Genomic DNA, 144179 nt, shown 5'->3' with positions numbered 1-144179 from the left:
ACCCACTCCCCAATCTGTCTGAATACCCCCCTCAACCCACTCCCCAGTCTGTCTGAATACCCCCCTCCACCCACTCCCCAGTCTGTATGAATACCCCCCTCCACCCACTCCCCAATCTGTCTGAATACCCACCACCTCCACCCACTCCCCAGTCTGTGTGAATACCCTCCTCCACCCACTCCCAACTCTGTATGACTACTCACCTCCACCCACTCCACCCACTCCCCAGTCTGTCTGAATACCCACCCCCTCCAACCACTCCCCAGTCTGTCTGAATACCCACCCCCTCCACCCACTCCCCAATCTGTCTGAATACCCACCACCTCCACCCACTCCCCAGTCTGTGTGAATACCCTCCTCCGCCCACTCCCAACTCTGTATGACTACTCACCTCCACCCACTCCACCCACTCCCCAGTCTGTCTGAATACCCACCCCCTCCACCCACTCCCCAGTCTGTCTGAATACCCCTCTCCACCCACTCCACAGTCTGTATGAATACCCTGTCACCACCCCCTCCACCCACTCCCCAGTCTGTCTGAATACCCCCCTCCACCCACTCCACCAACTCCCCAGTCTGTCTTAATACCCCCCTCCACACACTCACCAGTCTGTCTGAATACCCCACTCCACCCACTCCCCAGTCTGTCTGAATACCCCCCTCCACCACTCCCCAGTCTGTCTGAATACCCCCCTCCACCCACTCACCAGTCTGTCTGAATACCCCCTCCACCCACTTCCCAGTCTGTCTGAATACCCCACTCCACACACTCCCAGGTCTGTCTGAATACCACCCTCCACCCACTCCCCAGTCTGTCTGAATACCCCACTCCACCACTTCCCAGTCTGTCTGAATACCCACCCCCTCCACCCACTCCACTGACTCCCCAGTCTGTCTGACTACCCCCCGCCACCCACTCCACCACTTCCCAGTCTGTCTGAATACCCCACTCCACCCACTCCCCAGTCTGTATGAATACCCTGTCACGAACCCCTCCATACATTCCCCAGTCTGTCTGAACGCCCACCCCCTCCACCCACTCCCCAGTCTGTCTGAATACTCCCCTCCACCCACTCCCCAGTCTGTCTGAATACCCTGTCACGACCCCCTCCATACATTCCCCAGTCTGTCTGAATACCCACCCCCTCCACCCACTTCCCAGTCTGTCTGAATACCCCCCTCCACCCACTCCCCAGTCTGTATGAATACCCTGTCACCACCCCCTCCATACACTCCCCAGTCTGTCTGAATACCCCGCTCCAACCACTCCCCAGTCTGAATACCCCTCTCCACCCACTCCCCAGTCTGTCTGAATACCCCTCTCCACCCACTCCCCAGTCTGTCTGAATACACCCCTCCACCCACTCCCCAGTCTGTATGATTACTCCCCCCTCCACCCACTCCCCAGTCTGTATGATTACTCCCCCCTCCAGCCACTCCCCAGTCTGTATGATTACTCCCCCCTCCACCCACTCCCCGACTCACATTCACACTCTCATCCTGCGCTGGGCACTTTTCACCTTTTGTTGTTGCTGTTTCACAGATTTGTACAACCGCTTGTTTTATTAGAACAATGTAACAACATTCCACTATCTGACACAATCACCTCCCTCACACTTTCTGTCAACCCGTCAGTCTTCGGGCCGTGTCACTCAGGGGCGTGTGTTAGTATCATTTTGTGACTCTCTGCTGGATACGGTGTGTGTCTAAATCTACGGTGCTTTGCACCCTGGCCACAGAGGAACAACGTTCCATTTCGCTGTGTACATGTGTCTGGTTGAATGATGATAAACCTGAACTTGAAATATTTATTACTTCTTCTCCTCTCGTCTGGCCAAATCGGAACCGACCAACAGCTACACATTGACAAACAGGAGAAGACCTGCAGACGCTGGAAATCCAAGCAAAATGCTGGAGGAACTCATCAGGCCGGGCAAATTTTGTCCCGAAATATTGACTGTACTTGTTTGCATTGATACTACCTGGCCTACTGAGTTCCTCCAGCTCTTTGTGTGTGCGGCTACAGATAAATTCCAGTTTTACTTTCTCAGTGGCTGACTTTCCCACGTCTTCAGGACATGGGAGGAAATCAGAGCACCCAGAGCGAATCCATGTGATCACAAGGAGGACTCCATACAGACAGCGCCCAGAACTGAAGCAGGGCTCCTGGCCCTGCAAGGCAGTGGTTTACTAATTGTGCCCCTGTACTGTTCGGTAGGACATTTACCTCTGGTTACCGAGGAAACCTGTGCAGAAGACTTGGTGTGACCATCTGAGCCATCAATTGTCATTCAACCATACATAAATACCCATGAATACAGCCGAATAAAACAGCGTTCCTCCAGGCCCAAGGAGTAAAACGCAGTATAAACGCAGAGTCATACACAGCACAAAGCACACAAGACAGCAGTAAACATACACTCACACTGAAGTATATAATATACGGTAGCTGAGGGCCCGAGCCTGTCATCAGCAGAGCACAGAGCTCAGCTTGTCTTCTGTCAAGTGAACACTAGAGGGCAACACCCACTGACACCACGCCATAGCTATAATGTTTAGACAAAATTGTCTAATTTTGCTGACAAGTTGAATGCTGTAGTTCACTCACTTTTATTTTTATTTCAAAGTCACAAGAAACTGCAGATGTTGGAATCTGGAGCAACATACGATCTGCTGGAGGAACTCACAGGGTTGAGCAGCATCTGTGGAGGGAAAGAAATAGTCAGCGTTGGCAAGCAGGCACAATTCATTGTCCTAACAGATACTGACTGGTCTGCCTACCTGTTCCTTCATCAGTTTGTCTGGCTAGTCTGGTTGGACTTGCTGAGGATTTAGTAGTTAACAGAATGTTGCTAAACATCTTACATAGAATCAGATTTATTATCACTGACTGGCACTTTGTGGTTTGTGGCGGCAGTACTGTGCAAAAACATAACGTTGCTATAAATTATAATGGAAACGAATAGTGCAAGAAGACAAGGAACAATGACCATGGACCTTTCAGAAATCTGATGATGGAGGGGTAGAAATTGTTATTGACTTGTTGAATGTCAGTCTTCAGCTCCCTGTATCTCCACCCAGCTGTGGTGATGAGAAGAGGCCATGTCCTAAATGGTGAGGGTCCTTAATGATGGATACCACGTTCTCGAAGCACTGCTGCTTGAAGATGTCTTTGATGGTGTGGATGGGACTGGCTGAGTCTACAACCCTCTGCAGTGTCTTGTGATTAAGGGCCCCCACCATGCAGGCCACTCCCTTCTGTTGATGTTTCCATCAGTCAAGAGGCACAGGGGCCTGATGCCCCACTCCTCAAGATTCAACAACACCTTCTTCCCCACTGCCACTAGGTTGTCGAACCAAATCTAATTCTACCTTGGACTATACTTCTCTCAACGTACGTGAAATTCATTACATTTATTTTTGTTGATTTTGTCATGTAAGTCAGGAAAAATTTGTAATTTATTTTGTCATGCCATCAGGCTCCTGAAGCAAAGGGGATAACTTCATCAAGTTCATTTTCCCCATCAGTAAACTGCTCCCACAACCTATGGACTCACTTTCAAGGACTCTTTGCCTCAGGTTCTCGATATGTATTTATTTATCTATATGTCTATCTATTTATTGATTGATTTATGTATTTATTTATTATTCTTTCTTTTTGTATTTACTCAGTTTATTTTCTTTTGTGCACAGGTTGTACGGCCCTATTGGCTCAGCCTTTCATTGATTATGATTATTAGATTTATTGAGGATAACATCTAGGAACTGAATCGCAGGGTCGTATATGGTGACATATATGTACTTTGATAATACATTGAACTTTAATGTACTGTGCTGCTGCTGCAGCTGCAAGAAGCTCTTTTCATGGCATTGAACGACAGTAACAGGTCCTTCAGGCCACACTGTTGCAAAGTTGGGCTTGAATTTGGATTGCTAAGGGAAGTGTGGGTGGCTGGGTTTTTTGTAGGGTTTTGGTTGGAGGTAGAAAAGAGAGACGAGGACTATTTCTTTTGGCAATGTGTGCTCAGGGCTGATTGAAGGCACACTCTTTCTGATATAGATAGAACATAGAATAGTACAGCACATTACAGGCCCTTTGTCCCACAATGTTGTGCCGACCCTCAAACCCTGCCTCCCATATAACCCCCCACCTTAAATTCCTCCATACATCTGTTTAGTAGTCTCTTAAACTTCACTAGTGTATCTGCCTCCACCACTGACTCAGGCAGTGCATTCCACACAACAACCACTCTCTGAGTGAAAAACCTTCCTCTAATATCCCCCTTGAACTTCCCTCCCCTTACCTTAAAGCCATGTCCTCTTGTACTGAGCAGTGGTGCCCTGGGGAAGAGGCGCTGGCTGTCCACTCTATCTATTCCTCTTAATATCTTGTATACCTATATCATGTCTCCTCTCATCCTCTTTCTCTCCAGAGAGTAAAGCCCTAGCTCCCTTAATCTCTGATCATAATCCATACTCTCCCATGCCTTCCCACTTTCTGGAGCAGCCTGGGGAATATTCCGTCAGGCCCCGGGGACTTATCCGTCCTAATGTACTTTAACAACTCCAACACCACCTCTCCCTTAATATCAACATGCTCCAGAACATCAACCTCACTCATATTGTCCTCACCGTCATCAAGTTCCCTCTCAGTGGTGAATACCGTAGAGAAGTATTCATTGAGGACCTCGCTCACTTCCACAGCCTCCAGGCACATCTTCCCACTTTTATCTCTAATCGGTCCTACCTTCACTCCTGTCATCCTTTTGTTCTTCACATAATTGAAGAATGCCTTGGAGTTTTCCTTTACCCTACTCGCCAAGGCCTTCTCATGCCCCCTTCTTGCTCTTCTCAGCCCCTTCTTAAGCTCCTTTCTTGCTACCCTATATTCCTCAATAGACCCATATGATCCTTGCTTCCTAAACCTCATGTATGCTGCCTTCTTCCATCTGACTAGATTTTCCACCTCACTTGTCACCCATGGTTCCTTCACCCTACCATTCTTTATCTTCCTCTGTGGGACAAATTTATCCCTAACATCCTGCAAAAGATCCCTAAACATTGACCACATGTCCATAGTACATTTCCCTGCAAAAACATCATCCCAATTCACACCCGCAAGTTCTAGCCTTATAGCCTCATAATTTGTCCTTCCCCAATTAAAAATTTTCCTACCCTCTCTGATTCTATCCTTTTCCATGATAATGCTAAAGGTCAGGGAGCGGTGATCACTGTCCCCCAGATGCTCACCCACTGACAGATCTGTGACCTGACCTGGTTCGTTACCTAATACTAGGTCTAGTATGGCATTCCCCCTAGTCGGACTGTCAACATACTGTGACAGGAATCCATCCTGGACACACTTAACAAACTCTGCCCCATCTAAACCATTGGAACTAATCAAGTGCCAATCAATATTAGGGAAGTTAAAGTCACCCATAATAACAACCCTGTTATTTTTGCACCTTTCCAAAATCTGTCTCCCAATCTGCTCCTCGGTATCTCTGCTGCTACCAGGGGGCTTATAGAATACCCCCAGCAGAGTAACTGCTCCCTTCCTGTTCCTGACTTCCACCCATACTGACTCAAAAGAGGATCCTGCTACATTACCCACCCTTTCTGTAGCTGTAATAGTATCCCTGACCGGTAATGCCACCCCTCCTCCCCTTCCCCCCTCCCTAACCCTTTTAAAACACTGAAATCCAGGAATATATTCCTGCCCTGTTGCCAGCCAAGTCTCCGTAATGGCCACTACATCATAATTCCATGTATGTATCCAAGCTCTCAGTTCATCACCTTTGTTCCTGATGCTTCTTGCATTGAAGTACACACACTTTAGCCCTTCTACCTTACTACCTTTATACCCTTTACTCTGCTTCTCTTTCCTCAAAGCCTCTCTATATGTTAGATCTGGCTTTACTCCATGCACTTCTTTCACTGCTCTATCGCTCCGGGTCCCATCCCCCTTGCAAATTAGTTTAAACCCTCCCGAACCATGCTATCAAACCTACCAGCAAGGATATTGCTCCCCCTCGAGTTCAGGTGCAACCCATCCAATCTGTACAGGTCCCACCTTCCCCAGAAGAGATTCCAATGGTCCAAAAATCTAAAACCCTGCCCCCTGCACCAACTCCTCAGCCACGTATTCAACTGCCATCTTCGCCAATTCTTACCATCACTATTACGTAGTACTGGCAGCAATCCTGAGAACGCCACCCTTGAGGTCCTGTTCTTCAGCCTTCTGCCTAGTTCCCGAAACTCACACTTCAGGACCTCATCCCTCTTCCTGCCTACATCGTTGGTCCCAACATGTATCACGACTTCTGGTTGCTTTCCCTCTCGTACCAGGATGTCATGCACCCGGTCAGAGACATCCCGGACCCTGGCATCCGGGAGGCAACAAACCATGCGGGTTTCCTTCTCACGTCCACAGAATCTCCTGTCTGCTCCCCTGACTATAGAGTCTCCAATGACGACAACTCTCCTCTTCTCCGTCCCATCCTTCTGCACCACAGGGTCAGACTCAGTGCCAGAGGCCCTGCCACCGTGGCTCACACCTGGTCGGTCGTCCTCACCAACAGCATCCAGGACAGTAAACTTATTATTCAGGGGAATGGCTACAGGGGTGCTCTGCACTACCTGTCTACTCTCTTTCGCTTTCCCCCCTCGGACTGTCACCCAACGACCTGCTTCCAGCAGCCTAGGTGTGACTACCTCCCTGTAGCTCTCATCTATGACTGCCTCATTCTCCCTTATGAGTCGAAGGTCATCCAGCTGCTGCTCCAGATTCCTCACAAGGTCTTCCAGAATGTTGTCTTCTCCAGCAGCCTTGCCGTTCTTCAGGCTTTTCAATAGACAATAGACAATAGACAATAGGCGCAGAAGTAGACCATTCGGCCCTTCGAGCCTGCACCACCATTCTGAGATCATGGCTGATCATCTACTATCAATACCCGGTTCTTGCCGTCCCCATATCCCTTGATTCCCCTATCCATAAGATACCTATCTAGCTCCTTCTTGAAAGCATCCAGAGAATTGGCCTCCACTGCCTTCCGAGGCATTGCATTCCAGACCCTGACAACTCTCTGGGAGAAGAAGTTTTTCCTTAACTCTGTCCTAAATGACCTACCCCTTACTCTCAAACCATGCCCTCTGGTACTGGACTCTCCCAGCACCTGGAACATATGTCCTGCCTCTATCTTGTCCAATCCCTTAATAATCTTATATGTTGCAATCAGATCCCCTCTCAATCTCCTTAATTCCAGCGTGTAAAAGCCCAGTCTCTCTAACCTCTCTGCGTAAGACAGTCCAAACATCCCAGGAATTAACCTTGTGAATCTACGCTGCACTTCCTCTACAGCCAGGATGTCCCTCCTTAAGCCTGGAGACCAAAACTGTACACAATATTCCAGGTGTGGTCTCACCAGGGCCTTGTACAAATGCAAGAGGATTTCCTTGCTCTTGTACTCAATTCCCTTTGTAATAAAGGCCAACATTCCATTAGCCTTCTTCACTGCCTGCTGCACTTGCTCATTCACCTTCAGTGACTGATGAACAAGGACTCCTAGATCTCTTTGTATTTCTCCCTTACCTAACTCTACACTGTTCAGATAATAATCTGCCTTCCTGTACTTACTCCCAAAGTGGATAACCTCACACTTATTCACATTAAACGTCATCTGCCAAGTATCTGTCCACTCACTCAGCCTATCCAAGTCACCCCGAATTCTCCTAACATCCTCATCACATGTCACACTGCCACCCAGCTTAGTATCATCAGCAAACTTGCTGATGTTATTCTCAATGCCTTCATCTAAATCGTTGATGTAAATCGTAAACAGCTGTGGTCCCAATACCGAGCCCTGTGGCACCCCACTAGTCACCACCTGCCATTCCGAGAAACACCCATTCACCGTTACCCTTTGCTTTCTATCTGCCAACCAGTTTTCTATCCATGTCAATGTCTTCCCCCCAATGCCATGAGCTTTGATTTTACCCACCAATCTCCTATGTGGGACCTTATCAAATGCCTTCTGAAAATCGAGATACACTACATCCACTGGATCTCCCTTGTCTAACTTCCTGGTTACATCCTCGAAAAACTCCAACAGATTAGTCAAGCATGATTTACCCTTGGTAAATCCATGCTGGCTCGGCCCAAACCTATCACTGCTATCTAGATATGCCACTATTTCATCTTTAATAATGGACTCTAGCATCTTCCCCACCACCGATGTCAGGCTGACAGGTCGATAGTTCTCTGTTTTCTCCCTCCCTCCTTTCTTAAAAAGTGGGATAACATTAGCCATTCTCCAATCCTCAGGAACTGATCCTGAATCTAAGGAACATTGGAAAATGATTACCAATGCATCCGCAATTTCCAGGGCCACCTCCTTTAGTACCCTAGGGTGCAGACCATCTGGACCTGGGGATTTGTCAGCCTTCAGTCCCATCAGTCTACTCATCACCGTTTCCTTCCTAATGTCAATCTGTTTCATTTCCTCTGTTACCCTATGTCCTTGGCCCATCCATACATCTGGGAGATTGCTTGTGTCTTCCTTAGTGAAGACAGATCTAAAGTACTTATTAAATTCTTCTGCCATTTCTCTGTTTCCCATAACAATTTCACCCAATTCATTCTTCAAGGGCCCAACATTGTTCTTAACTATCTTCTTTCTCTTCACATACCTAAAAAAGCTTTTGCTATCCTCCTTTATATTCCTGGCTAGCTTGCGTTCGTACCTCATTTTTTCTCCCCGTATTGCCTTTTTAGTTAAGTTCTGTTGTTCCTTAAACACTTCCCAATCATCTGTCCTCCCACTCACCTTAGCTCTGTCATACTTCCTTTTTTTAATGCTATGCAATCTCTGACTTCCTTTGTCAACCATTGTAGCCCCTTTCCCCCCTTTGAATCCTTCCTTCTCCGGGGGATTAACTGATTTTGCACCTTGTGCATTATTCCCAAGAATACCTGCCATTGCTGTTCCACTGTCTTTTCTGCTAGGATATCCATTCAGTTAACTTTGGCCAGCTCCTTCCTCATGGCTCCATAGTTTCCCCATTCAACTGCAACTCCGAGCTGCCCTTATCCTTCTCAAATTGCAGATAAAAACTTACCATATTATGATCACTACCTCCTAATGGCTCCTTTACTTCAAGATCGCTTATCAAATCCTGTTCATTACACAAGACTAAATCCAGAATAGCCTTGTCCCTGGTCGGCTCTCGTACAAGCTGTTCCAAGAATGCATCCCTTAGGCACTCTACAAACTCCCTATCCTGTGGTCCAGCACCAACCTGATTCTCCCAGTTCACCTGCATGTTGAAATCCTCCATAACTACTGCGACATTACCTTTGTCACATGCCAATGTTAACTCCCTATTCAACTTGCACCCAATATCCATGCTACTGTTTGGTGGCCTGTAGACAACACCCATTAAGGTCCTTTTGCCCTTACTGTTCCTCAGTTCTATCCACACAGACTCCACTTCTCCTGATCCTATGTCCCCCCTTGCAAAGGACTGAATCTCATTCCTCACCAACAGGGCCACCCCACCCCCTCTGCCCACATTTCTGTCCCTACGATAGCATGTATACACTTGTACATTCATTTCCCAGGTCTGATCTCCCTGCAGCCATGTCTCCGTTATCCCAACGTCATAGTTACCCATTCGCACCTGAGCTTCAAGCTCATCCACCTTATTTCTGACACTTCGTGCATTCAGATATAGAATTTTTAGCCCATTTCTCCTCTCTCTGTTTGAATCGCTGCCTATTGTGCTTAACCCAGCTCCCCGAACTCCCATCGGGCTATATGCCCCTAGAATTTTGTTGTCCTTCCTAAATTTACCTACTCTTTCTGCACATTTAACTCCATGTTCTGTCAGACCATCTCTCTGTACATGAGTCCTCCTTATCACTTGTTCCGCCTCTCCTCTCTCTACTACACACTTAATATTCCAGAACCGTGTAGTCCCCACCTGTCCTTTATTCTTCCTCTCGCTATCCTCTCTCTCATTCTGGATCCCCGCCCCCTGCAAATTTAGTTTAAACCCCCCCCCCCCCAAGAAGCACTAGCAAACTTCCCTGCAAGAATGTTAGTACCGCTCCAGTTCAGGTGTAAACCGTCCCTTCGGAACAGATCCCACCTTCCCTGGAACAAAGCCCAATTATCTACAAACCTGAAGCCCTCCCTCCTGCACCACCCTCTCAGCCACGTATTAATCTTTATAATCTTTCTGTTCCTTGCCTCACTCGCACGTGGCACAGGTAGCAATCCTGAGATTGTTACCCTGGAGGTCCTGCTCTTCAGCTTCGCACCTAACTCCCTGAACTCACTACGCAGGACCCCCTCACTCATCCTACCCACGTCGGAAAGGGTAAGACAAGTCTTCATAGAGGGATCAGAAGTGGAAAGAGAGAGCAATTTCAAGTCCCTCAGTTTTCAGGTCAAGACCCTTTATCAGAACTTAGCCCAAAACATCGACTGTTTACTCTTTTTCACAGATGCTGCCTGACCTGCTGAGTTTCTCCAGCATTTTGTGTGTGTTGCTCAGATTTCCAGTTTCTGTAGATTTTCTCGTGTTTGTGATTCTATTCCATTGACTCTGTCTATGCTTCCCGCTGTCTCGAAAGCAGCCAACGTGTTCAAGACCATAAGACATAGCAACATAATGAGGCCATTCAGTCCATCTAGTCTACTCCACCATTCAATCATGGCCGATCTGTTTTCCATCTCAATCCCATTCTCCTGCCTTCTACTCATAATCTTTATTACTCTGACTAATCAAGAGCCTATTAACGTCCACTTTAAATATACCCAACGACTTGGCCTCCACAGCCGCTTGTGGCAATGAATCCCACAGAGTCAGCACCCTCTCACTAACCCAGTTTCTCTTCCCGCGCAAGAGGGTAGAGGGGCACCAGAGGGAGGTGATGTGCAAGTGAGGAGAAAAGAAGAGGTAAGTGAGAAGACAGAATGACAGTGGAAACAGGGAAGGGGAAGCGGGGAGACATTACTGGAAATCAATGTTCTTGCCAGCTGGACTGTATGACTTGATTACTCCCCCGAATGAACACTATCTGGATGGCTTGCAAACTGAAGCTTTTCACCATATCTTGGTACCTGTGACAAGAGTAAATTCGTACCCATCCCAATATTTAACACATTTCACGACACATGCCGGTGATAATAAACCTGATTCTGATATCAAAGGTACAACTTTGGACACAGACTGCAGAGCGCTAGTTTGGTAAATGAAAGGTTAAAGACAGTATGGTGGAGAGGGTTAGGCAAAGGGAAACAAGGGTGTGGCCAGATAACTGGACTCAGAGTGCATTTAGAGAATCCAAGGAGTTTCTGAATCACAATACTGATTCAGACAGGTGGGACTGCCTGCAGAGGAGATCATGTTTCCTACATTTGCCCACAAGGCACAATTCACGGCTCATTAACAGAGATCAGACCTGCGTGACCACATTTCCTGTTGGCATCAATTTCAGTCTTGAATTATTCTAGAGGCATTTTTGTGTTTTATTCCCCTGTGTCCATCTCAATTGTCGTAATTATTGAGAAGTAGAACATTTCCTGCACGAAATGGCAAACTTTGATATGAATGTGAAGGTTTGTTTGTTGCTTGGAGACACCAGGGAATGCAGACGCTGGAATCGTAGTTCTACTAAATTTGTTATCAAAATACATTACGTCCCCAGATACAACCCCGAGATTCATTTTCTTGCAGGCATTCATAGTAGATATAAAGAAACACAATAAAGAAACAACCAATGTGCAAGAGACAAGCTGTGCAAAGCCAAAATAATAATAAATTAGCAATAAATATCAGCAACATGCTTTGTAGAGTCCTTGAAAGTGAATCCAGAGGAATCTGAAGCGGCAAACAATCTGCTGGAGGAACTCAGTGGATTGAGTCGCATCTTTGGTGAAGAAGAATAGTTGACTTTCCGGGTCTGTTCTGATTCAGAGTTTAAACCTGAAGCGTTGACAATTCCTTCCCCCCACCCCCCAACCTCACCAAGACGCTGTTCAACCCACTGTTCACCTCCAGCAGATTGTTTGTGGATTCATTGCCCTTCCAGATATTTTTATCAATGTCAAAAGGGGTGGGTGCAATGCAGTCCGGTCCTTCACAGATAAAGCCCTCCCAACCATTGAGTATATCTACAGAGAGCGTTGTTGCATTCAGGACAGAAATCCTGATTCGGGTTTAATTTGGAGAAGGAAGCCTGAGAATCAGAATGGGAGTGCTGTGGGAGCCATTTTGATTTTTTCTTCTCATCCAGGTTAAGAGAGGCGGGATTGCGCAGGCGTGTGACGTCGGGCAGTGAAGTGCGGAAGATTTAAAAGGAACACAGCCTTATATACAGCGGGCAGCGGAGTGAGCAGGGAGCAGAGTGAAGGCTTAAGGGCTTTGGCTCAATGGGCTTAGACAGAAACGGGCGAGGCAAAGTAGGTTTAAATTTCAATTTTTCCTGTTTTTTGAGGAAAGGGGGAATTTTGAGTGTGAGGGCAGCTTGTTGTTCTCGGTGTCGGATGTGGGAGGTCCTGGAGTCTCCTAGCCTCCCAGACGTCCACATCTGTGCCAGGTGCGCCGAGCTGCAGCTCCTAAGGGACTGAGTTAGGGAACTGGAGCTGCAGCTCGATGACCTTCGTCTGGTCAGGGAGAGTGAGGAGTTACAGGCAGGTGGTCACACCGGGGCCACGGGAGATGGACAAGTGGGTCATGGTTAGGAGGGGTAAGGGGAAGAGTCAGGTACTGGAGAGTACCCCAGTCGCTGTACCCTTTGACAATAAGTACTCCTGTTTGAGTACTTTTGGTGGGGACAGTCTACCTGGGGCAAGCAACAGTGGCTGTGCCTATCACCTCTCATGACTCTGCCTTCTTCTACTACCCATAGTGCTTTCCCCTTTGATTCCTTCTTCACCTCACCTGCCTATCCCCTTCCCTGCTTCCCCTCCCCCACCCCTTGATCTTTCCTCTGATTGGTTTTCCACCCTCCCCCCACCTTCTTTATAGGGCCCCTGCCCCCTCCTTTAGTCCTGACGAAGGGTCTCGACCCGAAATGTTGACTGCTCCTTTCAACGGATGCTGCCCGACCTGCTGAGTTCATCCAGCTTTTTTGTACGTCTTGATTTGACCACAGCATCTGCAGTGTACTTTGTGTTTACTAGTGGTGGCTAACTGTTTGTCAGGTTGGAGGCCAGTGACTAGTGGTGTACCTCAGGGATCTGTACTGGGTCCAATGTTGTTTGTTATATACATTAATGATCTAGATGATGGGGTGGTAAATTGGATTAGTAAGTATTCAGATGATACTAAGATAGGTGGCATTGTGGATAATGAAGTAGATTTTCAAAGCTTGCAGAGATTTAGGCCAGTTTGAAGAGTGGGCTGAACGATGGCAGATGGAGTTTAATGCTGATAAGTGTGAAGTGCTACATTTTGGTAGGACTAATCAAAATAGGTCATCCATGGTAAATGGTAGGGCATTGAGGAATACAGTAGAACAGAGTGATCTAGGAATAATGGTGCATAGTTCCCTGAAGGTGGAATCTCATGTGATAGGGTGGTGAAGAAAGCTTTTGGTATGCTGGCCTTTATAAATCAGAACATTGAGTATAGGAGTTGAGATGTAATGTTAAAATTGTACAAGGCATTGGTGAGGCCAAATTTGGAGTATTGTGTACAGTTCAGGTCACCGAATTATAGGAAAGATGTCAACAAAATAGAGGGAGTACAGAGGAGATTTACTAGAATGTTACCTGGGTTTCAGCACCTAAGTTACAGAGAAAGGTTGAACAAGTTAGGTCTTTATTCTTTGGAGCGTAGAAGGTTGAGGGGGGACTTGACAGAGGTATTTAAAATTATGAGGGGGATAGATAGAGTTGACGTGGATAGGCTTTTTCCATTGAGAGTAGGGGAGATTCAAACAAGAGGACATGAGTTGAGAGTTAGGGGGCAAAAGTTTAGGGGTAACACGAGGGGGAATTTCTTTACTCAGAGAGTGGTAGCTGTGTGGAACAAGCTTCCAGTAGAAGTGGTAGAGGAAGGTTCGATATTGTCATTTAAAGTAAAATTGGATAGGCAAGGAATGGAGGGTTATGGGCTGAGTGCGGGTCAGTGGGATTAGGTGAGAGTAAGCGTTCGGCACGGACTAGAAGGGCCGAGATGGCCTGTTTCCGTGCTGTAATTGTTATATGGTTATAGATAGATAGATAGATAGATAGATAGATACTTTATTCATCCCCATGGGGAAATTCAACTTTTTTTTTCCCAATGTCCCATACACTTGCTGTAGCAAAACTAATTACATACAATACTTAACTCAGTAAAAAAAAATATGATATGCATCTAAATCACCGTCTCAAAAAGCATGAATAGCTTTTAAAAAGTTCTTAAGTCCTGGAGGTAGAATTGTAAAGCCTAATGGCATATGGTTACATCATCAAGGACCCACCCAGGAGATGCTGTCATCAGGTACAGGAGCCCCAGGACCTACACCACCAGCTTCAGGAACAGTTATTACCCCTCAACCAGAGGGGATAACTTCACTCCCCCCCCATCACTGGGCTGATCCCACAGCCAATGGGCTCACTTTCAAGGGCTTGACAGCTAGTGTTCTCAGTTTCTATCTGTTTATTTATTTGCACAGTTTGTCTTCTTTTACATACTGGTTGTTTGTCAGTCTTTATTTGCATGTACCGGTAGTTTTTCATTGATTCTATTGTATTCTTTTGTTCTATTGTGAATGCTTCCAGCTAAATGAATCTCAGGATAGTATAACAGAACATATATGCATTTTTACATTGATTCACTTCGAATTTTGATAAACTTACTTCGAATATTTTTGCATTTTCCCCACAACTTCCCCATATCCTGGGCCGCTGATCCCAATCCAAACCCACAGATCAAATCCCAGATAACGTGAGCACGTTAACCTCAGAACACAGCCTCGTTCTCCAGTGGCAGTACAGGAAACAGTTAGGACTCAAGCTGGACCAGACCAGGACAACTTATCACCGATTTTTCACTTTTGCCACTCAGGGACGTGCTGTGGTGAGGTCTCCGTCGGTCAGAGCTGACCACGGATATTGTGTCCTAGCGGTCTAGGTACACCAGCCTGGGCAGAACGATACGGACAGCAAGCTCCCCCTCTCCACGTATCTGATCAACCCAAAGGAACGGCAGAGACCGACCGATACGGTTTGGCACAGGAGTTGCCAGTCAACATTGAACTCAAAGTAGGACTGCCTTAGGGACCCCAGCTCTGGATTTTTCCCTCGGAGTTTATTCCCGAAGCCTTCCCCATGGTGAGTTTAGCCACAAGGTTTGAGAGAGTTTTTTGTCTCCAGGATGAGCTGCCAACTCAAGGCTGACGAAGTCCATTTGCCCAAAGCAACTGGTTTTAAGGCGCCAGTAACCCGCCTTTGTCCCTTCTGCCAGCAGAAACGGTTCCACTGAGTGAAGGCCAGGAGCTGGACTTAGTTGTCAGAGGCTATTTGATTTGCAGGCCATTGGGAGCATTTAGTAGGTAGTGGGAGCATGTCCCCATTACCACCCCCGCCTATGACAACATTAAGGAACCTTGTGCAATATTATTTTATTTTATAAGTGACTGTATGTTTTTCCGAAATCATAACGATATGTGTTATTTGTGCTATGTGCCGTTGACAATGCTGTTTGTACCTTGGATCCAGAGGAATGCTGTTTCCTTTGGCTATATTCACATGTGGTTGAATGATAATTAAACTTGAACTTGAAGAGGTCATTTGTCCTGTCATATCCGTACTAGCTCTGTGTTAGGGCAATCCATTCCCCCTCCTGTCCCCATCCTTTCCTTTCAGTCATCGACCCAGCTCACCTACCAATGTTGCAAATGAGCAGCGCACACAAAATGCTGGAGAAACTCAGCAGGCCAGGCAGCATTTACTGAAAAAGGTACAGTCAACGTTGCGGGCTGAAACGCTGAGGCAGGACTGGAGAAAAAAAGCTGGGGAGTAGGTTTAAGAGGTGGGGGAAGGGGAGAGAGAACCACCAGGTGATGGGTGAAACCCAAAAAGGTGGGGGGAATGAAGTAAAGATCCAGCACCTGCAGATTTTCTCTTGTTAATGTTACAAGTTAGTCTGTTTCCATCATTTCCCATGCCAGAACTACTTGATGTTTCAAATGCTTTTCTCCTCAAGTCACTCTGGGTTCATTGACTGATCACCTTCATCCAATGCCCCTTCCTCTTTACACCTGTAAGTGTAAGAAATAGGAACAGGCCATTCAGCCCATTGTACATGCTCCAGCAGCTCATCGGTTATTGTAATGCTTTTGCAGAAACCCAGGTTCGCTTCCCACCGCTGTCTGTAAGGAGTTTGTACAATCCCCCCGTGGTGTATGGGTTTTCTCCAAGTACTCCAGTTTCCTTCCATGTTCCAGACATAGGGGTTACTCGGTTTATCAGTCACATCGAGTGGTGTGGGCTCATTGAGCCAGAAGGTCTTGTTACCGTGTTGTATCTCAAAATAAAAATAATAAATCATTCTGTACGATTGATTCCTCAGTGTCACTTTCCTGCATCAACTGCACATGCCTCGACACATCCCTAACCACTGTACGGTTCCCTGCATCTGGTTCAGAAAGAGAGTGAAACAGCACGGTACTTACTATTTGTGAGTCCACGGACCATTCAGAAATCTGACTGCAGAGAAGAAGCTGTTCCTGAAACACTGAGTGTGGGTCTTTAGCTGCCTGTACTCCCTCCTGATGGTAGTAATGAGAAATGAATGTTATAAGAGATGACAGAGGATACTGGAATAAAGGGAAGGAGGAAGGGAACCAGAGGTAGGCGAGGAGCAGAGAAGGGTTGAAAGAGTGTGGAATGGACAAGAGAAGGAGGCAGGGGAGAAATTATTGGAACTTAGAGAAATTGAAGATCATGCCATCAGGTTGGAGGCCATACAGAGTATGAGATGTCGCCCCTGCTACCCGAGTTTGGCCTCACCCTGGCAGTCGAGAAGACCATGGGACACACATGTCAGAATGGGAATGGGAAGTCGAACTGAAATGCGTGGAAACGGGCACACCCTGCCTTTCACAGCAGACAAAGAGAATGTGCTCGACAAAGTGCTCCCTGATCTGTGTCGGCTCTCACCAACGTAGAGGAATACAGAAAACTGTGATTGTTAACAGTAAAAATGTTAATTGTAAAGGGGAGAGGGACTTGCCTGGCAATTTACACCGATATTTATAGGAAGAGGAATGGAAAATGCAGGAAAAACTCAGTAGTTTAGGCAGCATATAGGGAAAGAGAAACATCCTTAGAACTGAGAAAGAGAAAAATAAATTTCAGACACAAGAGACTGTAGTTGTTGGAATTTGGAGTAATCTGCCTGAGGAACTGAGAGACTGAGTAACATTTGGAGTAATCTGCCTGAGGAACTGAGAGGGTCGAGTAGTATTTGGAGTAAACTGCCCGAGGAACTGAGAGATCGAGTAACATTTGGAGTAATCTGCCGAAGGAACTGAGACTGAGTAACATTTGGAGTAATCTGCCTGAGGAACTGAGAGGGTTGAGTAGTATTTGGAGTAATCTGCCTGAGGAACTGAGAGACCGAGTAGTATTTGGAGTAATCTGCCTGAGGAACTGAGACGGTTGAGTAGTATTTGGAGTAATCTGCCTGAGGAACTGAGAGGGTTGAGTAGTATTTGGAGTAATCTGCCTGAGGAACTGAGAGGGTCGAGTAGTATTTGGAGTAATCTGCCTGAGGAACTGAGAGATTGAGTAACATTTGGAGTAATCTGCCTGAGGAACTGAGAGGGTTGAGTAGTATTTGGAGTAATCTGCCTGAGGAACTGAGAGATCGAGTAGTATTTGGAGTAATCTGCCTGAGGAACTGAGAGGGTTGAGTAGTATTTGGAGTAATCTGCCTGAGGAACTGAGAGATCGAATAACATTTGGAGTAATCTGCCTGAGGAACTGAGAGATCGAGTAACATTTGGAGTAATCTGCCTGAGGAACTGAGAGATTGAGTAACATTTGGAGTAATCTGCCTGAGGAACTGAGAGGGTTGAGTAGTATTTGGAGTAATCTGCCTGAGGAACTGAGAGATCGAGTAGTATTTGGAGTAATCTGCCTGAGGAGCTGAGAGGGTTGAGTAGTATTTGAAGTAATCTGCCTGAGGATCTGAGAGATCGAGTAGTATTTGGAGTAATCTGCCTGAGGAACTGAGAGATCGAGTAACATTTGGAGTAATCTGCCTGAGGAACTGAGAGATTGAGTAGTATTTGGAGTAATCTGCCTGAGGAACTGAGAGACTGAGTAACATTTGGAGTAATCTGCCTGAGGAACTAAGAGATCGAGTAGTATTTGGAGTAATCTGCCTGAGGAACTGAGAGATCGAGTAGTATTTGGAGTAATCTGCCTGAGGAACTGAGAGGGTTGAGTAGTATTTGGAGTAATCTGCCTGAGGAACTGAGAGATCGAGTAGTATTTGGAGTAATCTGCCTGAGGAACTGAGAGACCGAGTAGTATTTGGAGTAATCTGCCTGAGGAACTGAGACGGTTGAGTAGTATTTGGAGTAATCTGCCTGAGGAACTGAGAGGGTTGAGTAGTATTTGGAGTAATCTGCCTGAGGAACTGAGAGGGTTGAGTAGTATTTGGAGTAATCTGCCTGAGGAACTGAGAGGGTTGAGTAGTATTTGGAGTAATCTGCCTGAGGAACTGAGACGGTTGAGTAGTATTTGGAGTAATCTGCCTGAGGAACTGAGAGGGTTGAGTAGTATTTGGAGTAATCTGCCTGAGGAACTGAGAGGGTTGAGTAGTATTTGGAGTAATCTGCCTGAGGAACTGAGACGGTTGAGTAGTATTTGGAGTAATCTGCCTGAGGAACTGAGACGGTTGAGTAGTATTTGGAGTAATCTGCCTGAGGAACTGAGAGATTGAGTAGTATTTGGAGTAATCTGCCTGAGGAACTGAGAGACTGAGTAACATTTGGAGTAATCTGCCTGAGGAACTGAGAGACCGAGTAGTATTTGGAGTAATCTGCCTGAGGAACTGAGACGGTTGAGTAGTATTTGGAGTAATCTGCCTGAGGAACTGAGAGGGTCGAGTAGTATTTGGAGTAATCTGCCTGAGGAACTGAGAGATTGAGTAACATTTGGAGTAATCTGCCTGAGGAACTGAGAGATCGAGTAGTATTTGGAGTAATCTGCCTGAGGAACTGAGAGGGTTGAGTAGTATTTGGAGTAATCTGCCTGAGGAACTGAGAGATCGAGTAACATTTGGAGTAATCTGCCGGAGGAACTGAGAGGGTTGAGTAGTATTTGGAGTAATCTGCCTGAGGAACTGAGAGATCAAGTAACATTTGGAGTAATCTGCCGGAGGAACTGAGAGGGTTGAGTAGTATTTGGAGTAATCTGCCTGAGGAACTGAGAGATCGAATAACATTTGGAGTAATCTGCCTGAGGAACTGAGAGATCGAGTAACATTTGGAGTAATCTGCCTGAGGAACTGAGAGATCGAGTAGTATTTGGAGTAATCTGCCTGAGGAACTGAGAGGGTTGAGTAGTATTTGGAGTAATCTGCCTGAGGAACTGAGAGATCGAGTAGTATTTTGAGTAATCTGCCTGAGGAACTGAGAGACCGAGTAGTATTTGGAGTAATCTGCCTGAGGAACTGAGACGGTTGATTAGTATTTGGAGTAATCTGCCTGAGGAACTGAGAGGGTTGAGTAGTATTTGGAGTAATCTGCCTGAGGAACTGAGAGGGTTGAGTAGTATTTGGAGTAATCTGCCTGAGGAACTGAGAGGGTTGAGTAGTATTTGGAGTAATCTGCCTGAGGAACTGAGACGGTTGAGTAGTATTTGGAGTAATCTGCCTGAGGAACTGAGAGGGTTGAGTAGTATTTGGAGTAATCTGCCTGAGGAACTGAGACGGTTGAGTAGTATTTGGAGTAATCTGCCTGAGGAACTGAGACGGTTGAGTAGTATTTGGAGTAATCTGCCTGAGGAACTGAGAGATTGAGTAGTATTTGGAGTAATCTGCCTGAGGAACTGAGAGACTGAGTAACATTTGGAGTAATCTGCCTGAGGAACTGAGAGACCGAGTAGTATTTGGAGTAATCTGCCTGAGGAACTGAGACGGTTGAGTAGTATTTGGAGTAATCTGCCTGAGGAACTGAGAGGGTTGAGTAGTATTTGGAGTAATCTGCCTGAGGAACTGAGAGACCAAGTGGTATTTGGAATAATCTGCCTGAGGAATTGAGAGATCGAGTAGTATTTGGAGTAATCTGCCTGAGGAACTGAGAGGGAATCTCATTGAAATCTACTGAATGTTGAAAGGACTAGATAGGCTGGATGTGGAGAGGATAGAAGCATAGAGACATAGAAAATAGGTGCAGGAGTAGGCCATTCGGCCCTTCGAGCCTGCACCGCCATTCAGTATGATCATGGCTGATCATCCAACTCAGAACCCTGTACCTGCTTTCTCGCCATACCCCCGATCCCTTTAGCCACAAGGGCCATATCTAACTGTTTCCTACGGTAGGGGTATTCAGAACTAGAGGGCACAGCCTCAAAATTGAGGGGAGATCTTTTAGGACAGAGGCAAGGAGGAATTTTTTTATCCAAAGAGTGGCGAAACTGTGGAATGCTCTGCCACAGACTGCAGTGGAGGCCAAGTCCATGTATACTTAAAATGGAAATTGATAGTTTACTGATTAGACAGGGCATCTAAGGATTTGAAGAGAAGGCAGGTAATATGGGGATCAGATGTCAACCATGATGGAGTAGCAGAGCAGACTCGATGGGCTGAAGGGCCTAATTCTGCTCCTGTGTCATATGGTCTTATATTAACCCTGATTCTGAACCACAACCAGATCGTGGGTGTGCGTGGGATAGAGGCAGCGGGTGAACTAAATCAATGAAATGTGGGTGAAAACAAGGGGTTTTCCCTGACAGGCTGGATTCATGTGGCAGGTGGGATATCCCTTGGCTAGACTGTACACTGAGAGGGAAAGGAAGAAATGAGAAATAGAACTGTTTCTAATGTAGACAGAGAGAAAGAGAATGTGATGTAAAGTTAGAGAATTCAATGATAATTGCTACAAAGTGCCACAGGAAAATACGCACCAATTATCTGAATTATATCTTACCCACAGATGTTGCCCAACCTGCTTAGTTCTTACAACATTTTGCTTGCTTCTGAAGTAAACTTATTATCAAATTACAAATATGTCACTGTTGGGGAGTTTTCCGGAGTTAATGTGAATACGGCAGTTGTTAATTCAGGTGAGAACCACTGAGATTGCAAGCAGCAAGTTGATGTTACAAGCACACATTGGCAGAACCTGTGGAGCACAGTCAGAGTGTCGGTTTGTAAAATGGTGACCAAGAGGCATTTGCTTATGTAACAGACAAATGTGAAGACAATAGGGTTGTGTTAATTGGTTTTCAAACCAGGCAACATCACAAAGTCATTGTAAAGTCTTTACTTCAATCTCCACAACTGCAGTTTCTCTGTTGATCACAGTCATCATTAGCTACCCTGAGGTTCGTTTTCTTGCAGATATTCACAGTAGAAAAAAGAAATTATACTCTTGATGTAGGATTACAATCCACGACAGTAACAATTCCTCCCCCGCCCCCCCACCCCCCCCCCCCCGCCACACACAGATGCTGAGTTCCTCCTGCGGTCCTGATGACGGGTCTCAGCCCCAAACGTCGATTGCATGTTTTCCAAAGAAGCTGCCTGGCCTGCTGAGTTCCTGGATTCCTGCATTCACCCGTCAGATTACGATGTCTGACTCAACACGTACAAAAGCTGGAGGAACTCAGCAGGTCAGGCAGCATCTGTGGAAATGAGCAGTCAATGTTTCGGGCCGAGACCCTTCGTCAGGACTGAAGAGGGAGGGGGCAGGGGCCCTATAAAGAAGGTAGGGGCAGGGTGGGAAGGAGAAGGCTGATAGGTGCCAGGTGAAAAACCAATCAGAGGAAAGAGCAAGGGGTGGGGGAGGGGAAGCAGGGAGGGGATGGGCAGGAGAGGTGAAGAAGGAATGGAAGGGGAAAGCACTATAGGTAGTAGAAAAAGGCAGAATCATGAGAGAGGTGATAGGCAGCTAGAAGAGGAGACAGAGTGAAGGTGGAATGGGGGAAGGGAGGGGGAGGGAATTACCGGCAGTTGGAGAATTCGATGTGCATACCAAGGGGCTGGAGACTATCCAGACGGTAGATGAGGTGTTGCTCCTCCAACCTGAGTTTGGCCTCATCATGGCAGTAGAGGAGGCCATGTATGGACATATCCGAATGGGAATGAGAGGGAGAGTTGAAGTGGGTGGCAACCGGGAGGTCCTGTCTATTGTGACGGACAGAGCGGAGGTGCTCGACGAAGTGGTCCCCCAATCTGCGTCAGGTCTCGCCGATGAAGGGAGGCTGCATTGGGAGCACTGGATGCAATAGATGATCCCAGCAGACTCACAGGTTAAGTGTTGCCTCACCAGGAAGGACTGTTTGGGGCCCTGAATGGTGGTAAGAGAGGAGGTGCAGGGACAGCTGTAGCATATGTTTAACTCACTCCTGGATTTCCTTTGTCTCAATAACATTGTCTACCTCACTCCTGGAAAAGCCCTCTCATTGCCACAAGGCCTGTTTCATTCCTGCTTTCCCTCTGTCACAGTTACATTGTCTGTCTCTATCCTGGATTCACCCTGTCACAGTTACATTGTCTGTCTCTCTCCTGGATTCCCACAGTCACAGTTACATTGTCTGTCTCTCTGCTGGATTACCACTGTCACAGTTACATTGTCTGTCTCTCTCCTGGATTCCCACAGTCACAGTTACATTGTCTGTCTCTCTCCTGGATTCCCACAGTCACAGTTACATTGTCTGTCTCTCTCCTGGATTCCCACAGTCACAGTTACATTGTCTGTCTCTCTCCTGGATTCCCACAGTCACAGTTACATTGTCTGTCTCTCTCCTGGATTCCCACAGTCACAGTTACATTGTCTGTCTCTCTCCTGGATTCCCACAGTCACAGTTACATTGTCTGTCTCTCTCCTGGATTCCCACAGTCACAGTTACATGGTCTGTCTCTCTGCTGGATTCCCACTGTCACAGTTACATTGTCTGTCCCTCTCCTGGATTCCCACAGTCACAGTTACATTGTCTGTCTCTCTCCTGGATTCCCACAGTCACAGTTACATTGTCTGTCTCTCTCCTGGATTTCCACAGTCACAGTTACATTGTCTCTCTCTATCCTGGATTCCCACAGTCACAGTTACATTGTCTCTCTCTATCCTGGATTCCCACAGTCACAGTTACATTGTCTCTCTCTCTCCTGGATTCCCACAGTCACAGTTACATTGTCTGTCTCTCTCCTGGATTCCCACAGTCACAGTTACATTGTCTGTCTCTCTCCTGGATTCCCACAGTCACAGTTACATTGTCTGTCTCTCTCCTGGATTCCCACAGTCACAGTTACATTGTCTGTCTCTCTCCTGGATATCCACAGTCACAGTTACATTGTCTCTCTCTATCCTGGATTCCCACAGTCACAGTTACATTGTCTCTCTCTCTCTCCTGGATTCCCACAGTCACAGTTACATTGTCTGTCTCTATCCTGGATTCCCACAGTCACAGTTACATTGTCACTCTCTCTCCTGGATTACCACAGTCACAGTTACATTGTCTTCCTCTCTCCTGGATTCCCACAGTCACAGTTACATTGTCTGTCTCTATCCAGGATTCCCACTATCACAGTTACATTGTCTGTCTCTCTCCAGGATTCCCACAGTCACAGTTACATTGTCTGTCTCTCTCCTGGATATCCACAGTCACAGTTACATTGTCTGACTCTCTCCAGGATTCCCACAGTCACAGTTACATTGTCTGTCTCTCTCCAGGATTCCCACAGTCACAGTTACATTGTCTCTCTCTATCCTGGATTCCCACAGTCACAGTTACATTGTCTGTCTCTCTCCTGGATTTTCACAGTCACAGTTGCATTGTATCTCTCTATCCTGGATTCCCACAGTCACAGTTACATTGTCTGTCTCTATCCTGGATTCCCACAGTCATAGTTACATTGTCTGTCTCTATCCTGGATTCCCACAGTCACAGTTACATTGTCTGTCTCTATCCTGGATTCCCACAGTCACAGTTACATTGTCTGTCTCTCTCCTGGATTCCCACAGTCACAGTTACATTGTCTGTCTCTCTCCTGGATTCCCACAGTCACAGTTACATTGTCTGTCTCTCTCCTGGATTCCCACAGTCACAGTTACATGGTCTGTCTCTCTGCTGGATTCCCACTGTCACAGTTACATTGTCTGTCCCTCTCCTGGATTCCCACAGTCACAGTTACATTGTCTGTCTCTCTCCTGGATTCCCACAGTCACAGTTACATTGTCTGTCTCTCTCCTGGATTTCCACAGTCACAGTTACATTGTCTCTCTCTATCCTGGATTCCCACAGTCACAGTTACATTGTCTCTCTCTATCCTGGATTCCCACAGTCACAGTTACATTGTCTCTCTCTCTCCTGGATTCCCACAGTCACAGTTACATTGTCTGTCTCTCTCCTGGATTCCCACAGTCACAGTTACATTGTCTGTCTCTCTCCTGGATTCCCACAGTCACAGTTACATTGTCTGTCTCTCTCCTGGATTCCCACAGTCACAGTTACATTGTCTGTCTCTCTCCTGGATATCCACAGTCACAGTTACATTGTCTCTCTCTATCCTGGATTCCCACAGTCACAGTTACATTGTCTCTCTCTCTCTCCTGGATTCCCACAGTCACAGTTACATTGTCTGTCTCTATCCTGGATTCCCACAGTCACAGTTACATTGTCACTCTCTCTCCTGGATTACCACAGTCACAGTTACATTGTCTTCCTCTCTCCTGGATTCCCACAGTCACAGTTACATTGTCTGTCTCTATCCAGGATTCCCACTATCACAGTTACATTGTCTGTCTCTCTCCAGGATTCCCACAGTCACAGTTACATTGTCTGTCTCTCTCCTGGATATCCACAGTCACAGTTACATTGTCTGACTCTCTCCAGGATTCCCACAGTCACAGTTACATTGTCTGTCTCTCTCCAGGATTCCCACAGTCACAGTTACATTGTCTCTCTCTATCCTGGATTCCCACAGTCACAGTTACATTGTCTGTCTCTCTCCTGGATTTTCACAGTCACAGTTGCATTGTATCTCTCTATCCTGGATTCCCACAGTCACAGTTACATTGTCTGTCTCTATCCTGGATTCCCACAGTCATAGTTACATTGTCTGTCTCTATCCTGGATTCCCACAGTCACAGTTACATTGTCTGTCTCTATCCTGGATTCCCACAGTCACAGTTACATTGTCTGTCTCTATCCTGGATCCCACAGTCACAGTTACATTGTGTCACTCTCCTGGATTCACACTGTCACAGTTACATTGTCTGTTTCTCTCCTGGATTCCCACAGTCACAGTTACATTGTCTCTCTCTCTCCTGGATTCCCACAGTCACAGTTACATTGTCTCTCTCTCTCCTGGATTTACCCTGTCACAGTTACATTGTCTGTCTCTATCCTGGATTCCCACAGTCACAGTTACATTGTCTGTCTCTCTCCTGGATTCCCGCTGTCACAGTTACATTGTCTCTCTCTCTCTCCTGGATTCACCCTGTCACAGTTACATTGTCTGTCTCTATCCTGGATTCACACTGTCACAGTTACATTGTCTGTCTCTATCCTGGATTCCCACTGTCACAGTTACATTATCTGTCTCTCACCTGGATTCCCCCTGTCACAGTTACATTGTCTGTCTCTATCCTGGATTCCCACAGTCACAGTTACATTGTCTCTCTCTCCTGGATTCCCACTGTCACAGTTACATTGTCTCTCTCTCTCCTGGATTCACCCTGTCACAGTTACATTGTCTGTCTCTATCCTGGATTCCCACAGTCACAGTTACATTGTCTGTCTCTCTCCTGGATTCCCACTGTCACAGTTACATTGTCTGTCTCTATCCTGGATTCCCACAGTCACAGTTACCTTGTCTGTCTCTCTCCTGGATGCACCCTGTCACAGTTACATTGTCTGTCTCTCTCTTAGATTCTCCCTGACACAGTTACATTGTCTATCTCTCTCCTGGATTCCCACTGTCACAGTTCCATTGTCTGTCTCTCTCCTGCATTCCCAACGTCACAGTTACCTTGTCTGTCTCTCTCCTGGATTCACCCTGTCACAGTTACATTGTCTGTCTCTCTCCTGGATTCTCCCTGTCACAGTTGCATTGTCTGTCTCTCTCCTGGATTCTCCCTGTCACAGTTACATTGTCTCTCTCTCTCTCCTGGATTCACCCTGTCACAGTTACATTGTCTGTCTCTATCCTGGATTCCCACAGTCACAGTTACATTGTCTCTCTCTCTCCTGGATTCCCACAGTCACAGTTACATTGTCTGTCTCTCTCCTGGATTCACCCTGTCACAGTTACATTGTCTGTCTCTATCCTGGATTCCCACAGTCACAGTTACATTGTCTCTCTCTCTCTCCTGGATTCCCAACGTCACAGTTACATTGTCTGTCTCTCTCCTGGATATCCACAGTCACAGTTACATTGTCTCTCTCTATCCTGGATTCCCACAGTCACAGTTACATTGTCTCTCTCTCTCTCCTGGATTCCCACAGTCACAGTTACATTGTCTGTCTCTATCCTGGATTCCCACAGTCACAGTTACATTGTCACTCTCTCTCCTGGATTACCACAGTCACAGTTACATTGTCTTCCTCTCTCCTGGATTCCCACAGTCACAGTTACATTGTCTGTCTCTATCCAGGATTCCCACTATCACAGTTACATTGTCTGTCTCTCTCCAGGATTCCCACAGTCACAGTTACATTGTCTGTCTCTCTCCTGGATATCCACAGTCACAGTTACATTGTCTGACTCTCTCCAGGATTCCCACAGTCACAGTTACATTGTCTGTCTCTCTCCAGGATTCCCACAGTCACAGTTACATTGTCTCTCTCTATCCTGGATTCCCACAGTCACAGTTACATTGTCTGTCTCTCTCCTGGATTTTCACAGTCACAGTTGCATTGTATCTCTCTATCCTGGATTCCCACAGTCACAGTTACATTGTCTCTCTCACTCCTGGATTCCCACAGTCACAGTTACATTGTCTGTCTCTCTCCTAGATTTCCACTATCACAGTTACATTCTCTGTCTCTATCCTGGATTCCCACAGTCATAGTTACATTGTCTGTCTCTATCCTGGATTCCCACAGTCACAGTTACATTGTCTGTCTCTCTCCTGGATTTACCCTGTCACAGTTACATTGTCTGTCTCTATCCTGGATTCCCACAGTCACAGTTACATTGTCTGTCTCTCTCCTGGATTCCCACTGTCACAGTTACATTATCTGTCTCTCACCTGGATTTACCCTGTCACAGTTACATTGTCTGTCTCTATCCTGGATTCCCACAGTCACAGTTACATTGTCTGTCTCTCTCCTGGATTCCCACAGTCACAGTTACATTGTCTGTCTCTATCCTGGATTCCCACAGTCACAGTTACATTGTCTGTCTCTCTCCTGGATTTACCCTGTCACAGTTACATTGTCTGTCTCTATCCTGGATTCCCACAGTCACAGTTACATTGTCTGTCTCTCTCCTGGATTCCCACTGTCACAGTTACATTATCTGTCTCTATCCTGGATTCCCACAGTCACAGTTACATTGTCTGTCTCTATCCTGGATTCCCACAGTCACAGTTACATTGTCTGTCTCTCTCCTGGATTCCCACTGTCACAGTTACATTGTCTGTCTCTATCCTGGATTCCCACAGTCACAGTTACATTGTCTCTCTCTCTCCTGGATTCACCCTGTCACAGTTACATTGTCTGTCTCTATCCTGGATTCCCACAGTCACAGTTACATTGTCTGTCTCTATCCTGGATTCCCACAGTCACAGTTACATTGTCTGTCTCTCACCTGGATTTACCCTGTCACAGTTACATTGTCTGTCTCTATCCTGGATCCCACAGTCACAGTTACATTGTGTCACTCTCCTGGATTCACCCTGTCACAGTTACATTGTCTCTCTCTCTCCTGGATTCCCACAGTCACAGTTACATTGTCTCTCTCTCTCCTGGATTTACCCTGTCACAGTTACATTGTCTGTCTCTATCCTGGATTCCCACAGTCACAGTTACATTGTCTGTCTCTCTCCTGGATTCCCACTGTCACAGTTACATTATCTGTCTCTCACCTGGATTCCCCCTGTCACAGTTACATTGTCTGTCTCTATCCTGGATTCCCACAGTCACAGTTACATTGTCTCTCTCTCTCCTGGATTCACCCTGTCACAGTTACATTGTCTGTCTCTATCCTGGATTCCCACAGTCACAGTTACATTGTCTGTCTCTCTCCTGGATTCCCACTGTCACAGTTACATTGTCTGTCTCTATCCTGGATTCCCACAGTCACAGTTACCTTGTCTGTCTCTCTCCTGGATGCACCCTGTCACAGTTACATTGTCTGTCTCTCTCCTAGATTCTCCCTGACACAGTTACATTGTCTATCTCTCTCCTGGATTCCCACTGTCACAGTTCCATTGTCTGTCTCTCTCCTGCATTCTCAACGTCACAGTTACATTGTCTGTCTCTCTCCTGGATTCTCCCTGTCACAGTTGCATTGTCTGTCTCTCTCCTGGATTCTCCCTGTCACAGTTACATTGTCTGTCTCTCTCCTGGATTCCCACAGTCACAGTTACATTGTCTGTCTCTCTCCTGGATTCCCACTGTCACAGTTACATTGTCTGTCTCTATCCTGGATTCCCACAGTCACAGTTACATTGTCTGTCTCTCTCCTGGATTCCCACTGTCACAGTTACATTGTCTGTCTCTATCCTGGATTCCCACAGTCACAGTTACATTGTCTGTCTCTCTCCTGGATTCCCACTGTCACAGTTACATTGTCTGTCTCTATCCTGGATTCCCACAGTCACAGTTACATTGTCTGTCTCTCTCCTGGATTCTCCCTGTCACAGTTGCATTGTCTGTCTCTCTCCTGGATTCACCCTGTCACAGTTACATTGTCTGTCTCTCTCCTGGATTCACACTGTCACAGTTACATTGTCTGTCTCTATCCTGGATTCCCACAGTCACAGTTACATTGTCTGTCTCTCTCCTGGATTCTCCCTGTCACAGTTGCATTGTCTGTCTCTCTCCTGGATTCACCCTGTCACAGTTACATTGTCTGTCTCTATCCTGGATTCCCACAGTCACAGTTACATTGTCTCTCTCACTCCTGGATTCCCACAGTCACAGTTACATTGTCTGTCTCTCTCCTGGATTCCCACAGTCACAGTTACATTCTCTGTCTCTCTCCTGGATTCCCACAGTCACAGTTACATTGTCTGTCTCTCTCCTGGATTTTCACAGTCACAGTTACTTTGTATCTCTCTATCCTGGATTCCCACAGTCACAGTTACATTGTCTCTCTCACTCCTGGATTCCCACAGTCACAGTTACATTGTCTGTCTCTCTCCTGGATTCTCCCTGTCACAGTTACATTGTCTGTCTCTCTCCTGGATTTCCACCATCACAGTTACATTCTCTGTCTCTATCCTGGATTCCCACAGTCATAGTTACATTGTCTGTCTCTATCCTGGATTCCCACAGTCACAGTTACATTGTCTGTCTCTATCCTGGATTCCCACAGTCACAGTTACATTGTCTGTCTCTATCCTGGATCCCACAGTCACAGTTACATTGTCTGTCTCTATCCTGGATTCCCACAGTCACAGTTACATTGTCTCTCTCTCTCCTGGATTCCCACAGTCACAGTTACATTGTCTGTCTCTATCCTGGATCCCACAGTCACAGTTACATTTTCTGTCTCCATCCTGGATTCCCACAGTCACAGTTACATTGTCTCTCTCTCTCCTGGATTCACCCTGTCACAGTTACATTGTCTCTCTCTCTCCTGGATTCCCACAGTCACAGTTACATTGTCTGTCTCTATCCTGGATTCCCACAGTCACAGTTACATTGTCTGTCTCTCTCCTGGATTCCCACAGTCACAGTTACATTGTCTGTCTCTCTCCTGGATTCTCCCTGTCACAGTTACATTGTCTGTCTCTCTCCTGGATTTCCACCATCACAGTTACATTCTCTGTCTCTATCCTGGATTCCCACAGTCATAGTTACATTGTCTGTCTCTATCCTGGATTCCCACAGTCACAGTTACATTGTCTGTCTCTATCCTGGATTCCCACAGTCACAGTTACATTGTCTGTCTCTATCCTGGATCCCACAGTCACAGTTACATTGTCTGTCTCTATCCTGGATTCCCACAGTCACAGTTACATTGTCTCTCTCTCTCCTGGATTCCCACAGTCACAGTTACATTGTCTGTCTCTATCCTGGATCCCACAGTCACAGTTACATTTTCTGTCTCCATCCTGGATTCCCACAGTCACAGTTACATTGTCTCTCTCTCTCCTGGATTCACCCTGTCACAGTTACATTGTCTCTCTCTCTCCTGGATTCCCACAGTCACAGTTACATTGTCTGTCTCTCTCCTGGATATCCACAGTCACAGTTACATTGTCTCTCTCTATCCTGGATTCCCACAGTCACAGTTACATTGTCTCACTCTCTCTCCTGGATTCCCACAGTCACAGTTACATTGTCTGTCTCTATCCTGGATTCCCACAGTCACAGTTACATTGTCACTCTCTCTCCTGGATTACCACTGTCACAGTTACATTGTCTGTCTCTATCCTGGATTCCCACTGTCACAGTTACATTGTCTGTCTCTCTCCTGGATTCCCCCTGTCAGAGTTACATTGTCTGTCTCTATCCTGGATTCCCACAGTCACAGTTACATTGTCTCTCTCTCTCCTGGATTTACCCTGTCACAGTTACATTGTCTGTCTCTATCCTGGATTCCCACAGTCACAGTTACATTGTCTGTCTCTCTCCTGGATTCCCACTGTCACAGTTACATTGTCTGTCTCTCACCTGGATTCCCCCTGTCACAGTTACATTGTCTGTCTCTATCCTGGATTCCCACGTCACAGTTACATTGTCTCTCTTTCTCCTGGATTCACCCTGTCACAGTTACATTGTCTGTCTCTATCCTGGATTCCCACAGTCACAGTTACATTGTCTCTCTCTATCCTGGATTCCCACAGTCACAGTTACATTGTCTCTCTCTCTCCTGGATTCCCACAGTCACAGTTACATTGTCTGTCTCTCTCCTGGATTTCCACCATCACAGTTACATTCTCTGTCTCTATCCTGGATTCCCACAGTCATAGTTACATTGTCTGTCTCTATCCTGGATTCCCACAGTCACAGTTACATTGTCTCTCTCTCTCCTGGATTCCCACAGTAACAGTTACATTGTCTGTCTCTCTCCTGGATTCTCCCTGTCACAGTTACATTGTCTCTCTCTCTCTCCTGGATTCACCCTGTCACAGTTACATTGTCTGTCTCTATCCTGGATTCCCACAGTCACAGTTACATTGTCTGTCTCTCTCCTGGATTCTCCCTGTCACAGTTACATTGTCTGTCTCTATCCTGGATTCCCACAGTCACAGTTACATTGTCTCTCTCTCTCTCCTGGATTCCCACAGTCACAGTTACATTGTCTGTCTCTATCCTGGATTCCCACAGTCACAGTTACATTGTCACTCTCTCTCCTGGATTACCACTGTCACAGTTACATTGTCTGTCTCTCTCCTGGATTCCCACTGTCACAGTTACATTGTCTGTTTCTCTCCTGGATTCCCCCTGTCAGAGTTACATTGTCTGTCTCTATCCTGGATTCCCACAGTCACAGTTACATTGTCTGTCTCTCTCCTGGATTTTCACAGTCACAGTTACATTGTCTCTCTCTATCCTGGATTCCCACAGTCACAGTTACATTGTCTCTCTCTATCCTGGATTCCCACAGTCACAGTTACATTGTCTCTCTCTATCCTGGATTCCCACAGTCACAGTTACATTGTCTCTCTCTCTCCTGGATTTACCCTGTCACAGTTACATTGTCTGTCTCTATCCTGGATTCCCACAGTCACAGTTACATTGTCTGTCTCTATCCTGGATTCCCACAGTCACAGTTACATTGTCTCTCTCTCTCCTGGATTCACACTGTCACAGTTACATTGTCTGTTTCTCTCCTGGATTCCCACAGTCACTGTTACATTGTCTGTCTCTCTCCTGGATTCCCACAGTCACAGTTACATTGTCTCTCTCTATCCTGGATTCCCACAGTCACAGTTACATTGTCTCTCTCTCTCCTGGATTCCCACAGTCACAGTTACATTGTCTGTCTCTCTCCTGGATTTCCACCATCACAGTTACATTCTCTGTCTCTCTCCTGGATTCACCCTGTCACAGTTACATTGTCTGTCTCTCTCCTGCATTCCCAACGTCACAGTTACATTGTCTCTCTCTCTCCTGGATTCCCACAGTCACAGTTACATTGTCTCTCTCTCTCTCCTGGATTCCCACAGTCACAGTTACATTGTCTGTCTCTCTCCTGGATTCTCCCTGTCACAGTTACATTGTCTCTCTCTCTCCTGGATTCCCACAGTCACAGTTACATTGTCTCTCTCTCTCTCCTGGATTCCCACAGTCACAGTTACATTGTCTGTCTCTCTCCTGCATTCCCAACGTCACAGTTACATTGTCTGTCTCTCTCCTGGATTCTCCCTGTCACAGTTACATTGTCTCTCTCTCTCCTGGATTCCCACAGTCACAGTTACATTGTCTCTCTCTCTCTCCTGGATTCCCACAGTCACAGTTACATTGTCTGTCTCTCTCCTGGATTTTCACAGTCACAGTTACATTGTCTGTCTCTCTCCTGGATTTCCACCATCACAGTTACATTCTCTGTCTCTATCCTGGATTCCCACAGTCACAGTTACATTGTCTGTCTCTATCCCGGATTCCCACAGTCACAGTTACATTGTCTGTCTCTATCCTGGATTCCCACAGTCACAGTTACATTGTCTGTCTCTATCCCGGATTCCCACAGTCACAGTTACATTGTCTGTCTCTATCCTGGATCCCACAGTCACAGTTACATTGTCTCTCTCTCTCCTGGATTCACCCTGTCACAGTTACATTGTCTCTCTCTCTCCTGGATTCCCACAGTCACAGTTACATTGTCTCTCTCTCTCCTGGATTTACCCTGTCACAGTTACATTGTCTGTCTCTATCCTGGATTCCCACAGTCACAGTTGCATTGTCTGTCTCTCTCCTGGATTCTCCCTGTCACAGTTGCATTGTCTGTCTCTCTCCTGGATTCCCCCTGTCACAGTTACATTGTCTGTCTCTATCCTGGATCCCACAGTCACAGTTACATTGTCTCTCTCTCTCCTGGATTCACCCTGTCACAGTTACATTGTCTCTCTCTCTCCTGGATTCCCACAGTCACAGTTACATTGTCTCTCTCTCTCCTGGATTTACCCTGTCACAGTTACATTGTCTGTCTCTATCCTGGATTCCCACAGTCACAGTTGCATTGTCTGTCTCTCTCCTGGATTCTCCCTGTCACAGTTACATTGTCTGTCTCTCTCCTGGATTCCCACAGTCACAGTTACATTGTCTGTCTCTATCCTGGATCCCACAGTCACAGTTACATTGTCTCTCTCTCTCCTGGATTCACCCTGTCACAGTTACATTGTCTCTCTCTCTCCTGGATTCCCACAGTCACAGTTACATTGTCTCTCTCTCTCCTGGATTTACCCTGTCACAGTTACATTGTCTGTCTCTATCCTGGATTCCCACAGTCACAGTTGCATTGTCTGTCTCTCTCCTCGATTCTCCCTGTCACAGTTACATTGTCTGTCTCTATCCTGGATTCCCACAGTCACAGTTACATTGTCTCTCTCTCTCTCCTGGATTCCCACAGTCACAGTTACATTTTCTCTCTCTCTCCTGGATTCCCACAGTCACAGTTACATTGTCTGTCTCTCTCCTGGATTTCCACCATCACAGTTACATTCTCTGTCTCTCTCCTGCATTCCCAACGTCACAGTTACATTGTCTGTCTCTCTCCTGGATTCCCACTGTCACAGTTACATTGTCTGTCTCTCTCCTGGATTCTCCCTGTCACAGTTACATTGTCTCTCTCTTTCTCCTGGATTCACCCTGTCACAGTTACATTGTCTGTCTCTATCCTGGATTCCCACAGTCACAGTTACATTTTCTCTCTCTCTCCTGGATTCCCACAGTCACAGTTACATTGTCTGTCTCTCTCCTGGATTTCCACCATCACAGTTACATTCTCTGTCTCTATCCTGGATTCCCACAGTCATAGTTACATTGTCTGTCTCTATCCTGGATTCGCACAGTCACAGTTACATTGTCTGTCTCTATCCTGGATCCCACAGTCACAGTTACATTGTCTCTCTCTCTCCTGGATTCACCCTGTCACAGTTACATTGTCTCTCTCTCTCCTGGATTCCCACAGTCACAGTTACATTGTCTGTCTCTATCCTGGATTCCCACAGTCACAGTTACATTGTCTGTCTCTCTCCTGGATTTCCACCATCACAGTTACATTCTCTGTCTCTTTCCTGGATTCCCACAGTCATAGTTACATTGTCTGTCTCTATCCTGGATTCGCACAGTCACAGTTACATTGTCTGTCTCTATCCTGGATTCCCACAGTCACAGTTACATTGTCTGTCTCTCTCCTGGATTCCCACTGTCACAGTTACATTGTCTGTCTCTCTCCTGGATATCCACAGTCACAGTTACATTGTCTCTCTCTATCCTGGATTCCCACAGTCACAGTTACATTGTCTCTCTCTATCCTGGATTCCCACTGTCACAGTTACATTGTCTCTCTCTCTCCTGGATTCACCCTGTCACAGTTAGATTGTCTCTCTCTCTCCTGGATTCCCACAGTCACAGTTACATTGTCTGTCTCTATCCTGGATTCCCACAGTCACAGTTACATTGTCTCTCTCTATCCTGGATTCCCACAGTCACAGTTACATTGTCTCTCTCTCTCTCCTGGATTCCCACAGTCACAGTTACATTGTCTGTCTCTATCCTGGATTCCCACAGTCACAGTTACATTGTCTCTCTCTCTCTCCTGGATTCCCACTGTCACAGTTACATTGTCTGTCTCTCTCCTGCATTCCCAACGTCACAGTTACATTGTCTGTCTCTCTCCTGGATTCCCACAGTCACAGTTACATTGTCTGTCTCTATCCTGGATTCTCCCTGTCACAGTTACATTGTCTCTCTCTCTCTCCTGGATTCTCCCTGTCACAGTTACATTGTCTGTCTCTATCCTGGATTCCCACAGTCACAGTTACATTGTCTGTCTCTCTCCTGGATTCTCCCTGTCACAGTTACATTGTCTGTCTCTGTCCTGGATTCCCACAGTCACAGTTACATTTTCTCTCTCTCTCCTGGATTCCCACAGTCACAGTTACATTGTCTGTCTCTCTCCTGGATTCTCCCTGTCACAGTTACATTGTCTCTCTCTCTCTCCTGGATTCCCACAGTCACAGTTACATTGTCTGTCTCTATCCTGGATTCCCACAGTCACAGTTACATTGTCTGTCTCTCTCCTGGATTTCCACCATCACAGTTACATTCTCTGTCTCTATCCTGGATTCCCACAGTCATAGTTACATTGTCTGTCTCTATCCTGGATTCCCACAGTCACAGTTACATTGTCTGTCTCTATCCTGGATTCCCACAGTCACAGTTACATTGTCTGTCTCTATCCTGGATCCCACAGTCACAGTTACATTGTCTCTCTCTCTCCTGGATTCACCCTGTCACAGTCACATTGTCTCTCTCTCTCCTGGATTCCCACAGTCACAGTTACATTGTCACTCTCTCTCATGGATTCACCCTGTCAAAGTTACATTGTCTGTCTCTCTCCCAGATTCTCCCTGACACAGTTACATTGTCTATCTCTCTCCTGGATTCCCACAGTCACAGTTACATTGTCTGTCTCTCTCCTGCATTCCCAACGTCACAGTTATATTGTCTGTCTCTCTCCTGCATTCCCAACGTCACAGTTCCATTGTCTGTCTCTCTCCTGCATTCCCACTGTCACAGTTCCATTGTCTGTCTCTCTCCTGGATTCCCACTGTCACAGTTACATTGTCTGTCTCTCTCCTGCATTCCCAACGTCACAGTTATATTGTCTGTCTCTCTCCTGGATTCCCACAGTCACAGTTACATCGTCTGTCTCTCTCCTGGATTCCCACAGTCACAGTTACATTGTCTCTCTCTCTCTCCTGGATTCCCACAGTCACAGTTACATTGTCTGTCTCTCTGCTGGATTTCCACCATCACAGTTACATTGTCTCTCTCTCTCCTGGATTCACCCTGTCACAGTTACATTGTCTGTCTCTATCCTGGATTCCCACAGTCACAGTTACATTGTCTGTCTCTATCCTGGATCCCACAGTCACAGTTACATTGTCTCTCTCTCTCCTGGATTCACCCTGTCACAGTTACATTGTCTGTCTCTCTCCTGGATTCCCACAGTCACAGTTACATTGTCTGTCTTTCTCCTGGATTCCCACTGTCACAGTTACATTGTCTGTCTCTCTCCTGGATTCTCCCTGTCACAGTTACATTGTCTGTCTCTCTCCTGGATTCCCACTGTCACAGTTACATTGTCTGTCTCTCTCCTGGATTCCCACTGTCACAGTTACATTGTCTGTCTCTCTCCTGGATTCCCACTGTCACAGTTACATTGTCTGGTTCTCTCCTGGATTCACCCTGTCACAGTTACATTGTCTGTCTCTCTCCTGGATTCTCCCTGTCACAGTTACATTGTCTGTCTCTCTCCTGGATTCCCACAGTCACAGTTACATTGTCTGTCTCTCTCCTGGATTCCCACTGTCACAGTTACATTGTCTCTCTCACTCCTGGATTCCCACAGTCACAGTTACATTGTCTGTCTCTCTCCTGGATTTCCACAGTCACAGTTACATTGTCTGTCTCTCTCCTGCATTCCCAACGTCACAGTTATATTGTCTGTCTCTCTCCTGCATTCCCAACGTCACAGTTCCATTGTCTGTCTCTCTCCTGCATTCCCACTGTCACAGTTACATTGTCTGTCTCTCTCCTGGATTCCCACTGTCACAGTTACATTGTCTGTCTCTCTCCTGGATTCCCACAGTCACAGTTACATTGTCTGTCTCTCTCCTGGATTCCCACTGTCACAGTTACATTGTCTGGTTCTCTCCTGGATTCACCCTGTCACAGTTACATTGTCTGTCTCTCTCCTGGATTCTCCCTGTCACAGTTACATTGTCTGTCTCTCTCCTGGATTCCCACAGTCACAGTTACATTGTCTGTCTCTCTCCTGGATTCCCACTGTCACAGTTACATTGTCTCTCTCACTCCTGGATTCCCACAGTCACAGTTACATTGTCTGTCTCTCTCCTGGATTTCCACAGTCACAGTTACATTGTCTGTCTCTCTCCTGCATTCCCAACGTCACAGTTATATTGTCTGTCTCTCTCCTGCATTCCCAACGTCACAGTTCCATTGTCTGTCTCTCTCCTGCATTCCCACAGTCACAGTTACATTGTCTGTCTCTATCCTGGATCCCACAGTCACAGTTACATTGTCTCTCTCTCTCCTGGATTCACCCTGTCACAGTTACATTGTCTGTCTCTCTCCTGGATTCCCACAGTCACAGTTACATTGTCTGTCTTTCTCCTGGATTCCCACTGTCACAGTTACATTGTCTGTCTCTCTCCTGGATTCTCCCTGTCACAGTTACATTGTCTGTCTCTCTCCTGGATTCCCACTGTCACAGTTACATTGTCTGTCTCTCTCCTGGATTCCCACTGTCACAGTTACATTGTCTGTCTCTCTCCTGGATTCCCACTGTCACAGTTACATTGTCTGGTTCTCTCCTGGATTCACCCTGTCACAGTTACATTGTCTGTCTCTCTCCTGGATTCTCCCTGTCACAGTTACATTGTCTGTCTCTCTCTCCTGGATTTACCCTGTCACAGTTACATTGTCTCTCTCTATCCTGGATTCCCACAGTCACAGTTACATTGTCTGTCTCTCTCCTGGATTCCCACTGTCACAGTTACATTGTCTCTCTCACTCCTGGATTCCCACAGTCACAGTTACATTGTCTGTCTCTCTCCTGGATTTCCACAGTCACAGTTACATTGTCTGTCTCTCTCCTGCATTCCCAACGTCACAGTTATATTGTCTGTCTCTCTCCTGCATTCCCAACGTCACAGTTCCATTGTCTGTCTCTCTCCTGCATTCCCACTGTCACAGTTACATTGTCTGTCTCTCTCCTGCATTCCCAACGTCACAGTTATATTGTCTGTCTCTCTCCTGGATTCCCACAGTCACAGTTACATCGTCTGTCTCTCTCCTGGATTCCCACAGTCACAGTTACATTGTCTCTCTCTCTCTCCTGGATTCCCACAGTCACAGTTACATTGTCTGTCTCTATCCTGGATTCCCACAGTCACAGTTACATTGTCTCTCTCTCTCCTGGATTCCCACAGTCACAGTTACATTGTCTGTCTCTCTCCTGGATTTTCACAGTCACAGTTACATTGTCTCTCTCTCTCCTGGATTCCCACAGTCACAGTTACATTGTCTGTCTCTCTGCTGGATTTCCACCATCACAGTTACATTGTCTCTCTCTCTCCTGGATTCACCCTGTCACAGTTACATTGTCTGTCTCTATCCTGGATTCCCACAGTCACAGTTACATTGTCTGTCTCTCTCCTGGATTCACCCTGTCACAGTTACTTTGTCTGTCTCTCTCCTAGATTCACCCTGTCACAGTTACATTTTCTGTCTCTCTCCTGGATTCCCACAGTCACAGTTACATTGTCTGTCTGTCTCCTGGATTCTCACTGTCACAGTTACATTGTCTGTCTCTATCCTGGATTCCCACAGTCACAGTTACATTGTCTGTCTCTATCCTGGATCCCACAGTCACAGTTACATTGTCTCTCTCTCTCCTGGATTCACCCTGTCACAGTTACATTGTCTGTCTCTCTCCTGGATTCCCACAGTCACAGTTACATTGTCTGTCTTTCTCCTGGATTCCCACTGTCACAGTTACATTGTCTGTCTCTCTCCTGGATTCTCCCTGTCACAGTTACATTGTCTGTCTCTCTCCTGGATTCCCACTGTCACAGTTACATTGTCTGTCTCTCTCCTGGATTCCCACTGTCACAGTTACATTGTCTGTCTCTCTCCTGGATTCCCACTGTCACAGTTACATTGTCTGGTTCTCTCCTGGATTCACCCTGTCACAGTTACATTGTCTGTCTCTCTCCTGGATTCTCCCTGTCACAGTTACATTGTCTGTCTCTCTCCTGGATTTCCACTGTCACAGTTACATTGTCTGTCTCTCTCCTGGATTCCCACAGTCACAGTTACATTGTCTGTCTCTCTCCTGGATTCCCACTGTCACAGTTACATTGTCTCTCTCACTCCTGGATTCCCACAGTCACAGTTACATTGTCTGTCTCTCTCCTGGATTTCCACTGTCACAGTTACATTGTCTGTCTCTCTCCTGGATTCTCCCTGTCACAGTTACATTGTCTCTCTCTCTCCTGGATTCCCACTATCACAGTTACATTGTCTCTCTCTCTCCTGGATTCCCATTGTCACAGTTACATTGTCTGTCTCTCTCCTGGATTCCCACTATCACAGTTACATTGTCTCTCTCTCTCCTGGATTCCCATTGTCACAGTTACATTGTCTGTCTCTCTCCTGGATTCCCACTATCACAGTTACATTGTCTCTCTCTCTCCTGGATTCCCATTGTCACAGTTACATTGTCTGTCTCTCTCCTGGATTCCCACTGTCACAGTTACATTGTCTGTCTCTCTCCTGGATTTCCACTGTCACAGTTACATTGTCTGTCTCTCTCCTGGATTCTCCCTGTCACAGTTACATTGTCTGTCTCTCTCCCGGATTCCCTCTGTCACAGTTACATTGTCTGTCTCTCTCCTGGATTCTCCCTGTCACAGTTACATTGTCTCTCTCTCTCCTGGATTCCCACAGTCACAGTTACATTGTCTGTCTCTATCCTGGATTTTCACAGTCACAGTTACATTGTCTGTCTCTCTCCTGGATTCACCCTGTCACAGTTACATTGTCTCTCTCTATCCCGGATTCCCTCTGTCACAGTTACATTGTCTGTCTCTATCCAGGATTCCCACTATCACAGTTACATTGTCTGTCTCTCTCCTGGATTCCCACAGTCACAGTTACATTGTCTGTCTCTCTCCTGGATCCCACAGTCACAGTTACATTGTCTCTCTCTCTCCTGGATTCCCACAGTCACAGTTACATTGTCTGTCTCTATCCTGGATTTTCACAGTCACAGTTACATTGTCTGTCTCTCTCCTGGATTCACCCTGTCACAGTTACATTGTCTCTCTCTATCCCGGATTCCCTCTGTCACAGTTACATTGTCTGTCTCTATCCAGGATTCCCACTATCACAGTTACATTGTCTGTCTCTCTCCTGGATTCCCACAGTCACAGTTACATTGTCTGTCTCTCTCCTGGATCCCACAGTCACAGTTCATTGTCTGTCTCTCTCCTGGATTTCCACTGTCACAGTTCATTGTCTGTCTCTCTCCTGGATTCCCACAGTCACAGTTACATTGTCTGTCTCTCTCCTGGATCCCACAGTCACAGTTCATTGTCTGTCTCTCTCCTGGATCCCACAGTCACAGTTCATTGTCTGCCTTGTTGAGCATTGCTAGTATTTTATGTGTTTCTGTGGAAAGATAATCAGTTTCAATTCCAGGATCCATTTTCAGAGCTGGGTGTGGTGCAAACATGATACGGGATAAACAACTTTTGAAAGTTCAAAATAAATTTATTATCAAAGTACATATATGTGAAAATATCCATCGCAGAAGAATAACTATAGCAGAATCAATGAAAAATCAAGTTAGCATTGACCCAGCGTGCAAATACATTGACTGTTCAATTACCAAATTAATGAAATAATCATAATAAATAAAAATGATGAATAAAGATCAAGAACATAGGATGGAGTGCCCTAAAAAGTAAGTCCATATGTTGTGGGAACATTTCAGTGATGGGGCAGGTGAAGTTATTGGTATTGGTTCAGGAGCCTGATGGTTATGGGGCAATAACTGTTCCTGAACCTGGTGATGTGGGGCCTGAAGCTCATCTACCTTCTTCTGGAGAGCTTATCAATAATAGAAAGTAAAAAGTTACAAACAAATATCAACGGAGAATTAATCTACTATAAGCTTAAAACGTATATTGAGGATAAAAGTATTGCGATTAGGAACATGATTTCTTGTTAACGGATGGATCACCATATACGACCGGTCGCCACGTTGGTCTAGAGGCATTTATGAAACAAGTGTTTGCAATCCATTGTGTAATTCATCATCAACAGTTCGAAGCCAAAAACCTCAGCCAGCAACTTTTTCTAGCATGACTCTTGTGATAACTGCTATCAACAAAATTGAAGCTCATCCATCACGTACAGAATATTTTGCCAGTTATGCCAAGATAGCGATAAAGAGTTTGAACGCTTGCTTCTTCCCACTGAAGTGTGTTGGCTGTCAAAAGGCTGCTGCTTAAAACATCCTCGTGATATTTTTGACAACTGTGGTTGAATTTTTGCTCAAAGTCAACAAGAGCCTGTGAAACAAGATTGAACTTCTATGTGGAGATGTTGTATACCTAGCCGATCTGTGTGACAAAATGAATATTCGAAATATGAAACTGTAGGGTGAAAATTTCAATTTAATCCAGGCAAAAAAGTACAGTATCCACTTTTATCAGGAAGTTGGAAATATATAAGTGATATATATATATATATATATATATACCTCCAATATATAAGAGAGAAGAATGTTCTCACAGTTTCCCATACATGGGAGGTATGGCACTCTTTCACAGACAGTGATTTGCAAGAGTACTGCTTACACCTGCTGTCACCGAACGATCTGGAAATTCTGGACTGGGTAATTAACCCACTTCTTTGCAGGATGGAAATACAGAAGAGAGCTTACAAGAAGAAATTATCGCAATTCAGAATGGTGAAGCAAAAATGCTTTTCAAAAATTCTGCTTTTCTGGTATTTGGCTACACTGTCAATTGAAGATTTCTGGTCTTTGGAGAAGAGCTAAATTGCTCTTTATTGCATTTCCATCCTCCTACCTGATTGAAAGAGGCTTTGGTGCAATGAACCTCATACTGACAAAAGAAACCCAGAAACTGTTTGGATGTTGTTACACGTGGGGACCTGAGGTTTTTGCTTTCACAACTTGACCCAGATATTTCACCTCTTGCTCAAAGCCATCAAGCTCAAGGATCACATTGATATCGAAGCTGCTGTACAGTGCACAGGTTCCGTGTAAGCTCGGTTTAAAGACAAATAAAAACTTAAAGCAGAATCATTTTTCCTCATGTTAGCACATGGTTTTCCTCATGTTTTTACACTATGGGGGTGCCTGAAAGTATATTGTGCCTCAGAAGGGTGTTGGCACATATGACGATTCTTTGCGGGGGGGGGGGGGGGGGATGGGGGTTGTACTAAAAAAGATTGGGAAACACTGAGTTATCTCCTTTGGTTCAACAGCCTAAATGGATAGAGGTGGTAACTGTTACTGAACCTGGTGGAGTGAGTCCTGAGGCTCTTGCACCTTCTTCCTGATGGCTGCAGTGAGAAGAGAGCATGACCTGGGTGGTGGGGGTCCCTGAAGATGGATTCTACAACTGTGTTTCATGTAGATGTTTGGGAGGGCATTACCCATTATGGACTGGGACATATCCACAACTTTTTGTAGGATATTCCATTCGAGGACATTGGTGTTTCTATATCAGGAAGTGATGCAGCCAATCAATATGCTCTCCACCACACATCCAAAGAAGATAGTCAAAATTTTAGATGCCATGCTGAATCTCCGCAAACTCCTAAGAAAGTACAGACACTGCTGTGCTGTCTTCGTAATTGCACTTACGTGCTGGACCAGGACAGGCCCTCTGAAATGATAAACACCTACAAATTTAAAGTTGTTGACTCTCTCCACCTCTGACCCTCTGATGAGGACTGGCTGATGGACCTCCGGTTTCCTTCTCCTGAAGTCAGTAATCAGCTCCTTGATCTTGCTGACATTGAGTGAGAAGTTGCTGTTATGGCAACACTCAGCCAGATTTTCAATATCCCTCCGAGGTGCTGATTCATCGTCACCTTTGATTTGGCCAATGACACTGGCCAGTGACATCAGCAAACTTGTATATGGCATTGGAGTTGTGCTTAGCCACACAATCATAAATGTAAAGTGTGTAGTTCAGGATTTAAGCACACAGTCTTATGGTGCACCTCTGCTGTGCTGGTTACCTGTGTGCACCCTGTACCCTGGTTATCTGTACACCTGTGTGCACCAGGACCAGGATGAGTGAACAGATCACTCCCATACCCCTGTGTGCACCCTGTACCCTGTTTATCTGTACACCTGTGTGCACCCTGTACCCTGATTACCTGTACACCTGAGTGCACCCTGTACCCTGGTTACCTGTACACCTGTGTGCACCCTGTTTACCTGTACACCTGTGTGCACCCTGTACCCTGGTTATCTGTACACCTGTGTGCACCAGGACCAGGATGAGTGAACAGATCACTCCCATACACCTGTGTGCACCCTGTACCCTGTTTATCTGTACACCTGTGTGCACCCTGTACCCTGATTACCTGTACACCTGAGTGCACCCTGTACCCTGGTTACCTGTACACCTGTGTGCACCCTGTTTACCTGTACACCTGTGTGCACCCTGTTTACCTGTACACCTGTGTGTACCCTGTACCCTGGTTACCTGTACACCTGTGTGCACCCTGTACCCTGGTTACCTGTACACCTGTGTGCACCCTGTTTACCTGTACGCCTGTGTGCACCCTGTACCCTGGTTACCTGTACACCTGTGTGCACCAAGACCAGGATGAGTGAACAGATCACTCCCATACACCTGTGTGCACCCTGTACCCTGTTTATCTGTACACCTGTGTGCACCCTGTACCCTGGTTACCTGTACACCTGAGTGCACCCTGTACCCTGTTTATCTGTACACCTGTGTGCACCCTGTACCCTGGTTACCTGTACACCTGTGTGCACCAAGACCAGGATGAGTGAACAGATCACTCCCATACACCTGTGTGCACCCTGTACCCTGGTTACCTGTACACCTGTGTGCACCCTGTACCCTGGTTACCTGTACACCTGAGTGCACCCTGTACCCTGTTTATCTGTACACCTGTGTGCACCCTGTACCCTGGTTACCTGTACACCTGAGTGCACCAAGACCAGGATGAGTGAACAGATCACTCCCATACCAGCTACTTTGGATCGGCTTCCTGTACCTTTTAGAATTGATTTTAAAGTTCTCTTACTTGCTTCTAAAGCTCTGAATGATCTGGGACTGGAGCACACCACAGAATTGTTTTCACTTTATAATTCCGCTCAAGCTCTCAGGTTTTCTGCCAGTCTCTTAAACTTAAACAATGTCGGTCAAAAGAAACTTGGCAGGTCAGCTTTTCAAAATTATCCTCTCAGATGGCAGAACTCAATACCTAAAACCATAAGGGCTGCAGACTCATAGAACATAGACATTACAGGCCCTTCGGCCCACAATGTTGTGCCGACCATGTAACCCGCTCCAGAAACTGCCTAGAATATCCCCACCGCAAAGCCCTCTATTTTTCTAAGCTCCATGTACCTTTCTCAGAGTCTCTTAAAAGATGGTACTTTTAAATGCCACCTATTCAGTTAACCTTGTTTTGAACTCACATCTTTTTGTCTTTTATTTTCAGGTTTATTTTTTATTTTTATATTATTTTAATGCGTGTAAAGCGCGTATGAAAAGTGATTGGTAAATATTATTAATATTAATTTTTATGCATGTTACACGGAAGCTCTGCCGCTCCCAGCTGAGCAGCCACTGTTCACAGCAGCAGCGGACGTGAGAAGGACTCTGCGGGCGATCAGTCCCCGGAAGCTGGCTGGGCCGGACAACGCACCCGGAGACTGCACCCAGTTCACTCACATCACTCACTAAGGCTGCTGTCCCCGTATGCTTTAGCAAAGAGCTCAATCATCGTGAAGAGCTTTGAAAAGTTGGTCATGGCGCGTATTAAAAAACCCATTCCTGCCACACTGGACACTCACCACTATGCTCTATGACAAATGCACGCAGCCGGCTCTGACATAGCTAGACAAGGCACTTTCATCAGATTGCTCTTTCTGGATTTCGGGTCAGCATTCAACACCGGTGAACAAACTCCCACTCCTCGTTCCTGTTCTACTCTGACTTTGGGTGTTGGACTTCCTAACCGACGGAGCTCAAACAGTCCTCCCTCCTCATCCTCAATACGGCCCCCTGCCCCAGGGCTGTCTGCTCACACGGTCAAACGCACGAGGAATCCCTTTGCCGATGACTCGAGTCATCACCATCAACGACGAGACGGGGAGGTGGAAGAGGCTCCAGGCAAATGACAATGTCAACAAGACAAAAGGGATGGTAAACGACCCCAGCATCACTCTTTACATCAGCAGTGGAAACTGTGTGAAGTTTCAGACTCCAGGGAGCGCATGGTCCCAGAACACATCCTCTACTTTTCGAGGACGCTGAAGAGTCATCAGGGTCATATATTGTGAAAGGTGCTGGTAAGAGGCCAGTAACATCACTGAGGATCCCATCCACGGCAAGACCAGCAGATTCAAAAACCGTAACTTCTCCCAAAGCAGCCAACACCTGCACCTGCAACCCACCCATGCCCCCAATCAGCCCTGTTTTATTATTTCCCAGACATACCACCCATGTATACAAACTAGCTTATGTATCTGTATTTCTGTTTTTATTGCCGCGTTTCTTATCTTTTATAATCGGATCTAGAGTAAAATTTTTTGCACGTATACGGGAAATGAGACGAAACAATCTTGAATAACCTGGTTATTTACACCGACGCGCAACCTGCCCTTAGTTACCGCTAACCCTGTCTTTACCAGGCACGACGAGTACGCTTCCTGCTGATTGACAGAGAGGGGCGGGGACAAGGGCGGGGCTAGGTGGTTGATTGACAGGAGGAGCGAGGCATCTTTGCGTCATGGAAACAAGGAAAAGGGGCGGGGTCAGGAGTTGATTGACAGCTGGTTGAAAGCGGCTCTCCGGCGTCGGCTGGTTACGGGTCGCGCTTGGAGCTCCGCCCGTCGGCCGCGATCTCGAAATGGGCGGCGGCAGTGGCAGTGGCAGCGGCGGCGATAGTGGCGGCGGCAGTTCTGGAGGCTTCTCCGCTTGAGCAGTGGCGCCGCTCGCGCGCGGTGATGCCGGCAGCGCGAGTTTGATGAAAAGCCCGGAGAGCGCGGTGGGTCCGGTCACGGAGCTGGAGCCCGGACACGGCTTGAAGGAGATGACGGGCAACCTCCGGCTGAGGGAGCCGAGCCCATGTCCGGCAGCATTCCAACCCGAGGCCGCGGACCTACGCCCGGCCTCCAGCTGCAGGCCCATCCCCCGGCTGATCGTGACCCAGGACGAGTCGCTGGCGAGGGTGGAGGACGAGCAGCCGGACGAGGAGTCGCCGTCGTCGGACAGTGGCTGTGGCGGCTCGCCCGCCCCGTCGCTGCTGCTCCGCAAGTTGTCGGGCTCGTCGCTGTCCTCCGCCGGACACTCATCCTCCTTCGAGGAGTCCGAGGACGACTTCAGCCCCTGCAGTGACGCCGAGGGTCAGCAGCCGCAGTACCTGAGCCTGGACGACGGCCTTGGGGTGAGTACCGGGGAGAGGAGGGCCCGGCCCGGCCCGGCCCCGGGCCCCCGTCCTGTCTCTGCGGTTCGCCGACCCGTGCAAATGGGGCAGGGGTGCAATGCATCTGGACACATCCTTTTCCCTCCACGCCTTTCCTAATGAATGCACCGGGCGGCTCCACGTGGGGCACGTATCCTGGCATCGGTGCCAGTGCTGCACCCCCGCGGCTCTCCTGTCTGCGAGTCGAGGGCAGAGGGCTGAGGGTGATGCAGCTGGGAAAGGTGACATGCCTGCACCCTCGGGGGAGGTTGTGCTGTTTGTTCCCGTGACAAGGGGAGGAGGTGCCACCTCTGGGGAATGGTTGGGAAGGTAACCTGGGGTTGGTGTGCCGCTCCTGGGTGTGTTTGGGTGTCCCCTGGGGTTGGTGTGCCGCTCCTGGGTGTGCTTGGGTGTCCTTCAGGTGAGTGTGGTGAAAGTAAAGCCCTTGCGATTGTAGGCGTGATATTTATTTATGGTTGTACTCGCCTGAGTTTGTCATTTTATGATACCGAAGTTACGATGGAGTTTTATTTTCAATGAAACAATTGCCCCTCTGTTCTGTTTTTTCTGATCAGGACCAATAGTTGATTTTTATTTTTCTAATTATTTCCATCGTGTGGAGCGTGGGCAGGCTTTGATTTTTTTTTGCAATTTTGAGCAACTCTTGGCAGAAAGGGATCTCCAGTGCCCCACGTCTGTTGCTCCCTATCGGCGCTTAGCTTGTCCAACTTTCCTTTCCCTTATGCCGAATCCACTAGCTGTGTCTGAGTTGCAGGCTGGGTACAGTTACACAAATATTTTTGTTCTGCGGTAAACGTCCGGGAGTTCTGCGGTGCAGACCAAATACTCGGAGGATGGGTTCTATTTCCGTTCTTTAGGTTTGCATTGCAGAGAGCCGTGGCTCCGTTGTACTGGGTGAATTGCTTTCAGAGAAACTGTTTCTTTCCCTTGACTTCTCTGCTGCCATTTGCAGTTGTCTGTAGTGATGCCAGGGCTCTTAACAACTGCTGACTATTTATTGTACAATGTAAACTGCAGCGCGCAGCCGCTCGCTACGTTGCAATGATAACTAACCAGATTAGTTTGAACTATTAAGCATGCACAGGTTAGTGATCAGGGTAACTGACTGCATTTTACAGTTGTCTAACTTGCATTTAAAGAGTGTGTGTGTGTGTGTGTGTGTGGGTAATTTCAAAGGAGATGTGAGAGGTTAGTGTTTTTTTTTAAGTGATTGGTTTCAGGAATGTGCTGCGTGGGGTGGTGGTAGAAGCAGACACTTAAGAGACATTTAGATCGATCGGCACATGAACGTGAAGAAAATGGAGGATGCCAACATTGTATCGGCTGAGGGGATAAGTTTATTTGGCCATTTGATTACCAGTTTAATTGGTTCGGCGCAACGTTGTGGGCCTGTTCTGTGTTTTCACTCGTAGACGCTGAAGCATATTTTCCATTTGAGGTCGATGAGCCAACCACTGAGAATTAAAGTTTGATCAGTTCGTGCTCCTCTGGCCAATCTCTGGCTTTGCACACTCCGTAAATTTGAGCTGATCGAATCTTGGCTTCCTGCCTTGCGTTTTGCAGTTTCTTCATATGCTGCCTCTGCTCACTGGCCTACAATACTGCTGAGTGCAGAGTTTGCCCCTGCTGCCCTTTGAAATTGCCCCTCCGTCACCATCCACGTCTTGATCTGATGGCCTTTGTTTGCTGCATTATGTCATTGTTCCACCATCAACTAGTATGCTGTAAGTTGGGAAATTCCTCTCCTGAAATCATAGTCATCTGTGTGTCTCTCTTTCAGTAGACAGCTTGAAACCTACCTCTTCTGCGCATTCTGGTCAGTCAGAATCAGGCTTAATATCACTGGCATGTGTTGTGAAGTTTGTTGTTTTGTGCCAGCAGTGCATTACATAATTTTTAAAAATCCTATAAATTGCTATTTTTATATATGTGTATATATTTATATGTATAATATATAATCTATATATATCTATATTATTATATCCATATAGTATATAGATCTATATGTTATAATATACACATAGATATATACACATATATAAAAATAGCAATTTATAAGGTTTTTAAAAATTGTATATATCTAAGACAGGGATAAAATAGTGAGGTAGTGTCCATAGATTCACTGTCCATTCAGAAATCTGATGGTGGAGAGGAAGAAGCCATTCCTGTACTTCCTCCTCGAAGGTAACATGAGCAAGAATGCATGACCTGGGTTGTGGAACTCACTTTGAGTTTGTATGTTTGGAACACTGTTGAGATGTTTTATGTACAACTGGCTGTCAGTTCTTGACAGACTATAGACTCTTTCAGTGAGTGGGTTGTGGTTCTGACTGCGGGACAGGAGTGATTGATCATTTTCACCCTAATCTCCCAACCAACATCAGCTTGGGCAGGGAACTAGTTGTTTTGGCCTTGTTCATCCTTGCTATGTGCAAATTCTCTGCAGCTTTTCCTATATTAGAATCATGACTGCAGATTGAAGATACTTCGCAAACTGTGGAGTGCCCTGGAATCTCCTAAAGATGTTATAGATACAGAGTGTGGCTGGGAGAGGATGTGTTTTGTCTTGCCTGCGTTCTGGGATTATCTATTAAGTGTGGGAACCAAGCACAAATTCTAGTTGATTACGTAGTGCAGGGATTAAGAAAGGGCAACACAACAGATTGGGAAACGTTGATAGTTTGAAGGGCTCTTGGAGGACCCAGTGTGCAAGTTCTGACACCTGAGGAGCTGTGTCGATGTGGGTGCATCATGCTCAGCTCAGTAAGAGTGACAGAAGAAAACGACGACACGATGGTCATGGAGCATTTAAAATGGAAGTGTTCTGGTCAGAGACCTGTGTACTGAGTTATGAATGTGTTTAGGTGTTGGCTGAATTAGTTTTGCTCCCCTTGCTGTGGTTAAGCTCTTGTTCGTTGTACCTCTAGGCTTTGACATGACTATTAATAAACTGTGGTCAGGCTGGTCATCTCTGAGGAATTCCAGACATCTGGGTCGTCACCTGTGAGTTGACTGAGATTTCCTTTAGTCATGAAATGGTTTAACGATTAGTACTTCATTTCAGGAAACAAACAAATGAACAATGTAGTCTAAACTTTGCTGAGACAATGCAGTTTATTACTGGTGATTTATTTTTGGCTTTGGGCTTTTGATGTTTAAAACCAAATTTGATAAGTTCATTAGTAAGAGCATCAAAAGTTATGGGGAGAAAGCAGGAGATTGGGGTAAACGAAAATTAAATCATCCATGACTGAAGGGCAGAGCAGGTTGAATGGCCGAGTTCTGCACCAGTGTCATGCAGTAAATCATCAATGCTTAAGCTTAAATGCAAATACTGCTTGACTGGCAGAATCACTCATCATGCAGTGAAATGTCAAGAGCCTTCACTCGGGGCTCTGCTCCACAAGCTGTTACAGTATCTCCACAGGGTGCACACACAAAGAATATCAAGGACACAGATGATGCTGTTGTTAACTATTTGGCCTCCCAGTATGTGACAATGTGATTCCAACACATGTGAGATGTCTCTTTCCTCTAGTTACATATTCCTTCAGCCTTTCCAGTAATTGTGTGCACAGTTGCCCTGGAAGTCCAATCTACTTTATTTCCATAAGGCATAGGAGAAGAATTAATCTATTCTACCCATTGAGTCTGCTCAGCCATTCCATTGTGGCTGATTATTTTCCATCTCAACCCCATTCTTCTGTTTCCCCCCCCCCCCTGTAAAGTTTACCTGCTCTAACTAACAAAGAGCCAATCAACCTATGCCTTAAATATATACAATGTCTTGGCCCCCAGCTGTCTATGCAATGAATTCCACAGATTCACCACACTCTGACTATAAAGAAATTTCTCTTTATCTTTGTTCTTAGGGGGTGTCCCTCTATTCTGAGGCTATGCCTTCTGGTCCTAGACTAGGTCCACTACAGGAAACATCCTTGCAACACCCACTCTTACTGCCTGTTATGCTGCTGGCATTTAGGGCAATGACCATCTCTGGTGGTCTTCAAGGCCTCCATGTCAGTAGCTTCCACTCAGTTTTCACTTTTATCAGTTGTGCAAGTCCAGGAATACCATCGCACTCGGATGTAGAATGATTCTTCATTGCACATTTCGTAACAATTTTGCTTTACCAATCAGGGTTGTTGCTCTGAGCTGAACCCCCCACCCCCCAAACCTGGAGGACCAGTGGGCCACTCTTAGACTGAACTCTACCCTTTGACCTGTTTGGCATGGGTGACCCTACCAAGAGCCAGAGCATAAAGATCTTGATTCAACCAACAATGCTGTCTAGATCATTGAAAGGTGGAGCAGAGTCAGAATCAGGTTTATTATCACCGGCATGTGACGTGAAATTTGTTAACTTAGCAGCAGCAGTTCAATGCAATACATAATCTAGCAGAGAGGAAAAAAAAATAAAATATAATAAATAAACAAATAAATCAATTACGTATGTTGAATACATTTTTAAAAATGTGCAAAAACAGAAATACTGTATATTTTTTAAAAAATGAGGTAGTGTTCATGGGTTCAATGTCCATTTAGGAATCAGATGGCAGAGGGGAAGAAGCTGTTCCTGAATCGCTGAGTGTGTGCCTTCAGGCTTCTGTACCTCCTACCTGATGGTAACAGTGAGAAAAGGGCATGCCCTGGGTGCTGGGGGTCCTTGATAATGGACGCTGCCTTTCTGAGACACCGCTCCCTGAAGATATCCTGGGTACTTTGTAGACTCGTGCCCAAGATGGAGCTGACTAGATTTAAAACCTTCTGCAGCTTCTTTCAGTCCTGTGCAGTAGCCCTTCCATACCAGACAGTAATGCAGCCTGTCAGAATGCCCTCCATAAAAACTATAGGAGTTTTTGAGTGTTATTTGTTGACATGCCAAATCTAGCAGCCTGAAACCATGGCAAGGTTGTGGTCTGCTTAGAGGACACACACTCCAGCCCATTAAATTTTCGATAGGATTCGATGAGATTCTCTCTCCACCCCCTACTTGTTCTTCTGAACTCCGGTGAGTACAGGTCTAGACATCAAATGCTTCTCATACATTTCATTCCTGGGATCATTCTCATGAATCTTCTCCTCAGCATATCCTTTTTTAGATCAGGGGCCCAAAACTGCTCTCAATACTCCAAGTGAAGTCTGACCAATGCCCTATAAAGCCTCTGCATTATATCCTTGTTGTTGTATTCTAGTCCTTTCGAAATGAATGCTAACATTGCCTTCCTCACCACCAACTCCGCCTGCAAGTTAACCTTTAGGGACCAGGACTCCCAAGTCCCTTTGCACCTCTGACTTCAGAATTTTCTCCATGTTTAGAAAATAGTCTGTGCCTTATTCCTTTTACCAAAGTGCATGGCCAAACATTGTACCCACCTGCCACTTTCCTGAATTTAATGTCTATCTCTGCAGACATATTGTATGTTCTAAAATCTGTATTGCCTGTTTCTTTTCATGTACGTAAACATTTGAATGATTGTACCAGAATATTCAGCCTGGCCTGTAGAAATAAAAACGACTTTCTAGAAGGTCTGTTATTGAAGCTGTTGCTCTGAAATGTTATCTGTGGACTGAGATGTTTGACCTGCATATCTCTGTATTTTGTTTTTTCACCTCGACAACTTTGACATCTGTGCAGCTTTGGCATTGTCAGGGGCAGCTTTGATCTCTGGTAGAACATTTCTGCCACAGGTATCTGCTAAAATGTTGTGACACTACAGCTCCCAGTGTCTTCAGCTTCATTCATTTCAGAGGGAACTTGTTGGCATTTAAAACCAGAGAGTTCCACTATAACGGACTCAGAGTGAAACCGTTAATTTTTTGAGTCAGGATCTTTCTTTGGATCTGAAATGACACTTTTTCTCATTATTGTTGCTGCCTGACCTGCTGGTTGTATCCAGTATTTTGTTTTAATTCCAGTTTTCCTGGGTCAGCAATTTTTTTTTGCTCCTAGATTGCTGATTGGCACCTTGTTACAGTGTATTGGATGCAAAACTGATGTAAGCACCTATCAATACAGTGGATTCTGGTTAATTGGCCCATTATTTGGGCAACTCTGAAACCAATCAAGAAAATAGCTGGGAATCCTTTTTATTTGTTTGGGACACTGCTGCTTAATTGGGGCAGAAGACTGTTGCCGGACAGGTTCTAACTTGCACAAACACAAGATCTGCAGATGCTGGAAATACAAAGCAAACGTATAGAATGCTGGAGGAACTCAGCAGGCCAGCTAGCATCTATGGAAAATTGTAAACAGTGACATTTTGGGCTGAGACTTTATCAGAACTAACTAGATTCTAACTAGTGTTAGTCTGGTACACTCATGTGGCCATTAGACACTCCACTGTGCTTAGAAAGATTGGTTTTTAAATAACCTCAGTTGCATTTGTTTGTTCAAAAAGCAGTGATTTTTTTTGTCACTGAAAGTTGGCAAGGAATAAGCAGCAGAACAATCTAGAACAGTTTTGCTCACGGTGGTTTCAAGCATTTCAGCTTAGAGATGCCAGAAATGGCTGGGAGGGAAAATAAAACAATTTCGCCACTGATGAATTTGAAGATATCGATAATCATCTTGAACGTTACCGATGAAACTGAAGATTTGGAGGATGCAGTCATTGATAGTAGTTGTCTGTGCTGACTTTATTCATTGCGTACACTGGATGAATTCCTCTGATAATTGTTAGGAAATAATATAGTTCTATAGTACTATTAATAGTGTTCTAACTTGTTCTGTGTTTCGTTTAAATACCTTATTTGTTATTCAGTTTGTCTTTTTAACTAATCCCATGAAGCTTTTGGCTAATTGGGCTAAAATGTACTGGTCCTGATGTGTCCTGCTGTTGTGTTGCATTTCCTGCTTCGTGCCCGCGGCTCTCCAAATTGGTGTGATTTAGTGAGATGTATTGCATGTTGTTATTGGTTTATTCACTGTCTTTCTATAGTATCTCTGACATTCTGTTCCAGTACTCCCATGCAGTCAGTTGCCTGAGCCCATTTGCCTAACTGTAGAATTTCATCTAATCCAGTGATTTCCTGTCACACTGCATAAAATCTGGGAAGATTACCTCGACACAAGAGATTCTGCAGATGCTAGAAATGTAAAGTAACATACAAATGCTGGAGGAACTCAGCAGGTCGGGCAGCATCTATGGAGAGGAATAAACAGTCGACATTTTGGGCTGAGACCTTTCATCAATACTGATCTGTGGAGTTCGTCACAGCGTTTTCTATATTACCTTGACAGCCTGTTTGCTCTTCGATTTTTCACAGTATCTGAAGTTATATTTTGTATTTTCTAAATCTTGCAATTAATTTTCAAAGACAAGCACAACTGTTCTGGATATAACAGTCTCCTGTGTAAAACCTTTGTTGAACTAAGCACAAATTGTTGAGTGGAAGTTGGCAAGAGGATACTCAAGTTCAAAAGTATATTTTCCACTTCACTGTACAGCATTCATTTTGATTTTATTCTGTTCTTTCCTTTATTTTCTTATCCTTAGTATTGTTCTCTTTCAGTTTTTGTTTTTGAAACATTGTGGGCCTGGTGCTGTTTGGTGTAAATGTGATGTAATGTTACATCGTTACTGCATTTGTATCTGTGTAATAAAGGGAACTTTGTTTCCTTCCAAGTCTTGCAGCATAATGCCTACTTGCAGATGTACATTGGATTCCGTTAATTGGGAAACATCAGGACCAGTACATTTTGTGCCAATTAATTGCCAATTAGCCAAAGTTTCATGGAAATAGTTAAAAATGATTAAAAAAAAACTCAACTATCCTTTGAGTAACAATTTGTGTATTTAAATAAAATACAGAACAAATTAGAACACAATCATTACTACCACAGTTCTATAAACTATTAGTTCCTAATAGTTGTCAAAAGAGGAATTCATCGAGTGTATACTGCTGTGTTCTCTTGACTGCAAGTGAACAAAATCATTGCAGATAATCAACTGCCTTCATGCAGTGGTTTTGATGACTGCATCCTCCATATCTTTTCATTGTAGCATTCAAGATTATTGTTGCTATCTGCAAATTCATTAAAGTTTCTAACTTGTTGAAGTAATGAAATTATTCCATGTTCTGTCCTGGCCATTTGTGGCATCTCCAGGCTGGAATCTTTAAAAACTGCAGTGGGCAAAGCAGTTCTGAATAGTTTCTCTAGTGTAGTGTCTAACAGCCACACAAATACACGTGACTGATGCAAGGTAGAAACTGTTCGGCAACTGTCCCCTGTTCCAATTAAGTGAATTGTGTCTGAAATAAACGAAGGGAATCCTGGCTATTTTCTCTACTTTTTTTAAATTAAGAGTTGTTCCAATTAACGAATGGCCCAGTTAGCTGGAATCCACGGATGCAGAGCAGCTCTGGAAATCTCTGCGAAAGCACTGTGGAAGTACCCAACTACAAAGTGCCTGTTTCCTACCGCCTTAATGTCCTGAGGGACATTGCCAGTAAATAGTGCATACAGCTACCAAATTCTGCAGGAACTCAGCAGGTCAGGCAGCATCTATGGAAAAGAATAAACAGTCATCATTTTGAGCCAAGACTTCTCATTAAGTTCCTCATCAGTCCTGATGAAGGGTCTTGACCTGAAACATGACCATTTTATTTCTATCCAGACATGCTGCCTGACCTGCTGAGTTAGTTTATTGTACTTAAATTTGGTTATAAGTGCAGTGCAGGTGGGTCTTTCTTGCCCTTCAATCATGCCATCCCGACAACGATGGAAAATTTGTGATGACTGATTACCACCTAGCATGTCTTTGGACTGTGGGAGGAAACCAGAGCACTTGGAGAAAACCCACATATTCCACGGGGAGGACGTATAGACTCTTTAAAGACTGTCGGAATGGGACTCTTGAACTCTGATGCTCCGAGCTCAAATAGTGTTGCTCTGGATTTCAGGCATCTGCAGAGCCTCTTGTGTTTAGTATATATAGCTCTTGCCTATATCCCGATAAATTGGTGTGACTTTGAAAGATCTGGGTTCTACCTTTTTTAGTGGGGCCAGGCACCAACCAGTCTGGATTCCATTGCTCTGTTTGCATTCTCTGTCATTGTGTGCTGGAATGTGGTATTTAAACATTATTTGCTTTGGCATGAATAATGTGTTTTGGAAGAATCCTTGTGTCTATGAGCAGTCAAGGGGAGACTGGACAAGATATCATCAGGTCAGTCCGGCAGGCTATTACGTCAGTGTAGGTAAGTGGATGATATTGATGACCCAGGAAGAATGTAAGTGGGACATTTTGTCAGTGTAGACATAGGGAAGGATTGGACTGTGAATTGTTTTGGGAAAATTCTGACCCATATCAGAAGGGTATTTGTGTTAGTGAGAATCTGTGGAGTAATTATTTGAAATTGCGGTTGATGAAGTACCTGTATATTTACCATACAATACTTTGATAGGGACAGTGATCTGTCCTAGTTCCTCTTGTTATTCAAATGATTGGGGTACATGCAGTGGAAAAGTGAACTTGGGGGTGATGTGGAATAGAGTTTGAGAAAGTAGATCCTTTCTCAGAAGGTTTTGCAAAGGATATGAGAAATAGGTCAGTAGAACTGCATGGACATATTTAAAGTCAAAATGCACATGAACATGTATGCAGAGGTGTAGTGAAAACTAGCAGCAGCACAGGCACATTGCATCATATAAAATTTGAAAAAGGAAAGCACAACCTCCACGAGACAGAACACGATTACAACAGAAGAAAACAAAGTCCAGTTTAGTGCAAAATGGTGTTGCAATACCGATTTGGATTGTGCAGGTTGCTTCAAGAAGCAAATGGTAGAAGGAAAGTAGCTGTTTTTTTGAATCTGGTGTGGGACTTGAGGCTTCTGTACCTCCTGCCTGATGGTAACTGTGGGAAGATGGCTTGAGCTGGATGGTGGGGATCTTTGAATGTTGCTTTGTGGCAATGCCTCCTGTAGTAACTACAAATAGTGGAAGGGAATCATTGGGCAGAGCCCACTGCTCTCTGCAGCTTCCTACATTCTGGTCGTTTTGAATTGCCATACCAGACCATGAAGCACACAGGATACTTTCAACAGTAGACCTGTAGAATTTTGTTAGTGTTCAATGAGAAGGCGAATGAGTCACTGTGAGAAGATGGCTTGGCCAGTATTATGGATGTGTTGCATGCTGGAGGAACTCAGCCGGCCAGTCAGCATCTGGGGAAAGAGTACAGTCGACATTTTGTCCAAAACCTTTCAGCAGGACTGGAGAGAAATCCACTGTCGTGATGAGGCCACAGTCAGGTTGGAGGAACAACACCTTGTATTCCGTTTGGATAGCCTCCAACCTGATGGTATAGTTTCTCAAACTTCCAGTAATGCCCCTCACCCCCTTCACCATTTCCCAGCCCCCTTTTCCCCCTCTCACCTTATCTCCTTGCACCCCCCCCCCATTGCCTTCCTCCGGTGCTTCTCTTCCCCCTCCCTCTTTTTCCATGGCCTTCTATTTCTTTCACCAATCAACTTCCCAGCTCTTTATTTCATTCTTCCCCCTTGAGGTTTGATCTATCATCTTGTGTTTCTCTCTCCCCTCCCCCACCTTTTAAATCTACTGCTTGGCTTTTTTCTCCAGTCTGCTGAATGGTCTTGGCCTGAAACATCGACTACTGTTTTCCTAGATGCTGCCTGGCCTGCTGAGTTCCTCCAGCACTTTTTGTGTGTGTGTGTGTGTGTTGCTTGGATTTCCAGCATCTGCAGATTTTCTTGTGTCTTTGATTTTGTATGTAGTGACCCATTTCTGGATTATAATAGGATTTCTCTCTAGAGTGAAAGATCAGTTCCAATGGGCAGCAAATATTCCCTTTGCATCGTGTTTTTTTTTGTTCCTTACTGTGCCTAGTGGCACATTGGGTGGCAATCTTCCTGTTTCTTTAGGATTTTTGTCCGATTTTTTTTTTACGAGGCTGAGTTGCTAGCTTGATGCTCAACCCAGCATGGATGGAAAGTGTGGTCCCAGATTTGAACCACACCTGGGACCACTCGCCTCAAAGTCCAGTGCGGATGCTACTATACCACTTGCCAGCTTTTTATCATTGGCGAGAAATAGTATCAGAGTTTGATATTGTGCTGCTTACGTGGGTCAGAGTTTGCACCAAAATAGAGGGATTTGGGAAGTAGAGGAGAGGCGACATATGGGAGTAAATCCAGAGTACAGAGAGCTTTGGCTAAGGATGGCAAGATATTGAGTGAAAATTTTAAAACAGTGTAGTAGCACTGCTTGTTATTTGAGTCAAATTTGATGGATAAAAGTGCAGAAAGTCAGAAAGTCACTTGGTAATTTCTACAGATTTCATTCAAAATATTTGGAAACATCGGGAAACTTGATGCTCTGGATTTCCAGCAATGCTGCCTGACCTGACTGAGTTCCTCCAGCATTTTGTGTGTGTTGCTCTGGAAACATAGGGGATTTTTGCGTTAAGGAGAATGTTTGTCAGCGACTGAAACATTGCCTGGGGGTTTCTTGTTGAAAAAGCAGAATTGAAGTGTGGATGGTGTTGAAACCATTGATCTAATGGACAAGAGGGACTTTGGGATCTTGACATCAACAGTGTAGAGAAGAACCGGTATTGGTGGATTACACAACAAAAGCTAGAGAGGAGTCCAGACCCTGACACAACTTGCCCACCATGTTGTTGAACCTCTCACTCTTGTATGTCTTCACTCTCACTTTGGTTTACTCTTTTGTCACAACATACTTGGTGTCCATAAGACACAGCAGCAGAATTGGGCCATTTGGTCCATCTAGTCTGTTCTGCCATTTCATCATGGCTGAAACCTTTGCTCGGGCTAATCAAGAACCTATCAGCCTCCACACCTGTTTGTGGCAATGAATCCCAAAAATTCACTACCCTCTGGCTAAAGGAGTTCCTCCTTGTCTCTGTTCTAAATGGACATCCCTCTATTCTGATAATGTAGCCTCTGGGCCTAGACTCGCTCACTGTAGGAAACATCCTCTCCACACCCACTCTATCTAGTCTATTCAATAGGTTTTATTGAGATCCCCTGTGCCAGTGAGTGGGTGGGCGGTGTACTGAAGAGAAGGGCCATGCTCACGAATGATTAATGACTGGGTCAGGAATGTCGCAATTGAAAATTATTGCTGTGCAGTTCATTTCAACTTGTTTTCCGTTTAAAATTCCAAAGGCTCATTTTCAAATAAGACTCATTTCCTTACTCTTCCCAGGAGAAGCAATGGGAGAACATTCCCAATGTAAATTTGAGGTTATGTGATCATACTTCTATATCTGAGTTGTCAAACCTCAAAAAGCCCCAAGCCTTTTGTCCATTACAAAAAAAAATCTCCTGCAGTTTTGAAGCTTTGCAGGAAGGGTAGATCTTGTATCACTTGGAGGAAGGAAATAGACATCTGGATATCAGTACAGTGGTTTCTGATTAATTGAGACACATCGGGACCAGTATATTTTGGTCCTATTAAATGGCTGCTCCAATTAGTGGAAGTTTCATGGAAATAGTTAAAGCATAAGAAAGACACAAATTACAGTGTAACTAGGCAACAATTTGTGTATCTAAATGAAACAGGGCAAATTAGAACATCGCCACTGCTGCGACAGTAATATATAAACTCTTGGTTCTTAATAGCTATTGACAAAGGTTTTCATTCACTGTACGCTGCCGCATTCCTTTGATTGCACTGATTTTATTCAATTACAGTCAGGCACCAAGTGTAGATGTTTTCAACTGTTGCATCCTCTGAATCTTCACATTCATTGCAACATTCAAGATGTCGAAACCTTAAAATTATTGTAGTTCCTAACTTGTCAAACTATGAAATAGTTTAATTTTCACTCCTGATTGTTTCTGACATCTCCAAGTATGAATGCTTGAAATCAATGTTAGCACAACAGTTCCCAATTGTCTTGCTGCTTGCTTCTCACCAACCATCAGTGACAGAGTTGCTGCTGTTTGAACACAAGCAGATGCAGCTGATGCCATTTATAAACTGTTCACTCTAACAGTGTTGGTTCAAACAAGCACTCAAGTGCATGTGACTGATGCTCGTTAGAATCTGTTCAGCAACTGTCTCCTTTCCCAAATAAGTAGCATAGTGTCCCAAATGAACAAAGGGAATCCTAGCTATTTTCTTGATTAGTTTTTATTCTTTAAGAGTTGGCCCAAATAAGTGACTGTCCCAATTAATCAATGGCCCAGTTAACTGGAATCCACTGTGTTTCTGTTGCCAACTGCCTCACTGTTAAGTGGTCACCTTCTCATTGCACATACTGTTTGACGCCCCTCATTGAACACTCCGTTGCAGTTTGAAGTACTTTACTGATGTAGTCACTATTATAATGTGAATTATTTGTCAGAGTTTCCATACAGTGAGATAATAGCAATGTCATTAGAATGAAATTAATCTTTGATTACAATTGGCTGAGGATGGATACTCCAGTTAATCATGTCTGCCTGGCAACACAGTTTAAGATCTTGTATGTAAAACACCTTTGTCAGTGCAGAAGTCCCACAGTTCTTGGGTGGATCATGCTATCCATTAGCCCTACATAATTAGTCTGGAGTGCTCTGACCTCTGCACACTCAGCAACGTAGTGACCAACTCTTGGACAATTCCCCTTACTCGGCATCTGTTGAGCTTTGATGGAAGACAAAGCTAGAGATGTTACCTTAATGACTTAAAAATTCAGAAACTGTGTCAACATTGTGAATTGTACTCCACTGTGATATTCTAATTAAACATGCAACAAAATGGTGGACCAGTGCTGCTGCCTCAGCTTGAGCAACTCTGGTCCCCAAGGTAGCATATTCTTGGGATGATGTGCTCTTCTTTTTCCCCCTCCTCTGGATATTCTACTTTCCATGCACATCCTACAGAGGTTGGTAGGTGGTTAATTGGCTTTGCCCCTATTGTGGATGAGTAGGGGGAGATGACAAGGGTTTTGGAGGAAAAATAGGATGGGTGTTGAAGGGCCTGTTTCTGTGATGTTTGTTGTTATGACTCTCAAATTATCCCTGCTCCTTCTCCTTACCCATGCGTGTAGAATCCCCATCAAAACTATTGGGGTTCTGGTCTGACTGGGAATTAGTAGCAATTTTCCCCAGTACATTAAAAATAAAATCTACTGATGCTGGAAATTTGAAACCGTGTTGGAAGCAGCTCTGTAGGTCAGTCTTTGTGACAGAGGGTTAATAATTCTGAAACACTTATCTTTCCACAGATAATGCCTAACCTGCGTGACTTAATTGCATTTGACTCTAAATCTTTATTGAAAGCAAATTTCAGAATATAACTCAAAGCCATGATGCTTTACAATACATCATTTAAACCACTTTTATTTGCAGTGCTTGTGTGCATTGGTTCACTATAGTTTGATAATGTGATTTAGATTTTGAGTAATATTAAAAATATAGAACAATCAATGAAAATTAAGTGTTAATTGCTCTTTTTGATATATTAGACTATTAACTCCCCCCCCCGCCCTTTGAACCTATACTAGCTCAGTAATTTTATTTCCATTTTATGACCTTGTTCTCTCATGTGCTTGTCAATACCAATTCTTCCTGCCACCTAGCTATGCTTGGAGTAATTTCTGGTAACCAATTAACTGGCGTGTGTCTGAGAAGAGGGAGTAAAATAGAGCATTTGGGAGATAATATGTAAGCTTATACAAAGGGTACTGGGAGGTCAATGCCAAGCCCGAGCTGTAGCTGAGAGGCAGCTACACTACCTGCCGCTCCCAGTGCATTGCACACAATATAAAAGCAACAGTACCTCATTAACATTTTTGAATAGCATGTGAAAAATGTTAGATTTTTTGGGGGGGAGGAGTTTGAGTTTATTGTTCAACCGTATGTATGTGTACCGAATGAGACAATGTACCTCTGTACCAAGGTGCACAACACAGTGCATATAACTCACACAAAACGAAGTAATATTACCATTAGTAAATTAACAAATAATTTTAACGAGATCAGCATTTCATGTGTGCAGAGAACTGGATGGTGTCAGGGAGTTCAGTAGTCTTACAGCCTGGGGGAGAAGCTGTTTCCTCACAGTAAGGGGAGTGTATGAGCAGGTTGAAAGAGGAAAAATGTAGATGGTGGATAGATAGTCGGGAGTACTTTGAGCTTGGTGGGTGGGTGATAAATCCAAGTGCTGGATTTCAGTTACCCATCTGTAACTGGGGAAGGTTAGGCGCTGCTTCAATTTGAGAAGGAGAAGGGAAAAACGGATGTGTCGGTATTACAGTTGAACAAAGGGAACTATGGAGCTATGAGGGAGGAGCTGGCCAAAGTTCAATGGAACAATACCCTAGCAGGGAAGACAGTGGAACAACAATGGCAAGTATTTCTGGGAATAATGCAGAAGATGCAGGATCAGTTCATTCCAAAGAGGAAGAAAGATCCTAAGGGGAGTAAGGGCTGACGAGGGAAGTAAAGGGCAGTATAAAAATAAAAGAGAAGTATAACATAGCAAAGATGAGCGGGAAACTGGAGGACTGGGAAGCTTTTAAAGAGCAACAGAAGATAACAAAAAAGGCAATACGCCAAGAAAAAATGAGGTACGAAGGTAAACAAGCCAAGAATATAAAGGAAAAAGTAAAAAGCTGCTTTAGGTATGTGAATAGCAGAAAAATAGTTAAGATCAAAATTGGGCCATTGAAGACAGAAACGGGTGAATTTATTATGGGGAACAAGGAAATGGCAGACGAGTTGAACAGGTACTTTGGATCTGTCTTCACTAGGGAAGACACAAACAATCTCCCAGATGTAATAGTGGCCAAAGGAACTAGGGTAAAGGATGAACTGAAGGAAATTTATATTAGGCAAGAAACAGTGTTGGATAGACTGTTGAGTCTGAAGGCTGATAAGTCCCCGGGACCTGATGGTCTGCTTCCCAGGAAGGATGATACTTAAGGAGGTGGCTCTAGAAATCGTGGACGCATTGGTAATCATTTTCCAATGTTCTATAGATTCAGGAACAGTTCCTGCTGATTAGAGGGTGGCTAATGTTGTCCCACTTTTCAAGAAAGGAGGGAGAGAGAAAACAGGGAATTATAGACCGGTTAGCCTGACGTCAGTGGTGGGAAAGGTGTTGGAGTCAATTATAAAAGAGGAAATTACGACACATTTGGATAGCAGTAGAAGGATCAGTCCGAGTCAGCATGGATTTATGAAGGGAAAATCATGCTTGACTAATCTTCTGGAGTCTTTTGAGGATGCAACTATGAAAATGGACAAGGGAGAGTCAGTGGATGTAGTGTACCTGGACTTCCAGAAAGCTTTTGATAAAGTCCCACATAGGAGATATGGGGGTAAAATTAGGGCACATGGTATTGGGGACAGAGTACTGACATGGATTGAAAATTGGCTGGCTGACAGGAAACGAAGAGTAGTGATTAACGGGTCTCTTTCGGAATGGCAGGCTGTGACCAGTGGGGTACTGCAAGGTTCGGTGCTGGGACTGCAGCTGTTTACAATATACATTAATGATTTAGATGAAGGGATTAAAAGTAACATTAGCAAATTTGCCGATGACACAAAGCTGGGTGGCAGTGTGAAATGTCAGGAGGATGTTATGAGAATGCAGGGTGACTTGGACAGGTTGGGTGAGTGGGCAAATGTATGGCAGATGCAGTTTAATGTGGATAAATGTGAGGTTATCCACTTTGGTGGCAAGAACAGGAAGGCAGATTACTATCTAAATGGAGTCAAGTTAGGAGAAGGGGAAGTACAACGAGATCTAGGTGTTCTCGTACATCAGTCTATGAAAGCAAGCATGCAGGTACAGCAGGCAGTGAAGAAAGCTAATGGCATGCTGGCTTTTATAACAAGAAGAATTGAGTATAGGAGTAAAGAGGTCCTTCTGCAGCTGTACAGGGCCCTGGTGAGACCCCACCTGGAGTATTGTGTGCAGTTTTGGTCTCCAAATTTGAGGAAGGACATTCTTGCTATTGAGGGAGTGCAGCGTAGGTTCACAAGGTTAATTCCCGGAATGGTGGGACTGTCATATGTTGAAAGATTGGAGCGACTGGGCTTGTATACACTGGAATTTAGAAGGATGAGAGGGGATCTGATTGAAACATGTAAGATTATTAAGGGATTGGACATGCTGGAGGCAGGAAACATGTTCCCACTGATGGGTGAGTCCAGAACTAGAGGCCACAGTTTAAAAATAAGGGGTAGGCCATTTAGAACAGAGATGCGGAAAAACTTTTTCACCCAGAGAGTGGTGGATATGTGGAATGTTCTGCCCCAGAAGGCAGTGGAGGCCAAGTCTCTGGATGCATTCAAGAGAGAGTTAGATAGAGCTCTTATAGATAGCGGGGTCAAGGGATATAGGGAGAGGGCAGGAACGGGGTACTGATTGTGTATGATTCAGCCATGATCACAGTGAATGGCGGTGCTGGTTAGAAGGGCCGAATAGCCTACTCCTGCACCTACAGTTTATTGTCTATTTATCTCTCTGGTTTCAGTCTCCCTGCTCTCAGTCTGTGTAGTAGTGCAGAATGAAATATCGCTGTGATGATTGTTTGCTCTAGTATCAATTGTTTGGTGACAAAGTGTTGTTGTAGCCTGCGATTTCATTAAAAGGAAGAAGCAGGGAGCTGATTGGGTGATGGAGAGCTTCCATTGTTGGAGTGTGCTGTGGTATTAAAATTTGTCATTCTTTATCAAGTACCATGTTATAAATGCACTGGAAATATACCAACTCTTAGTGTTCTGGCACTTTCTAAATTAACTGGGTATGGTTTGGAGCCCATACATGTTTGTTTTTGTGTTGTGGTTGTTATGTGTTCTCTGCTCTTGGGCTTTTGGGGGGGGGGGGGAGGAGGTGTGTGTGTGTGTGTGTGTGTGTGTGTGTGTGTGTGTGTGTGTGTGTGTGTGTGTGTGTGTGTGTGTGTGTGTGTGTGTGTGTGTGTGTGTGTGTGTGTGTGTGTGTGTGTGTGTGTGTACACTTCTCATAGCTAATGGTACCTTTTCATTCAGATGCTGAAGTGTGCCTTGAAAGTGTAGGAGGGGTTATTTCCTGGGGTGAACTGTTAGCAAGGGATGATAGGTCATTTGCCCCCTCTTGGCTGCTCCTTCATTTCAATAGTATCATGGCTGATTTTTACCTTGGTGCTTCATTCTTTCAATAGCATCAATCTGACTCCCATAAATCAAAAAAACTTGCTTATGATATCTTGTTTGTACACGTACTCGGTGACTGAGCCTCCACAGCTCTCTTGAGTAGAGGATTCCAGAACTGTGAAGACATTAGTTTTCTTTGTCCTGAATGACTGGCGCATTATTTTGAGGCTGCAACCTTGTATTGAACTAAATTGCTTTGAATTTTTATGGAAAATCACATTGCAGTCGCTGTTTCCAAAATGTTCTTTAACTCTGAGATAATTTAACCCTTTCCTACAACACAGCATTATAGCTAAAATAGCTTGTGTCTTTGGTTCATCAATGTATAGAACTGAGAAACTTCCTTGACCCCATGAATTCACCTTCCATACTGTTGCAAATAACTTCTGTGTCAGTATGATTTTTAAAAATCTTTATGCATCTTAATTTCCAGATTATTTCACTGCTCTCTTTCTATCTTCTAAGTTAGTCAGAAGGAATCCATCATTTGTGTGTTTGTTTTTAAAAAAAAAAGTTTAAAAAGCACCTGCAAAATCTTTGTGATATACAAGCAACATCTGGGTTTCTGCAAAAGAAAAATTCAGATCCGTGGTAGCTTATAAAGATAAAGGTTAGTTTTATTTGTTAGATGTGTACCAGAACATGCAGTGGAAGGAAGGCATCATTTGTCTCGAGGATGTGCCGTGGGCAGCCTGCAAGTGTCACCGTGCTCCTGCTGCCAACTTAGCAAATAACTCTAAATTGTATGTCTGGAATGTGGGAGGAAACTTCCAAGAAAACCCACAGTCATGGGGAGAATGTAGAAACTTTTTACAATGGGAATTTTATAACTGGCACTAAAAGCCTTGTGCTAACCCATGTGCTCCCGTGCCTAGACTACCGTAGGCCTATTGGGCCACGTTCAATTGTGATAGATCATCCACTACTGTCCAGCTGCAGCCTCTGGAACTGAAGCATATCTTAATTGCCCTTTGCCCAGTGCCTCCAAAGAATATGGATGTGTTTACAGGGATTCTTAGGATGTATATAACTGTCATTATCGAGGTGATCGATACTGAAACTTCCTCTGTTAGTGGTTAGTTTATCACAGCATCTGTCACCTGTGGCAGTAGTGTAAATCTGATCACTGATGGTTGGCACTTGGTGTTTAGATACTTTTGTTGTTCAATCATTTAGTTGAATCCAACTCCTTATGACCTCATGGACCGATACAGAAGTAGATTGCTAGGCTTTTCTTCCGTGCAGGTACTGCTGCCCAGGTTGGGACCCGGCTGGGGTTGAACTTGGACCATCTGCCTTAAAGTCCAGTGCTGATGCCACTACACCACCAGCCGACCTGTTTAGATACTATCCTAGTAATAGATACAAGAGAGTCTGCAGATGCTGGAAATAGATTTACTATCCTAGTAAGTCTGTTTTGGATCTTGCCCAGTGTGTCCCTTATTACATGAGTTGGGTAGTCTTCCTGGACTTTATCCCTTTTCATTGGCTTGACTTGCTCTTGCACCAATATCTTGCCTTGAAGATCTCTTTGGTATGAGCTTCACAATCCTTCTGTCTTCTCGCTGCCCAGACATATGGCATGCTCTTGCTGCTTGGTGTTTCTGCCATGACCCTCATCATCGATGGAGAGCTGTCTGACCCTGCTATCCTGGGGCTAGTCTTATTTCCCCCTGCTGTTTAAAAGCCTGCTGAAAGCTACATGGTTAGATGGTTCTCGGTTCTGAATTCCACCTTGTGTCATGTCTTGTTTTATTTTGGGTCATCTCCAAATGCCATATTAATGTCTTCTTGGCCTCCGTTGGTCAGGGTCAACAGTGGATGTTGCATCTTGACTTTCAAAGTCATTACACAAGCCAGTACGCAAGCTAGGGCAGTATGATGTGGAGAGGAAGCTATTGCCCTTGCAGCCAACTTGCCCTCTCCACACAGCTGATAAATCCAAAGGAATGGCAGAAATCTATACAGTTTGGCACCAGTGGCATCTCAGGAGTTGCCAATCAGCGTTGAACTCAATATAGAGACTCGGAGTGTTTGATAACTCTGGGTCTGTACTGGCTGCAACTTAGAAGGTTGGCGGAGGGTGGATCTCATCGAAACCTTTTGAATGTTGAAAGGCCTGGACAGAGTAGATATCGCCAGAGGGTGGTGACTGTATTACCACAGGCAGCTGTGGAGGCCAGGTTGTTGGGTGTGTTCGAGGCAGAACTTGATAGGTTCTTGATTGGACGCGACATCTGAGGTTATGGGGAGAAGACTTGGCAGTGGGGCTGAGGAGAGGGTTAAAAGATCGGCCGTGATTAAATGGCAGAGCAGACTCGATGGCCTAATTCTGCTCCAATGTCTTGTGGTCTTCGGTTGGCCCTGCAGTAGCTGCTGCTTCTGAGTGTGTTCAGTGGGCTCGGTGGCTAAGCTGCTGGTGAAGGCCAGGAACTGGACTTGGTCGTCGGAGGCTATTTGACACTCGGATCATTTGCGGCATTTAATGGGTAGTGGGAGCTTGCCCCCCCCACTACCAGTCCAGCTAAGACAGCCTTAAGGAAACCACCTCAATGTAACTTACTTATTTTTTTTGGTTCCTTTCTGTATTGAATGTAGTAATTGTTTGCTGGTGGTAAAATGCCTGTGTACTGGAATGTTATGCTTTCACTGAGTATATTGCACATGCATGGGTTCACAATATTGCTTGTTTTCAGATTAAGCACATTCCCCTTGAACAGTTTTACTGAGAGACTTAACCAACTTTGGCTCTGGTTGTTGTTTGTATCTTCTGATTAAATTGTCACAGAAACCACAACATAGGCATGTAATGGAAACTTCTGTGCAGGTAGCTGGTTGCTGGGCAACAGGTTGCGTAACCTTGCTTTCTGCAGCATGTAGGACCAGATGAGGCTGTTAGAGGAAACGGTTGGCGGAGGAGAGCAGTCTGAGCTGAGCCTGTGCTCTGTGAAAATAGGTGATGTGGATGCCGTTGGTTTGAATGGGGGCAAAAAGGCTCTGCATTTGCAAGAGGCATCTCCGTCAATGCTGCGAGTCAGTGACCATCCCTTGGCTGCACCTGTAAACAGCTCGACTGTGAAAGTGAGCAAAGCTTTTGCTTTATTGTTGTGTCTAGGCTTTTCTAACGTTCCAAAAGCTTTATGCTCAGCTTTGCCTGGGGTGTTGTTTTTGCTAAACTAGCAATGCAAGACTGTTTATGGTCATACACTCGTGGAAAATGAGCGGGCAGCACAGCGACGCAGTGAGCTGCTGCCTCAACTCTCGCATTCTGGGTGCATGAGCTTCCATTTCTCCTTCCAGTCATTTATAGTTTCCTTCTTTTCCTCTTCCCCCCCTTCCCTCTCCTCCTCACCTGCCTATCAGTTCCTCTGGTGCATCTGCTTCTCCCCTCTCTCCCATGGTTCACTCTCCTTTCCTATCGGATTCTTTCTTCTCCAGCCCAGCCCCTTACCTTTCCAACCTATCGCCTTCTAGCTCGTCCTCCTTCCTCTCTCCCCCCCACCCCCACCTTTTTATTCTGGCATCTTCCCCCCCCTTTCCAAATTTTTTATTAATTTCCATCGATTCTGCCTCATCTATGTTCCTCCAGCAGTTTGTGTGTGTAGCCCTGGATTTCCAACATCTGCCGATCTCTTGTGTTTACTCTTTTGGGTTCAGTCTTGACCTCTGGTGCTGTCTGTAATTTGTATGTTCTTGCTGTGGCCACATGGGTCTCCTCAGTACTCTAGTTTCCTCCCATATCCCAACAACATGGTCAGTCTGTATGAGTGAGTGGTAGAAACTGAAATGAGAAAGAATCACTGGCATGGGTTGTGAAATTTGTTGTTTTGCAGCAGCATTTGTTGTTTGGGGTCAGCCATTGATGTTGTCTCCCAGCTGTCTATGTGATATGAAAACCGACCGGGGCAGTACGATATGGAGAGCAAGCCTTGTAGCAGGCTCCCGCTCTCCACACAGCTGATGAATCCAAAGGAACTGATACAGTTTAGCACCAGTGGCATTGCAGGAACTGTCAGTGTGGAATTTAACATGGGGCTGCCTTAGGGACGGCTGCCTCTGAGTTTTTTCCCCTCTGGGTTTATTCCTGAATCCTTCCCCATGAGTAGGTCTTGCCACAAGGCAGTGGAAGTTTGAGATCAGAGTTTTCCCTTCTCCTAGGTGAGCTGCTAATCATGGCTGACAAGTCGCATCTGCCCAGAACAACTGGTTTTAAGTTGCCAGTAACCTGCCTTTGCCCCTTCTCTTTTTTGTAAAAAAAAGGAAATGGTTCAGTCGGGCTTAAGCCACATATAAAGGCCAGGAGCTGAACTTGGTTGTCTGGGACTATTTGAGAAAATTTAATATGTAGTGGGAGCTTATTCCCACTACCTCCTCTGACCATGAAAAACTTAAGAAACGTTGTAATTTACAGAGTTTATTATGTATTGCAATGTAATACATAGCCCTAGGTCAATTTACAGTAAGTACACATAAAAGTTAAGTTACAGAAGTAGTGCAAAAAGGGGGGAAATAGTGAGGTAGTGTACGTGGGTTCATTGTTGATTCAGAAATCTGTTGGTGGAAGGGAAGAAGCTGTTCCTGAAGCATTGAGGCTCCTGCACCTCTTTCTTGGTGGTAGCAATGAGAAGGGAGGATGCCCTGTGTGTTTGGTGGGGGGGGGGGGGGTTCTTTAATGATGGACACTGCCTTTTTGAGGCATCTTGGATGCTGGGGAGGTTAGTGCCCATGATGGGGCTAGCTGAGTGTACAACTTCTGCAGCTTTTCCCAGTCCTGTGCAGTGGCCCCCCTCATACCAGACAACTCTGGGCAGTGTGGAAAGGATCTGTGTAAGTGACCACTGGGTGGACTGTAGATTTGGTGGGACGCAGAAGAGTCTGATATTTATTTGTCTCAATCTTTTTTTTATTGGAGGGGAAGTGTGTGAAAAGACAGCTGCCAAGAGCAGCTTCTCACGGAGCTGCTTTCCTCGTGCTGCGTCTGCGTCTGCCCTCTCCCTGACTCTCTGCTGTGTCATGTTCCTTTTGTGTTTACCCGTATCCTCATGACTATGAATGTTTGGAAATGGAAGAGAGCCAGCTGTTGTTTATTGTCGTAGTTATACAGTGTGAAAGCAAGCCCTTCTGCCCTCTAAGTCCACTGCAATTATCAGGCACCCAATCACACTTTATCCTCCCCACATTCACATCAACTTCTCCCAGATTCCACCCCTCACCTGTCACTCGGGACAATTTGCACTGACCAGTGAACCTTGCATCCTGCTCATAGGGCATTGGGGGTAGTGTAGTGGTTAGTGCGACACTATTACAGCTTGGGGCCATCAGAGTTCAGTTCCGACATTATCTGTAAGGTGTCTGTACGTCCTCCCCATAAAATGCTTGGGTTTTCACTGGGTGCTGAGGTATCTTCCCACAGTCCAAAGACATACCAATTAGTGGTTTAATTGGTCATTGAAAACTGTCCCATGATAAGACTAAGGTTAAATTGGAGGTTGCTGCTGATGTGATTCAAAGGACATGAAGGCCCTATTCCACGCTGTATCTCTAAATAAAAATAAAACAAATAAATAAAATGTTTGGTATATGGGGCAGAACTGGAGAAAGTCAGAAAAGCAAAGTGGCCATGGAGAGACCATGCAAGCTCCTAACTTCTGATTGAGCTGGGACTATTGCACTCTGAGGCAGCAGCTCTGTGTCACTGTGTTACCCATTGTAGATCTGCTGTTTGTGTGCTACTGGACTGATCAATTTGTAGTGATTCATGTCACTACACATTCCAGAGTAAGATTATAGCCCATAAGACATGGGTGCAGAATTGGGCCATTCAGCCCATCAGGTCTGCTCTGCCATTTCATTGGCTGATTTATTATCCTTCTCAACCCCATTTTCTTGCCTTCTCCCCATAATCTTTGACACCCTGACTAAAGAAGAACCTAACTGCTTTAAATATACCTTCCACTGCTATCAGTGGCAATGAGTTCAACAGACTCACCACCCCTTGACTAAAGAAATTCTTCATCTGTGTTCCAAATGGACACCCCTCCATTCTGAGGCTGTGCCCTCTGCTCCTAGACTCCCCCACTAAAGGAAGCATCCTCTCTACATATACTCTCTATCTAGGCTGTGGATTATACAAGAGTAGGCTATCTGTCTTGCTGTGCATGAAAAGATTTTTTTAGACTTGTCCATGTTGTTCCACTCCCCTGCCCATGCAAAATTATGAGAAACTAACAGGCTGTTTGACTCCTTCAGTTTTATAATCCATCAGAGGGGTTCATAATGTCATTAATGTCCCAAGCCCTCATCGACACCAGCTTTCAAGTCCCAAAGGGCTTTACAGCCATCAACACATCTAGCATTCAGTGGCCACTTTATTAGGTACACCTGCTAATCATGTGGCAGCAACTAAAAGCATGCAGACATGGTCAAGGGGTTCATTTGTTGTTCAGCCAAACATCAGAATGGGGAGGAAATGTAATCTTGGTGACTTTGACCATTGGTACTAGACGAGGTGGTTTGAGTATCTCAAGCTGTTGACCTCTTGGAGTTTTCACACACAATGGTCTCTGGAGTTTAGAGAATGGTGCAAGAAACAAAAACTATCCAGTGAGCAGCAGTTCTTTTGGTGAACACACCTTTTAAATGAGAGAGCTCAGAAGCATCTTGGCACGTGTTGGATCTTGAAGTGGCTGATACAGCAGCAGAAGACCACGGATATGTACTTAGTATCCACTTTATTAGGGATGTCCTTTACCTAATAAAGTGTTCATTGAGTGTATAGCCACCTTTGTAATGTGGGGAACAGTGCTGTTTGTGGTGCACTATTTGGCTGCAAGGTGATGTGGCCACAAAATACTGAGCAATATTAGTTATGGATCATAGATTGGCATGAGTTCCCACTTGTCCATGATGCTTGGCAGAACAAAACAACTCAACGAAACAAAACAGAAGACAGCAAGCAACAAAGCAGGAACAGCAAAACAAAAACGCGAGGAAATCTGCAGATGCTGGAAATTCAAACAGCACACACAAAATGCTGGTGGAACTCAGCAAGCCAGGCAGCATCTATAGGAAGAGGTACAGTCGACGTTTCAGGCTGAGACCCTTCGTCAGGACAGCAAAACAAACCAGTTTGTCCCTCTTACCCACCCACACAAATGGGTAGTCCACCAAATCCAGGACGGGTCTCCTGGTTTCAGCCATTGCACTGCGACTTCTATCCACCAACCATCAGCTGTTGATGTGCTCTCAGTACGTGTGCCTCCATTGAGTCATCGGCAAGAGCTGAGGCTGGCATGGACGTGTGTAAATTCAAAACAATGAAAACATGTTCTAGATGGTTTTCCTGCAAACTCCACCAAGTGATTTTTCCTTCAAAGATGCCACCCAACATTTTAGGACAGATGTTATGTGGCTCTGATTTCACTGTGTTTCAGATGAGATCTGAATCTTAGAACACTTTGAATTGTATGTTCTTGCAATCAGTAGTGAGTGATCCTTTGGTACCAGCTAATAACAAACTGGGTTGAGAGGGTGAACAGGTTTAAGTTTCTCTGCATAAATATCATCGAGGATCTCACATGATCTGTACCTATTGGCTGTGTGGTGAAAAAGGCACAATGGTACCGCAGCATAAAAGCCAGGACCAAGAGGCACCAGGACAGCTTCTTCCACCAGATCATCAGACTGCTTAATTCATGCTGATGCTACTGTATTTTTATGTTATATTAACTATCCTGTTGTACATAATATTAATTATAAATTACTATAATTGCACAATGCACATTTGAATAGAGATGTAACGTAAAGATTTTTCTACTCGTGTATGAAGGATGTAAGTAATAAAGTCAATTGAATTCAAGACTGGTTTATGTTTAATAGAACACAGTACTCTCCCCACAGACAGGACAGGTTCATATGGGTAATTTAAATATTAAATGCAGACATGAGAATTTATAAAGTGAGTAAGAAAGAATGGATGAAATTGAAGAAACAAACAATTGCTGTAAATATTGCAGCTGAAAACAATAGAGAAATCTCTTTTGAGGGAGGATAGGCCTTACGAAGGGAAAGGGGGGTATTCTCCCTCTTTTATAATGCCTATCCTCCCTCCCCATTCTTAGTTCTGATGCCTGGTCTTAACCCAAAATGTCCATCATTCCCTTCCTTCCACAGATGTTGCTCAACCCACTGAGTTGCTCTTGTTGTTTTGCAAAAAGAAACCATCAAACGCTGAAGTGGGTGAAGAGTTGGTGTATGTGAATCTGGGTGAAGGGTTGGTGTATGTGAATCTGGGTGAAATTTGAGGCTGCAGTACATAATCTGAAATTGTTAAACTGAATCTGAAAGTCTGCAAGGTGTCTATTTTAAGTTGCTGTTCAGTTTTAATTCATCTTCATTAGAACAATAGAAGAGGCTGAGGAGGGGGTCAGAGCTGATGTAGAAAGTTGTATTTACTAGTTGTATTTTTCAAGTACCTAGTTTCATATGGAAATAATAAAGCAGAGGATTAAAAAGAAAAATGGTGCTCAGGAGTGATTGAAGGGAGGAAGAAGATGCACAGAGGTGTAAGGAAGGAATTCCACCAGTAATCTCTAGCGAGCTGAAGGCATGACTTCTTGAGCCAAGTGTAGGAAGACTGCAGATATCTTGAAAGATTTGAGGAGATTGGAGATGAGATTTAAGGCTGAAGGGACATTAAAAATGAATGTAGTGGAGAATTTTAAAGTTGTGGTTTTTAATAAGTAACATTACCCTTTGAATAGTGTATGGTTGAATCATTGTCATCTCAGAGATGAGCAGCAGAAGTGTTGGGGAGTTCCAGTTTGCAGAGTGGAATGAGAACGGCTGAGCAGGAAACCACTGGAGTTGTTGATTCTGGCGCTAGCAAAGGCTTTTGAAGGTTTCAGCAGCAGCTGAGCAGAGGCAAAGACTTAACTTGGAGCAGAATTAGGCCTGTGCAGTCTGTTTTGCCATTCCATCATTGTTGTTCAGTGGGTGATATGACAGTGTAATGATTAGCCATTAGAGCTCGGGCATTCATATAACCATATAACAATTTACAGCACGGAAACAGGCAATCTCGGCCCTTCTAGTCCGTGCCAAACGCTTACTCTCACCTAGTCCCACTGACCCGCACTCAGCCCATAACCCTCCATTCCGGCATCATCTGTAAGGAGTCTGTATGTCTTTCCTGTGGAATATGTGAGTTTTCTCCTGCTGCTCTAGTTTCCTCCCACAGCCTGAAGAAATTACTGTTTAGGAGTTTAGTTGGTCATTATAAATGGTCCCGTGATTAGGCTAGTGTTAAATTGGGTTGCTGGGTGGTGTGGCTAAATAAATTCATTATCCTTCGCAATCCCATTCTCCTGCCCTCTCCCCATCACCTTTACTAATCCAGAACCTATTGACATCTACTATAAATATATTCATTAATTTGGCCTCCCTCCACAGCCATCAGTGAAGATGAATTCCACAGATTCACCACCCTCTGACTAAAGAAATTCCTCATCATCTGTTTTAAAAGATGTCCTTACCTTCTGGTCCTGGACTCCCCCACTATTGAAGACAATCTCAATATCTCTATCTCTCTATTGAAAAGCCTAGATACAGTGGAAGTGGAGAAGGAGATTCTTCTACCCCCCCCCACCCCACTCATTTTTCTAAGCTCCAATGAGCACAGACCCAGAGCCATCATACGTTCCTCATAGGTAACTTGGTCGATAACATTGATTATAAGATTCAAGATTCATGAGACCTAACTTTATATTTGGAGAAAACACATTTTCAATATCCAGCAAGTTAAAGCTCATGAAATCTTTGGGTGTCAGAAATTGAAGCTCCTACATTAACTGTACTTTATTTTGTAATTGTTTCTGTTGAGAGTTTCAGAGACTAGAATAATCACTTGAAGAAAATGGCCTTTGATCAGAAAGGAGAAGCTTGGAAGCAAAATGGTGCAAACTTGCAGCATTTTGAAAGCAGTCCTTTATTGCCAGCATGGGATCTGTAAAGATTTCTCGGGACTGGTTGCATGGTGCCATTTCTTGTGATTGAGCAGCTTGTTTGTTCTTGCCCTGAGGCAGGTGAGTGTTGCTGGTGGCTTCAGTCATTTGGTTTCCAGCATCTCGTTTCAAATCAGCAATGGAATGAACAATGATGACTTATTGTGTAACAATACAAACCCTGGCATTGACCTCAGACTGCCCAAAAAGGAGCTGTGAGTGAGGCTATTCAGAAATAGAAAAGCCAGAGGTATGTACAAAAAAATTAAAACACAAAATGCTGGCAGAACTCAGCAGGCCAGACAGCATCTATGGGAGGAGGTAGTGATGACGTTTCGGGCCGAAACCCTTCATCAGGAGTGAAGTAACATGGGATGGTCAAGGGGGGATAAGAAGTGGGGGGAGGGATAAAGTAGAGAGCTAGGAAGTGATAGGTTGGAGGGAAATGGGCTAGGGGGAAGGGTGGAGAATTATGGGAAATAAAAGAGAAAGAAAGGTAGGGCTGGGGGGAGATTATAGTGAGGGGGGAAAAAGAGAGAAAGAGAACCAGACTGAAATAATAGATAGGGATGGGGGGGGGGGGGGACAGGGGTATCAACGGAGGTCTGTGAGTTGGATGTTCATGCCGGCAGGTAGGAGGCTACCTAGGCGGGAGATAAGGTATTGTATAAGGTATGTACAAGTTCCTTTTAAGAAGGAATTTAGGATAAAGTTGCAACAGGCATAGATATGGGTTAAGATTGAGTTTAAAAAAACTGTATATCTGCTTTAGCATGTTCCAGTGAGAATGGGAAGGAAGGGAATGGATTTTTATCAGCCCGTGGTTATGGTGGTTGTCCAAATATGACAGGAAACATGTTTCTGAAGTGGAAAAGTTTTTAAACTGCCCTGGGGCAGTTCCACTCTCTTTTGATCTTGGAAGTTGGAGTCCATTGGTGTGAGCATGTGTCACAACTGGGATCTTCTTTGGTTGGATGACGATAACTACTTCTGTGTCTGATCATGCCCTTTGCTCTCCATGGAGTCTGTAGGTTGTGGGAACATTTCAATGATGGGGCAAGTGAAGTTATCCCCTCTGGTTCAAGAGCCTGATGGTTGAAGGGTAATAACTGTTTCTGAACCTGATGGTGTGAGTCCTGAGGCTCCATTGCCCTCCTGATGGCAGTGTTGAAAAGAGAGCAGGTTTTAGGTAGCGGGGTCCATGATAATGGTTTTTCATGTAGATGGTTAGGAGGGCTTTACCTGTGATGGACTGGGCCATATTCATGACTTTTTGTAGGATTTTCAGTTCAAGGCCATTGGTGTTTTCATACCAGGCTGTGATGCAGCCAGTAATATACTCTCCACTGCATGTTTATAGAAGTTTGTCAAAGTTTTAAATGTCATGCTAAAACTCTACAAATTTCTAAGGAAGTAGAGGCACTGACATGCTTTCAGTGTAATTGCACTTGTGTGTTTGGCCTAGGACTGGTCCTTTGGAAGTAATAACACTCAGGAATTTAAAGTTGCTGACCCTCTCCACCTCTGGTCCTTTTTGAGGCCTGGGTTACAGACCTCTGGTTTCCTTCTCTTGAAATCAAAAGTCAGCTCCTTGGTTAGAACCATAGATAAGAGGTTAGAACCATAGAACACTACAGCATGGGAAACAGGCCATTTGGCCCTTCTAGTCTGTGCCGAAACTTTATTCCACTAGTCCCATTGACCTGCACCCAGTCCATAACCCTCCAGACCTCCCCCATCCATGTATCTATCAAATTTATTCTTAAAACTTAAGAGTGAGCCCGCATTTACCACGTCATATGGCAGCTCGATCCACACTCCCACCACTCTGAGTGAAAAAAGTTGCCCCTAATGTTCTCCCTAAACCTTTCCCCTTTCACCTTAAAGCCATGTCCTCTTGTATTTATCTCTCCTAATCTAAGTGGAAAGAGCCTACTTGCATTTACTCTATCTATACCCCTCATAATTTTGTAAACCTCTATCAAATCCCCCCTCATTCTTCTACGCTCCAAGGAATAAAGTCCTAACCTGTTCAGTCTTTCCCTGTAAATAAATTCCTGAATACCCAGCAACATCCTAGTAAATTTTCTCTGCACTCTCAATCTTACTGATATCCTTCCTATAGTTAGATGACCAGAACTGCACACAATACTCCAAATTTGGCCTCACCAGTGTCTTATACAACCTCACCATAACATCCCATCTCCTATACTCGATGCTTTGATTTATGAATGCCAGGATGCCAAAAGCCTTTTTTACAACCCTGTCTACCTGTGACACCACTTTCAGGGAATTATGTATCTGAACTCCCAGATCCCTTTGTTCCTCTGCACTCCTCAGTGCCCTACCATTTACTGTGTATGTCCTACCTTGATTTGTCCTTCCAAAATGCAACACCTCACACTTGTCTGCATTAAGTTCCATCTGCCATTTTCTGGCCCATTTTTCCAGTTGGTCCAGATCCCTCTGTAAGCTTTGAAAGCCTTCCTCGCTGTCCACAACGCCTCTATTCTTAGTGTCATCAGCAAACCTGCTGATCCAATTTACCACATTATCATCTAGATCATTGATAGAGACAACAAACTACAATGGTCCCAGCACAGATCCTTGAGGCACACCACTAGTCACAGGCCTCCAGTCTGAGAAGCAGTCGTCCACTACCACTCTGTCTTCTCCCACACAGCCAATTTCGAATCCAGTTTACAACCTCTCCATGGATACTTAATGTCTGAACCTTCTGAACTAACCTCCCATGAGAGACCTTGTCAAAGGCCTTACTAAAGTCCATGTAGACAACACCCACAGCCTTTCCTTCATCTACTTTCTTGGTAACCTCCTCGAAAAACTCTACAAGATTTGTTAAACATGATCTACCACACACAAAGCCATGCTGGCTATCCTTAATCAGCCCTTGGCTGTCCAAATACTTGTATATCTGATCTCTCAGAACACCTTCCAATAATTTACCTACTACTGATGTCAGACTCACTGGCCTGTAATTACCTGGTTTACTTTTGGAGCCTTTTTAAAACAACAGAACAACATGAGCTACCCTCCAATCCTCTGGTACTGCACCCCTGGCTAAGAACATTTTAAATATTTCTGTTAGGGCCCCTGCAATTTCTTACACTAGTCCGAGGAAATATCATGTCAGGCCCGGGGGATTTATCTACCTTTATTTGCAGTAAGGCAGCAAGCACCACCTCCTCTTTAATCTCTATATGTTCCATGACACTGCTGCTTGTTTCCCTTCCTTCCATATACGCTATGCCAGTTTCCTGAGTAAATACTGATGCAAAAAAACTGTTTAAGATCTCCCCCGTCTTGTGAGGCTCCACAAATAGACAATCACTCTGATCTTCTAGGGGACCAATTTTGCCTCTTACTATTCTTTTACTCGTAATATAATTGTAGAAACCTTCACATTATCTGCCAAACAACCTCATGTCGTCTTTTTGCCTTCCTGATTTCCTTCTTTAGTATTTTCTTACATTTTCTATACTCCTCATTTGTTCCTTGTTGCCTATACCTGCTATACACCTCTCTCTTTTTCTTAACCAGATCGCCAATATCCCTTGAAAACCAAGGTTCCCAATGTCTATCAACTTTGCCTTTAATCCTGGCAGGAACATGCAAACTCTGCACTTTAAAAATTTCGCCTTTGAAGGCCTTTCACTTACTGAACACATCCTTGCTAGAAAACAACTTATCCCAATCCACTCTTCCTAGATCCTTTCTCATTTCCACAAAATTGGCCCTTCTCCAGTTTAGAACCTCAACTCGAGGACCAGACCTATCCTTATCCATAATTAACTTGAAACTAATGACATTTTGGTCACTGTACCCAAAATGTTCGCCTACACATACTCTGTCACCTGACCTGTCTGGTTCCCTAATAGGAGATCAAGTATTGCATCCTCTCTCATTGGTACCTCTATATATTGATTTAGAAAACTTTCCTGAACACATTTGAAAACTCCAAGCCATCTAGCCCTTTCACAGTGTGGGAGTCCCAGTCAATATGTCGAAAGTTAAAACTGTTACAACTTTCTGTTTCTTACATCGGTCTGCTATCTCTCTACAGATTTGCTCCTCTAATTCTCTCTGACAATTGGGTGGTCTATAATACAACCCTATTAGTGTAGTGACACCTTTCCCATTCCTCAGTTCCACCCATATGGCAACTGTAGACAAGCCCTCGGGCTGTCCTGTCTATGCACAGCTGTGATATTTTCCCTTACTAGTAATGCCACACCTCTCCCTTTCATCCCTCCCCCTCTATCATGTCTGAACAATGGAACCCCGGAATGTGATACTGCCCTTCCTGCAACCAAGTCTCACTAATAGCAATAATGTCGTAATCCCACATGTCAATCCACGCCCTAAACTCATCTGCCTTACCTACAATACTCCTTGCATTGAAATAGATGCACCTGAGAACATTTCTATCACGTACAAACCTTTGATTTCTATCTATACATGCAGTCCTTGCATGACCTTTATCCTCCTCCACCTCACTATCTGCTGTAACACTCTGATTCCCCTCCCCCTGCTTAAACCCCCCCGGAGCAGCACTGGCAAATCTACCTGCAAGGATGTTAGTCCCCCTCCAGTTCAGGTGCAAACCATCCCGTTGGAACAGGTCCCACCTTCCCTGAAACAAAGCCTAGTTGTCCAGAAACATGAAGCCCTCCCTTCTGCACCATCTCCTTAGCCATGTATTTAGCTGCATTATCTTCCTATTTCTAGCCTCACTAGCATGTGGCACGGGTAACAATCCTGAGATCACAACCCTGGAGGTCCTGTCTTTCAACTTTGAACCTAACTCCCTAAACTCTCTTTGCAGGACCTCCTTCCTATCCATGTCATTGGTCCCTACATGGACCACGACATCTGGCTGCTCACCCTCCCTCCTGAGAATACCGAGAACTCGATCCGAGTTATCATGGACCCTGGCACCAGGGAGGCAACAGACCAGCCGCAATTCTCGATCTGTCCCACAGAACCTCTTATCTGTCCCCCTAACTATCGTAACCCCTATCACCGCTGCTTCCCTCTTTTCTTCCTTTCTGAGCTGAGGATCCAGTCTCAGTGCCAGAGACGCAACCACTTGTCCCTGGTAGGTCATCCCCACCAACAGTATCCAAAATGGTATACTTATTGTTGATGTGAAGGGCCACAGGGGTGCTCTGCTCTTTCTGTCTATTCCCCTTCCCCCTTCTGACAGTCACCCAGCTGCCTACCTCCTGACTTTTAGGGGTGACGGTCTCCCTGAAACCCTTGTCTATTTCTGCCTCTGCCTCACGAATGATCCGAAATTCATCCAGCTCCAGCTCCAGTTCCCTAACTCGGTTTGTCAGGAGCTGCAGCTGGATGCAACTTTTACAGGAGTAGTCATCAGGGGCAATTGTGCTCACCCTGACTTCCCACATACTGCATACGGAACACTCAACTGCCCTAACTGCTGCCTCCATTATCTACTCCTAAGGTAATTAAATTAATTAAAGGTACTTACCCAGCCTTACCTCACTGGGAGCAAGCTCGCCATCAGCCTCTGCTCGCCGAAGCCTCTCAAGGTTGTTGTTATGGTACTGTTCAGTCAGATTTTCAATCTCCTATATGCTGACTCATCACCGTCTTTGATTCAGCCAAGGACAGTAGTGTTATCTGCAAGCTTGAATATGGCATTGGTCCTATGCTCAGCCACACAGTCACAAGCATAAAGTGAGTAGAGCAGGTGGCTAAGCACACAGCCTTGTGGTACACCTGTGCTGCTGGAGATTGTGAAGGAGATGTTGCCAATCCAAACTGACTGGGGTGAAGAAGTAGAGGATCCAATTGCACAAGGAGGGATTGAAGCCTAGGTCCATGAGTTGATTAGATTTGAGTGGATGATGACATTGAATGCTGAGCTGTTGTTGATAAAGAACATCCTGATGTTTGTATATTTGCTGTCCAGATGTTCCACGATTGAGTGATGAGCCAGTGAGTTGGCATCTGCTCTGGACCTGTTGCTCCTGTAGGCAAAATGGAGCGGATCTAAGTTGTTCCTCATGCAGTTGTTGATGTTTTTCATCACCAACCTTTCAAAACATTTCATTGTGGATGTAAATGTTACTGGATGATTGTCATTGAGGCAGGTTACTATGTTCTTCTTGGGCACAGGTATAATTGAAGCCTGCTTGAAGAGGTGGGTACCACACATTGCTGAGCAAAAGCTTAAAGATCTCAGTGAACACAGCAGTTAGTTGATCAGTGCAGGTCTTTCGTATTTGGCCAGGTACTCTGTCTGAGCAGGACTTTTCATGGTTTCGTCCTCCTGAAGGCTGCTCGCATGTTGGCTTCAGAGACTGAAATCATAGGATCATTGGGGATGTGGGAGTTCTTGATGGTTCCTCCGTGTTTTGACAGTCACAGTGAGCACAGGAGGCATTGAGTTCATCGAAAAGTGAAGTCCTGCTTGATTTAACTCGAGGTGATATTATTCAAACCCTGCCTCAGCTGTTGAGCATCCTCGGTTGATTCAAGTTTCGTCTGGAATTGCTACGTCACCCATGAGATCGCTTTCTGGAGATCATACCGGCCCCTTTTGTAGCCTTCTTGGTCACCAGACTTGAATGCCACTGATCTGGCTCTCAGCAGATTGCAAATCTCATAGTTCATCCAGGACTTCTGAATTGGGAAGACTGTCTAAGTGTTTTAATAAAGTCTGTTACAAACATGGTGTATTCATTTAGATCCAAAGATACTGCTCTGCCACCCGCAACCACTTCTTTGTTGTCTGAATCTCGGGAGCTTTGCTCTTTAGCTTCTACCTGTATTCAGTTAGGAGAAGGGCAGTCAAGTGATCCGATTTACAGAAATGAGGTCTGGATATGGAAGAGTAGGTATTATCTTAGAATAACAGTGGTCTAGTGTGTTTGGACCTCTAGTGCTACAGGTTATATACAGGTTAATCGGGCAGGGTTTTCTTCAAACAATACAACAGGCATGTCTCTACCTCAGGACTCAAACAGCTATTAGTTTTTCATAACTTTGCAGGGGCATGGGACAAAAAGACTTTGCAGGCAGAGTGAGTTGGATAGCTTACTTGTGGAATGTGTGGTGAATCTTGTGGGTTGCCTGAGTATCTTTGAGTGTGTTGATTGTTAGTGCAAATGACCCATTTCACTAGATTTCAGTGTACATCTGCAAAATAAATCTGCGACATATGATTCATGTCCAGGAGTTTGAGAGTAAATGTTTGAAAGATCTTAACATTAAGTGCTGACGAAGATCAAAGTTTAGCTTGTGACTCTGGAAAATGTTTACCTTCATTTGCCTTCAGAAACGACTCTGCAAACCCTTCAGTTTATGAATTAATTGAAATATTAGTGACTCTTATTCATAGTCAGTTTGTGTGTGATCACTGTTTTGTAGCAGTTAAACTTTTAGTTGTTTAATTTCCTTCCCATAATGCTTATCTTTAGAGCAATGTGGAAACTTTCTCCAGGGCATTTCGACTCTCTGCCTCAAACAAGTGCCTTTTTAGATTCTGTGCGTGGCTGGGTTGGAAACTCATTGAATCACATGTTCCACAAGTGAAAGAGCCTATAGTCTTCGCATTAAATTCCACCTTCTTCCTCCTCGGCTGGAATAGATGGTATTTATTTCATTAGCTGTGCCATGTGCTTGGTGCATTTTTCTACATGTGACTTTTTTTCTCAAAAAAAAACCCGTTTCCAGAGTGAGGTTAGGCATGAGGTCCTTACTTTGAAATCAGTGCCTTTCCCTGTGGGGGTTAGTGGTAGAAAATTAATGGAACAGGAATGTACATAATTGGAAATAATAAAAACAGCAAATGCTTGAAATAATATATATTAAAAAAATCTGGAAATGCCCTGTAGGTTGAGCAACATCATGAGGGGGAGAGAAGGATTCACTCTGTCTCCCTCCATGCATAAGGCATCATGTCTCTTAAATCTTTTCCCCTTTCACTTTAAACTTTAGTTTTGAACTCTTCTAACCAGGGATAAGCCACCACCCCTCATGATTTTGTATACTTCTATTAGTCAACCCTCTGCCTCCTTTGTTCCCAAGAAAGTCTCTCCCTTGTAACTAAAATCATCTAGTCACAACATCTTTACAGCACCCTTTCTAGCTATTGCGGCTCAGGGTGTCGGAGTTCAGTCTGACGCCATAATCATAGAAAAGTACAGCATAGAAACAGGCCCTTTGGCCCATATAGTCCATGCTGAACCATTTAAACTGCCTAGTCCTATTGACCATGGCCCTCCATACCACTGCAGTCCATGTACCTACACAAATTTATCTTAAATGTTGAAATTGAGCTTGCATGCCCCATTTGCACTGGCAGGTCGTTCTACACTCTCCTGACCCTCAGAATGAAGAAGTTTCCCCTCCTATTTCCCCTTGAAGTTTTCACCTTTCATCCTTAACCCATGACCCACCCAACCTCAGTGGAAAAAGCCTGCTTGCATTTACCCAATTTATATCTCTCATAATTCTGTATACCTCTATCAAATCTCTCCTTAATCTTCTACATTCCAAGAATCAAGTCCTAACCTATTGAATCCTTCCTTGGGACCTCCAGTCCTGGCAGCATCCTTGTAAATTTTCTCTGTACTCTTTTAACCTTATTTATATCTTTCCTGTGGGTAGATCACCAAATTGCACACAATATTCCAAACTAGGCCTTACTCAACTTCAACATAACATCCGTTAATCATGTGGATAGTCAGAGGCTTTTCCCCAGGGCTGAATTGGCTAGCACGAGAGGGCATAGTTTTAAGGTGCTTGGAAGTAGGTACAAAGGAGATGTCAGGGGTAAGTTTTTTTTTATGCAGAGAGTGGTGAGTGTGTGGAATGGGCTGCCGGTGGTGGAGGTGGAAACAATACGGTCTTCTAAGAGACTCCTGGATGGCTACATGGAGCTTAGAAAAATTAAGGGCTATGGGTAAAGCCTAGGTTAGTTCTAAGCTAGGGACATGTTCGGCACAGCTTTGTGGTCTGAGTTGTGCTGTATGTTTTGCTATGTTTCTATGCCATCTCCTGTACTCAATACATTGATTTATGAAGGCCAAAGTGCCAGAAGCTTTCTTAATAACCCTAACTACCTGTGACACGACTTTCAATGAATTATGGACCTGTATTCCCAGATTCCTTTGTTCTACTGCACTCCTCAGTTCCCTACCATTCACTGTGTTAAGGCCTACCCTGGTTGTTCTTACTGAAATGCAAAACCTCACACTTATCTGCATTAAATACCATCTGCCATCTGTCCAGATCCCGCTGTAAGCTCTGATAGTCTTCCTTGTTGCCCACTACACCCCAATCCTGGTGTCACCTGTAAATTTGCTGATCCAGTTCTCCATGTTATCATCTAGATCATTGATATAGATGACAAACAGCAATGGACCCAGCACTGATCTCTGTGGCACTCCAGTCACAGGTCTCCAGTCAGAGACAACCATCCACTACACTCTCTGGTTTCTCCCACAAAATCAATGTCTAATCCAATTTACTACCTAATCTTCAGTACCCAGTGACTGAACCTTCTTAACTAACCTCCCATATGGAACCTTGTTAAGTGCCTTGCTAAAGTCCATGTAGACAACATCCACTGCCTTGCCCTCATCAACATTCCTGGTAACTTCCTTGCAAAACTCTTATCAGATTGGTTAGACACGACCTGCTGTGCTAACGATCCCAATTTGGTCCATTTCCATCCAAGTACTCGTATATCTGAAAGGATCCTGTATGTCCTTCCTGTAGGATGCGTGTTTTTTTCCTCTGGTTTCCTCCCACAGTCCAAAGATGTACTAGTTAGTAGGTTAATCGGTCATTAGGCTTGGGTTAAATCGGGGGTTGCTGGGCGGCGCAGCTTGAAGGAGCTGAAAGGGCCAATTCTGTGCTGTGTCTCAAATAATGATCTCCTTCCTCTGGCTGAACAATCAGAACTGCACATAATAGATTCAATCTTTGCTTTTCTTTGTCAGAATATATTTCCATCCCCCCTGAATTAGCCTTGTTACTGTATCTATCCACCTGAGAACAATTTTCATCAATGTTCTCCTTCGTCTGTCTTCACATCTGCCCTATAATATGGTGATTAATTTTGAACATAATACTCCATCTGAGCTGGACAATTTTGGCATGACTTCCCTGTCCATTTTGAATTCTATTGCATTCTATTACTTTTCTCTTTGCAGTTGGTAGTAGATATCTTAATTTTGAAACTACAGTTTTAGACATTCCATACAAAGATCTATAAGATAAAACATTTAAATAATTTTGAAGTGTCTCATTGGTCACTTCTGTTTTCCTTTTGCTTGATCAATTGTTAAGATGATAATTCTATTTAGATTAAACTTATTAACAAGAAAATATTGTGTAGAGAATATCCTACATCATTCCTTCAGGATTATTGTCCCCATTGTGGATTGATTTTTTTTTCTTTTTCTCTGAGCATCAACATCTCCAAAGGGTCTATCCTGGTCCCAACATATTGAAATTACAAAGAAGGTATACTGGCAGCTGCACTTCATTAGGAGTTTGAGGAGATTTGGCATGTCACACTGTTGCAGATGTTTTGAGGAGAGCATTCTGACTGGTTTCATCACTGCTTGTTATGTAGGCTCCAGTGCACAAGATTGAAAGAGGTTACAGGGTATTGTAGACTTGGCCAGCTCAATCATGGGCACAAGCCTCTTTGCCATCGAGGACATCTTCAAAAGGAGATACCTCAATAAGGACGTGACCTCTTCTCACTACTAACATCAGGGGGAGGTACAGGAGGCTGAAAATGCATACTCGACATTTTAGGAACAGCAGCATCTCCTTTGCCATCAGATTCTGAATGGTCCAAGAACTCATGGACACTCCCTCACTATTCCTCATTTGCACTATTTAATTATTTAGCTTGTAGTAATTTTTGTTTTGCACTGCAGTACCGTCACAAAAACAAACTTCATAGCATATGTTCAGTGTTCTACCAATACTTACGGTTGTTGATCCAATTAGAGAGAGTGTGTGGATTGCTTGTGCATCCTGTAATTGTAGGTGAATTATTGAAATTTCAGAGAGATGGCAGAATAACACAATGTGAGAATTGTATTCCAGAAACTGTCTGGCACCGATCATTCAACTTGAGTGTAAATTGTGCCTTCAGTTTGCACTGCGACTTGTGGAAGATGATTTCAATAAATTTATGAATTTATTTGCTCCCAAAATTCACCACTGCAGCACATGTATTTTGGTTTTCATGGTAGATGTTTTATTGTCCTGAAATTCCAGGTTACTTGTGTCACAAAGAACTATTTAGTCCATTAGCTCCATGGTGACTTTCAGCAGAGACCCTCATTGGTCTTATTCTCTCTCTGCTGATGTCCCAGTAGCCATGCAATTTGTTCATTCTTAATTTTGGGAACTAATAACTTCTCAAAGAATTGTTCTGCTAACCAGTTTATTATTTCCCATGAATGGATGAGCAATGGGAGCCATTTTTCAAATAAGGAGCAATTTGGTAGATTATGTGAAATGGTATCACTTTTAAATCCTAATGCCTCAGGGATTTAACAGCCTACTTCCAATTCATCTGTTTGTCTGTGCTACTTTTGAGTCTCTCCTTTTTTTTCAGGATCTCTGGCATATTACCATCACTTCCCCACTGTAAATTCAAATCACAACAATTATTCAGCAGGTATCCCTTTTGGTAGGATGTACCAGAGGTACCCTACATTCTTCTGGCATGTCTGAACCGAAGCCTCTACTTTCTGAGAGATCGGCAAAAGTAGCTGTGTCAATGGGCCTAGAATTTATATGAATCCCTTGCTGTTGCTGCTACTTGAAGATTGAGCTGCCTGGGGTGGCAGTACCTTGTAGGGTGGGTAAATGAATACAGGGCACTGTTGTTAGAAACGATTCTCTGTTTGTGGGGAAAATGGGTGTTAACTGTCAGACAATGCGGCAAATAACAAAGGCAAGTTGCTTGACAGGAAAGTGTTCTTAATTGCGTCAAGCTGTTTGGCTGTCCTGAAGCGATACTCAGGCATTTTGTTGGCATGTGACAGTGGCGTCTTGTGGTTCACGCAACTACCTGATCACTGGCTTGCCCATATCCTATAATGATGTAAGCACACAGCAATTAAGTCTGTAACGATTGCGAAAGTCATGAGTTCAGAGAACCTCTCGTTGAAGTATGCAATGTTAAAAGGTGTCATCTTTTAAAATGGGGTGGTTAAACTAAAATGGGTGGTTCTTGGATTTGTATGTATTCCGCAGCATTGCTAAAAGGCTAGGCGAATCCCTTCAACCTTTCCGACTAATACACAGCTCTTGACAAGTATCACTAAAATACATTGGTTTTGCCCCACAAAATGATAAAGGTGCTTAGAAGTCTGAAATAAAATTGGAGAATGCTGGATCAGTTCAGGCAATGTCGGTGGAGAGGGTCACATTACAGGTATTTTATTATGGACCTTGCACTGTGCAAGCTGGCTGTTGTTTTTGCAGTAGCAAAGCTACAAAAAGTCCTAATTTTCTGCAAAATAATTGGGAATCCCACTGGTGCTGAATGCTGCTGTAGAAATGCACACTGTAGTGTGCATATCTGCTTCTGGCAATAAGATGAGAAATGTATTATTTCTGGTTATGTGATTATAGTCATGGCTTCCTGTGTCGCTGATTCTTTCAGTCTGGTGAAACAGCAGAAACTGTATAAGTGACTTCAGTCTGACTAAGTAAACATTTCCAAATTCAATATAATTGGGATCTAGAAATAACAAGAGCGTCATAGAGCAATTATTATCCCATGATTCAAATTGGGGAAAACTTTTGAGCCAACTCAGAATTAGCTTTTTGTCTGGATGTATTGACCAGCTGTATATTTGATTGTATTATGTAACATGTAGTGTAATATTTGAGTATCTCAAAGCTACAGTATGGCAAGTCACAGCACACTGATTCATTGTACTAGAAGAGAAAGCAGCAGGTCAAATGGCATCTGTGGGAGGAAAGGAATTGTTGGTACTTTAGGTCAAGGCCATGCAGATGTGCTGAGTTCCTTCAGTAGACTGCATGTTGTTCCAGATTCCACCATCTGAGTCTCTGGAATGAAAGCGGTTGTGTTTTGAGTACAGTGCATTCCGGTTAATTGGGACAGTTGCTTATTTGAGCCAACTCTGAAAGTACAAAAACGAATTGAGAAAATAGTCAGGATTCCCTTTGTTTATGTGGGACACTATGCCGCTTAATTGAGACAAGCGACTGTTGCTAAGGTTTCTAGCCAATCATCAGACACATGCACTTGTGTGTTAGATGTACACCATACTTCGAGCAAACAGTTTTAAAGTAGCATCAGTTGCATGTGTTTGTGTTCAAAAAGCAATGATTTTTTCTTTTGTCACCGATAGTTGCCGAGAAATAAGCAGTAAGACAATTCAAAACTGTTCTCACCACGGTTTCAAGCATTCAGGCATAGAGATGCCAGAAGCAGCCAGGAGTGAAAATGAAAAAAATTCACTACTCCAAGTTAGGAACCACAAAGACTTGACAATCATCTTGAATGTTGCAATGAAAATGAAGATTTGGAGGATGCAATCATTGAAATCATTGTATGAAGATTGTCTATTATCTACACTAGATGTCTGTGCTGATTTTGTTCATGTACAGTCAATGAAAAGAATATGGCAGTGCACAGTATACACTGGATGAATTCCTCTGCTGATAATTATTGGGAACTAGTGTAGTTTTAGTACTGTAAAAGTATTGGTAGTGTTCTAATTTGTTCTGCATTTAATTTAAATACAATATTTGTTACTCAGTTAAATGGTAGTTTATTGTCTTTATACCTGTTTGACTATTTCCATGAAACTCCGGTTAATTGGGGAAGCCACTTCATTGAGCCAAAGTGTATTGGTCCCGATGTGTCCCAATTAACAGGGATCTAACAGCTTACGGTATATGAAATGCTAAAACTGAATGAGTAGCTGTATATCCTGTCAGTCTGGGCGGAATTAAGATTACAGCAAACATTTTTTTTATTTTAGTGAGGCTTGAAACTTGGTGCTTAGAGCACAACCAGGAAAGAAATTGTGAGCAATAGCAGACAACTTAGTCAAAGTTGCTTTCCGTCACTATTCATTATTCACTGTGAGCGTCAGCATGGTATGTGGCACACTTTATAGGCGTGTCTGACTGACGTTCCAACTCCCAGAACAAAGGCAAGACTTGACGGTTACAGAATTAACTCAGACTCTTCGGACGCTGCAGCTGCTTTGGTAATGTTCTCTGATTTTCATTGTTTTGTGCTCTTTATAAATGTTATGGAATCTTGCTTTTGATGTTAGTCTTGGAGAATTTTTGGGAGAGTATTGGCTTACAGTCACCATTGCAGATTGGGTATCAATGTCATCTCTGTACAGTTTCAACCAGTGTTCAGACCATGAACACGTATTTAAAAAGGAGTTCAAGATCAGTATCATTAAGATTAATGTGGCTAGTTATGCTTTGATATCTAGTACAACATTGTGGGCCAAAAGGCTTATTCCTGTGCTGTACTGTTCAATGTCATAGGGTAACTAAGATTACCTATCGGGTTGGACAGTTGTGTTATTTCAGGAGGCAGAAGTTGATAAACTACATTTTATTGTTTCTCTGTAGTAGCACCAAGAGATTGATGGGCTTCCTTTTGCAAATGGATCTAAGTTTAATGAGAATGTACTGCATTTACAAGATTGGGGTACAAGAGAATGTGCAACTTTCCTTCCTCAGACAAAATGTAAATTAGTCAAGATATTGTGATGAGCTATGTAAATGAATGGAGAAAACCCACAGACACAGTGGTGGAACATTGCTCTCTTGTGCTGTGTAGTTTTATTGAATTTAATGTCATAATTTGCCCTGATATCTTTTGATCTTGGGAGCTGCTGGTTCAGTTCTGTAACCACTGATAATGTTGATCAGCAGCAGTCATGCTTATGCATTCAGTTTGAATGTTAACTCTTTTATAACCAGAGCTTGTTGTTTTCTAGACTTCTGCACTTTCAGATAGTCATGTCTTTGAGCATGCTGCCTTCAAGGTATTGGCACTAGTGTGGGCAAGTCTTGTGCAAAGTTTTAGGAAAATTTATTATCAAACTACATGTGTGTCACCATATACAACGCTGAGATTCATTTTCTTGTGGGCATTCACAGTAAATATTAAAACACAATAGAATCAATGAAAGACCGTACCCAACAGAATGGACAAACAAACCAATGTGCAAAAGACAATTATGTAAATACAAAGAAAGAAAAAAAGCAATAGGTACTGAAACATGAGCTGAAGAGTCCTTGAAAGTGAGTTAATAGGTTGTGGGAACAGTTCAGTGATGGAATGAGTAAAGTTGTTCCCTCTGGTTCAAGAGCCTGATGGTTGAGGTGTAATAACTGTTCCTAAGCCTGATGGTGTGTGTCCCCAGGCTCCTGTGTTGCCTTCCTGATAGAAGCAGCGAGAGGAGTCTGTGGCCAGGATGGTGCTAGTCCTTGATGATGGATATTGCTTATTGTTTTGGAGTGAGTGATAAAGTCTTCTGCATCTGTTATTGTAGGATATCACAGTGGTTTCCTTGCATGTGAAACTAATTACTGTGATGGGAATGGTGACCTGGCAGTGGTGGTTGCTCTGTTAAGAGTTGTCTTTCCATCTACCTGGTTGGTTGTTATAGTGTGCAGGATCTTGCTGGAGCCTGGCTTCTCTACAGTTACTTGTGGGAAACTGGAGACAGGGCTGCAAGGAATACACTCAATTTTTTTCACAAAGATGCTCTAGCCCACATGCTACCAAAAAAAATACTGACCCGTTCAGTAGGCCAGGCAGCATCAATGGGGGGAAAAAAGTACATTTGACATTTCGGGCCGAAACCCTTCAGCTGCTCTGATTTCCAGCGTCTGCAGATTTTCTCTTGTTTGTGAACCTTTCAGATTGAAGGCTGATTGAGAGAGCTGAGGTGGTTGGAACAAGTTTATTCCAAAGGTTGTACACCTTGTAGAAACACTTGCTGTTGTTATCCTGGTTGGATGCAGTGTTCTGTGAGAAGTGTCTTGGCCATTTGATTCACACAAAGGGGGAGGGAGGGGAGGCTTTTCTGCTACTTGAAAGAAACATGTTTTGGTCTTTAACTATCTTGATAAAGTCCCTGCCATGTTATTTTATTTGTTCTCGGAACTTGAACCTGAAATTGTCAGTCCAGCTCCGACCTCTACCTGAATTGCCCGATTCCTAATGTTCTGTTGTTGGCTGAGAGTTTCAATTGGCGCAGTTTGTGGATCGGACTGTGTTTGGAGGACTCTGCAGTTCATGTGTTACATTTTTTATTGCTAATTTGCGCAACTTTGGGGCACTTCGCAGACTGGCTGCAGACAATGACCAATGCAGCGCTAAATTCACCTGAACGTGCCTGGACTGTTTAGAGGACTTTGTAGTTTGGCGTTTAATATTCTGTTCTATTTTTGCGCATTGGGTATTTGATGTTTTCTTCAGAAGGGTTCTATGTTTCTTTGTTTCATGGCTGCCTGCTGGAAGACAAAGGCTGATGAAGGCTCAAGCTTTTAGAGAGGGCGGTAATGAGAATAATTTGGAAGAGCATGAGGATTGCAGTTAATGACTGCTGTTGTATAGGAAGGGTGTGACTTAAAATTTGCCGGCCAGTTGGTCAGTGTAGTTGAGACCGTAGTTATTTCCTGTTTACATATGGAACTTGGATTTTCATGGAAAGCAGTAATAGCATGTTTAAATGATGCACAAATCCTCTGCGTTGTGGGGAGAGGCCGAGCGAGGAAGGTCGATCCCTCAAGTTCATGCTCATGCTGTGTTTGGGAACGTGTACATTAGATGTTGGCAAACTGATTTGGCCGAAGAGGTTGTGTGAGGTATGATACTGGCTATATTTGGTAGTGAGAGTGGGAGGCAGTGATCGCAGAAGGCGGGTACAAAGTTTGTTAATTGGGATGTGTAGGAGGGAAGTGGAGTTGACAGAAGTTTAAAACAGTACAGTGTAGGAACAGGCCCTTTGGTTCATGATGCTATACTAAACTAACTAAACTAATAATTAAATGCTTAACTGAGCTAATCTTTTGCCTACACAATGTCAATTATCCCTGTATTCTCTGTCCATTCATGTGCTTTCTAACTGCCTCTTAAATGCTTCCAATACCACCGATCTCTGGCAGTGCATTCCAGGCACAAATCCCATTCTTTATTTAAAAGAAACATTTGTCCTGCACAATTCCATCACTTTGCAGATTCTGTCTTAGTGAGGAGGGATGGCATTGTGTGCGGTTTCTCAATGGGAGAAACCTTCCTTGAGGGAAGCTGCCAGTACCTGGACTTGGTTCCATCATGAGATAGAGATCTGCAGACTGCTAGCTTACTTTTCAGTTCGATGTACCTGAAGGACAAAAACAAAGAATGAAGCTGGCAACGCACAAAATGCCGGAGGAATTCAGCAGGCCTGGCAGCATCTATGGAAAAAAAAAGTTGACATTTTGGGCCGACGCCCTTTGGCAGGACCAGTTCAGGATCTTCTACAATAAGAAGCCTAGATGATCAGAGTGATTAAACACTAGTTTGTTTCCAGATCTTGTTAAATGCTATGGCAAACTTGAGAGGCCTGATAGCCTTGTGTTTTGTGGCAGAAGTTGAGGTGCTAGAGTGACATTGCCCTACAAGTTTGATTCTGACTCTGGTATCTCTGTGGGTTAGTTCTCTCTGTAACCTTGTGGGGTTTCCCCGATCATCTGGTTTCCTCTTGCATCTCAAAGGTTTGTCAGGTGGTCAGTTAAATGGCATGTGCAGTAAACTACTCCAAGTGGGTAGGTGGGTGGTAGGAACGTGAAGAGGGTATTAATGGACATGTGGAAGAACATAAAGGGATGCAAGTGGAACGAATGAGGTTCATGCCATTGCTGAAAGCTGGCATGAAAGGAATAGGCTGAACAAAGAATTTAAAACTGTTAAACCAAGGTGGGAGTGACAATTGAGCAGCTACTTCTCCTGCATTGAGTCTCAGTTTAAAAATAATCTGAATGAAAGACATTTCAAATTATTCTGTGGATTGCATCCTGGTTGTATAACTTCTATACTATCAATGTGTTAAAGATTCAGATAGATGAAGGAAGAACTGCAGGATAAGGATTAGGATTTGATTAAGGAAAGGACGGTGAAATCAGTGTCAGTGAACACAGGAAGAGGATCACTAGCAACTCTGATTTTGTTATCTCTTATTATATTGGTTTTTAAATTTCTTCATACTTCCCTCGATCTCCCCAGTTTGGACATGAATTCCATACCTATTGTATAACCTCAAAGATCTATGTACTTCTGCATTCCGGCCCCTTGTCCAGATCTACATCAGACCGCTAGTGTTGGCCATCCCTTCCAATGTTTTGGCCTAAACCTTCTCTGAACCTTTGTTACTTCCCCAGCCTTTCTTTAAAACTAGCCCCACACCCCACCCAGCAAGCTTTGGTTGCCAATGCTTGTATTGCTTTTTTTTTATGGCTGTGGCAGATATTTTTTTATCATTCCTGTGAAGTTTCTTGCCTCTATTAATACATGAACTGTGCTAAAAAGATGAAATTGTCTTCATCAAAAACACTCAGCTTTAGTTATAAATATTCCTGGTTAGTGACAATATCAGAATCAGGTTTACTGTCACTGGCATGGTTGTGAAATTTGTGGCAGCAGTGCATTCAATGCATAAAAACTAATAAATTACAATTAAAATGTTAAACAAGTAGTGCAGAAAGAGGGAAAAAAATGAAATGGTGAGGTAATGATAATGTTCGTGGGTTGGTTCATTGTCCATTCAGAAATCTGATGATTGAGGGGAAGAAGCTGTTCCTAAAATATCGATGGTGGGTCTTCAGGCTCCTGTACCACCATGCTGCTGGTAGTAATTAGAAGTGGACATAGCCTGGGTGATGAGGGTCCTTAATAATGGATACTGCCTTTTTGAGGCATCTCCGTTTGGAAATGTTCTCAGTGCTAGGAACGCTAGCTGGCCATGATGAAGCTGGCTATGTTTGCAATCTCCGCAGCTTTTTCCAGTCCTGTGTAATGGCCCATCCATGCAACCAGTTAGAATGCTCTCCACAGTACAGGTGTAGAAATTTGCTAGTATTGGGTGACATACCAAGTTTCCTCCACATCTAGACTTCTCTGGGCTCTATTGTTTCAGAGAAAGCAATGCCATTTTAGTCTGTCTCTCCTAGCTGTAATTCTGCAGCCTTGGAAATGCCCTGGTAAATCTCCCCCCACCCCCCCAGTGCTATTGCATCTTTCCCGTAATGTGAATATAACCACATGCAGCTCAGAAAAAAATTCCAAGGTCTGGTTACTAAGCCTTGCTGAAATCTACCCAAAACCCTTCAATCACTTTAAAAGTTCCCTTTGACCATTACTCTAATCCTTGGAGGAGAAAAGTAAAAATAATAGAACTAAACTATTCGCTGTGAAAGTATGGAGATTATAATCTTGTTTCTTTCTGTTAATTGGTGCTTTTCTTTATAGAACAAGTCGTGGAAGAAGCTGAAAACTATGGTGCACTGGTCCCCATTTGTTGTCTCCTTCAAGAAGCGCTATCCATGGGTGCAGTTAGCAGGACATGCAGGTAAACCGCCTGTTGGGATTCGCTGTCATTGTGCAGTGACTGAATGCAGAAGGAGGTGGCAGCCCAGGATTCATAGCTGTTAGAAACTGGGACTCTGATAATTTAATTAAGATTAAAGATTAGCATTATTGTAACATGTACATTGAGATATATAGTAAATTACGCTGTTTGCGTCAAATCACGTCAGCGAGGCAATCCGTGACTGCCGCCATTGCAGCATTCCCACAGTTCACCGACCCTGACCGTGTGGCTTTGAAATATGGGAGCAAACTGGAGGAAACCCGTTTGATCAAGGAGAGAATGTGCAGGCAGTGGCAGGAATTGAACCCTGCTTGTACAGGCTTGCACTGTAAGGCAATGCGGTAAGCACTGTGCTATCTCCTTGTCACTTGCTCTCGCTCGTAGAGAGGGCGGTATCATGGGTTTGGAGGGGTAGGTTTATGAACCGCCAAGCTATTATAGCTCAGGGCGCCAGAGTTGGGAGTTCAATTCTGATGTGGTCTGTGCTGTATCTCAATAAATAAACGTGTTAGGTTGAGATTGCTGCTAATTAAGCTTTTTTTTTTCAGGGAACTTCAAAGCTGGAGATTATGGTAAGATCCTGAAAAAGTATTGTGAGTGTGAGCATCAGTGCCTGGAGTCCCTGATGAAGGATCCACTGCTGCGCCCCTATGTGCCTGGCTACTATGGAGTGGTGGACAAAGATGGAGAAAGTTATAACCAGATGGATGACTTGTTGTCAGAATTTGATTCCCCTTCAATCATGGACTGCAAGATGGGAGTGAGGTGTGTTCAATAATATTACTCCGTTTCTTCAGAAAAGAGTATATGGAATTTGCTATCTCTGTTGTCATTTTGTAACCTCCAGCCTCAAATTTTGAGACAACTTCAGGTTTGAACAGGTTTTATTTAGTGAAATTGTGTGAAATAGGCCCTTCCAGCCCACTGAGTGTGCTGCCCTGCAACTCCCGACAACCCCCAATTTAACTCTAGCCTAATCATGGGACAATTTACAATGGCCAATTAACCTGTACACTTAACTGGTACATCTTTGGCCTTTGTGAGGAAACCGGAACACCCGGAGGAAACCCAAGCATTCCATGATGAGAAAGTACAATCTCCTTACAGAGGATGCCAGAACTGAGCTCTGAACTCTGCCCCAGGTTGTGATGGCACCTTGCTGACCACTGTGGTACTGTGGCCTCCAATTCGGCTGATGCACAACTCAAAGGTGTAGCTTGTGCAACTTGTAAAAGCCAGTGAGTAATCTTATTTTAAAGAGATGAGAGACTACAGATGCTGCAGTCTGGAGCAACACAAATGCTGGAGGACCTCGGTGAGTCTTGCAGCACCTGTTTATGCTGATCTTATTTTGAAAAGTAAAAGTGCTTTGCCTTTGAAAATTAACCATAATGTAGTTCCCTTTCATAGCTTAGGATAATAGAAAATTGTCTGCTTTCCTTTGGTGGTTAACGTGTTATCAGTAAGGTGATTGCCGGAGTAGGTGGAAATTGTAGTCAGTAGATTCTGTCAGTACTTGGGTAATGTGACAACATGTTCAAGATGTATGGAATGTGTGCAATGTTCCTCAGTTGTTTCTGGCTTGGTAATGGCAGACATAGTGTTGGAAAATTCTTACCAAGTGCTCAATATTGGTTGTGAAGGAGCCTGTGATAGTCATAAACTGCACTCAGTGGCCACCTCATTATTAGATGCAACTGCACACCTATTTATTAATGTAAATTAATCAGCCAATCATGAACTCGGTTCATAAAATCTGGCAGACACGATCAAGAGGTTGAGTTGTTCAGATCAAATGGAAGAAATGTAGTCTAAGTGACTTTAACCATGGAATCTCTGTTGGTGCCAGACAGGCAGACTTGAGTACCTCAGAAACTGCTGATCTTGCATTTATATGCACAACAGTCTCTCGAGTTTACAGCAAATGGCATGAAAAATAGAGACAAAAATCCAGTGAGTGGTAATTCTGTGAGTGAAATCTGTACTGCCTCCTCTTCACCCAAACAGGCTTCCAACTTCAGCATTGATGCTAGAATCTGGGAAAAATGCACAAAGTGTTAACCCAAAACATTGTGTCCATTCCTCTCCATAGATGCTGCTTGACCTGCTGAGTTCCTCCAGCATTTTGTGTGTTGCTGCAACATGTACATTGTGGCCTGTCCTCTGACCCTTCCCACTGGCTCCGCCCTTCCACATCCTCCTCTTTGTGTCCTTTTTCCATTGAATCCTGAGTGGAGAGTTAATCTGTCCTCCAGGTGATGCTCATTGCTGTATTGCTTCTCTCCCCGTATTTTTTTTATAGAAAGCCCACTGACGATCCATTCTCTCAGTTGTACTCTTCTTTTCCTAATGGTTCACTCCTCTTTGCTGGTCTCCTGCTTGCAGCCTTAGAGGCTGTGATGAGCTGGCTATCTTGGGAGATGACTGTGGAGGTGGATCAAGAGCTATCACTGTGAATCACGTAGAACAGTACAGCGCAGGAACAGGCCCTTCAGGTTGTACCAACTAAACTAGTAATTAAATGGCCACCAAACTAATCCCTTCTGCTTATTCACTGTCTATATCCTTTCATTTTCCTCACATTTACCTGCCAGTCTGAGCAGCTCTAAAAAGCTCTGAATGTACAGCATTTGCCTCTACCACCACTCAAGGCACCCTCACTTTCTGTGGTGGGGGTCAGAGTAAAAACTTGCCCCTCAGATCTCCTTTGAACATGCCCTCTGGTATTAGAAAAAGGTATTGTCTCTACTCTATCGATGCCTGTCATAATCTTTAAACCTCTATCAGATCTTCCCCATCTGCCAATCCAGAGAAAACAACCAAGTTTGTCCTTGGTGTTGGCTTTATCCTTAACGTTTGCATATTTCCTTTTTAAAGGACCTACCTAGAAGAGGAGTTGACCAAAGCTCGTGAGAAGCCCAAGCTCCGGAACGATATGTATGAGAAGATGATAGCAGTGGATCCAAATGCACCCACACAAGAAGAGCATGAGAAGAAGGCCGTTTTGAAGCCACGTTACATGCAATGGCGGGAGACGCTTAGTTCTACTGCAACACTAGGATTCAGGATAGAAGGCATCAGGGTAAGTGGTGAGCCCCACAGCCCACACTAGTGGGAACCAGACAGAAAAGCAATAAGCCATTTAGTGATGTCTTGGATGTCCCATGTCCCAACCACTACATGCTCTTACATCCTCTACTAACACAAACTGCATCTCAGATTTAAAATTGACATCTGACCCAGCAAGAATAACCATTTGTGGAAGAGATTTTTGAATTGTTATTTCCTCTGCGTATTCACATTTCCTCTGAACTTTAAGCCTACATTGTTCAGGATTTCTAAATTGGGGACTTAGTGCACTGCTTCAGATTGTGGCTTGAGAGGGAGTGTGGTGAGTATGGGGACCCTTCAAACCGTGTGTGCGTGTGTGTGTGGTGGGCAGGGGAGGGGAGAACCGTGGGGAGTCAGGTGCCAAATCATCAGGGTTTGCAAACGATTAGATATTGGATTATCATTCTGTAAAATCTGCTCTGCACTCCTGATGATCTGTTTTCCATGGCACCTGGAAATGAGCATAGGTCCATCAGGGTGCAGTTGGTTACTTGAGTCCAGGGTGGGAAGAGTAAGCAACTGAATAAAGGACAACAAAGATCAAACATTGAGTGAAATTGTCAGTATTGGGGCACAAGATTTTGCTATTGGTTGCTCATTCTTTCTGTTCTGGTGATACTCCCCTCACTTTAGTTAAAAGCTTCTCTTTTCCTCTGATTCCCACAGAAGGCTGATGGGACATGCAACACAAACTTTAAGAAAACCAAACTCAAGGAGCAGGTTACGGCAGCACTGGAAGATTTTGTGGACAGCAATAAAAACATTTTGGTAACTATTTTTCCTCTGTTCCAGAAGTTCAGGCAACAGGTTTTCTGTATCTAGCCAGAGGTTGTAACTTAATCAAGTTCTCTTTGAAGACTCCAAATACTGCAAGTAGTAAAGGTACCATGTGTAGTTTGAGTGGAGTCTTCAATGTCCATCATCTTGTGTTGTGGTGAATCTTCATGAAGGTGCTCTTCATGTTTCTGAGCTTTTATCACCATCAACAAAATACAGTCCGAGTATGCTTCAATGATTTTAGTGTAAATAGTGTTTGATAAGCTCTGTATTGTCAGAGCAGTCTACTCTATCAGTGGTCCAAACGCTTTAAGCATTTTATCTCCCATTGCATGCACTAACTGCTGTGTGTATCATCTGTACAATGCATAAATATAGGAGTGTGTATAAACTTGGCAGGAGCAGTGGATGTTGGGAATGGTCAGGGAGGAACAGGTGGCAGAGGAGTGCCAGGGGTGGGGTAGCGCAGGTGCAGACACACCCAGGTCTGGGTTATCAGGCAAGGTCATTTGATTCCAAATAATTGGTTTATTGAACATTACAGAATGCCTCTTTGGTGCTTCCCGCACCCTCCCCTCTCCACTTCCTTTTCCCCACCATGATTCCCCTTCCTACTCTCAGTCCACAATAGAGACCCAAATCAGAATAGGGGGTTTATCATCATTCACACACTGGTCAGGAATTTTTTTTGTAACAGCAGTTACAGTGCAATAGATAAAATTACTACAGTACTGTGCAGTCTATAAAGTTAAGGGCAAGGCAGGTGTGAACACTACCTTATTCAGATTTCCCTTCCAGTGCAGGATGGCATGCGATGAGAAATGTACCCTTTGTCAGACACCAGCAGCCCTGTGAGAATACCTTCACAAAGACTGTGGTGGTTTGCAAAGACTTCTCAACACCTTGAGGGTGTTGAGGAGGGCAGAAAATGCTGCCCTTGCCAGGAATGCCCAGGTCATGAAAAATTGACACGTTACTCAAATAGTACTTTTCTGGCTGCCACACTCCTTTCCTTCATTGACTGGGGCTTCCCTGTTTTTGTCCTCCCCATAATCCCCCTACTGAAGGCCAATATGGAGGAGTACTGATCCCCTGCTCCTTAAGAGGTTGCTTCTCCCCTTCCCCTTTCCATTTTGTGTGCTTCCCCTTCACCGGGCTGGCTGGATTGCAAAGAGGTTTTCACTTTGATGTGATGTGTGCTCGGCTGGACTTCACACTTGGCTGGGTGCAATGGCAGGTATTGTGTGCCACTAATGCTGTTCTTCTGTTGCAGAGAAAGTATTTGACAAGATTAAAAGACTTGAGGATTGCATTGGAAGGCTCAGAGTTTTTCAGGACTCACGAGGTAAGGTTCTTGTTGTACCTGCTCACAGCTTGAAGCTAGGGCTTAGTGAGCTAAGATCACAAGTCTTTAACTGTAACTAAAATAATTGCTGCTAGGACTGCCAATTGCAGAAGAAGCGCTAAGCATCTCAATTGTTTAGATCCAAACTGTACAGTATCAAATTGACAGTGAGAGTGTGGCAAGCGTTCAGTCAAGTGCATGGTGCATCGAATGGGCCTCCTACATGCGGAGGACTCTCTTTTGGGCGCGAGCTTTTGAGTGCACGTCTTTCATCTCAGTGGGCTAATTTTGTAGCTCCCACAATGCGAGTTGCCCAGCGTGTACCGTCACTAACATGACTCAGTGTCATACTACGCTGTTGTTATCCTTGCCCTGCAATACATAACATAAACTAACTGTCTGGGACAGCTGAGCTCTCTTCATTGCTAAATACTGACTCTAGTGACTACTTCACTCTTCCATTTTATTGGCTCTTAAAACTGAGACCATTCTACACTGGTGCAGGTGATTTAGCTGTAAGTAAATGACAGCACCGAAGTGTGGAGTTTGTTTATTTTATTTGGAGATACAGAATAGACCCTTCTGGTCCCACTGCCTGCCCAACAATCCCCAATTTAACCTAACCTAATCATGGGACTATTTACAATGGCGAATTAACCTTTGGATGGTGGGAGGAAACCCACGCAGACTCCTTACAGGTGAAACTGGAATTGAACTCTGAGCTGTAATGGTGTGGCACTAACTGCTACGTTACTGTGGCACCCATTTGAGGAACTTCTGACTGATTTTGAGGAATTTTTTGTCCTCTTGTTTCCAGGTGGTGGGAAGTTCCCTTTTGTTTGTCCATGATGACTCGGGGATGGCCAAAATTTGGATGATCGACTTTGGGAAGACAGTACTGTTACCCGATCAAGAGACACTGAACCACAGGGTAGCCTGGGTGGAGGGTAACCGGGAGGACGGCTACCTGTGGGGACTCGATAACCTCATCAATATCATCAGCGCGATGGTGAAGGAGTGACTCATTGTGGCAGCCCTCCTGGGCATTCCGTTCACAGCTGGTCTTTTCAACAATGCACAGCCTCTGCACAGGGAGTGCTTCTTGTCTTGGGTAGTATTTTCCTCACCTCTTGGCAGGAGTGATGTTCGCTGCGTTAGCCAGGAACACAAGCACACCTGGGAGGATGTGGAAGGGGTGCTCACTGAAAATGGGAGGGTTGGGGGAAGAACTGAGAAGGTTTAAACATGGGTGAACAAACCCAGGTCAAAGACGTGCCTGTGATCTGCGGGGGTTCTGTGTGCTGCGGCCAAGTTGTGAAGGTGCCACTCCTGAGCATGGCACTGAGCCTCTGAACTCGTGTGAAGTGAGAGGCAAGACTGGAATTTGAACTTTAAGCTGCAGTGACAACGATTGGCAACAACCAGGCATTTTGGGGCTTCAGGACAACTGGCTGAGTCAGTGAACTTTCTTTAATCTGCAACTGAAGAGGAAACACTGGAGAGATGCAGAGCTATCTCTGATTTTAATTCCTAGGTTTGCATAATATATTTTTTTAAAAGCTGTAAAACTGTACTGAAAACCACTCAGAGGTCAATCACATGTATATGCATTTGAAATATTTTCCTGTTCTTGCTCAGTTTGCCTTGTCTGTGACATGCTGTGATGCAATGGATTCACATTTCCTATTGCTTTACACCTTTCCCCTACTCCAGACAAGTTCAGGGGAGTTGTTAGTGGCCTGCTATCTGGGTGTTGAGGCCAAGGGCAGGGCAGTCGGAGTCAGTACTCAGTACAAGCTAGGTGAAATTGCTCGAGACGAGTATTCTTAGAGTTCATAGTGAAACATTTTATGGATAGTGTAAATTTGTAATAACATGTTTAATTTTTTATTAAGTTTTATTGAAAGAAAACTAACCTCTAAGCTGAAGTTGAATTTTAAACGGGTGGAGTTGAGAAGAAAAAGATTTTCAGAGTGTTTATGGTGAGACTATGGGCTCTGTTACATTACAATTCTATTCTGTAGCTAGTGAGAACTCCATCCGAGCTGGTCAGTAACACTGGAGACATGGCATGCTGTTGAGCTTGCAGACTACACAAGTCCCATTTCAAGATTTGGGCAACAAGCTTCTGAATAAGCCCATCTCGAGATCACAGGGTTAGAGAAGACGCATTCTCAGGTCTTATATCCATTGAGCACAGCATTTAACCTGAGGAGCCTTCACCATAATGTTGCTCTGAAATTTTCCCCACCAGTAGATTCTACTGCTCAAGTTGGTTGCTCATGTGTTTTGAGTGGGTGCAGAGTGCATTCTGTGGGTGTGGATGCAGGTAGAGGAGGTGGGGGGGGTGGGGGGAAGATGTTTGACATTTTAGTTAATCCCTTTATGATAACTTTTAAAATGTTTTGAATTCTGGAATATTTTAAATAAGTTGACATTATCTGTGAAAAATACCAGTTCTTATTATTAAGGATTTTTACAAATCTAATTGTTAAATGCAGGCACTGTATTTGGTGCTGAGGCTGGATCTGTGTCTTTGGTACTGATTTATTTCCGTGTCTTAACTGAGTCACATTAAGAGCTGTTCTTCACTGAAACATCATTCCTGGGTGCAGACTACAGAGTCAAAGTTCAGTTTAGCAGATAACTGGAGTTTAAAAAAAAATCTTATTGAACAGAAACTGAGAATTTTGTTTGTCCTGTGCTCTGTTGCCTCAGGTCAGCCTCTGGGTAACCCTGGTCAGTAGCCTTGAGATGCTGTTGCAAAGAAGCTGAGTGTCAGACATATAGAGATGCCAAGCTTCATTTTAAAACCAAATTCATTGGTGGCTAGGTGTACTATGGGAGAATGAGAGTCATAGTAAAGCAAAATAATAATGTGGCACTCTACCATTTGTATTATGTAGCCCCCCAAAACACAAAAGGGATTGAATAGTGAAGCATGCATGGCCAGCCAAATGACCTGAATCTTCTCCTGTATCTTATGGTTTGTATGGAAGTGAATGACAAACACAGTACTTCACCATTCCCAACAATGCTACAACATGACTCTGCCTTCCCCATAACTTGAGCCCTTCACTTCCACATTAGGCCTGGTTGCAGAGGTTGGTTAGTAAGAGTGTCAAAGGTTATGAGAAGGCAGGAGAATGAGGCTAAGAGGGATAATAAATCAGCCATGATGGAATGGCGGAGCAGACTCGACTAATTCTGATCCTTTGTCTTATGGGAGAATTGACATGAAGCAAAGTTTGAGTTATCATTGGGCATAGTGACGCATTATCAAATGTCTTTATTTCAACTTTCTTCTTCCCAGGTGAAGTTTAGAATCTCACTGTTGGAAATGTATCTCATTTTGCATCTCCACTGAAATCTCACAAATTGATCCTGCTGATTTTTGATGGTAATTCAGCCATTGTAAATAACTGGGGCTGCTCATCTTGTTTCGGGAAGTCCCCATCTTATTAATGCCCATTATCTGTAAATTGAATAGTAAATGCAATGTGCCTGAAATGAATACTTCTTTACTCTATGCATTTTTGTTTGTGGCAGTAAGTTCTATCTTGAGGATTGAACACTGATTCAATGCTGAGGGAGTGGTCGTAGAGTGGGATTTTAACAAGTAGAGCTCTTGTGTTATGCAGGGTTTTTAAAAAATAGAATCTTTTGAGATTTCTTTACACAAGTTCCTAGGATCAGAGCACCCCTCTTCAAGAAAACAGCTAAGTAGGATGAGGCTTTGCCTGTGGATTCTCCTTTCAACATCTAATCATATTTATAGAGTGTCCTTAACATCCTGCACTTTAAAAAAAAAACAGGGAGGATTATCAAATAAAACTTTAATTTTGAGCCACAAAGGGTGATGGACAAGTTTAAGCATATGAAGGGGCGGACAGGGAGGGAGTTCCAGTGCCTTGCCTTGCCTTATCAAATGGCTGAAGGTGGAACAATGAAACGAGGTTGATTATTATAGCTGCTTTCCTGTTTCAGGACCTGCTAATTCTGGTATAAGATATGGAGTATAGCTTGGTCTCCTCTACATTTCTTTGCCCTTTCAACAAAGATTTCTGTTTAAAATTGGCCATTAAATCACTATTATATTGGGGTCAAGGTCTGCAACATTGAAGGAAGTGTTGCCTGGATGTTGCTTGTCAACCTCCGCTTTTTCCAGGCTCCTCCATTCAGTTCAGATGGCAAAGTTTTGAAAATTCCGTGAGTATTCCGGTCTCTCACTTCTGTGCACTGCATTTAACATTTGAATGAGTCCAGCCTTTCAGTGCTCAAGGAAAGAAACTGCGTTGTGGAGCCTCGGTGATGCAGGTTTAACAGGATTCCTGTTTCTTGCAGATTATTGTCCTATCACTGAGTCACCTCACTTCCTGGGGCACTGAGCTGACTGAACTGGCCACACACCTGCCTGTGACTCAGTATTCTACTCCTCATTAAACAGTGAGCTGCAGCCTTTCATTTCAAAATTTGAAATCGCCTCTTCTGATTTTCATTACACTCAAATCTTTATTGTTTACAAAGCTATCTTTTTAAAGAACGTTATCCCACTCCCTCTTTGTATTTTCATTATGTATTTATAAACCATTACTGGACAAATACTGGAAGTGCATGTTTAATTTATATTGCATTAAAAATTGTATTGCTGGTTTAATTTCCATCTGTTATCTGATTGGTTCTTGTCATTAAACATAATAAAGCATTTTTGGAATGGTAAACTCGAGATTCTGCTGGAAATCCAAGCAACACGCAGAAAGCTGGAAGAATTGAGCAGGTTGGGCAGCATCCAGGGAGAGGAATAAAAGTCAATCTTTTGGGCTGAGATACTTCAGGTCCTAATGTGTATTTATTTATAAATTGAGCTACAGCGTGGACTAGGTCCTTCTGGGTCTTTGAGTCATGCCGCCCAGTGATCCCCGATTAACCCTAGCCTAATCACTAGACAATTTACAATGACCAGATAACCTTTTAATTGATATGTCTTTGGACTATGGCAAGAAACCAGAGCACCCACAAGACATACAGACTACTTACCGAAGGAGCCTCTGAAGCTGTGACAGCATTATGCAAACAGCTACACTACTGTGGCATTTTAGTATGATAGTTGCCTGGGAGGGGCTGAGGAAGCAGATAGGATAGCAACATTGAAGAGGCATGTACACATTCGCCAACATACAGTGATATGGATCATTGCGGATACATGGGGTGAGTTCATACCAGGTAGGATTTATTTGTCACTTGTACATCGAAACAGACAGTGACGTGTCATTTACATCAACAGCTAACACAGTGCTGGGGTCAACTCCCAAGTGTTCCCATTTTACCAGTGCCAAAGTAGCACGGCCACAACTTGCCCTCTCCAACCTGTATACCTTTGGAAATTGGGAGTAAACTGGAGCACCTGGAAGAAACCACACAGTCACCGGGAGGAAGTACGGAATTCCTGCAGATGGTGTGAATTGAACCCTGATTGCTGGCGCTGTAAAGCCCTGTTACTGCTATTCTACCAGGCCACCCTAAATTGGCATCATAGTGGGTACAGGCCTGTTCCTGTGCTGTACTGCTCTCTGTTCAGAAATGGTACCCTTTGAATGGGCTGCGCCACATCCTTGACTTTGGTACGGAAGTTGAAGTGGAGTGTAAGGGTGAAATTCGTGGATGAAGTACTATTCTTATCACCTCTGAACTTCATTAAAAAATCAAGGCCCTCTTACGGTCTACATATGCAGAAACCTTTATGCAAACACGAGGAAATCTGCAGATGGTGGAAATCCAAACAACACACACAAAATGCTGGTGGAACACAGCAGGCCAGGCAGCATCTATAGGGAGAAGCACTGTTGACGTTTCGGGCCGAGACCCTTCGTGACCTTTATGCAAGCCAGGGTAGTACGATATGGAGAGCAAACTATTACCCATGCAGCAGGCCCCTCCCCCCCCCTTCACTCAGCTGGAACGGCAGAGACAGATGCTGTTTGGCATCGCAGGAGTTGCTCGTCAATGTTGAACTCAATGGACTGCATTAGGGACTTCAGCTCCAGCTCTGACCTTGGGGGGGGGGGGGGGGGGGTTTACTCCTGAAGCCTTCCCCATGAGTGGGTATAGCTGCCAGGCTGTGAAGGTTTGAGATCAGAGTTTTCCTTCTCGTAGATGAAGAGCTCTAGAGCGACTGGTTTTAAGGCACCAGTAATCTACCTTTGTCCTTTCTCCTGTCAGTAGAAATGGTCCCAGCAGGTTTATTAGCTAAGCCACACTTTAAGACCAGGAACTGGACTTGGTTGTCGAGAGGTTATTTGAGAGGCACATCATTGGGAGCATTTAATAGGTAGTGGGAGCTTATCTGCACTACCACCCTGGCTATGATAACCTTAAGGAAAAATTGTATGAAAATTATAAGCAAACCCTTCAGTTGTGCAACTGTGGTTGATGTGGGAATCAAGCATAGACATTTGTGACATTATGAAAGTGTAAAATTTTGCAACTAATCCCACTTCCCAACATGTGCAGGTGTCCTACAAGTCAGCTTGACTCTTGGTGTACTTTCTGAAAGAAATTTGAAGATTTCTGACTACATTTCTGAGAGAGGTTGTATTGTTATGTTTATTCCTCAAGCACCCTTGTCCATTAACATGAGATTTTGTAGATGTTGGAAGTCTTCAGCAGCACACAGAAAATGCTGGAGGAACTCGGCCAGATAGGCAGTAGGTGGAGGTAGCTCTGTTGGAAAAACATGAAATCAAATCCTTAGAGATGAAGGTGTAGAATCTTTGTGGGTAGGGTAAAGAAACAGCAAGAGTAAAAGGACCCGGCTATAGAGTTCTATACAGACCTCCAAACAGTAGCCAGGATGTAGACTACAAATTACAGAGAGATAGAAAAGGCATGTATAAAGGTTCCTGGTGACCAAACATTTTAATTCCCAGTCCAATGTGTCAGTCTTCTTGTGGCACGATGAGGCCACTTCCAGGATGGAGGAGCACACCTCGTATTCCATCTAGGTAGCCTCCAACCTGATAGCAGAAATATTGATGGCCCCTTCTAGTAATTTTTTCCCTTTATTTTCTTTTCCCCTTTTCAATTTTGCGCTATGGCCTCTTATCTCCTCCCACATTTCCCTTCTTTACTGCTTGTACATTGTGATGGAGTCGCAACATAAAAGAGTTTTTACTCCCTTGGATGTAAGGAGAGTGTAAGCCTGCGATGCAGGCTCGAAGGGCTGAATGGTCTACTTCCGCACCTATTGTCTGTTGTAAGAAATAAGTATAATACCTCTTCTCATCCACCTGGTGCCCCTCCTCTTGCACTCTTCTGTCAGATTCCTTTCTCTCCAGCCCTTTACCTTTCATACTCGCCTGGATTCACCTCTCAGCTTCTAGTTCTCCTCCTTTTCCTCCCCCGCCTTATTATTCTGGCATCCTTCCTCTTCCTGATGAAGGGTCTTAGCCTGAAAGCTTGACTGTTTATTCGTTTCCATAGATGCTGCCTGACGTGCTGAGTTTATCCTGCATTTTGTGTTCCTTTGGATTTCTAGCATCTACAGAATGTTTATGTAAAAAAAAAAGAGCAATGTTGTGAAAATCATGGGGAGGATTTCAATATGCAGGTGGACTGGGAAAATCAGGTTGGTGCTGGATCCCAAGACAGAGCCTTTGTAGAATGCCTATAAGATGGATTTTTTTTAGTGCAGCTTGTGATTGGGCCCGCTAGGGGAACAGTAAATCTGGATTGGATGTTACGTAGTGACCCAGATCTGATTAAGGAACCTTTAGAAGATGGTGATCATACTATGACAGAATTTACCCTGCAGTTTCAGGAGGAGAATCTTTCATTTTAAGATGGCGCTGATGAAGCGCAGCGATGACTTGCTGGTAGCAAACAAAATGAGTGAAGTTATAAATTCCTGTATTAATCACACCTTTCTTAGATATGATCACTGCGATCAATGGCCTGTTACTTCACTTTTGGAGTTGAGCTTTTTAACCACCCATATAACCTGGCATTTTTTGCAGTGTGAACTGAAGTCTCGAAGGCACAGAGTGATTGCAGTGTAGCAGATATGGTCCGAATCAAAGCGGCAGGGCCCAGGCCCAAGAGCGGAGAATGGGCCAATGTTTGGCTATTGCTATAGTGGACTTGGAGGTGCTCTGATGTGGCAGAGGCAAGTCAAGCAAGGGGGCCTGTGCCTGGGTCCAAGAGCAAGGAAGAACTTGAGGTTTGGCCGATTTAAGCACCAGTCCAGATTGAAAAGGTCAGTGTGTCGGGAGCCAGAGTGAGCAATGGGCTGGAGTTCAGCTTGCTGCTCTGCAAGAGTTATGTGTCTCTGTGTTGAACTGAGGCTGTGGCTTGCAACTGCAAGTAACGGGCTCCTGGATCTGCAGAGCAGTAATGACTGGTTTCATGAACTTCAGTTCTGAATGTTACTTGCTTTTGTTATATGCACAATTTTCCCCTCTGCACATTAGGTGCTAGATCACTAGGTTTCTATTCTGTTCCTTTGTTTTGTGGTTGCCTGTAAGGAGATAGATAGATAGATACTTTATTCATCCCCATGGGGAAATTCAACTTTTTTTTCCAATGTCCCATACACTTGTTGTAGCAAAACTAATTACATACAATACTTAACTCAGTAAAAAATATGATATGCATCTAAATCACTATCTCAAAAAGCATTAATAATAGCTTTTAAAAAGTTCTTAAGTCCTGGCGGTAGAATTGTAAAGCCTAATGGCATTGGGGAGTATTGACCTCTTCATCCTGTCTGAGGAGCATTGCATCGATAGTAACCTGTCGCTGAAACTGCTTCTCTGTCTCTGGATGGTGCTATGTAGAGGATGTTCAGAGTTATCCATAATTGACCGTAGCCTACTCAGCGCCCTTCGCTCAGCTACCGATGTTAAACCCTCCAGTACTTTGCCCACGACAGAGCCCGCCTTCCTTACCAGCTTATTAAGACGTGAGGCGTCCCTCTTCTTAATGCTTCCTCCCCAACACGCCACCACAAAGAAGAGGGCGCTCTCCACAACTGACCTATAGAACATCTTCAGCATCTCACTACAGACATTGAATGACGCCAACCTTCTTAGGAAGTACAGTCGACTCTGTGCCTTCCTGCACAAGGCATCTGTGTTGGCAGTCCAGTCTAGCTTCTCGTCTAACTGTACTCCCAGATACTTGTAGGTCTTAACCTGCTCCACACATTCTCCATTAATGAGATGAATCTCATGGTTGTATATACTATACATACTTTGGTAATAAATGTACTTTGAACTTTGAAAATTAGATATATAACTAGTTGGGTTTGTGGCAGAACAGCAGTGGCTAGTGTTTCTAGGAGGAATTTGAAAGGCACAGGAAAGATGTGTCCCAAATATGAAGAAGTATCCTAAAGGTAGGATGAGGCAACTGGCTGACAAGGGTAAGTAAAGAGGGCATATAATATATAGCAAAAATTAGTGCTAAGTTAGAGAATTGAGAAGCTTATAAAACCCAACAGAAGGCAATTAATAAAGCTATGAGGAAAGAGATGAGATATGAAGGTAAGATGGCCACTAATATAAAAGAGGATACAAAAAGTTTTTCAGATAGAGTAAAAGACAGATGAGAATGGACACTGGACTGCTGGAAAAATGACACTGGAGAGGTAGTAGTGCGGACAGTACTACCATTAGACAGAAATGGTGGACGAACTGAATAAGTATTTTGCATTGGTCTTCACTGTGGAAGACATCAGCAGAATGTCAGAAATGTGAGTGTTGGGGTAGAAGTGAGTGTTGCTATTACTAAGGTGTTTGGGAAACAAAGTTCTGAAGGTAGGTGGGTCAGATGGACTGCACAATGTTCTGAAAGGAGTAGCTGAAGAGCTCCCTCTGTGTGCAGGTTGATGAAAGTTGGCAGTTCAAATAGGTGGACTAGTTAGGCAGAAATGGTAGATTCAGTTTCAATTCAGTAAACAGCTGACTCTTTGGTACAAGACGCTTGTTTATTTCCCGTCATATTTGCTGAATTTCTCCAGCTTTTTATGTGGGCAGGGGGATGGCTAATGGACAAGTGAAGGGTGTTTGTTGCATTCAGAAAAGTGGCAGGATACCTAGGAGAATTGATGTATGAAGGGTTTTGGCTCCCTGAAAGTCATAAGACATAGGAGCAGAATTAGGCCATTCAGCCCATCGAGTCTGCTCTACCATTCTGTCATGGCTGATCCCAGATCCCACTCACCTCATACACCTGCCTTCTCACCCTATCCTCGACCGATCAGGAAATGGTCAACTTCTGCCTTAAATGTACACATGGATTTGGCCTTCACTGCAGTCTGTGGCAGAGCATTCCACAGATTTACTACTCTCTGGTTAATAAAATTCCTCTTTACCTCTGTTCTAAAGGGTCACTCCTCAATTTTGAGGCTGTGCTCTTGTGTTCTGGATATCCCTACCACAGGAAACATCCTCTCCACATCCACCCTATCATTCGGTAGGTTTCAAAGAGATCCCCCCGCCCCGCATTCTTCTAAATTCCAGTGAGTACAGACTCAAAGCTACCAAATGCTCCTCATATGTTAACGCCTTCATTCCCAGAATCATCCTTGTGAACCTCCTCTGGACTCTCAAATGACAACACATCCTTTCTGAGGTATGGGGTCCAAAAACTGTTGAAATATTCCAAGACACTGTGAAAAGTGTCTTATAAAGACTCAGCATGATCTTGCTTTTATGTTCTATTCCCCTTGAAATAAATGCCAACATTGCATTTGCTGCCTTTACCTTCATAAAGCAAGTAGTTATGGTAGTAAAGCAGGCACATAACATTTGCCTTCATTTGTCAGGGTGCTGTGTATAAAACTTGGCAAGTCACAATGCAGCTGTCTAAAGCGTTCCTTAGGCCACACTTGGAGTATTGTGTGCATTTCTGGTCACAGCATTTAGAAAGGGCATGGAGGCTTTAGGAAGAGCTTGCCCAGATTGGAGAGTATTAACTATAAGAAATTGGACAAATTTGGATTGTTTTCTCTGGTGTCAGAGGCTGAAGAGGGTGATCTTCTAAAAATACATAAAAATGATGAGAGGCATAAATAGGGTAAATGTCTGAGTCTTTCTCCCAGAAGGCAAATGTGAAATACTGGAGAGCATCACTTTAAAGTACGAGGAGGGAATATTTATGTTCCACAGAGTAGTAAGTGTCTGGAGCACGATGCATGGGGAGCTGGTCGAAGCTGTTAAGACAGCAATGTTTAAGACATTTAGACAGACTGATCAACAGAGAGGAATGGAGGAATGCGGACCAGGTGCAGGTAGACAGAGGAAAAAGAGAAATTATTAGCTTTTTTTGTCCCATGTACATTGAAAAGTACAGTGAAATGCAATGTTTACATCAAATCAGTGAGGACTGTGCTGGGCAGCCCAAAGGGTTACCATGCGTCTGGTACCAACGTGGCATGCCCACAACTAACCCACACGTCTTTGGAATGTGGGGAATAATCAGAGCAGCCAGAGGTCATGGGGAGAACTTAGAATCTCCTTGCAGACAGCAGCAGAAATTGAAGCCCAATCTTTAAACTGGAGTTGTAACATGTTATGCTAACTGCTGGGCATGGTTCGGCAGCACAGAGACTGGGCTGTTCTTGCTGTACTGTTCAATGCTGTCTGTACTGAGTTTTGTGGAACTTCTATGGTCACTGCCACAAACGTTAACCACTAACCTCTGTTACTGCTGATAAGCTGCTGGTTCCATTAAAGGAAGGAAAAGGAAGCATTTTTTGTTCAAAACTGCAAGTCATCCAGGAAATGCAGCTACAACATGCTGTGAGCTTGGAGTAGAGACGATGATGGGTGGGAGGTCGTGGTAAGAAGACTCTAAAATGTTACAAGGAAGAATCCTATGAGATTGACAGCCATTGGGTCATGTTGGTTCTCTGTAGTCACTGCGTTCATTGTGACTGATAGCATCCATGTTCTGCCGGCTGGTCGCCCAGTTAACACATACACAGAACGCTGGCCAAAATCCTTCACCAGGGCTCTGGTCTCATCACTGTGGTGAACTACATATGCCTGTCTGGACACGCCCCCCCCTGCTGACTGCTCCTGTGGCTCCTCCCACAGACCCCCTGCTGACTGCTCCTGTGACTCCTCCCACAGACCCCCTGCTGACTGCTCCTGTGGCTCCTCCCACAGACCCCTGCTGACTGCTCCTGTGGCTCCTCCCACAGACCCCCTGCTGACTGCTCCTGTGGCTCCTCCCACAGACCCCCTGCTGACAGCTCCTGTGGCTCCTCCCACAGACCCCTGCTGACTGCTCCTGTGGCTCCTCCCACAGACCCCCTGCTGACTGCTCCTGTGGCCCCTCCCACAGACCCCTGCTGACTGCTCCTGTGGCTCCTCCCACAGACCCCCTGCTGACAGCTCCTGTGGCTCCTCCCACAGACCCCTGCTGACTGCTCCTGTGGCTCCTCCCACAGACCCCTGCTGACTGCTCCTATGACTCCTCCCACAGACCCCTGCTGACTGCTCCTGTGGCTCCTCCCACAGACCCCCTGCTGACTGCTCCTGTGGCTCCTCCCACAGACTCACTGCTCCTGTGGCTCCTCCCACAGACCCCCTGCAGACAGCTCCTGTGGCTCCTCCCACAGACCCCCTGCTGACTGCTCCTGTGGCTCCTCCCACAGACCCACAGCTCCTGTGGCTCCTCCCACAGACCCCCTGCTGACTGCTCCTGTGGCTCCTCCCACAGACCCCTGCTGACTGCTCCTGTGGCTCCTCCCACAGACCCCCTGCTGACTGCTCCTGTGGCTCCTCCCACAGACCCCCTGCTGACTGCTCCTGTGGCTCCTCCCACAGACCCACTGCTCCTGTGGCTCCTCCCACAGACCCCCGCTGACTCCTCCCACAGACCCCTTCTGACTGCTCCTGTGGCCCCTCCCACAGACCCCTGCTGACTGCTCCTGTGGCTCCTCCCACTGACCCCTGCTGACTGCTCCTGTGGCTCCTCCCACAGACCCCCACTGACTGCTCCTGTGGCTCCTCCCACAGACCCCTGCTGACTGCTCCTGTGGCTCCTCCCACAGACCCCTGTATAAAGGCGATTGGAGGCACTGCTCCTCCCTCAGTCTCCAGGATGTTGTGTGGTTGGCTCTTGCTGCTGACTGTGCTTTCTTCCAGCTAATAAAAGCCTATCTCGACTCACGTCTCCGAGAGTTATTGATGCTGCATCAATTTTATTAGCTGGAATTTTAAAACATGGAAAGTATTTTACATCCGGAAAGATTGGACATTGATCCTCAAGCCCCAGAAGCAGCTATTGCCTTTGAACTCTGGCTTGCATGCTTCCAATCGTACCTGGAAGAGATTCCTGTGACTGAGCCTGCTATCATGCACAAAATCCTCCCCTCCAGAGTCAGTCTGAAGGTATACTCCCTTATCAGGGACCTGCCGACCTACCAAGGGGCACCGGACGCCCTCAAAAGACAGTACCTGCGGCCGGTGAACACCGTCTACGCAAGACATCACTTAGCAACGCGGTGGCAGCAGGCCGGAGAGTCGAGCGCTGAGTTTGTCCGGGCCCTACAGACACTCGTGCAGGCCTGCGACTGCAGGGGACTGACGGCGGAACAGCATGCGGAGCTCCTGGTACGAGACGCCTTCGTTACGGGGATCAGATCAGTGTACGTGCACCAGTGACTGCTGGAAAACGCCGATCTTACCTTACGCTCGGCGATCGAGCTGGCCGACACGCTGGAGGCTGCTCTGCACAATGCTGACGCTGTCCAGCCGCGCAATCTTCCGCGTCCCATGGACGCTGCAGACCCCGCCACCTGCTGGTGAATCGACCTCGGCTGCTGCCAGTCGCGAGTCCGTGCACTCCCCGAAACCCTCCGGCGAAGCGACCACAGCTGCTGCCAGTCGCAAGTCCGCGCAGTGTTACTTCTGCGGACTCGAAAAGCACCCCCAAAAACGCTGCCCAGCCCGAGAAGCTACCTGCTCCAGCTGCGGAAAGAAGGGCCATTTCGCCAAGGCCTGTAAATCTAAACCACGAGCGGGGTCGAGCAGCGCTGCGTGCGAGGCATGGGGGCGGCCATCTTTGCCGGTGCCACCTCGCCCCGCCTCCAACCCATGGGTGCTTACCGGGCACCAAGACGGCGATTCAACTCTGGCTTCCATAACCCTCGACCAAAGCGCCCCACACCAGCTTGCAAGGTCAATGATGGACATCCTGGTGGAGGGGCACAGGACTAGCTGCCTGTTTGACACGGGCAGCACTGAGAGTTTTATTCACCCAGACACGGTGCAACGCTGCGGACTCGTGACACAGCTGGTAAGCCAGAGGGTCACCATGGCTTCTGGGTCGCATTCCACAGACATCCAGGGGGGTTGTGTAGCGACATTGGTGGTGCAGGACACAGAATATCGGGACTTTGCGCTACTGGTCATGCCTCAACTGTGCGTACCTGTGCTATTGGGGCTGGACTTCCAGAGCCACCTAAAAAGTGTGACTATGGCATATGACGGGTCCCTCCCGCCACTTGCTGTCAGGAATCCTCAGTTTTGTGGGACTTCGTCATATACGCCGCTACTGACCACACACACACACCGACCCACACATCCCACCCAACACCATGCCAACAGCCGCGCTACTGACACCACTTACAGCCTCTCCACCCTCAAGATCCCTCCCCCCCTGCTGTTCGCCAACCTGACCCCCGATTGTAAACCTGTGGCAACTAAAAGCAGGAGGTACAGCGCGGGGGACAGGGCCTTCATTCAGTCGGAGGTGCAGCGGCTGCTCAGGGAGGGGATCATTGAGCCAAGCACAAGTCCTTGGAGGGCCCAGGTGGTCATTGTTCAGACTGGGCAGGAAAATAGGATGGTCGTGGACTATAGCCAGACCATCAATAGGTTCACGCAGCTTGACACGTACCCCCTACCCCGCATCGCGGATATGGTCAACCAGATAGCTCAGTACAAGGTGTACTCGACCATGGATCTGAAATCCGCTTATCACCAGCTCCCCATCCGCCCGGAGGACCGCCCCTACACCGCCTTCGAGGCAGGCAGCAGGCTCTATCACTTCCTACGCGTCCCCTTCGGTGTCACGAATGGTGTCTCTGTCTTCCAGAGGGAAATGGACCGGATGGTAGACCAGTGCCAACTGAAGGCCACATTTCCATATCTGGATAACATCACCATCTGCGGTCACGACTGGCTGATCACAACACCAACCTCCAACGATTTTTCCAAGTGGCCAACACTCTGAACCTTACCTATAACAGGGACAAGTGTGTGTTCGGAACCACGCAACTCGCTATCCTTGGGTATGTCGTGGAGAACGGGGTCATTGGCCCTGATCCCGACCGTATGCTGTTAGAACTCCCTCTTCCCACCACTCTCAGAGCCCTCAGACGGTGCCTGGGCTTCTTTTCCTATTACGCCCAATGGGTCCCCCATTACGCAGACAAGGCCCGCCCCCTGGTCAAGTCCTCCGCATTTCCCCTCTCAGCCGAGGCCTGCGCGGCCTTCAGCCACATTAAAGGGGACATTGCCAAAGCAACGATGCATGCGGTGGACGAGACCATTCCCTTCCAAGTAGAGAGTGATGCCTCCAACTTTGCACTGGCTGCTACCCTCAATCAGGCAGGTAGGCCAATAGCGTTCTTCTCTCGTACCCTTCAAGGCCCTGAAATTCGGCACTCCACGGTGGAGAAAGAAGCCCAGGCCATAGTGGAAGCTATTAGGCACTGGAGGCACTATCTCGCCGGCAAACGGTTCACCTTGCTGACCGACCAGCGCTCAGTTGCGTTCATGTTTAGCAACCAATAGCGGGGCAAAATCAAAAATGATAAAATTTTGCGGTGGAGAATAGAACTCTCCACCTACAACTATGATATCCTGTACCGGCCTGCAAGGCTCAATGAGCTCCCTGATGCCCTATCCTGGGGAGCGTGTGCCAGCGCGCAGCTCGACCGGCTATATGCCATCCATGCAGATCTTTGCCACCCGGGGGTCACACGATTTTACCATTTCGTGAAAGCCCAGAACCTGCCTTACTCCCTTGAGGACATCAGGATGATGACCAGGGACTGTCAAGTCTGCGCTGAGTGCAAACCGCACTTCTACCGTCCTGAAAAGACACAACTTATCAAGGCCACCTGCCCCTTTGAGCGACTGTTGACTTTAAGGGCCCCCTTCCCTCCACCGACCGCAATGTCTACTTTCTCAACATTATCGACAAATTCTCGCGGTTCCCCTTTGCCATCCCCTGCCCCGACACCACTGCCACGTCCGTCATAAAAGCCTTGCGCCAGCTCTTCACTCTGTTTGGATATCCCTGCTATATCCACAGTGATAGAGGGTCCTCCTTTATGAGTGACGAGCTGCGCCAGTACCTGCTGGCTAGGGGCATTGCTACTAGTAGGACCACGAGCTATAATCCCCGGGGAAATGGACAGGTGGAGAGGGAGAATGCCACAGTGTGGAAGGCCACACTTTTAGCCCTTAAGTCAAAGGGGTTGCCGGTCTCTTGATGGCAGGAGGTCCTCCCCGAGGCACTCCACTCTATCTGCTCCCTGTTATGTACGTCCACCAATGCCACCCCTCACGAGCGCCTATTTTCTTTTCCCAGGAAGTCTGCCACTGGGACCACCCTACCGGCTTGGCCGAAGTCCCCAGGGTCAGTGCTGCTCTGGAAACATGCGAGGAGCAATAAATACTCCCCGAAAGTCGAGAGGGTTCACCTACTTCATGCGAACCCCCAGTATGCCTACGTGGTCTTACCTGATGGGCGGGAGGACACGGTCTCCGTCCGCGACCTGGCGCCCGCAGGAGTAGCTGACCACTTCCCCGAACACTCCACGGTAACTATGAACCCTGTACCCACCGAGGTGTATACCCATCTGACTCCGCGCACACCAAGCCCTACACAGACTCCTCCCGACACTCCCATACCGGGCGCCATGCACACGCATGAGGGATCACTGATGCCTAATGGGCTGACACCTCAAGTCAGGCCGGAACTAGCACAACCACCGTCTCCGGTGCAATCACAGCCGGTGCTACGTAGATCGCAGCGACAGATTCGACCACCTGATCGACTTAACCTGTAAGTATACTTGTAAGAAACTTCGCCCCATGGGGACTCTCTTTTAAAACAAAGGGGGGGGGTGAATGTGGTGAACTACATATACCTGTCTGGACACGCCCCCCCACCCCTCCTGCTGACTGCTCCTGTGGATCCTCCCACAGACCCCTGTATAAAGGCGATTGGAGGCACTGCTCCTCCCTCAGTCTCCAGGATGCTGTGTGGTGGGCTCTTGCTGCTGACTGTGCTTTCTTCCAGCTAATAAAAGCCTATCTCGACTCACGTCTCCGAGAGTTATTGATGCTGCATCAATCACCATCGGGGTCTTGGCCTGAAACATCATCTGTGCATTCCTCTCCGTAAATGCTGCCTGGCCTGTCATGTTCCTGCAATGTTTTGTGTGTATTACCCTGGATTTCCAGCATCTGCAAAATCTCTTGTGTTTATGATCTCCCAGCCACTGCTCAGCGGATACACCACAGAAGGGAACTTTATTTTAGTAGCAGCTTTCACAGTCTCAACACTTGGGAGGGCTATGAACATACAATGTAGGTTTGGGGAGGAAGTTGCAGTTAATTATCAGAAAGAGCTTGTTCAAATCAGCAACATGAGACACGAGGGACTGCAGATTCTGTGATCCGAAGCAGAACACAAGTTATTGGAGGAACTCAGCTGGACCCGTTATCTAAGAAAGGATGTGCTGGCATTGGAGTGGCTCCAGAGGAGGTGTAATGTTGAATGAAGTTTGTGGATCTGTTGGGGAGACAGAAAACACTGACTGTGAATAAGTATATTAATCTTTTGTTTACAAACTGTAAATATTTGAACCAGCCATTCACGTTCCCCAAGTTAGAGAAACTACAAAGCTAATTATCAACCACACTACTCTGTGGGAGCCACGGGGAGGCCTAGGAGCTGCATATCCATTAGGTGCCATTCAGCGTCCGGCAAGTGCCCTACTTCATTTGGCATAGACATAGCTATCCCAGGGTATTGTTCCTGAGAATACACCTGCACCTTGTATTTGTACTCAACATGCCCCCTACACCAACTCTCCCCACCAGATGGGGAAGTCAGGACCTTCCAATTAAACAAACGGTATGTGGGGGAAATACCAGCCCCTAAAGCACTTGCTCCACCAGGGCTATTGAGGCTCAAGTCCCTTCAGGCTGTTGGTATACTCTGGGTTGAAGTTGGCTGAAATAGATTACTCCCTCTCAGCTCCCCTAAAACAGAATGCCAATACCCAAGAAGCCAGATAATCCTCCCCAACATTATTTTCCTTGTCAAAGGGATCGATATCCGAGGCATGTTGAATGACCGCTTCCCTACAACAATGAGACACAAATGTTCTAACCACTGTCCTCTTACCCCCACTCCCCCTTCCCGGATTCCCACTGCTACTGCCAGCAAACATTAGCCATGTCCCTTTTGCAGGGAATCCTGAATGGAAAGTGGAATCTGGAAGAGGACAAAAGGAACTCTTATCGAGAGAGGACTTGAAGAATGACCCTTCGCCATGAACCATCTCCCTTTCTTGCTGCCCCAGACGGTATTTCCTCCACATTGCATAGAGGGTGGGGATGGGGATCCCATTTACCTGCCCCAGTTTTAAGCGACGCTAAAAGCATATTTTATGGAACATGTGGGATTCCCCCACTTCCCGTCTGCTTATTTAACTTTCATACCCTCTTCTATGTACTCTAAACCTAGTAATAATTGAATTGCTGTACTTATAGGATGACCAACAGCTGATACTATTAAAGACAGCACTATCCCTTTTATTGGGAAAACTGCCTCCATAATCATTGTGTCCTACTATTTCAGAAGTTAATTCTATATTCTCTGGTGGGCTACCACTATTGCAATATATTTCTGTGACTAGAGCCCACTGGCATAGAACTTTAGTACCCTCCTCTACAGTGTTCCGTTCCGCTTGGGGGTTTAAATTCCATTCAGTAAGAGTGGGATACCCAAGTTTAATTGCAGCCAGAGTGAACCCAGAGTGAGGCATTATGCTTGGGGAGAAGCAAACAGTGTTCTCAGATCATTATTGATCACATGTTGGGATGATTGGTTCCCTAAGGCAACCATTTCTCAATTAAAAAGGCTTACTCCGGTACCCCTCTCATCCCATATCCTCAATAACCACACTACCAAAGACTCGCCAGCCTTTTGTCTGTACCTACCCCAAAACTCACTAATTCCTAAGTGGAGAACTCTCTGAGCTCTTTAGAAGAAAGAAGAGAGACTGTTGAGTTAAAACAAAAAAGCACAGCGTGCGTTTCTTTTGGAGGACAGTCACGTTAAAAGAAAGGCAGAAATAGATGAAATTAATGGGTTCATAAACAGTTAGTACTGGATGATAGTAATAAATAAGAAAAAGCAGAAATAGCTGGCTACATTGGAAAGATAGACGTGTTTAATTCCACAACAGATAACTGGGTGATATATACTGAATGGATTGAGATGTAGTTTTGAAGCAAATGAAATAGTCAATGAAATGCGAGTGCCAGTGTTATAAGAGTGTAATAGGTGGAAGAGCATACAGTTTGCTTGGAAGTTTGACTGCTCCAACCAAACCAGCCAAAATGATACCTGATATTGTGAAAGTAATGCAGGAATATTTACAGGACCATAAGACCATCATCTGCTCTGCCATTTCATCATGGCTAATCCATTTTCCCTCTCAACCCCAATCTCTTGCCCCCACCTCCTGTATCCCTTTATGCCCAGACCAATCAAGAATCTATGAACCTCTGCCTTAAATATACATAAAGATGTGGCCTCCACAGCTGACTGTGGCAACAAATTCCACAGATTCATCACTCTCTGGCTCCAGAAGTTCCTCCTCATCTCCATTCTAAAAGGATATCCCTCTATTCTGAGGCTCTCCTCTAGTCTTAGACTCTCCAACCATAGAAAACATCCTCACCACATCCACTCTGTCAAGGCCTTTCACCATTCAATAGGTTTCAATGAGATCACCCCTCATTCTTCTGAATTCTAGTGATAAAGGGCTAGAGCTATCAAATGCTCTTCATATGACAAACTGTTCAATATTGAAGTCATTTTCATGAACCACCTTTGAACCCTCTCCAGTTTCAACACATCCTTTTAAAGATAAGGGGCCAAAAATGCTCACAATACTCCAACTGAGTCCTCACCAGTGCTTTATAAAGTCTCAACACTATATCCTTGTTTTTATGTTTTAGTCCTCTGGAAATAAATGCTAACATCACATTTGGCTTCCGCACCACAGACTCAACCTGCAAATTAACCTTGAGGCAATACTACACAAGGACTCCCAAGTCCCTTTGCGCCTCAGTTTTTTTTGTATTTCTCTCCATTTAGAAAATAATCAACCCTTTCATTTCTTCTACCAAAGTGCATGACCATATACTTCCCGACACTATATTCCATCTGCCACTTCTTTGCCCAATCTCCTAATCTATCTAAGTCCTTTTGTAGCCTCTCTACTTCCTCAAATCTACCTGCCCCTCCACCTATCTTCATATCATCTGCCAATCCTGCAACAAAACCATCAATTCCATCATCAAAATTATTGACATATAATGTCCAGAACTGGAGGCCACAGTTTAAGAATAAGGGGTAGGCCATTTAGAACAGAGATGTGAAAAAACTTTTTCACCCAGAGAGAGGTGGATATGTGGAATGTTCTGCCCCAGAAGGCAGTGGAGGCCAAGTCTCTGGATGCATTCAAGAGAGGGTTAGATAGAGCTCTTATAGACAGCAGGGTCAAGGGATATAGGGAGAGGGCAGGAACAGAGTACTGATTGTGTATGATCAGCCATGATCACAGTGAATGGCGGTGCTGGCTAGAAGGGCCAAATGGCCTACTCCTGCACCTACTGTCTATTGTCTATTGTAAATAAGAATCAGTCCCAACACAGATCCCTGTGGAACAAAACTAGTCACTAGCAGTCAAGCAGCAAAGACTCCCTTTATTTCCACTCTTTACCTCCTACCAATCAGCCACTACTTTATCAATGCTAGAATCTTTCTGTAATACCATGGGCTTTAGGTTTAATAAGTGGAATCAAAAGAATGGGGAGTCCATTTCAGCTTACATGGCTGAACTGAGGAAATAGAGGATTACCAGTTCATAGTATTCAAAATGGCTTCTAACTGAACCACAGCTGACATTTAAAAGAGCAGTTGAAATCGCTGTATGAATGGAAACATCAGACAGAGGCATGATTGAGTTTCAGTCAGGTGTGAACAAAATCACAATGTCTAAACAGAAACTTGCATGACTAAACAAATTGCATTACTGTTTGGCAGCGGCTCACATACACCAGACCAATGCAGGTTTAAAGGTGAAAGGCAGAAAATGCAACAGTGGGAGACAAAGAAAGAGTACGTCCTGCAGAAAAAAGTAAATGGAAGAGAAAAAGAATTTAAAAAATCAAGCTGTAGTTTCAAAAACAGCACTAATCTGCATGCTATTGATGAAAAATCTGATAATGACGAGAGTGACACAGGACTGAGTAGCCTTGATACTTACAATGGGAAAACTAACAAGAGACAAGTAATATGGCTTACATCAGAAGTGAACTGCAACTTAACTAAAATGGAACTGGCTGGGCTGTTTCAGTCATTCCATAAGATACTGAACTCTAGATATTCAACTAAGAACATAGAGTCATAGGGAAGTACAGCTCAGAAATAGGACCTTCAGCCCATCTAGTCCATGCTGAAACTGGGACCATAGCCCTCCATATCCCTACTATCCAAACTTCTCTCAAATGTTGAAATTACGCTGGCATGTACCACTTGTGCCGCCAGCTCATTCCACACTCTCTCAACTGTCTGAGTGAAGAAGTTTCCCCTCATGTTCCCCTTAAACTTTTCACCTTTCACCCTTAACCCATGACCTCTAGTTGTAGTGCCACCCAATCTCAGTGGAAAAAGCCTGCTTGCATTTACCCTATCTATACCCCTCATAATTTTGTATACCTCTATCAAATCTCCTCTCAATCTTCAAATCTCCTCTCAATCTTCAAATCTCCTCTCAATCTTCTCCATTCTGAGGAATACAGACCTGAGCTCTTCAATCTTTCCCTATAACTCAGGTCCTCCAGTCCTGGCAACATCCTGGTAAATTTTCTCTGTACCCGTACAAGCTTATTTCAATCTTTTCTGTAAGTAGGTGTCCAAAACTGCACACAATACTCCAAATCCTCACCATTGTCTTAAATGACTTTTTTTCTCAGATATATTTTTATTGTTTTTTAAGTCAAGAAAACATAGTACAAAGGAGGTTTGAGCAGTGCATAACAAATGTACAATTCATATCTGTGAAAGAGATGCACCCATAGTACAATCATGCTTTGGTTGCCTCCCTGCCCCGACCTACCCCTCCCAATTCCCAACTCCAGCAAACAGGGTTAAACAGAACCTTTATCCCCACAGAGCTGCATTGGTACAGAGAGGGTGTATTTTCCTAACACATGAACTGTTGTATGTTTACAGGTCAGAGTTTGTAGAATTTTACCGGAGAATGCTGAAAGTCAGGGAGTTATGTGCAGAGGAAAGGGAGAAGGGATGAACCTTTAGTTTGGCTGGGAATTCTGAAAATATTCAAGAAAGGGTTCCCACACCTTTTGGGACTTTATGTCCGAATTGAGAGTTGAATAATGGATCTTCTCAAGGTATAGACTGGACATGATGTCCCTAAGCCACTGAGCGTGAGTGGGCGGGGCAACACCCTCCACCTGAGCAAGACTGCGCACCTGGCCAAAAGAGAGGCAAAAGACAGTATGCGACGATTGGTCGGACTTAGGTGCGTGTCCCCCTCTCCGGAGGTGCCGAAAAGAGCAATCAAAGGGTTAGGTTCAAGTGTATAAGATGATGAGGGGCATTGATGGTGTGGATAGCCAGAGGCTTTTTCCCAGGGCTGAAGTGGCTAACACGAGGGGGTGTCGTTTTAAGGTGCTTAGAAGTAAGCACAAGGGGAATGTCAGGGGTAATTTTTTCACACAGAGTGGTGGGTGCGTGGAATACATTGCCAGTGAAGGTGGTAGAGGTGACTACAAAAGGGTCTTTTAAGAAATTCTTAGAGCTTAGAAAAATAGAGAGCTACATAGTAGGGAAATTCTAGGTAGCTGCTAGAGTAGGTTACATGGTCGGCACAACATTGTGGGCCAAAGGGCCTGTAATGTGCTGTAGATTTTCTATGTATTCTCAGATCCCTTTGTTCTACCACATTCCTCGGTGCCCTACTGTTCACTGTGTAAGACCTACCCTGGCTGGTCCTGCTGAAGTGCAGCACCTTGCACTCGCCTGCATTACATTCCCTCTGCCATTTTTCCAGCTGATGCAGATCCCTCTGCAAGCCAGGATAGCCTTCCTCACTGTCCACTACACTGCCAGTCTTGGTGTCATCTGCGAATCTGCCAATCCAGTTAAGCACATTATCATCCAGATCACTGATATACATGAGAAATAACAATGGACCCTGCACCAATCCCTACAGTACACCACTAGTCAGAGTCCCTACAGCCTTCAGTCAGAGAGGCAACCATGTAATACCACTCTGTCTCCTCCCACAAAGCCAGTTTACTACCTCACCTTGAATGCCAAGCAACTGAACCTTCTTGACCAACTTCCCATGCAGGACCTTGTCAAATGCCTTGCTAAGGTCCATGTAGACAGCATCCACTGCCTTGGCTTTCCTGGTAACTTCCTTGAAAAACTATAAGATTGGTTAAACATGACCTACCATGCACAAAGCTATGCAGACTATACTTAATTAGTCCATGCCTATTGAAATACTTGTATATCCAGTCCCTTAGAATACCTTACAATAACTTTCCCACAACAGATGTCAGAGTCATCAGCCTATCATTTCCTGGTTTATGCTTTGAACTTTTTTTTAAACAGTGGACCAACATTGGCTATCCTCCAATCCACTGGAACCTCTCCTGTCATGAAGGGTGATTTAAGTATCTCTGCTAAAGCCCTGGCAATTTCTGCACCAGGGTATGAGGGAATACCTTGTCAGACCCAAGGGATCTATCCACTTGGATTTGCCTCAAGATAGCAAACACCACCTCCTGTAATCTGTACAGAGTCCATTGAAGTTGACGCCACTTTGTCTCACGTCTATAGACTCAGTACCCACCTTCTGAGTAAATACTGATGCAAAATGTTAAGATCTTCCCCCATCTGGTTTGGCTCCACAGATGGATTACCAGTCTGATCTTCAAGAGGACCAATTTTGACCCTTGCGACCCTTTTGCTCTTAACATACTTGTAGAATCCCTTAGGATTCTCCTTCACCTTGTCTGCTAGGGCAACCACATGCCTTCTTTTAGCCCCCCGATTTATTTCTCTTGCATTACTTGTACTCTATAGGCACCTCATTTGTTCCTACCTGCCTATAGCTGCTGTGTACCTCCTTTTCTCTCTTAACCAGGGCCTCAATATCTCATGAAAACCAAGGTTCCATAAACCTGTGATCTTTACCCTCTATTCTGACAGGCACATACAAGCTTTGTACACTTAAAATTTCATTTTAGAAGGTCTCCCACTTGCCAGAAAACAGCCTGTTCCAATCCAATCCACATTTCTGGTAACTTACACTGGAGGAAAGGTGACTCCTGTGGGAATGATGTTCACACTAGTGAAATACAACAACAAACACATGTTTGCATGTGCTAAAGACAGGAGGGCCAGCGTTGTGAGGCCATGATTGGCTGGGACAATTACAACTTAGTGGAGATACATCCACCATTTGTGGCCACACATTTTAATTCCACGTCCCATTCCCATTCTGATATGTCTATCCATGGCCTCCTCTACTGTCAAAATGAATCCAAACTCAGGTTGGAGGAACAACACCTTATATACCAGCTGGTTAGCCTCCAACCTGATGGCATGAACATTGACTTCTCTAACTTCCGTTAATGCCCCTCCTCCCCTTCTTACCCCATCCCTGACATATTTAGTTGTTTGCCTGTTCTCCATCTCCCTCTGGTGTTCCTCCCCCTTTCTTTCTCCCGAGGCCTCCCGTCCCATGATCCTTTCCCTTCTCCAGCTCTGTATCACTTTCGCCAAGCACCTTTCCAGCTCTTAGCTTCATCCCACCCCCTCCGGTCTTCTCCTATCATTTCGCATTTCCCCCTCCCCCCACTACTTTCAAATCTCTTACTATCTTTCCTTTTGGTTAGTCCTGACGAAGGGTCTCGGCCCGAAACGTTGACTGTGCTTCTCCTTATAGATGCTGCCTGGCCTGCTGTCTTCCACCAGCATTTTGTGTGTGTTGTTGTTCCATACATTTCCTCTGTGTTTACTCCCAAAGCCTTCCCGATGAGTGAGTACAGCCACAAGGTATCAGAGCTTTTCTCCTTGTGGATGGCATTCCATCTACAGCTGATGAACCCCATCTACCCAGAAAACATAATTTATGCTCCACTTTTACAAGAAAGAACAAAATGAGAGCGAAGAAAACTTCTTTCAGTATAAAGTGTTGTTGAATTGTGATGATGGTGTTTGAGCCGGTTGGTTCACCAGTGGAGTGATTGAAGGGAAATCATGGTGTATTTTAGTGTAGATACACCCACAGTGATATTGGGGAGGGAGCTCCAGGATTTACACCCTACAATATCGAAGAGACAAAGTTGTATTTCCAAAGAGAGACATACAAAATGCTGGAGGAACTCAGCAGGTCAGACTGCATCTATGGAAACAAATAAACAGTTGATGTTTCGGGCTGAGACCCTTTATCAGGACCGGAAAGGAAAGGGAAAGATACCAGAATACAAAGGGGGAGGGGAAGGAGGATAGCTAGGTGATGGATGAAGCCAGGTGGATGGGAAAGATAAAGGGCTGGGGAAGAAAGAATCTGATAGGAGAGGAGAGTGGACCATGGGAGAAAGGGAAGGGGGGATGCTGGGGGAGGTGATAGGCAGGTGAGGAGAAGGGGTAAGGTGCCAGAGTGGGGAATAGAAGAAGAGAGAAAAGGAAAAATTCAGGAAGGAGAAATCAATGTTCATGCTGTCAGGTTGGAGGCTGCCTAGATGGGATATAAAGTGTTGTTCCTCCACCCTGAGCGTGACCTCATTCTAACAGAAGAGGAGGCCGTGGACCGATATGTGAGAATGCAAATAGGAACTAAAATGTTTGGCCACCAGGAAATTTCAGATAGATTGGTGTGTGAACTGGAGGAGATCCCTCAGGAGGTAGTGTTCCCATGTGCTTGGTGGTAGGAGTCAGGAATTTGGAAGGGTCTGTGACAGCAGCCCAAGGCAACGGAAGATGGTTCATTGTATGAATGTAACACACATTGTGTACACCATTGGAGGGGGTAATGAATGGGTGGTGGTGTTCTTGGATCTTTTCTCATCCAGATATGAAGACATCACTCTCCTGACCTGTGGTGTATGGATAATGTCTACACTGCACATCGGGCGGGTACCCGTTTACCAGCATGCGCCTTTGCTGACCCAACAATTTCCATCCGACGTCAGGGTCTGTGCCTCCACCTTCTCAGGCTGCAGCCACAATCAGGGTGAAGTTTCCCCTCTCACCCCGTCCAAGCCTCAAATCAAAACCCTCTGGTCTTAAATGCCTCAGTTACGGGGTAAGTTCCTTATGTCCCCCTCATAACTTTGTGCCAGATATACATCTAAGCAAAGCCTAACCTGAAACGTTAACAGCTTCCCTTTCCACAGATAATAAAGCTGATTCTGAGAATCCTGCCTGACCTACTGAGTGTTTACAGCAGTTTTTGTTTTTTTATCTCAGATGTTAGATTTTCATCCAAGTGTAACTACTGGACTTTGGTATATTGCACATTGGTTGGGCATAGGGTGGTGTAGCGGTTAGCGTAACTCTTTGCAACGTCAGCGATTCATTAGCAGATGGGGGTTCAGTTCTTGCCGTTGTCTGTAAGGAGTTTGCATGTTCTCCCCGTGACTGCGTAAGTCTTGTCTGGGTGCTGTGGTTTCCGTCCACACCCCAAAGGTGTATGGGTTAGGGTGATTAAGTTATGGGCATGGTGACACCTTTGGGGGTTGCCCCAGCACACGTGTTGGCTGTTTACGCAACTGATGTGTTCCAGTGATGTACAGTGACAAATGAAACTAATCATTCTTTTTCCTCTTCTATCTGGACTCCTGTCCCCACACTCCATGGAGACTATATCAGTGAAATGACTTTGGCTCTCTAATCTTCCGCCCAGCACGTGCACGCTTGTGTCCATTTACAGCAACAAGCAAGCAGCTGATGCAGGGTTTCAACTGGAAATCTCGACAGTTCCCTCCCCCCCACAGATTTTTTAAAACTATATTCATAATAAAAATTATTTACAAGAATAAACCGAGCAATGCCTTTTCCTTCCTTCATTCACAGTCAAAGCTCTCAGTTTTGTTCTATTACATTCCTGAATACCCACAGCAGCATCGTTGCCCCTCGCGTGCCCCCCCCAGGGTGGTTCATAACTACCCTATCAAGGGGTAATCAAGGGGCTTTCTCACCCATCCCTGCCCAGTGCTGGAAGAACTGCACACTGACCTTGTGGTGGCTGCACCACGTTTCAGTGTGGCTCTGAGCAGGTTCTCCTGCAGCCGGCCAGCAGCATTCGTCTGTGGTCATCTTGACGTGCTGGCAGACCAACAAGTTTCCGGCAGGATAAAGGATGTCTTTCACTGAGCTGACGATCTTGCAGAAGCACTTAGTGTCCATCTGTGGGTGTCCCCCAGGGAACAGTCCATAAATCAGAGTGAGGCAGCTGCCCGGGATGAACTATGACACTGCCCTTGCATTTTTACCCACACCCACACACCCACAGATGTTGCTTAATCTGCTAAGCTCCACCAACTGATTGCTTGTTGCTCCAAGTTCCAGTGTCCTCACCGTCTGGTGTCTCAGTGTACATATCCGTGATGAACTTCATTTTCCAATTCTTTGCCCATCAGGTACCTGAATGAACTGGCAAACTTTTGTCCTCACGATTAACATTGATCTGTTTTGATTTCAGGCATTCTGAACCCCAGTGCACCTTGTCAATGGTGACCACCAAGTTTGGATAAGATTAATTAGACCAAATTGCTTCTGCATGGGTCTGCTTGTTGTGCTATCACAGCCAAGTTATTGGGAATGCTGACTTCATGTTCAGGTTGAAGTTTAATTTACGGCTAAGCTAAATGCAGTACTGACAGTAGCACAAAACATTCCGTCACAAATAAAAATGGCCCAAGTCCCTGAAGACTGATGGTTCATGGGATGTTGTCCTGGACCCATGTTTCTGTAAGATCACACAGTAGTTCCTCATCACGTGCAGGGGAATGACTTTACTAACGGTCTTAAAGAGGAAATGTATGCTGTTCTGATAAAGGAAATGCGTTAACTTTTACATAATGCTATTGACGTAATTGAATTCTCCACGTCAAGTCCTTTGTAAAGTAAACACTGTGGTGATATTGTGACGGGCCACAGCTCCATCCTAATCTTGGGCTCTGTCTGTGCACAGCAGCCTTGTGGTTAACGTATCACAGTTCAATCCTTGCCGCTGTCTGTAAGGAGTTTGTACGTTGTGCTTGGGTTTCCTCCCACAGACATACAGTTAGGGTTAGTGAATTGTGGGCTTGCTATGGAGATGTTTGTGGGCTGTCCAGAACAGTCCTAGCTGATTTGATTTGATGCAAACGACACATTTTACTCTGTATTTTGTTGTCTATGTGACAAATAAAACTCATCTCCCCTTCCCTTCCTCGCCCCAGGGAGAGATGCTGGAAGGTTGACCGGCACATGTGGGGGACTAGGTTACATAGACAGAGGAAGGTGGTTGGTATTCCCCTGCTGAGGGTCATAGCACAGAAACAGGTCGTTTGGCCCAGTGAATCTGTGCTGACCCACTCCTGTGTTTTTGTTCTGTCCACCTTCCCATTGACTCATCCCAGATTTCGCCACTTCACTCACTCACAAACAGGAACAACTTCCAGTGGCTGACTAACCGCACGTCTTCGGGATGTGGCAGGAACCCGGGGGAATGCCCTAGGTCACAGGGAAACCGTGCAAACTCCACACAGACAGGATTGAAACCAGGACACAGCTGCCTTCAGCAGGAGCTGACCCGTTTACTCTTTTCTATGGATGCCGGGGTCCCGCTGAATTCCTGTTGCATTATGTCTGTTGCTATTTTTTCTGTTGTTGTAAAATAGTGTGTAATTTGTTTAGCTTGCTTTTTTTTGTGAATGCTGTGTACCTGTGATGCTGCTGCAAGTGAGGTTTTCTTGCACCTGCGCATGCATGCATTTGTGCTGATGTCAATCAGCTCGACTCTGACTTTGAGAAAGTCCGCGTTGGTTCAAAAAGGCAGCCTCAGAACCTCTCTACAACTCTTGGCCTGAGTTCCTGACCCGGGACTGAAACCACGCCAATAGTCCCAGCGTTGCGCTCTCGCTTTGGGAGGCGTGGTTGGCAACAGCTGCGACAGAGTTGATGATCAGCGCTGGATGCGATATGTTCCCGTTTCCGCAACCGCGAGAAAGCATTGAAAACTCCCCACTTGACTGTTTCTGAATGTGCAATTTCTATTTATGAGTAACTTCAGGAGAAATAAAACTGATTCATCATCATCAGAACCAAATCCAGGGATTCAGTTCTGGTAAATGATGAGTGCCTGTAAGCACAACATCTTTCTTTTTCAGACTTTTCTGAGCTGTGCTCAGTAATCACATTCGGACAATCACCTGCAGAATTTCCCTTGTTTGTGAATGACAATGTGTGGATATCGCGAATGATGAGGATCCTTGATGCCGGATGCCGCTTTCCTGAGGATGGTGGCTTATGCCCATGATGGAACCGGCCGGGGACCATTTTCTGTGCAACCCAACTCCGTAATACTGGCAAGCACCTTGACATAGGTCCGGTGATGGGATGGGCAGGGAGTGGGCAATAGGTTGGGCGTTGCTCCAAATACAACAGTAGGAAAACCTTTGCAAGTTCGGGTCTCTGAAAAGTCTTCAGGCTCTGTGGCCGGGTATGTGGGGGGAATACTGTGGCAAAGTCTCGCCACCCCTCCGGAACCTGCACGTCTCGCCCAGTAGGGGTCAGTATTGGCCACGTGTGCGCCACGAGTCCTGGACCCGGGGAGAGGAACACGGTGTTTCCGGGGCAGTGCCGCGGGTTCCTGACCCTTGCATGTCTTTCAGCAGAGTCTAAATTCGTCAGAAAGTTCAGGCAAATTCAGGAGAATTTCTGGGATTTACTTACGGTAATCCCACCTCTTTTGTTCCCATCTAACACGTCACCCTTTTTTTCCTATTTTTCCCCATCCCCTCCCCCAGTCCACCCATTTTCTTGTCCCCTTCCCATATACTTCACCCACCCGAGCCCCATATCATCTGGTTCCATCTGCTCCTATTTTATTTATTGCCACCTTTCACCCAACTCTGCCTGCCTCTTTCTCCCAACTCCACCCTCTAACCTTTCCCTTTCTCCACCCGGTTCTACCTGCCCATCATCCTTCACCCCATCACCAGCCACCAACACCCCTCCCATCTCCATCCCTGTCCCGCCCCTCCCTCTCACCCCTTTATACCAGCCACCTCCCCTCTCCACCCTCACTCCCAATGCAGGACGGCAATGCGGTTACCATAGCGCTTGGAGCTGGTGATCGGGGTTCAGCTCGGGCAACTGTCTGTAAGGAGTTTGTACATTCTCCCTGTGCTTGCAGATTTCCGGTTTCCTCCCACAATCAATGGGTGTGCTTGGTTGGAGATAGAAATGTGGTGACACCTGCCTCCAGCTCAGCCCTTGGACACTGATGTGGTGCAGGACACATTTCACGGGATGTTTAACGGTACATGTGACAAATACAGCTCATCTTTCAGTGCAGGGTCCAGCCTGTGGAACTTGACAATTACTCTCACTCACACACCTGCTGAGTTCCTGCAGCTGACTGTTGCCCCAGACCTTTGCCAGTGACTCCTCAGTAATTCTGACATTTCATTTGATTTCTTTGCAGACTGTAGCTTCTAGATTCAGGCGAGAGGGAGATCAGATCGAAGTAATGTTAATCTGATCCTTATGGAAGGAGTTGGACATACGCGCAGCAGTTGAGCGTGGTTACTGATGTGTGTGTTTCCCAGAGGAATCCATCACTGGGGATAAAGACCTCGGAAAAGATACATCTCCCCACTGAATTCCCTTTAAGCCAAACCCAATGCCCATCAGCAGAGGGATGAAGGTGTAGATTATCTTTTAAATGGGGAGGAAATTCTGAAATCTGAAGTGCAAGGGGACTTGGGAATCCTTGTGCAGAACACCTTCACCTGCAGGTTGAGCTGGTGGTGTGGGAGGCAAATGTAATGTTCGCATTTATTTCGAGAGGACCGGAATATAAAAGCAAGAACGTAATGCTGAGGCTTTATAAAGCACTGGTAAGTCTTCACCTAGAGTACTGCGAGCAGATTTGGGCCCCTTACCTAAGAAGAGTGCTGACGTTGGAGAGGGTTCAGAAGAGGTTCTCAAGATTCCAGAATGAAAGGGTAATTGTATGAGGAGTGTGTCTTGGCTTTGGACCTGTTCTTGCTGGAATTCAGAAGAATGAGGGGAAGGGGAATCTCATTCAAATTTAGCGAATGTTGAAAAGCTTTGATAGAGTGATGTAGAGAGGATGCTAAGGGAGCCTAAGGGAGCTCTATTCTGAGCACAGCCTCAGAATAGAGGGACAACAATTTAGAACAGAGGTGAGGAGGGATTTCTTTAGCCAGAGGGTGGTGAATCTGTGGAATTTGTTGCCACAGGCAGCTGTGGAGGCCAAGTCACTGGTTGTATTTAAGGCGGAGGTTGAGAAATACTTGATTACTCAAGGTGTGAAGGATATGAGGAGATTGGGACTTGATTACTCAAGGTGTGAAGGATATGAGTAGAAGACAGGAGATTGGGACTTGATTACTCAAGGTGTGTAGGATATGAGGAGATTGGGACTTGATTACTCAAGGTGTGAAGGATATGAGGAGAAGACAGGAGATTGGGACTTGATTACTCAAGGTGTGTAGGATATGAGGAGATTGGGACTTGATTATTCAAGGTGTGAAGGATATGAGGAGATTGGGACTTGATTACTCAAGGTGTGTAGGATATGAGGAGATTGGGACTTGATTACTCAAGGTGTGAAGGATATGAGGAGATTGGGACTTGACTACTCAAGGTGTGTAGGATATGAGGAGATTGGGACTTGATTACTCAAGGTGTGAAGGATATGAGGAGAAGACAGGAGATTGGGACTTGATTACTCAAGGTGTGTAGGATATGAGGAGATTGGGACTTGATTACTCAAGGTGTGAAGGATATGAGGAGAAGACAGGAGATTGGGACTTGATTACTCAAGGTGTGTAGGATATGAGGAGATTGGGACTTGATTACTCAAGGTGTGAAGGATATGAGAAGATTGGGACGATTTCTCAAGGTGTGAAGGATATGAGGAGATTGGGACTTGATTACTCAAGGTGTGAAGGATATGAGGAGATTGGGACTTGATTTCTCAAGGTGTGAAGGATATGAGGAGAAGACAGGAGATTGGGACTTGATTACTCAAGGTGTGAAGGATATGAGGAGATTGGGACGATTACTCAAGGTGTGAAGGATATGAGGAGATTGGGACTTGATTACTCAAGGTGTGAAGGATATGAGGAGATTGGGACTTGATTACTCAAGGTGTGAAGGATATGAGGAGATTGGGACTTGATTACTCAAGGTGTGAAGGATATGAGGAGATTGGGACTTGATTACTCAAGGTGTGAAGGATATGAGGAGAAGACAGGAGATTGGGACTTGATTACTCAAGGTGTGAAGGATATGAGGAGATTGGGACTTGATTACTCAAGGTGTGAAGGATATGAGGAGAAGACAGGAGATTGGGACTTGATTACTCAAGGTTTGAAGGATATGAGGAGATTGGGACTTGATTACTCAAGGTGTGAAGGATATGAGGAGATTGGGACTTGATTACTCAAGGTGTGAAGGATATGAGGAGAAGACAGGAGATTGGGACTTGATTTCTCAAGGTGTGAAGGATATAAGGAGATTGGGACTTGATTACTCAAGGTGTGAAGGATATGAGGAGATTGGGACTTGATTTCTCAAGGTGTGAAGGATATGAGGAGATTGGGACTTGATTACTCAAGGTGTGAAGGATATGAGGAGATTGGGACTTGATTACTCAAGGTGTGAAGGATATGAGGAGATTGGGACTTGATTACTCAAGGTGTGAAGGATATGAGGAGAAGACAGGAGATTGGGACTTGATTTCTCAAGGTGTGAAGGATATGAAGAGATTGGGACTTGATTTCTCAAGGTGTGAAGGATATAAAGAGATTGGGACTTGATTACTCAAGGTGTGAAGGATATGAGGAGATTGGGACTTGATTACTCAAGGTGTGAAGGATATGAGGAGATTGGGACTTGATTTCTCAAGGTGTGAAGGATATGAGGAGATTGGGACTTGATTACTCAAGGTGTGAAGGATATGAGGAGATTGGGACTTGATTACTCAAGGTGTGAAGGATATGAGGAGAAGACAGGAGATTGGGACTTGATTACTCAAGGTGTGAAGGATATGAGGAGATTGGGACTTGATTTCTCAAGGTGTGAAGGATATAAGGAGATTGGGACTTGATTACTCAAGGTGTGAAGGATATGAGGAGATTGGTACTTGATTTCTCAAGGTGTGAAGGATATTTGGAGATTGGGACTTGATTACTCAAGGTGTGTAGGATATGAGGAGATTGGGACTTGATTACTCAAGGTGTGAAGGATATGAGGAGATTGGGACTTGATTACTCAAGGTGTGAAGGATATGTGGAGAAGACAGGAGATTGGGACTTGATTACTCAAGGTGTGAAGGATATGAGGAGATTGGGACTTGATTACTCAAGGTGTGAAGGATATGAGGAGAAGACAGGAGATTGGGACTTGATTACTCAAGGTGTGAAGGATATGAGGAGATTGGTACTTGATTTCTCAAGGTGTGAAGGATATGAGGAGATTGGGACTTGATTACTCAAGGTGTGAAGGATATGAGGAGAAGACAGGAGATTGGGACTTGATTACTCAAGGTGTGTAGGATATGAGGAGATTGGGACTTGATTACTCAAGGTGTGAAGGATATGAGGAGATTGGTACTTGATTTCTCAAGGTGTGAAGGATATGAGGAGATTGGGACTTGATTACTCAAGGTGTGAAGGATATGAGGAGAAGACAGGAGATTGGGACTTGATTACTCAAGGTGTGTAGGATATGAGGAGATTGGGACTTGATTACTCAAGGTGTGAAGGATATGAGGAGATTGGGACTTGATTACTCAAGGTGTGAAGGATATGTGGAGAAGACAGGAGATTGGGACTTGATTACTCAAGGTGTGAAGGATATGAGGAGATTGGGACTTGATTACTCAAGGTGTGAAGGATATGTGGAGAAGATAGGAGATTGGGACTTGATTACTCAAGGTGTGAAGGATATGAGGAGATTGGGACTTGATTACTCAAGGTGTGAAGGATATGAGGAGATTGGGACTTGATTACTCAAGGTGTGAAGGATATGAGGAGATTGGGACTTGATTACTCAAGGTGTGAAGGATATGAGGAGAAGACAGGAGATTGGGACTGAGAGGGAAAGTGGTTCAACCAGGATGAAATACCGGAGCAGACTCGATGGGCCAAGTGGACTAATTCTGCTCCTGTGTCTGTGGAGAGCAGAACAGAAGCAAAGGCGTTGCTCCAGACAGAGGTGGTTCCATAAGGCCAGAGGTAATTACACCAATACTTCCTCACCCAGTCCCTTGGTATAAACCCAATTTAATTTGGACCATGCCCAAACTCTTTACAGTCTTGAACACTAGCTCTGTGTAATGGAAACACAGCAGCCAACGTGTCTGCCAGTATTCTCTCTATCTGTTGGAGCTAAGATAAATCTTGGCCAGTGACGATGAACTTCGTCTTCAGAATACAGAAGACTGAAAGCACGTACAACCAGTCTCAAGGACCCCGCATTTAATACTATTAAATAAATTGGACTCTTGACCTCACAATCTACCTCGTTATGATCTCGTTACAGGGAGAAGGCAGGAGAATAAATCAGTCATGATGAAATGGTGGAGCAGACTTGATGGGCTGAATGGCCTAATTCTTCTCCTGTTTCTTATGGTCTTGTGTTTACGTGCACTGCGCTTTCTCTGTAGCTTCTCCCTCAGTGTGCTGTGTAGTTACTTGATCTGTGTGGACAGTAATACAAACAAGTTTTTCACTGCACTGCAGCGCAATTTATTTACTTAGAGCATATATGTCAAACTCAAGGCCCGCGGGCCAAATCCGGCCCGCGGTAGAATTATTTTTGGCCCGCAAGATAATATCTAATTACTATTAAAGCTGGCCCCAGTAATCGAAGTGCCTATGGCGTATGATATGGCTAATGTTGAGTTTATTCAGGTACCAGGTTTTCAGGGTTTTTAGTGTTTATTCGGCAGTCTTGCTCGGCAGTCTTCTTCATAAGAAACGGAATTTGTAACGTGAAACACTTTGTAGTTATAGCAGAGACTGAGACACATGAGAGCAGGCTGAAAAAACGGAGGCAACGAAAGCTGCGTTCGCACGCGTCCGACTGATCTGGCCCGCATGAAGCTACATTTTGCTCAATCCGGCCCGTGACCTAAAATGAGTTTGACACCCCTGACTTAGAGGTAAAGCGCGGAATAGGCCTTACTGGCCCTTTGAGTCGCGCCACCAAGCAACCCCTGATTTAACCCTAGCCTAATCACGGAACAATCTACAATGACCAATTCACCTAGCAACTGGACTGTGGGCGGAAACCGGAGGACCGAGAGAAAACCCCGGTGTTTCACGGGGAGGATGCACCTACAGATGATGTTGGAATTGAACCTAGAACTTTAATAGCATCGTGCTAACTGCTACACTGCAGTAATAAACCATTTCTGATTCTGGTGTGACCTGGGGGCAGACTTGAGTGGTGACCCTCGTTATTACACCTCTACCCAACCCTATATTGGCAGCAATGGTCTGGCCTCTCAGAGGCTGACAAAGAAGACCAGAAAGATGTATGCCACGACTTGGTGGAGTCTCTCTTGTCACAGCCCCTAACATAAGCGAGGATCTGAGGAGGTGGGTGGAACAAATCTAACACTCCCGAACCTGACTGCTTACCATCGAATGGCACAGCACAGGGCTTCTTGTTGTGCTGAAGTAATTAAAAGCTCCTAAATAAACTACTCCCTTCTGCCCACACAACATCATAGGGTCATACAGTATTAAGGATCACAAAGAGGCCCTTCAGCCCATCTAGTCCATGCCAACCTAATCTGCGTCATCGCATCTACCTGCACCCAGACAATAAACCCTTCCCACTGCAACTTCTCTTAAACGTTGCAATTGAACCCACATCTACCACTTCCTCTGGTAGCTCATTATGTCCCTACCCCTTCATTCTCTACACATTCATGTGCCCCTCTGTAATGCTTCTATCCTCTCTGCCTCCACCTCCACCTCTGGTTGGCATTCCAGGTACCCACCACACTCCGTGAAAAACATTTGCCCTTCATATCTCTTTTGAACTCCGCCCCCCCCTTACTTTAAACACATGCTCTCCGGTGTTAGACTTTTGACCCTGGAATCTAAAAAAAACAGTACTGTCTGTCTACCCTATCTCTGCCTCTCATATTCTTATAAACTTCTGTGCCACGTTGTCCCTCAGCTCCTGCTGCTTCAGAGAAATCATTAGCATAGGAGCAGAATCAGGCCATCCAGTCCATCGAGTCTGTTCTGCCATTTCATGGCTGATTTATGAATCATGATGATTTATGAAGCAATCCAAGTTTGTCCACCCTCTTGTTGGAGCACATGCCCTCTAATCCAGGTTGTATCCTGGTGAACCTTTCCTGAACCCTCTGCAAAGCATCTATCAGGGGTTCTCAGCCTGGGGTCTACCACCCCTTGCTTAATGTCCATGGGATTAAAAAGGTTGGGAACCCCTGTGAGTCTATATCCTTCGTATAATGGGGCGATCTGAATATGACAGTCCGGATGCAGGCTAAGCAGAGTTTTATGCAGCTTCCTGACCTTGGAATTCAACGTCTAAGGCAAGCACGCCATTCTCATTCTTTACCAGCCTTTCAACCTGCAGGGAGCTATTGACTTGACTCCAAATCCTTCTGTATGTCAACATTGTTACGGGTCCTGCCATTAACTGTATGCTGTCAAGGTTTGTTGCAGGAAGGCAGTATCCATCATCAGCGACCCTCACCTCAGGAAGGAGACACAGGAGCCTCGGACCCACATCACCAGGTTCAGGAACAGTTATTACCCCTCAGCCATCAGGCTCTTGAATCAGTGGGGATAACTTCACTTGCCCCATCACTGAACTGTTCCCACTATCTATGGACTCACTTTTAAGGGCTCTTTATCTCATGTTCTCAATATTTATTACTTATTTATTTATTGTTATTATTTTTTTCTCAGCTTAAGCTGGTAAAACCTGAAGCACATGCATCGCAAAGTACACACGTATCTCAATTGCTACAAACTTACAGACCATTCTAGTGATGTTTAGTATTGTAGCTTGCTGGAGATTAACATAAATATTACTGTGTAGTCCCAAATGTTTACTGCTGTTGTGTAGTGACTGTGGGATGATACCAGTTGTAGATATTACTATCAGGACAATGTTCATGTTCCATAGTCTCTCCATTTCCGCTCTTAATTCAGCATATTCCTGCTGTTGTATTTCACTTACTGATTTCTGTATGTTATGTGTGTTTGGAATGGCCAGATCTATTAAGTAAGTTATTCTGGTTTGTTTATCCTGTGATATTACTTCCAGACGGTTACTATGGATTTTCCTATCTGTAATAATGGATTGGTCATAACATAATTTGTAGCATTGTGTCTCTAAGACCGGATCAGCTTTGTATTTCTAGTAAGGTATGGTGTCTATTGTCAGTTTGTATTTTAAAGCAAGATTTTGGTGAATGATGTTTGTCACTTGGATGTGCCAGTCAGATTGAAGCTGCTGGTTTTAAGGTGCCAGTGACCCGCCTTGGCCCCTTCTCCTGTCGGTGTAAATAGTTCTGCCACCTGAAGGCCAGGAGCTGGACTTGCTGATTGGAGACGCACACCACTGGGAGCACCTTAGGTTTGTTGTTCAGTTGTTAAGTCAAATCCAGTTCTTCGTGACTTCATGGACTCCTGCACACCAAGCTGCCTTGTTGGAAACTGTCTCTCTGAGATCCCCCAAGGTCATATACATTGTCTAAGTATTATTATCTGTCCATCGTAGCCTCTGTCTCCTTTGTTGACCTTCTGTCTTACCTAACATGCGGGTCTTCTCCGAGGAATCCTGTCTTCTCATGATGTGGCCAAAATGCTCGAACTTTTGTCTCATGTACAAGTCTCCTCGAGAGCAGTCTGGCTGTATTTCTTCAAGTATTGACTTGTTGGATCTTCTTGCTGTCCAGCGAATTCTTAACACTTCCCTCCAGCACCCAAGTTCAAAGGCGTTGCTTCTTTTGTATTCAGCCTTACTAATAGTCCAGCTCTCACAGCCATACATCACAACTGGAAATACCACAGCCTTGACTGTACGGATCTCTATAGACAATGTTATGTCTCTGCTCTTCAGTGTTTTATCTAAATTTCTCATTGCTGCCCTCCCCAGAAGTAAGCACCGTTTAATTTTGTGGCTGCAGTTACCATCTATAGAAATCTTTGAACCGAAGAAGACAAAATCCGTCACTGCGTCTACTTCCTTTCCACTTATTACCACAGAGTTAATAGGCTGGTCGACATAATCTTGGTTTTCTTAATATTGAGCAACAAGCCAGCTTTTGCACCTTCTTCTTTCAATTTGATTAGAAGCTTCCTCAGATCCTCCTCACTTTCATCCATTAGAGTAGTATCGTCTGCATATCGGAGGTTGTTAATATTTCATCCGGCAATTTTGATTCAACATTTGAGTCCTCTAGACCAGCATTCCCCATGATGTGTTCAGCAAGTAGGGTGACTGTATGCAGCCTTGTTGTACTCCATTCCCAACGTTGAACCAGTTTGTTGTTCTGTGTTCAGTTCTGTTGCTTCTTGATCTTCGTACATTCTCATAAGGCAGATCAGATGTCCAGGTATCCCCATTTCTTTAAGGATTGCTCTTGTTTATTATGGTCCATACTGTTGAAGGCTTTAGAGTAGTCAATAAAACATAGATAGATACTTTTCAGGAATTCTCTCGATTTCTCCATTATCCAGCGTAGGTTAACAATTTGGTCTCTGGTGGCTGTGCCTCTTCTAAAGCCAGCTTGTACATCTGGCAGTTCTCGCTCGATATATTGCCCGAGTCTTGCTTGCATGAGCTTTAGCGTTACCTTGCTAGCAGGTGAAATTAGTGAAATTGTTCAGTAATTTAAACATTCCTTTACATTTCCCTTCTAGGGAATTGGGATATAAACTGCTCTTTTCCAGTCTAAAGACCATTGTTGGGTTTTGCAGATCTGCTGGCAAATTGCATGCAATGTTTTTACAGCATCACTGTTTAAAGTTCTAAACAACCCAACTGGAATCGTGTCTCATCCTGCAGCCTTATTATTGGGAATGTTTTCGATCGCTCATTCACCTTCGCTTTCCAGAATGTCCGGCTCTAGATCAATGAGGGAGTCATTGCAGATGTCTTTGTTGTTGGGATCTTTCCTGTACAATTCTTCAGTGTATTTCTGCCATCTCTTTTTGAAGTCTTCTGCTTCTGTAAGGTCCTTCCCTTCTTTGTCTTTTACTATACTCATTTTTGCATGAAATGTTCCTTTGATTTCTCTAATCTTCTTGAATAGATGTCTTGTTTTTCCATTCTATTGGCTTCTTCAGCTTTTTTACATCACTCTTTTAAGTAAGTTTCTTTATCTTTCCTTGCTATCTTCTTGAACTTTGCGTTCAGTTGGAGATGTTTAGAGCTGATCCCCACTACCACCCCAGCTATGACAACCATTTGGAACGCGCGGGCGGGTCACTGGAGCCTTAAACCAGTTGTTTTGACCAGGTAGGGTTCATTAACCTGGGAAAGCAGTACGCCTAGGAGAGGGAAACACTGATTAAAACCTCAGCTGCCTTGTGGCTATACCCACTCATGGGAAAGGCTTTGGGAGAAAACCACGAAGAAGAAATCCAGAGTTGGAGCCCCTAAGAGAGTCTGATGGTGATTCAATGTCATTCTAACAGCTCCTGCAGTTCAGCCATTGTGAATTTGAGCGACTGCCTGAGGAAGCGGGCCCAGAAACAGCGAGGGCTGTCTTCAGAGACGCCCCGTACAGTGCTGTTCTCGGGCACCCCAACAGAGACGTGCTGTTCTCCGGCACCCCAACAGAGACGTGCTGTTCTCCAGCACCCCAACAGAGACATGCTGTTCTCCGGCACCCCAACAGAGACCTGCTGTTCTCGGGCACCCCAACAGAGACGTGCTGTTCTCCGGCACCCCAACAGTTCTCCGGCACCCCAACAGAGATGTGCTGTTCTCCGGCACCCCAACAGAGACGTGCTGTTCTCCGGCACCCCAACAGTTCTCGGGCACCGGAACAGAAACGTGCTGTTCTCCGGCACCCCAACAGTTCTCGGGCACCCCAACAGAGACGTGCTGTTCTCTGGCACCCCAACAGTTCTCCGGCACCCCAACAGAGACGTGCTGTTCTCCAGCACCCCAACAGAGACGTGCTGTTCTCCGGCACCCCAACAGTTCTCCGGCACCCCAACAGAGACGTGCTGTTCTCCGGCACCCCAACAGAGACGTGCTGTTCTCGGGCAACCCAACAGGAAGCACCACGATTGGTTTGATGAGAACAACTCTGATATCGTCACCTTTCTCAAGCAGGAACAGGAAGCCTTTGCAAGCTGGCTCAGTGACGAGCAGTCAATCTCCAAACACGATGGACTGAGCACCTCCATAGTAGGGTCCTGGCTGAGCTGCGGAAGATAACAGATCAGCGGTGGGATGCCAAAGCAGCAGAGCTTCAGCACTACGCTGACCAGAACAGCACACAGAAGTTTTTGATAGTCTAAAGTCAGCGTACGGACCTTCCTCCGCTCCTTGGATAGCACACTGTCAAAGGCAACATTGTCCAATGCTGGACAGTCCCATTTCAACCAGTTGCTGAACAGGCCATCCCAGATAGAGGAGCAGGCCATAGAAGACATGTCCTTGATGATCCCCCACACTGGCAGTCAACCAGCTGCAGCCAGCTAAGGCCCCTGGCCCGGACGGGATCCCACCAGAAGTCTTCAAGGAGGGTTGTGAAGCCCTTCCGCAGAGGCTGACAGAGCTCGTGCAGCAGTTCTGGGAGAAAGCCTGTGTACCACAGGACTTTACGGATGCAGACATCGTCCATCTGTACAAGAACATGTGGGACAGGGTGTCCTGTGACCCCGGGAAGATCATGGCCAGTATCGTACTGAACAGGATTACCTCTCACCTCCTGGATGACATTGTCCATGAGAGCCAGTGTGGTTTCAGATCTAACAGAGGGACAGTGGACATGATCTTTGCTGTCAGACAGATCCCGGTGAATTGCCAGGAACAGAGTCTGTACATCCTCTTTGTGGACCTGATGAAGGGATTCGCTACCGTCAGTCACACAGACTTTTGGCGCATCCTTCCCGAGTTAGGCTGATGAGCATTGTCAGGTCATTCCACGATGGAATGATGGCCAGGGTCATCGAAAATGGCTGCATCTCTGACCACTTCCGCGTAACTAATGGTGTCCAGCAGGGCTGTGTCCTCGTGCCTACTCTGCTCAGCCTGCTGTTTGCCATGATACTGTTCTCTGCTCTCTCACAGACCAATGCAGGAATAACAACTCGTTACAGGACTGATGTACGCTTCTTTGATCTGTGACGCCTCAAGACCAAGACCAAAGTGCTGGAAGTAATAGTTACGAGACCTCTTTGCAGATGACAGCAATCTTACAGCGCACTGTGAAAGGGACCTGCAAGACCTCACCGTGGCAGCAGGAAAATTCAGCCTAACCATCAGCCTGCAGAAGACAGAAGTTCTACTTCAGCCCGCATCCCATACCAACCCTGTGGAACCACGAATTGAGAGTGAAGGCACACAACTCAACAATGCTGTTGCCTTCACCTACCTCACCTCCTCCTGCAGTCTAGATCGACGGGTCTCAAACAGACCTGCAGAAGTCGGGGCATCCTTTGGCAGGCTATGGACACGTGTGTTGAGAGAAAATGGCATCGGGCTGAAGACCAAGATGGCAGTCTACAGAACAATCGTCCTGACATCTCTGCCATACGTCTGTGAAACACGGACCCCATACCGCAGGCACATCAAGATGCTTGACCAGTTCCACCAGCAATGCCTTTGCAAGATCACGGGCATCATGGGCGAGGCAGAGTCCTCACCACAGAAGTCCTACGAAGGACCAAGAGCTCTGGCACAGAGACACTGATCATGAAGGCTTAACTTCAATGGTGGTCCAGACAACCGACTTCCAAAGATGGTGTTCTTTTCCGAGCTGGCACATGGCACCAGAAAGAAGGGAGGTCCCACAAAGACTGCATGAAAGTGTCCTTGAAGGCATGCAATATCCCTGTGTCTGGTTGGAAGGCCTTGGCCAAAGACTGCAACGCCTGGCAGTCAATACCAGGACTGCAAGGAGAGTGGACCCAACTCTTCAATGGCCGTAATGTGTCCGACCTGTGGGTGCACCTGGGATTTGCTCTCATCAGAGGTGTTACTGATGTCATTGTCGTTCCTGACGGACTTCCAAGAAGAAGAAGAAATCAGATGGAGTTAAACTGCTGCAGGATGCTGTCACGTGTGGGATTGTTTCTAGTTCCTCTGTATTATCACCTTGAATCTGTTGGTCTTTTATTATGTATTTTTGATTTTTTTTGTGTTAATCATCTGGTACTGTATTGACACAAGGAACCCTGTTTCTGGGAAGAACTCTCCAACTTCATTCAACACTTCCTTGTCGACATCTGCTCTGCTCAGACCATGGGGATGTCTTCCATGGAGGGTCATACTCTTCCACTGGTCAACTGTTTTCTTCTGCAGTGATAATTTCTTCACTTTGCTGGGTTGTACTTTCATTTAAGTCTGTACTTAGTAATAGTTCAATAGTTCAATTTAATGTCAGAGAATGTATACAATATAGAACCTGAATTTCTTGTCCTTTGCAGATATCCATGAAAACAGAAGAGTGCCCCAAAGAATGAGTAACAGTAAAAAATGTTTGAACCCCCAAAGCTCCCCCCTCCCCCAGCAGCACAGAAATGGCCCTCCCCTCCCCTACTTCAGCAAAAACACATCAGCTCCCCCCACCCAGCAAGCAACAGAAAAGCCCTAAGAAAGACCATGATCTGCAGTACAACAAAAACTAATCGTTCACCCAACAACTTGAAATACCACAGGTCCCCTCTCTCCCTAATAAAGGGGCAGAGAGATGTCACCCTTTCACAGCGAGAGGGGAGACCACAAAGGACAAACAACTCGCTGATTTTTACTTTTTTCCCCGTCCTTTGACTCAAGAATCAGCAACAAACTCTCCCCCAATAACAAGAGAATGAGTGCGTCATTTGCTGAGTACAGAGCCCCCGCCAGCTGATCGACTGTTCCCGATGGTCCATTTTCTCCCACAGTGCTTCAGTCTGCGGGAGAAATAGAACCACCTTGTCCCCACGGCTGTGAAGCTTGGAATCACAAAGGCACCCTTGTTTTCTAGAAAACGCCGTTGGGATTTTGAAAAATGGCTACAAAGAACCCAAGTTTGAGTATAGCTGTAGGTCAGGGTCTTGGACAGAACCCCATGGAGAGCTGAATCCTGTTTTGTTGATGGAAAATATATCCTTAGAAGTTTTATCTGTTGTGTAAATTTTTAATATCTGTTATTCCTCTTCCTCCTCTTGTCCTAAGTAATGTTAATCCTAAGTAGTATCAGTTCTATCTTAAGTAATGCCAGTCCTGAAGAAAGGTCTTGGCCCAAAATTTAATACCACCATTCCCACAATCCTGATTGAGAAGTAGCAGAACCTGGGCCTCTGTACCTCCCTCTGTAATTGGATCCTTGACTTCCTAACCGGAAGACTACAATCTGTGCGGATTGCTGATAAATCTCCTCCTCACTGACGATCAACACTGGCACACCTCAGGGGTGTGTGCTTAGCCCACTGCTCTACTCTCTCTATACACATGACTGTGTGGCTAGGCATTGCTCAAA

General features: G+C 45.1%; 1 protein-coding gene across 2 annotated transcripts; it reads left to right on the top strand.

Moving 5' to 3' along the window:
- Positions 1-46015: 46015 nt before the first annotated feature.
- LOC140716368 (inositol-trisphosphate 3-kinase C-like) lies at positions 46016-104532 on the top strand. Of its 2 annotated transcripts, none has more exons than XM_073029039.1 (7): positions 46016-46802; positions 94518-94617; positions 95187-95403; positions 97516-97720; positions 98416-98517; positions 99800-99871; positions 100689-104532. In XM_073029039.1, the coding sequence occupies exons 1-7, from the start codon at positions 46383-46385 to the stop codon at positions 100890-100892; spliced, it is 1320 nt and encodes a 439-aa protein (XP_072885140.1). In that variant the 5' UTR covers positions 46016-46382; the 3' UTR covers positions 100893-104532. The 2 variants fall into 2 exon arrangements, with proteins under 2 accessions (XP_072885140.1, XP_072885141.1); XM_073029040.1 differs by lacking the exon at positions 46016-46802 and adding an exon at positions 67836-68045.
- The last annotated feature ends 39647 nt before the right edge of the window (positions 104533-144179 follow it).

The sequence above is a fragment of the Hemitrygon akajei genome, chromosome 25 (assembly GCF_048418815.1).
Source record: "Hemitrygon akajei chromosome 25, sHemAka1.3, whole genome shotgun sequence".
Lineage (NCBI taxonomy): Eukaryota > Metazoa > Chordata > Chondrichthyes > Myliobatiformes > Dasyatidae > Hemitrygon > Hemitrygon akajei.
The sequence above is the reverse complement of the archived record's forward strand: the minus strand, read 5'-3'. Positions and strand labels throughout refer to the sequence as shown.

Coding starts and splice junctions, on each gene's coding strand:
- LOC140716368 (XM_073029039.1), top strand. CDS start 46,383: ATGAAAAGCCCGGAGAGCGCGGTGGGTCCGGTCACGGAGCTGGAGCCC. Junction 97,721..98,415: donor TCAGGATAGAAGGCATCAGG/GTAAGTGGTGAG, acceptor TGATTCCCACAG/AAGGCTGATGGGACATGCAA. Junction 98,518..99,799: donor ACAGCAATAAAAACATTTTG/GTAACTATTTTT, acceptor CTTCTGTTGCAG/AGAAAGTATTTGACAAGATT.